The sequence below is a fragment of the Homarus americanus genome, unplaced genomic scaffold, assembly GCF_018991925.1.
Source record: "Homarus americanus isolate GMGI-L3 unplaced genomic scaffold, GMGI_Hamer_2.0 scaffold31037, whole genome shotgun sequence".
Taxonomy (NCBI): Eukaryota; Metazoa; Arthropoda; class Malacostraca; order Decapoda; family Nephropidae; genus Homarus; species Homarus americanus.
The window spans coordinates 21,321,348-21,465,526 of NW_024722227.1; the positions used below are offsets into that span (position 1 = coordinate 21,321,348).

The window sequence follows — 144,179 nt, forward strand, 5'->3', positions numbered from 1 at the left end:
GTAAACGCTATTTGATTTGACCTCGCCAACCAGCCTCTGAACTCCCACACTCTATCTTGTTGCTTTTCGATTTCTTGGCTCTGCATATATCCCTCCTGTCTTGTTTTACAGTTTGACCGGAACCTACCGCCTTTGAATTCCCCTAAGGTTTTTCTTAATTGTAGACCGCTGCATGGTTCATGTAGGATCCCCTAGATTCAGAGAAGCACTGGGTTTGGTCTTGGGTATATTTATTTCCATCAAATGGGTCATTTTTAATACTAGTTATGATATTCAGCGGAGTGTTTATTCTGTACCTTTTAATAAGTCAGGAAGGCCAGCTGGATTCTCACATCTCTTCCCTTCATCCTATTGTAATTTTGCACACGGTGTAAAATCTTGGCCTGGTCTTATCCTGAACTAGGTAACAGTTAAATCTGAATGACAGCACTGGTATGGGTGACTGGTATGCCAGCCAGTACAGTTCCAAGGCTCTGGCCACCTCATGTTCTCCCTGCTTGTTTTTCACACAGGATGAGGTCAAGGGCTTGGGTGTGTTTGCCCTGTAAGGTCGGTCTCTAACATGTTGAACAGAAAATTATCTCGGAGTTTCTACAAAAAGAGGTAGCAGGGTTATCTAAGCCATTCCGATGGACTCAAGCTTTCTCCAGTCGATGTCAGCCATAGTTAAAGTCCTATGATAAGGAGGTGGCTAGGATTGAGCATCACCGCGATTGTTTATTGCTGTTCTAAGTTCTTGATCGGGCCACAGTTTGGGATCTGTAGAAGAATCTGCATTTACAAGCAAGTCCTCCTTAATTTGCACTCTACACCATTTGACTCTTCAAAACATCCTCTCCCTGTACCGCCTGGCTGGCTCTAAGGTCTTGTTTACATAGAGATAACCACACCCTCTTGCAAGTTTCTTGAGAAGTTCGTGAATGAGCGCCATCCAGCAATACTGGAACCCGTGATTCTAGGTACTACAATATCTGGTTGGTGTAATTTAGTAGTGTTTCAAACTCTCTCTTATCAAGGAACGGTCATATTAGTGTACATGGATATCTGCCAATTTGTTCTAACGCCCTGCTCTTAGTAATAAACCCGCCCACATTCTGCAGAATGGTTACACACTGTATTTTGGTGTGGGTGTGGTTAAAAATGTCATTTTACATCATGCTGTCCGGGCTGGGGTAGGCTGAGCTGGTGCCGGCCTCCCCAGGGGGGGCTGAGTGGGTGAGGGCGATCACTGCTGCCCTGGGCCTGGGCATTAATTTGTTTCCACTACCCTCCTGAGACATATAACCTATGTACACCTGTCCCCAAGGCCTCGCACCCTGGTAATAAGAAAGACATGGTTTCCCAGATTAATCCATGGTTTAGAATATAACTAGAACAAAATATAGGGAAGAGAATATAATATATGAAAGAAAATGAAAAGGAAGAACATGGACTTGGAAATTATGCAGAGAGAAGCATAAGAGTGTAGTGGATTCCTCCCCTACAAGCACCGAACCTTCTCGAATTCCCCAGCCTACGCATCCGAGCTGCCTACGGAGCGGGGGTCAACTATCTACCCATGCCTACCCGCATTATAAGACCTGACACCGCTGTGACCAGCCTCTTTCTACCAAGTGCCACCAGCAAGCAACACCACCTCAGCGCAGCTCTTGCCGCCTCCCGCCAATCCACCTTGACGCCCCTCAAGTCGGTGTCCCTCCTCTGGGCACCCTCACCACCCAGCTCTCTCACTCAGCGCTATTACCATGCTACCTACCTAGCAACAAGCTGCATTGTACATCCAATACAATATGTATACAGCATACATTGTGAGTTTCCTTTTCCATCCATCCTGAGTGTGAACCAAACCATAACCCCACAAGAGTTACTTATATAAGAATATATAGAATAAGTATATATATATATATATATATATATATATATATATATATATACATGTGTGTATATATATATATATATATATATATATTTTATATATATATATATATATATATATATATATATATATATATATATATATATAGTGGTAGCTCAGTGTGTGCCGGGGCCTTGAGTTGCTCGCTGCCTGCCCCACAAAAAATACATATTGCACAGTGACTCACTCTTATATATATATATATATATATATATATATATATATATATATATATATATAATATTATATATATATATATATATATATATATATATATATATATATATATATATATATATATATATATATATATATATATATATATATATATATATATATATATATATATATATTAAATAGTTTGTGTACCATTATATTACTGTACTTTCACATACTCAAATATAGTATGCTTTAAATACAATTTCAAACATACTTAAACTTTATAAGTAACAGTTAAACAAAAGCAAAAAACGACATATAGGATAGGAAAAAGTAAAAAGTGTAAAAATTAGGAAATATCTTTATTTCTGAAAATGAAAACTACAACTTTCTACCAAGTAACTTTTCTTGTTTTTTTGTTGGCAAATTCTTCAATGACATTGTCAAAACTATTTCATCTGTCAATTGTCGCTCTATAGACAGTATGGCAAGATTTCTCAACCGCAAAGGTTCTATAGTAGATCTTAAGTAATTCTTGATCAGTTTTAGTTTAGAAAAACTCTCTCACAGGTAGCAACACTAACAGCAATTGTGAGAAAATCCTCAGCATTATTATTATATTTGAAGGTTTTACTTTTTGAATAAACTGCAAAAGTTCAGGGGCCTTTCCACGTCTGTATTCTGTCTTTATTAGTTATAGCAGCAACAGCAACAAAATGCTGAAGTCTTTTTTCTCAACGAGGAACTCTCTTTATCAATGTCGTCGTGATCGTGATCTATTTGACACTCATATTTATCATCCAAAGATTCAATGGTAAGGAAGGCATATTTCAGCAAGTTCATGAAGCTGTTGAAATCTCAAAGTTATTTTGATCACTCTGTCCAGCGAAGAAAACATCTTCCTCAATTCAATGTCGTATGGCAATTCAGCATCTCGTGATCCTTCACCAAACATTTGTTTCTTCTTTTTGGGTCGACGCTGACGCTCCATGACTATCCCCAGATCATTGCAAATTTCTTTGGCATAGTTAACTCCATTACTCTTTTAGCTTGTCCCTGTTTTCAACTAGAAATGTTTCTAATGCCCTGAGTTTTATATCACATTGTATGTTCAAGCCCTTGGTTTGGAGGTAAGTCTGTCGTTAATTTCTAGAAGGACGGGTCCCAACAGGCCAAGAAAGCACAAAAAGGAAAATGATTGCAATGCACCAAGTAGAACACCAGCATCTGCCCTGGTAGCTGTATTTTCTTCTTCACCAGTTAACTTTTCTAGGGTACTTAAGATTTTTGAGAAATGTTTCTTTACAACACTTACAGCTTCTCCCCTCGCACTCCACCGAGTTTCTATTATGCGCTTGACACTTTCACCAGTGACTGAAGTTAGAACATCCCAGCGATGGGTTGATGAAGAAAAAAATACAAACAAACGTTCCACACATCCAAAAAAGGTAACAGAATTCACAGCAACAGAAGCTGCATGAACACCTGTGGGGTATGAGATTGTTTGGTTCACACTCAGGATGGGATGGAGAAAGGAAACTCACGATGTGCTCTCTATATACATGTTGTATTGGATGTACAATGCAGCTTGGTGCTGGGAAGGCAGCATGGTTACAAGCGTGATGTAGAGAGAGCTGGTTGGTGAGGACGCTCAGAGAAGGACAGCTTGTGGCTCGCCATGCTCGCCAGCGGGAGAGAGGACCGCCAGGCAGGCGGAGGAGCGAGACCGCCAGGCAGCGTGCAGAGGAGGTGGTGTTGGCTGCGGCTAGGTAGAAAGAGGCAGGTCACCACGAGGTCAGGTCTTAAATAGCGGGGGTAGGCGTGGCTAGCAGTTGACCGCCTCCGTGGGTGTATGGCGGCGCTGGTTGACCTAGACCACGAGGCATACACTGGGGAATTGGTGGGGTCTGCTAGGCAGCGACAAACAGCGTTTGTAGGGGAGAATTCCACTACACACCCGCCAAATTCAGCGAGTGATTTGTGCTGTTTACAAATTCTGCTTTTTTATTAATTTCCTTGATACGTTTCTGAACACCAGCCATCACCGCAGCATTATCATATGCTTGCCCTCTACAATTTTGAATATCAATTCCGTCTTTCTCTAAATTTTCCAAAATCATCATTGAAATATTCTTGGCGGTTTTAATTTTGTTTCAATGAAATCTACAAATGATTCCACAACCTTCACTTTATCTCCATCGATCATAACATAGCGTAAAACTTGGCTCGTTTGATCCTTATGTGAAATATCAGGAGTGCTGTCGAATATCATGGAAAAAGTATCTTTGCTTTTTTACTTTTTGCTTGATGACTTGCTTCTTACGTTTTCTCCAAAATTTCTATAAACTCGTTCTGAATAGTAGGAGACAGAGGAAGTAGCAAACAGCTTGATCTAAAATCACGGTATAATGACACTAGTATCAATGTAATACAATGGAAATGTAAAAGTAGCAACTTAATCTAAATTACAGACTCAGAGTACAGTGAAAATGGATGTCTGACATAAGCCCCGACGAAAGCCACCCAGACAAAAAGCCCCCAGACGAAAGCCCCCAGACGAAAGCCACCCAGACGAAAGCCACCCAGACAAAGCCCCCAGACGAAAGCCACCCAGACAAAAGCCCCCAGACGAAAGCACCCAGACAAAAAGCCCCCTACTTTGATCGGGGTGGCTTTGTCTGACAACCTAACCTAACCTAACCCAGCCTAACCTAACTTAACCTAACCACAATTAACCACAGAGAAGAACAGTATATTTTTACCCTCAACTATTTAATTATGTCATACTTGCTGTTGTCAGACAAAAGCCACCCCGATCAATGGGGAATTCTGGGGTGGCTTTTGTCGAGGCTTTATCTGAGGATAGTGTCTTAGTATAAAATCGCAATGCTGTAGAAACAAAATCTTAATATTTAATCTCAGTACCGCAGCAAAAGTCACATCAATATTTTTAACCAATACTTTAATATTTCTTACCTTATAGTATTATGTCTTCCAACGAAGTAAATAACTGGATCGAAAACACAAGAGAACTTAAAAGTCGTCTAGCCTTCCCTCGTCTTGTCACGATGGAGACTTGTGCAGAACTGAAGTGAATTGCTTGTAACTGGTGGATTGGTCGGCTGTACATGAACTGATATGACCCGAGACTGCATGGTTTTGCAGCTACTGGAGACGTTAATCCTTCCCTTTGTATCGGCGGCAAGTTAATCCTCGTCGTGTCTGACCTAACACCTGACCCACACCACATGAGCTCACTGGCGTACTTGTTTGAAGTTGTTTCTCAACAAGTTACAGGTTGTGTGTGTGTGGCGGGGGGGGGCGCATAGCAAGGGTGCAGCTCATGACGTGGCCGTGATGATGTGGGTCAGGTGTTAGGTCAGACACGACAAGGATTAACTTGCCGCCGATACAAAGGGATGGATTAACGTCTCCAGTAGCTGCAGATATGGGTGATGAGCAGACCCAAAAGTGCCGCCCGGGGCGGACCGCCCTCACCGCCCCCCCCCCCCTAGCTACGCTAGTGTATATATATATATATAACGAATTGAAGAAGGATAACTATATAATACAAGATACTCATTGAAAAGAATTCTACAAAGAACATATAAGTATATGAATAAATAAGAATACTAACAGAAAATATCTGGATGGTAAATTATAAAGAGAAAGAACTCGGCCCATTACACTACAACCAACAGAATTAGGATGACCGGTACTGTTGAGGTTGATTCCCAGATAGAGTGGGAGGTGCTCCTGTCACTCGGTTTTGAGGATTTGTGAAACATTTTTTTTCCATTGGGAACACTGGAATCAGACTGGATGCAATATGGCAGCAGGGTCTATCATTAGACAATGCATTATGCTTCTAATGTCTTCGCAGGCGGTGGTACTGTGGGGTACGTGATGTTTGGGTTCACACTCAGGATGGGATGGAGAAAGGAAACTCACAATGTGCTCTTTGTGTACATGTTGTAGGCTATTGGATGTACAATGCAGCTTGGTGCTGGGAAGGCAGCATGGTTACAAGCGTTGATTAAGGAGAGCTGGTTGGCGAGGGTGCTCAGAGGAGGACCAGCTTGTGGGTCGCCATGCTTGCCGGCGGGAGCGAGGACCGCCGGGCAGGAGTGGAGGATGAGGTGTTGCTTGCTGCGGCTGTAGGTAGAAAGAGCGTGGTCACCACGAGGTGAGGTCTTATATAGCGGAGGTAGGCGTTGCTTAATAGTTGACCTCCGTCATGTAAGGTGGCGCTGGTTGACCTAGACCACGAGGCATACACTGGGGAATTCACGGGGTCGGCTACTCAGCGACAAAAGCGTTTGTAGGGGAGGGATCCACCACAATACTCCCCCCTTCCCTCCAGGCGGTGTAGGAGACTTGTTGTCTGCAGGGTTGCATGGCACATGTGAGGCAGAACGGGCGGTGCATGCCACATGTGAGACATCATGGCGATGGCGTGGATGAGCCGGCCGCTAGTGGAGGCAACTGTCTAGACACACAAGATCTGTGGGAGAAGATAGGGAGAAATAGGGTTGTGGAGGCGATGAATGTTGTGCTTCACTCGCGACAGGTACAGAGTCGTCAGATGCGCCTGCTGGGGTGTGTGGGCCTGGGTCAGGAGCAGGGGCTGCTTCAGCAGGAGCGGATGAGGGCTCGTGACAGCAGCTGGGTCCACGACAGCAGCAGGGTGCAGGACAGTAGCAGGGGATACCTGAGGGAGAAAAGAGGGGTGTGTGGGTCCGCGTCAGGAGCAGGGGCTGCATCAGGAGGAGTGGCAGGGGGTACTGCTGGGCCGGGGGCGGCGTCTGAGGCAGGACGGGTGTGTTGGGGTCGGTAGGACGAGGTGCTTGGGGCAGGGAGAGGAGCTGGTGTCTGCTTAGAGAAGCAGTGCTGCTCTAGAGTGTCTAACCTGCGGTGTAGAGACAGTAGTTGTAGAGCCGGTGAGAGCTGCCTCTGCGTGGGTAAGCCAGTCTTCCATTTTTCTTGAAGAATGGGAGAGTGATCGGTTTCTCCTCCATCCTGTGTGAGTGCAAATCTCCGGGGTCACCATTTGTGGGGTACGTGATGTTTGTTCACACTCAGGATGGGATGGAGGAAGGAACTCACAATGTGCTCTCTGTATACATATTGTATTGGATGTACAATGCAGCTTGGTGCTGGGAAGGCAGCATGGTTACAAGCGTTGAGTATAGAGAGCTGGTTGGTGAGGGTGCTCAGAGGAGGACAGTTTGTGGGTCGCCACGCTCGCCGGCGGGAGCGAGGGCCGCCAGGCAGCGGCGGAGGAGGTGGTGTTGCTTGCTGCGGCTGTAGCTAGAAGAAGAGAGGTAGGTGTGGCTTAATAGTTGACCTCCGTCATGTAAGGCGGTGCTGGTTGACCTAGACCACGAGGCATACACTGGGGAATTCGCGGGGTCGGCTGCTCAGCGACAAAAGCGTTTGTAGGGGAGGGATCCACTATAATACCTCCCTGATTTATAGCTGCCTACTACATTTGAGAATTCCTCTGACGAGAAACAAAATATTATAAATATGCCACATTTCTGTAATTAGATATCACGCTGTACTTAATAACCAGTGTGAGCTCTTTCAAGACCAGACTTGACCAACACTGGTGCCTGCACTTCGACACCTCAGCTACACTGAGAGATTGGAGCGCCTGAACTTGCCTAGCTTATACTACAGACGCGCAAGGGGTGACCTAGTTGAGGTGTATAACCATCTCAGGGGGCACTACTCAGTCGAGTGTCCTTACTTGGAGCTGGCGGACGCTCGCCCCACAAGGGGTCACAGCTCAAGATTGAAGAAGCCGCAGGTCCAGAAAACTGTGAGGACAAACTTTTTCGGAGTGAGGGTTGTGAACTCTTGGAACAATCTACCAGAGAGTGTTGTGGCTGCACCGAGTGTGAGCTCTTTCAAGACAAGACTTGACCAACACTGGAGTGGGTTTAGGTACATTCATGAGTCGGTGCATGCCCAGTACCTGCCAACAGTGCGTGAAAGAGACGTGACCGATCGCCCGGGCGGCTAGTGAGCCGATCTTTTGGTGAAGAGGATAAAAATAAAAGTAAAAGGTTTGGATACATTGAAGAGACGGTGCATGCCCAGTACTTGCCAACAGTGCGTAACAGAGACGTGGCCGATCAGTTGTGAAGAGGATAAAAGTAAAATGTAAAAGAAAAGAGCCCTAAATGACAATCCGCCTCTGCAATTTCTTCCCCGCCACCCTGACTCACAGCCAGCCCGGTGTGACCCCCCCCCCCCTAACTTGACAGTAGTAAACTCATCACAAACGAACAATGTTAAGAAAGTTCGACGATTATGTATATATAAGAAAACAAAAACAGTTTTGCATAGATGACACTCAAAAATCGTTTAAAGTACTCAAATATTTGTTTTCATGTTGGGTTATTTGCTAACAAATATATTATTAATCGATTTTGTCGAGGTAGAGGTTTAACTTGTATCTTCCAACATTAGCCTACGGGAGTAACGTGGTCGGCACTCGGTACAGAGGACAAAATTGACATATAACCAATAGACCAGCAATATTTGGGTAAGTTGTACGATTTACATTACGTTTTGATTCTTCATAGCCAAGTACTGTATTTTTCACAGAAATAGAGTTTGTGTCGAGTAAAACGGCTGGCAGCGCAAAACAAGAAACCATTTTAGCAGACATTTTTGGCAATATTTTAACGTAAATTGACCGTATTGTTTATTATTGTCCTGTACAGCTTTACATAAACTGTTAATAGTGTTAGGTGTTATGCCATAAACTGACGATATTATTAAGAGGTGAAGATTTACTGTACTAAGTACAGACGGGGGGGGGTTAACTCATTTCGTCACCACTATTTCAACCCATTTCGTCACCACAGCTTTACCCGTTTCGTCACTGCGTTCATTCCCATCAATATATAATTGGGCTCAGAAACCGAAAAGCGACCACAGCGCATTGTGGTTGTTATCAAAATAACCAGAAAGCAAAATTTTGCATTTAGATTTTACCCTAACCTAACCCAATCCAAACTAACCCAACCTAGCCCAATCCAAACTAACCTAACCCAGTCCAAACTAAGCTAACCCAATCCAAACTAACTTAACCTAACCCAATCCAAACTAACCTAACCTAACCTCTAGCAAAATCTTGCTTTTGGATATTTTGATAACCACACTGCGTGGTGGTCGCTTTTCAGTTTCTGAGACCAACCTATCCATGAAAATAACTGTTGCTTGGGATAGAAAATAATAAAATACATCAAGACGTTTTGTTAAAGAAGAAAATAAAAAATATAAACATTGTTAATACGCCCCCAATCATCTCACTACTCGGTGGTTTATAGGCTGGTGCCAAATCACTTTCATTTGTTCTGTATTTTATTTATTTATCAATGTTGAATCGTTTTCTTTATTAAACACTTAATATTAAGGGATAGTAATAACAATAATTCTTCATTTGTTCTGTGTTTTATTTATTTACCAATGTTTTAATCATTTTCTTTATTAAATAATTAATATTCATGTATAATAATAATACTTCACGAGTTGTCTGTATACATGTGTAATTTCTATTCGTGTAAAATAATAACTTACAATTTGTCACTAATACCAGCGACTGTTAGTGGTGACGAGATGGGGTGTATCCGTATGGAGATGCTTCCTTTATAATGTTATTTATCTTATTGGAAGTTCAATACATAACACAGTTAAATATGATAGTAACCAAGTTGCTCCTTATAACAGGAGTCTGTTGGGTAAATATTCGTCCATTGGCTTTTCTCAGGTTTTCGTGTGGGAATATTTATTTATTTATTTATTTTTACAACCTTTTTTGGTGTTTTACTCAAATCTGACCTTCATTTCTTGTGCAAATTAACGTTTAAAAAAAAAACTAATAATAATTTTTAACAGAAACCTGTAATTTAGCACAAAAATGGAGGTCAGATTTGAGTAAAACACACAAAAGAAAACCTAGTCATACCAAAAGAACCAACCAACCTACCTAACCTAACCTACAAGGAGGACGAGGAAAAGAAGAGACAATTGATTCTAAGTGAGGAGTATAACCTGGTAAATGTGCATATTACAGCAAACATGGAATTTGAAAAAAAAATGGTTTTCTGATGCGATTAGTTCACATCTGATCTTCATTTTTGTCAGAAATCACTCATTTGTGATTTAGCCCCCCCTTCCCCTCACAATAGTTCTATCAATTGCATGTTCTAAATTCCCAGTACTGTACTCTGTCCCAGACCCCTGGTGACCCTAGCCGGGGGCTTTGGCCCTGGACCCCCAAGCACTATGTAATAACCCTAGAGTCGTGTTGTTAGCCTCCACGAGAATATAAATAGCCTTTAGAGTATTTCTTACTTTACTCCGAGTCTGAGTCAGGGACCAGAATGCCTCGTGGGTCCTCTGCTCTCTAAAGTTCCTTATTTTTAGAATGAGATAATACGATAAACTTCCCAAAATCGAAATCGCACCCAGCACATTATGACTCCATGTTACAACTGATTAAAAATGTCCCGCATCCTAGCACCCACGGCGAATATTAAACGTTAATTGGTTGAATCAAAAGTTGAGATTTTTTATTGGATTTGATTGGCGGCTGCCCCCTGGCACATGCGCGGAAGGTAAGCGAATGTACGAACACACAATTTGAGCAACAGCGTAAGGGCAACAGGTGCTCTGATTTTATTTTATTTTTTAAACTCAAGAACTTCCTTATTATCAGTTTGTGGCGGAAGTGTAATGTAAGAAAATTATCATAGAAAAAAATTAGTTCTATTGATTGAGTGTACGTAGATTTCCAGAATTATGTGGCTGCTGTAAACTCCATCATTACCTATAACCTCAGGTAAACAGGGTGGGAACCTGTGGACATCCAATGGATGAATACAGTATTAACTGTCTGTTGTAAACAATCACTAATGACAACTTTAGGTTATGTAAGGAAAGGTGGTAATATTTAAGGACAAGGGCCCAGTAGTGGCTTATCAAGGTACAGTATTGTTGAAATACGAGATAATTTATATTTTCCGGGTACAGTATTATCATCATTTCGGTCATCCAGCGATTTTTAGGATTTTAAGTTTTGGAATCAGTAGTTTAGACAATTCTAGAAACTTTTCTTCTATAGGGTTTCTTCCACTCATGATAACCTTCAGAGAAAATCTTAATAAATTTTTGGAAAATTGTCGTATTTTTTCTAAGTTCTTGTTGATGTTCTCACTGTCCCAGAGAGCTGCTGTGTGTTCGTGTGTTGGTTAGTATGCTGCAGTGTGCATGTGCTAGAGTCTGGCATATGCATAGTTGTTCTTTGGTGGGTATGATTTTGGATCAACTAATCACAGCTCGGTCTAGGCCCCTTGAATTTGAATTTATTTCAAAGATGTTTCCCTTGTGCAATGGCAGTGATGTTATATATCCAAGCCATCGCAAGATTTCATGTTGAGTGTTATGGTAAGGATGGTGAGCCGTTGAAATTTCTCCACAAACAATTTGTTTTGCCAACTGAGGTTAATTGCATGAACTGTAACCAGCCATGTGGCTGTAAAGCTGACAAACAGCGGTCAGTATGACCTGTGGATGACGAGAACGACTCCGATGACCCCAACCCCGAGTCTTCTGAGTCTAAGTAAGGTAAGCACTACTGATTCCAAAATTTAAAAGCCAAAAAATTGCTGGATAACCCCAAAAATAATTTTAATTACTCTAGGTAAGAGTTTGTTAGGTTAGGTTTTGTTAGCCGTAGAAATGAAGGTCTGATTCGTTCAAAACACACCAGAAGACATTGTTATAACATAATTTCAACTTCCAACAACAAAATATGACAATTTTCTTTTTTTGCAATTTTCTCTGAAAGTATTCATGAGAAGAAACGTGTCTTATAATTGTCTAAACTAATGATTCCAAAACTTAAAATACCTAAAAATCACTGGATGATAAACATAAGTTTTACCATTTTCTGAGTTCATGATGAGCTCATTGTTCAGTCATTGATGCTATTATTTTTATTTATTTTATCATTAGTATTTTTCTTTTCTCATTGTAAAAAAGAGTTTTTTTGGGGAATAATTTATTATCTCAAAAGGGGGGTAATAGCCTCCCCCTTCGGTACGCCTATGGGACCTGGATTAACCAGCTACCTAACGAAATATTTTCATAGAAGAAATGGGATTTCCTATTTCAAGAATAAGGCAATGTGGGTGGAGGAATTGATTGTGGTAATTACATCATTGGCAACGCAAGGTAAAAAAGTTTAATATAAATAAGAACTTTCATAAATAATGTTTGAACGTTAATAGATAAAACTCAAAGCTTGTGTAGAAGGCCGGCTTCCTCCACGAAGGAGAAGACATCCCCTCCCACTCTACCCCCCCAGCACCAAAGAGAGACAGTAAAACCCGTCTTCCCCCCTCCCCCTCCTCATGACTTACGATGAAGATCTCTAATAATGGGGCACTCTACCAGGAGGTTTAAAACAGTCAGTAGGACCAGGCAGTTAAAAAATCATGAGTTATCCACATGTGGAGGTGGGTCAAAGCAGTCTCCCAGCGGTGCAAGTCCCTGATATCCCCAGGCACCTAAAGCAAGGTGGATGCTGTGGAGCGTGTTTGTTCCGACAGCATCTCATCTGTGTTGCCATTACTTGAGTGGATGGCAGCTCTTATTACTGGCTTCATATCAGAGGAAGGTGGAGGAGAATGATGTGCCACAGGGCGAGAAGCAGCTGCTTTTGCCACAGCATCAGCACTTTTATTCCCCTTCTCCGCCACATGGGCTGAAACCCAGCTAAAACTGACATTTTGACCCCGAAGTTGAATGAGAAACAGCCACTCAAAAATAGGTACAAGTATAACCAAGGGATGGGGCAATGATACACTAGCTTAGGCCTGGAGAGTACTGCGAGAATCACTAGAAATTGTAAAATTGCTATGAGGTATAACACTTCTCTTAGTCAAGTTTTATCCACAATTTTTGGGGGGGTAAACCAAGACTGCTGCTACCTGCCTGCTTTATAACCATGCCAGGTGGGGCCAATGCATGTATGGTCAAATAAATGTTAATCTTAACCTAACCGTAACCCTTAAACTAATCTAACCTTAACTGAACCTAAACTTAGCCAAGCCAAACCAAACCTAACTTAACCTGTCTTAATTTTACTTAACTTAATATAAACTAACCCTATTGTACCTAAACTTAATATATTACTGTACAGTGAGTTCTGATATAACGTGTGTTTTGACAACGCGAATTGGCTCTAACGCGATTTACGAATAGAGGAACGATATTTGTATAACGCGAACTCTTGTTTTCTGTAACGCGATTTTTGCTTACTATTTCTCCAATTTTGTGGTATTAACTGTGAATATGGTAAAGAAGAATATCTCCAAGAAGCGTTTTGGTGATTGCATTCCTGGTGATGATTGTAAAAGAAAGGCTATAACCCTGGAAGAGAAGCTCCATGTTATCAACATCAAAATCACCCTTCTTCCCCATCAAGTTATATTCATATTTTTTCAAGGTAAAGTGTTACATTTACTGTATGATTTCAATATTAGATATGAACGTAACATTTATTTAGACTGTGCTATCCTTTGTGTTAGGCTAACTACTAAATTTTTTTTGATTTCGAGTAGTAATCTGCACCTAACCCTATTTTCTCCATAAGCCCTGTTATTTCTATTACGCGAATTTCTATAACACGATGTTTTACAAGAACACAACTATCGCTTTATAGCAGAACTGACTGTACTTAACTTTGACCTTAATCTAACTTAATCTTAACCTTAGCATAACCTAACCCAACCTAACCTTACCTTACCTTACTTTACCTTACCTTACCTAACCTAGCCTTGCCTTGCCTTGCCTTGCCTTGCTTTCTTTTTCTTTCTTTTTTTTTACTGGCATCAGCCCACCCAGGAACAGGTCACTAACCCACATCGGGGCCTGGGGGGCGAAAGTGTAATAATAGTAATAATAATAATGATAATTCATAGTAAATAAAATTTAAAATATAAAATAAAATAATATGATAATAATAATAATAATAACTGTAATAATAATACAGTGGTCCCTCGGTTAACGAGCACAATCCATTCTAGAAGGTTGCTCGTTAACCGAAAAACTCGTTAACCGAAACCATTGTTTCAATGGGTTTTTGGGTAATTGGTTCCAGCTCACCGAAAATTGCCTAAATTCAACAAAAAAGGTAGAAAAGTGCTCTTACTTTGAGGTGTGTATGTAGAAGGCTCCTGGATGATGATGATGATGATGGGAATTACAATGGGGGTGGAGGAGAAGGGAGAAGAGAAGGCATTGGGGTGGAAGAGAAGTCACCCCATGGCGCCATTTCACCCATAAAATTTTAGTTCTCTTGGTGTAATTCAAGATTATTTTCTTTAAATCAACACTGCACTGCATTATATATTGTCAATATGTAAAATAAATTTCAAAATGACCAATAATTTGCTTCCAAACGCAGAAAAAAGCGTTTAGTTGAAGAGTCTCAAGCAAGATGTTACCTCCACTGAAAAGACACAAAGACTGACGCCTGTATGCTGTGTTGGCAGGCTGGATGGCGTGCCACAAACTAGTGACCCTACCTTCAATTATGTTCAATAATTGTTAAAATGACTAAAAAATTTAATATTAAACCTTTAAAATGATTGAATAGTATAAACTTCTTGATATTTACTAAAAGGGTAAGGAATTTAAGCCCTAGAACCGATTACTGTATTGGCGGACTAATACTACAGCTGGTGGACCGCCAAATGCAAGCTAAAAAATGTGGGGGTCGGCTCGTAAGAAACTCGTTAATCGAGGGATTGCTCGTTAACCGAAGTTAAGAATCTTATGGAAGGTAACTCGTTAACCGAGGGACCACTGTAATCATAAAGATCCATTAATGCAAAAAAAAATCAATAGTGAGAAACAATATATGTATGTTGTGTTGTCAATAGTAAGAGAAACAATTGAGACCCTGCAATTGTGTGTAAATGAGGCAGAAAGTCAGATCAGCAGCCTGGGACTTGGAAACAATTTTTATGATGCCATATGGTAGCAGGGTATACCATTAGACAATACATTGTTGTGATCGCTCATAGGAGTGATTTTGGTTTGTGCAGGACAATAAAACCCTTGTCGTTGACATGACGAGTATAATTCGGTCAAAACTTGTTGAATACAATTCACATATAACAACTGCCGGTACATCAGGACACAGTTTAAATACAGTAACCCCTCAGTTAACGAACTCAATCCGTTCCAGAAGGTCGTTCGTTAACCGAAAAGTTCGTTAACCGAAACCATGGTTTTAATGGGTTTTTGGGTAATTGGTTCCAGCTCACCGAAAATTTCCTAAATTCAACAAAAATGGTAGAAAAGTTCACTTACTTTGAGGTGTGTATGTAGAAGGCTCCTGGATGATGATGATGATGTGCATTTGAAGTGGGAGGTGGAGGAGGAGAAGGGAGAAGAGAAGGAAGAGGAGGTGGAGGAGAAGCATTTTACTGCTTCTTGGAAGGTGAGTCACCTTCCATGAAAATGTCAGGAACCTCTGGACTGACAGATTCTCCACCATGAACATCCTCTCTCCTTCTTGAAGTGGAAGGCTGAGGGATAGCATCTTGTTCCCTCTGCCTTTTACTGAAGAAAGTGTCAATTGTGGTCTGTGCGGCATCTGTCCTCCTCACCATTAACTTATGTTTAAAGAAGACCACTGAGTCCTCAACATGACACAAAGTTAGTTCAGTTTTTTCCACTTCTGGGTCCTTTGAAGCCAGTTCCCTGAACTTCTCCCAGTAGTAAATCACATCTTTCAACTGTTTAGCTGACATATGGTCATCACTTTCAATTTCCTCCTCACCACTGTCAGCCTCTACCTGTAACATCTCATCCAGTTGCTTCAAGTCATCAGGAGTAAGTTCCTCCTCATGAGACATCACAAGCTCTTCCACATCCTCCTCCTCCACTTCAAGGCCCAATGACTGACCAATGGACACAATCTCCTTGTCCAACTCTGTTTCTTCCTCAAATCCCTCAAAATCATGGACTACTGATCTAGTGGAGACTTCTTGCCATGATGACACAATCAATTTTACAGCCTCCAGGATGTTGAATTGTGTCTTCCAGAACTGTTTCAGTGTTAGTTCAGGATCATTGGAAGTTGCCTGATGACACCTCCTAAACATTCTCTTCATGTACAACTTCTTGAAGTTGCTGATCACATTCTGGTCCATTGGCTGTATGATTGATGTAGTGTTGGGAGGCAAAAACAACACTTTCACAAAGTCAAATTGATACTCCAAATTGCTGGCAAGGTCAGGGTCATGACCAGGAGCATTATCCATGAGGAGAAGAACCTTTAAAGGGAGTTTATTGGTGGTTAGGTAGCTCTTGACAGAAGGGCAAAACACATCAACAGCCCATTCATTAAAGAGCTGTCTTGTCACCCATGCCTTACAGTTGGACTTCCAATAAACTCCAAGTTTTGTTCTTACCACTTTCGTTGCTTGAACACCCTGGGGTTTTCAGAGTGGTAGACAAGCATAGGCTTCAGTCGGAAATCCCCTGAAGCATTGGCACCAAGCAATAGAGTGAGACGGTCTTTCATGGGTTTATGCCCAGGTAAAGAGGCTTCATCTTTGGTGATGAATGTTCTTTTGGGCATCTTTTTCCAGAACAGCCCAGTTTCGTCCACATTGAACACTTGCTGTGGAAGATAATTTTCTTCTTCCATCAGTTTTTTAAATTCAACTAAAAACTTTGCTGCCCCTTCTTTATCAGCACTAGCAGCTTCACCATACCTAACAACACTTAAAATGTCACTTCTTTTCATAAATTTTTCGAACCAGCCTTTGCTGGCCCGAAAATCTTCAAATTCTGTGCCTGAAGAACCAGGTTGATCTGCCTTTAAATGTTTATAAATCTCCCTGGCTCTTTCACAAATGAAATCACCAGAAACTGAATCACCTTTCATCTGTTTTTCCCTAATCCAGATGATAAGTAACCTCTCAGTTTTTATGATTAGGGATCTACTTTTAAACACTCTTGTAGATTTGTCTCTCACGTTCACTTCTTTAAATTTGTCTTTCTGTGCAAGAATTGTCGACACAGTTGATGCCGACATGCCATATTCTTTGCTAAGCACATTTGATTTAATGCCTTGTTCATGTTTTTTTATGATTTCCTGCTTGGTTTGGATTGAAATAGATTTTCTTGATCTCTTAGGCCCCATGCTGTATTCGAACAATGTCAACACGTGTTTTTCAAAGTTAAACTATCTGTAATTCAAGATTATTTTCTTTAAATCAACACTGCACTGCAATATATATTGTCAATATGTAAAATATATTTCAAAATGACCAATAATTTGCTTGGAAACACAGAAAAAAAGCATTTAGTTGAAGAGAGTCTCAAGCAAGATGTTACCTCCAGTGAAAACAGAGAGAGACTAACGCCTGTTTGCTGTGTTAAGAGGCTGGATGCCGCGCATTAAACTAGTCACTTTACCTTCAATTATGTTCAATAATTGTTAAAATGACTAAAAAATTGAATATTAAACTTTTAGAATTATTGAATAGTATAAACTTCTTGATATTTACTAAAATAGTAAGGAATTTAAGCCCTAGAACCGATTAATGTATTGGCGGACTGATACTAAAGCTGGTTGCCCGGTCAGTGCAAGCGAAAACATGTTGAGGTCGGTTCGTAAGAAATTCGTTAACCGAATTTTTTTTCGTTAACCGAATTGAAGATCCTTATGGAAGGCAGTTCGTTAACCGAAATTTCGTTAACCGAGGCGTTCGTTAAACGAGGGGTCACTGTAATACGATCAATATACAGTACATAATTACACTTATTAAAGTTATTTAGAGTTCTCAGAGGATTCAACAGTTCACAATCACACTCACATTTTGGGGTCTAGGGTTAGACCAACAAGAACAAATATATTGTCCTGCAGGTGATGATGGTTGACGAGAATCAAGATGTTGCCTCTACGGTAGAAGGCGATTGTCTGTCCCTCAGGCAGTCACACAGCTGCCACCAGCTCCATCTCGCTTAGTAAGCTATTCTGAGTTGTAAACAGTTTCTTCACTTAACATGTGGCCGGTTCGCACAATTGTGTGTGGCTATAACACTCCCCCTGTCGGGCTTCGCACGAAATTACGGCCTACCATTAGATTCACTCTCCGACCCCTTCCAACAGGCAGAGTCTCGTCTCTGGGTGTATTAACACTGAGTCCCTTGTCTTCACTTTAACACTTCGCACCAGGCCATCTGAGCTCAGTAATGCCTCCAGTACTCTCTCTAGCATCCACTGACTCCTGGGGAAGGGTTGTCCAGAGATGATCATGATATCCCCAGCGTGGAGATTACAGCGAGTTTTGGAGAATCTTTGTCACTGATGTAGTGTTGGGAGATATTCCTTTACCCACCTCTTCCAAAATTGGTCCGCGATGAATTGGGCATGCTCCCATCTTCTGGCAGGTCAGCTTGGCGTTGGTGGGTAGGCCTCCAGCTGCTTCTCCAACAAGTCACACACGTCTGTATTGTGCCGTCGAGTAATTTGCGGCACTTAGGTATCTAGTATGTCCCACGTATTATGGCAAGAGTGTGTTTTCGTCCTGAGTGTCCAGCTCTAGTTGAGTGTACCTCTCTCACGATGAGCCCTGTGATCCTGTTGTCCCTCGGCAACAGTATGGGATTTTTCTGGTCTGGGTGGAGAGCGGCATGTTTCAGTCGGCCGCCTACTCTGATCTAACCGTGCGTGTCTAGATGAGGTTCCAGTCGACTCATGTTGCTACCTCCCACGGGTTGTCCCTGTTGTAACATTCCGAGCTCTCGAGGGAATCCTTTCCTTTACATAAATCTTAAGACGACTAACTTCGCATCTTCCAATTTGCTGACCTTGAGTCGATGTTTTCGGTGATGTTTGTTCTTTCGCTTCTCCAGCCGCCATTTTATAAACCTTCTTTCTAATCCACACTACGCAATTCAAAAGTAGATGCCACGATGAGTACCTGGCCCATAGCTTATCGAGGATACCCTCCCCCTGGTCAACGTTCGTCGTCAGCACCGTGGTTTCCTTCTTCACCTCTGAGTCTCAGTCTGTGAGGTCTGGAATCCTCATTGGACTCTTTGGCCAACTGTCTTCTTCCAACAAGAGGAAAGCAGGTCCCCGAATCCACCTGCCCTCCTCGTTGAGCTCTGCTCCATGTAGTCCATAACTAGCGTCATCGTCTGGGTTCAGTGTATCGTTGCCACTCGATTGGCCACGAAGGAATGGAAGCGTCTTTTGGTGTTTCGCATGTATTATAGGACTGCCGTACTGTCTGTCCGGAACACTGATCTGTCTATTTGTAATTCAAGCTCTTGCCGTAGTTGTTTGTCTGCCTTAGCAGCCAGTACTGTCGCGCAGAGCTCGAGTCGAGGTATGGTCTGCTGTTTTAGAGGGGCTAGCTTGGCTTTGCCACACACTAAGGAGATATGGTGGGTTCCATCTTCACACGTGGTCCTCAGATACGATACAGCTCCATACGCTTGTTGGGAGATATCGTAGAAGTGGTGTAGATGCACGGCAGCCAATGGATTTGCATCCTCGGGTGGGTAGCACCGTGGAACGTGTACCTGTGATAGATGAGGAAGTTCATCCAGCCATCTTCGCCAAGCCACCCTGTTCTGTTCAGCCATTCGTTCATCCCACCCAACACCTCGTCTACACTCATCTTGGAATATAATTTTGGCTCTTGTGACGCTTGGAGTGATGAGTCCCAGTGGGTCATATATGGAGATAACCATACTCAGAAGGCCTCGTTTCGTCTCTGGTTTCTTAGGGATCTGGACTCGGACCGCTAGTTCGTCCTTTTCCAGGTCCCACGAGATTCCCAGCGCTCGTTCAGTGGAGAGCCTGTCGTCTTTCAAAATTACTTCCTTTACTCCCACGGCTTTCTCTGTCTGTGGAATTTCCTTGAGGACTTCCTTGTGATTACAGATCCACTTCGTAAGTCTGCATCCATCCTGAGAGAAGCAGAGTATCAACGTAGAAGTTAAGATTCGCTTTCTTGATGTCGTCATGGAGACTTTCCCCGTAATCTTGAAATGTTCGTTGTAGCGCATACCCGGCACATGGAGGATTACACATACCTCCAAAGAGATGTACAGTCATTCGGTAAGTGGTGGTGGCCCCTGGCAGCTGGTCGTCCGTCCACCATAAGAATCGTAAGACGTCTCGATGTTCGGGTACTACTCGCACTTCGTGGAACATTGCCTCGATATCAGCCATGAGTGCCACCTTTCCTTGTCTGAATCTGATGACGACTCCCATCATATTGTCGTTAAGGTCTGGCTCTTGCATCACCTGGCTGTTCAACGACATCGACTCATATTCTGCTGAACAATCAAAACACTATTCTCACCTTTTCTGGCTTGTTGGGATTCAACACAGGGTGGTGTGGGAGATACCAGGTCTTCCCGGGTGTAACACTGAGTTCTTGACGTGGGACTCGCTCAGCATGTCCCTCGTCGACTAGACGTCTCATCTCTTCTTGATACCTCTGAGAGAGCCCTGGGTTCTTTAGGAGGCATTTTCTCAGTCCCGCCAATCGCTGTTCGGCAAGCTTCTTATTGTCTGAGTGTTCCGGTTCTTCTTGGTGAAACGGGATAGGAAGCTTGTAATGTCCGTCCACTTGAGTAATTGACGTTGACCACTGCATCAGGACTCTTTTGTCTTCGGCAGGGACGGGATCAAAGTTACTGTAGTCTGAGTCGCATTCCCAGAAGCGCCTGACTTGTTTTTCCAGATTTGTCTCCGAATTTAATGTTGCCATTCTGACAAAGTGGTTGATCACGGCTAACCACTCCAAGCGGTCCATTTATAGTCCAGCCCAGAAGGGTGCGTGTTGCAAACGGCTCTCCGTCCTTCCCGGTCCTTACTTCTAACGGCACTAATACTTGTGGTACATCCAGACCTATCAGGAGATCCACTCTTTTCGGTGCTTGGCGTAGTGCAGTACCTTGGAGGTGTTCCCACATGGTGACGTCTTGGGTGTCTTCGACCGAAAACTCTCAGAAGACTGTAGATTCTCAACAACAAAGACCTTGGGGATGGTGATAGATCGGCTCTTTCTGACTCCTACACTAACCACCTTTACACTGATCTCTTCGGTGTTTACACTACTTCTTTCTTTCATGATCGTGCCAGTGAAGAGGGGAAAAACTGGCCTTCCCTCTGCCTGCAGCCGGTTAGCTAGACTATGCGTGGTGTATGATCGGTCGCTCCCTGAATCCAAGAGAGCTCCAGTGACCACTGCTCCTTTGCTTCTCGGTTCTTCTCCTCCACCCTGACTTTCACAATTAGAATTGCGACTCTGCTGGACTCTTGTAATCACAACTCGCAATCGTTGGGTTCTTCACGCTTGTAAAGGCCTGGGACTTAGGGATAGAAATCCCTTACCAGGCTAATCAGGATCTTAATATAGGAAAGTCAAGGACCATGGTTTTCCGAGGAATAACAAACAACCGTTAGAGATTGGCATCTCTTTACTATAAAAACATAACACAAAACTCTGACACCACTCAACAATCATCAAATAATTACGGGAGTCAAACAATTAATGGAAGCAACAATTAAAGGAATCAAACAAATAATGGGAGTCAGCAATTAATGGAATCAATCAATTAAATGGAGTCAACAATTGATAGAATCGAACAATAAAGGGGAGTCAGCAATTAATGGAATCAAACAATGAACAAATATTTCCTACGGCAGTGGCCCTGGGGAAGGTTCTGGAACACGGTGATGCACACTCAGGGTAGGGAAGCGTCCATTCACTCCACACTCAGCAACGTCTTGAAAAGGCAGGAGAACACCGGGGCACCGACGGAATGTGATGAACTGATGGTCGTGGTATGCGGTAGTGGTAGATGACCAGAGAGTTGGCAGTTGATAGGTGAAGGTCTGGGAACACAGCCCACGAGTCCAGGACCTATGATGAGATCACAGCCAGAATTTGACGGACAGCAGGGTAGCTAGATACTGACGGTATGGCGGCTGGGTTGAATCTGCTCGTGGCGGAGATAGTCGCTGCCGTTATCACCTCCGTCCAACCACCCCAAGTGTCGTCTGCACCAGCAAACGAGCGAGTTAGCAGCGGTAACTAGCCGGAGGATCGTTTCTGCCCTTACACTGCTCCCCCAACAAAAATCTACTGTAAGGTAGATTAAACTTAAGATTAGTACACAAAGCATAATCATCTTACAACAAATGCTTAAATACACATTGCACAATAAAGAAGGGTCATAGAAAAGAATAGGTGGTAACTTGATGTCCAAAACGTAAGGCCGTATCAAGGAACTGCACGTGGGGTCCACTTCAGTCCAAGTTTAAGTTTGGGCCTATTTCCTGTCGTAGAGGATTCTTCTATCTCGCCAGGTGTTGGCAGCAACTGGCAACCGAGATCAACAGGCTCTGGCGTCCGAACTTCACAGGAACTCTTGCAGGGTAGTGCCTCGACTAACTCCAGCTTGGGGACGTCGTCAAGGACACGAGCAATGTGGGTCCTGCAATTATATTGCTTTAACAAATTAGCTTGATGTAATTTAGGCTTCTTAGAGGAAGGGGGTGAGAATCGTCCAACAAAATCTATGGCTACCCGAGAAGATGGTTCTGCAACGACGGGTAAGGGTTCAAGTGGAACAGGACGGACTCTACCCTTGGCGGACATACGTGGGCACTGATCACAACTCCTACAAAAAGCTCTAATATCCGCTCCCATACCTGGCCAGTAAAACTGATCAGCAACCTTCCTATAAGTTTTCCTACGAGAACAGTGACTTACAAGAGAGCTCTTGTGAGCTACAGAGAGAATGTTACTACGACAAACAGCAGGGACAACAAGTAAAACCCGACCTACTTTAGCTGGTCGCTTGGATGAAACACAAGACCTGTGTAACACCCCATTAATAGAAACAAACTTATAAACCGACCCATCTCTCACCTGATCCTCCTCCCCGGAAGTCACCTTCTCCCTTACCCGCTTCAGAGTGGCACACGAGTCTTGAAGCTTGGCGAACTCCTTGGGCGTCACAGTCAGTGGCAACAAATTCGGCAGAATCAGGGGATGCGGTCGTTTCACCTTCGCCGTCCGTGGCCCTACAGCTTGGACCCTGGCGGCAGGCGTGGCGGCGTGAGAGGGTGGCGAGGCGACCTCGGCAGGTGGCGAGTCGTCGTCCTCAGCAGGTGGCGTGGGGACTGGTGCTGGTGGCGAGGAGACTGGTGCTGGTGGCGAGGAGAGTTTTAACGTTTCCGGGTCGTTAGGGTCACGAACACCGGGAACATTACCAATGAGGGCACTTGCACATTTAATGGGAGCTCTTACCACATTAGACCAACCAGTGAAATAGGGGCAACGCAGGTAGCACCTAACAACAGGGAACTGGTCAACACGACCTAAATAATCGGCGACACTAACCTTCGGGCAGCTGGAGACGTCAGCGTCAGGCAGGGCTTCTTCAGAGACAATAATGCACGAGCAACCAGTGTCCCTGATGAAAGTAGATGCCCTAGACCCATTGATTGTTCCACTGACACAATAACGGGGGCAGCTCCTGACCTCCAAATAGAATCCGACCTTGTTGCTGGGTTGAGTGTCAGCAGTCTTGAAGGCGAGGGGATTCCTGGGACAGCGAGAACGAATGTGCCCTTCTCCTCCGCAGCTGTGACACCGCACGGCTGGTGAACTACTCTTGTGTACTCCTGGGGATGGTTCCTCGGAGGACGGAGGCTTCGCAATCTTCACTACAGGAGGGGAAGACTTGGGGTAGGCGTTGCGAGCAGACGCCCAGTTGTCGGCAAGATGCACAGCTTCTCCAAGCGTCGCTGGCTGGTGTTCTTTGATGAAAATTCTCAAGTCTGGAGGTAGAGAAGACAAAAACTGATCTAATATCATGAAGTTAGAGAGAGACTCAAAGGTTTCTTCAACCCCTGATGTCTCCAGCCATTGTTGAAATAAACGACCCAGGTGAATCGAAAACTGCTGGTACGTTTCTCCCTCTCTAATCTTCGTTCTGCGAAAATCAGCACGATAACCGTCAGAAGTCTTGCAAAATCCTCGCAAGAGAGCTTGCTTCAACAAGAAGTAATCTCGGGTGATGTCGGCAGACAGGGACGTGTAAATTTCTACCGGCTTACCACTCAGTAGGCTACCCAACCTTACAGCATAGCTATCTGGGGCTACACCAAGCAGCTCAGCTACCCGCTCAAACCTAACAAGGTAGGAGGCGATGTCTTCTCCTTCACGGTACACAGGCAAGCTGGGTTTTACCACATTGTCCTGTATATGGCCAGAGGATTCTGGTCTACTTGCAGCATTAATCCTAGCCAGTTCTAGGTCCTTTTCTGCCTGCAACTTAGCTAATTCGAACTCTCTTTCTTTCTCTCTCTGGCGTTCCTCCAACTCTCTCTCTTTCTCTTTCTGACGTTCCTCTCTCTCTTTCTGACGTGCCTCTCTCTCTCTCTGACGTTCCTCTCTCTCGGCATTCTGTTGGGTGACCACATACTGACCAATGTCATTACCTGTCAGACCCAGGGCCACCGCTTGATCTTTCCACACCTCAAAAGCAGACATAATGATCCGAAAGGCCAAGAACAAAGGAAAAAACAAACAACTTACCCCGCAAATAGCCAAAGGTAACTCACCTAGTGGCTCAATCAGACCAGTAAATGATTTGATCCGACTGGAGGGAACCTAGTTCCGCACCCAGCCCAGCTGAATCACCTCAGGGTAACGAAACCGCACCAGGTGAAACAACAAATATGCTATGACAGCATCCACAGTGCACCCCAACCAACACTAATTAACTTCCCAAGTACAAGGGAGAGCAACAAAATTAGCACACAGAAGGAAGGGATAACCACTGAACAACACTTGCTTCCGGGCCACAGACAGCAAGGTGGCGCGCTCACGGCGACTTACAACAACACCGGAACGAATGTTAAACCTCAGAAACCAAAGGTCAGAGACAAATCCTGGCAAGGTCGCCACTTGTAAAGGCCTGGGACTTAGGGATAGAAATCCCTTACCAGGCTAATCAGGATCTTAATATAGGAAAGTCAAGGACCATGGTTTTCCGAGGAATAACAAACAACCGTTAGAGATTGGCATCTCTTTACTATAAAAACATAACACAAAACTCTGACACCACTCAACAATCATCAAATAATTACGGGAGTCAAACAATTAATGGAAGCAACAATTAAAGGAATCAAACAAATAATGGGAGTCAGCAATTAATGGAATCAATCAATTAAATGGAGTCAACAATTGATAGAATCGAACAATAAAGGGGAGTCAGCAATTAATGGAATCAAACAATGAACAAATATTTCCTACGGCAGTGGCCCTGGGGAAGGTTCTGGAACACGGTGATGCACACTCAGGGTAGGGAAGCGTCCATTCACTCCACACTCAGCAACGTCTTGAAAAGGCAGGAGAACACCGGGGCACCGACGGAATGTGATGAACTGATGGTCGTGGTATGCGGTAGTGGTAGATGACCAGAGAGTTGGCAGTTGATAGGTGAAGGTCTGGGAACACAGCCCACGAGTCCAGGACCTATGATGAGATCACAGCCAGAATTTGACGGACAGCAGGGTAGCTAGATACTGACGGTATGGCGGCTGGGTTGAATCTGCCGGCGGCGGAGATAGTCGCTGCCGTTCTCACCTCCGTCCAACCACCCCAAGTGTCGTCTGCACCAGCAAACGAGCGAGTTAGCAGCGGTAACTAGCCGGAGGATCGTTTCCGCCCTTACACTGCTCCCCCAACAAAAATCTACTGTAAGGTAGATTAAACTTAAGATTAGTACACAAAGCATAATCATCTTACAACAAATGCTTAAATACACATTGCACAATAAAGAAGGGTCATAGAAAAGAATAGGTGGTAACTTGATGTCCAAAACGTAAGGCCGTATCAAGGAACTGCACGTGGGGTCCACTTCAGTCCAAGTTTAAGTTTGGGCCTATTTCCTGTCGTAGAGGATTCTTCTATCTCGTCAGGTGTTGGCAGCAACTGGCAACCGAGATCAACAGACTCTGGCGTCCGAACTTCACAGGAACTCTTGCAGGGTAGTGCCTCGACTAACTCCAGCTTGGGGACGTCGTCAAGGACACAACTGGCAACCGAGATCAACAGGCTCTGGCGTCCGAACTTCACAGGAACTCTTGCAGGGTAGTGCCTCGACTAACTCCAGCTTGGGGACGTCGTCAAGGACACGAGCAATGTGGGTCCTGCAATTATATTGCTTTAACAAATTAGCTTGATGTAATTTAGGCTTCTTAGAGGAAGGGGGTGAGAATCGTCCAACAAAATCTATGGCTACCCGAGAAGATGGTTCTGCAACGACGGGTAAGGGTTCAAGTGGAACAGGACGGACTCTACCCTTGGCGGACATACGTGGGCACTGATCACAACTCCTACAAAAAGCTCTAATATCCGCTCCCATACCTGGCCAGTAAAACTGATCAGCAACCTTCCTATAAGTTTTCCTACGAGAACAGTGACTTACAAGAGAGCTCTTGTGAGCTACAGAGAGAATGTTACTACGACAAACAGCAGGGACAACAAGTAAAAACCGACCTACTTTAGCTGGTCGCTTGGATGAAACACAAGACCTGTGTAACACCCCATTAATAGAAACAAACTTATAAACCGACCCATCTCTCACCTGATCCTCCTCCCCGGAAGTCACCTTCTCCCTTACCCGCTTCAGAGTGGCACACGAGTCTTGAAGCTTGGCGAACTCCTTGGGCGTCACAGTCAGTGGCAACAAATTCGGCAGAATCAGGGGATGCGGTCGTTTCACCTTTGCCGTCCGTGGCCCTACAGCTTGGACCCTGGCGGCAGGCGTGGCGGCGTGAGAGGGTGGCGAGGCGACCTCGGCAGGTGGCGAGTCGTCGTCCTCAGCAGGTGGCGTGGGGACTGGTGCTGGTGGCGAGGAGACTGGTGCTGGTGGCGAGGAGAGTTTTAACGTTTCCGGGTCGTTAGGGTCACGAACACCGGGAACATTACCAATGAGGGCACTTGCACATTTAATGGGAGCTCTTACCACATTAGACCAACCAGTGAAATAGGGGCAACGCAGGTAGCACCTAACAACAGGGAACTGGTCAACACGACCTAAATAATCGGCGACACTAACCTTCGGGCAGCTGGAGACGTCAGCGTCAGGCAGGGCTTCTTCAGAGACAATAATGCACGAGCAACCAGTGTCCCTGATGAAAGTAGATGCCCTAGACCCATTGATTGTTCCACTGACACAATAACGGGGGCAGCTCCTGACCTCCAAATAGAATCCGACCTTGTTGCTGGGTTGAGTGTCAGCAGTCTTGAAGGCGAGGGGATTCCTGGGACAGCGAGAACGAAGGTGCCCTTCTCCTCCGCAGCTGTGACACCGCACGGCTGGTGAACTACTCTTGTGTACTCCTGGGGATGGTTCCTCGGAGGACGGAGGCTTCGCTGATCATCAATTCCGTTGTTGGTTATGGTTTCCCTGACCCATTTATGCGGATTTCCTCTATTCGTGGTCACCAGCACGCTTTGTGTACTCCCAGTCCTTTTCCCCCATGGTGTTTGTACTGGCATCAGTCTCCCATGATTTAGCTCCACTAGTTGCTGATTCCGGTGGTGGCATAATGGCCTTAAGTTGACTCATTCTAGGTCGCTTGTGGTCAGGTGATATGTCTATTTGGTAAGTGCCCCTAGTGATTGCTCTCTTTACCCTTTGGAAACTGGTCTGGTGTTCCCCTTTTTCAACTTCGCCCCGTTGCGCCTTGCCACTGCTCGTCAGAACTCCCATAAAGTGCAGAAACCTCGAGTGCACTCCAGAGCAGCCATCAATACCACATACCATCTTCTGGCTGCACTCCGTTATCCGGTGATTACGACCCAGGCAGGCGAAGCAGCGATGTTCTTCCCTTACGAGGGAAGTTCGCTTCCCTTTGGACATGCTGAGGAATGTCCGGCACATCTGAAGGTGATCTCCGCGGCAAAACGAGCAGCGTTCATCGTTCGTTTCAAAGCATCAAGTATCTGCGGCATCCCAATGTGTCGCTGGAAAGGTCCCTTGAACTCCCAGTATTCACCACAAGATTCTCCGCTGAACTTCGGCATTGGCCTTGGGAGAACCTCATGTTTTCCAACAGTTCTCTCACCCAGCCCTCAGACCTCGGCGGGTCATCCTTTCGGTCCTTCATCAACGTGAGTGGTTTCGGTGAGCGTGCTTGATGCTCGGAAGTACTTCAGTGCTCCCCCTGGTGAAATGTTCCCAGCTCCACTGTTAAGGTGAGCACTGGGATTCCTCTTGGAGTATATTGCGTTTCTTCGTCAATTTCTGTTTCAGGAGGGTCGTGTCTCTGGTAGCGATAACACCTTTCCGCATCTTCTGTTGTTGTCGTTGTTGAGATGGTCCGACACGGGCCTTTGCCTGTAGGCGGCCCGTTTGGTGGTTCCGGCTGGAGCTCTTGGAGCAATCAGGTCGGATTTTGGATTGGGGCTGGAGGTTGTCCTACCTGCAGATAAGAAAGGATACTGCAGGTTTGCAAGTGTGAGCGGACCCTCGGTCAGTGAACGCTTACCACCAACCCCCACTCTTGGACGTGGTCAGTTTCAGAGTGGCGCGCACCCCGAACTGGGGTCTGCACTTGCTGGGGAGGATACTTCCTAAGCTATCTGGGTGGTGGGTATCGTGTGATGACCCGGAGAAGGTGGTGAATGTGGTTTGTTTGGGCCTTTGAGATTGCTACCAACTCTGTTTGTAGGGTGGAGCAGTCATTAGAAAGTCTCCATAGGAGGGTCTGACCTTGGGTATAGAAGGCCGCTCCGGATCTATGATGTTTTTTGGGTCCACCGAGCCGTCTGTGAAGTATGATGCTGCATCAGCCTGTGTCTCGGTGGCTATGGCTTCCTTAGTTATTCTTTTGATGTCCTCCTTCTGGAGGTTAGCATTGCTATCACCTAGTTCTGTGCTGCCCTTACTTTGTAGTCGATTCATACCTTCGGTGACGTTCTGCATCATCGCTGTCATGTGAGCGAACATCTGCTGCGTCTGTTGGTATTGCCCACGTAATTGCCCCTCAATCCCTCCTACTGGTGGTTCCTTTCTCTTCTCGGGAGACAGGTTTATCTCACGCTGCCTTGGCGGGGTGGGAGTGGCGCGACAGTGTCTCATTTTTTACTCATTCCCTTCCGTGTCTCTGACTACCAGAACAACGAGCGTGATCTGTCTTGATCGATAAATGTATGCAGTAACACTTAGTATCAGCTACCACTCATGGTGACGTCCCACGATTGCTGATATCACACAATAGGAGATGTCACACTGACACGTGTCATTCGCACGAGTGACGTCACACAAACAATGTCATACGCACGAGTGACGTCACACAAACAGTGCCATACACACAAGTGACGTCACACAAACAGTTCCATATGCACAAATGATGTCACACAAACAGTGCCATATGCATGAGTGACGTTACATAAACAGTGCCATATGCACGAGTGATGTCACACAAGCACGTGCCATACGCACGAGTGATATCACACAAACATGTGCCATACGTGCGAGCGATGTCCCAAGGAAAAGTCAGACAGTGGGCACTTTATCGGTCACCTTTAAAGTGCCAGTGACAAGGACCACCGCGGTGTTTACATATATCGTGGAAACTGTGTCGGCGACCCTAAGCACCAGGGACAAAGACCCACGGTCTTTACGACTGACAAATATTAACAGATGTCTACCAGTGTCAGTGGCCCTCAAAGTGCCGTCAGTGACTTTATGGCCACTGGAGACAAACACTTCCGTCCGCCCACAACAGATATCAACAGATGGCCACCAATCATTTACTCCTGACGCACTCTGTACCATCTGAAGCGTGGGAACGGTTATCCTGATGGCAGTGTTATCGCGCGACTCAAGTCACTGAACATATTCCACGCGCGTAGCCGTAGACAGGGCCGTCATACACATAAGCCCATTAGGACCGTAACCTCCACTAGGAAACCGGAGAAACCCACCCCTGACAGACCGTACCACTACACTGAAGTTCCACGGATATGGTATGATGTCCCGTCTCTACTGCTATCCAACGTCACTTCCCTAGCTAACAAGTTCGACGAGCTGGCAACTACAGTCAGGTCAGCCGCTGCGAGCGTCGTTGCCATATGTGAGGCTTGGCAAATTGTGCCTGAAACGTGTCATATTGAGGGATATCAACTCTTTCATCACCTTCGTTCACATAAACGCGGAGGGGGCGTTGCCCTCTTCTGTCAAGATGACCTACGCCCGTCACGCCTGGATGTTCAAGTCCCAGCAGATGTTGAAGCATTATGGGTACGTGTTGTGCCACGGGCCCACCCACGCAACACTGCTTCCATCATAATCTGTGTGGCATACCACCCGCCTCGCTCACCCACCAGAGACCCTCTTATCAATCATCTCATTACCACCTCAGACCACCTCAGAGTTAGGTACCCATGTGCCAAGTTAGTATTATGTGGGGATTATAATGAAATTGACACCACTGATATCCAGGACCAGCTATCACTATCACAAGTTGTGAACTTCCCCACACACGGTCAAAATACCCTTGACCTTATCTTAACTGACTTAGCGGACCAGTACCAACCACCACAACCAATGCCTCCTATCGGGTGTAGCACACACTTATCAGTGCTCTGGTCCCCAGCTGCCACTCCCACTCAAGTACAGAGACCCTACATCAAGACCTACAGGCCGATTACAGACTCTGCAGTGTGCCTCTTCGGGCAGTGGATAGTTCACCATCCCTGGACTAAAGTACTTAGCGTGGATGACGTGGAAACCAAATGGATAAATTATACCAACACCACCACGGAAGCTCACCGCAACTTCTTCCCCGAGAAGTCCGTCAGATCTCACCCAGCTGACTTGCCCTGGATCACACCTCGGATCAAAAGACTTATGCAACAGAGAGACAGAGCCTTTCATCTCAATGACCACATCCACTACAGGTCCCTTCGCAACCGAGTCATCCACGAAATATGCACTGCAAAGAAGTCCCAGTACCCAACCAAATTACAACACCTGAAGCAGACCAACATCAGTCAATGGTATGGTAAGCTTAAAGAACTCTGTGGACTAAACAATAAGACACACCCCCTCCCCTTCCTTCGCCATCTCACTAATGTTGACGCAGCTGAGCAATCAAATAACCATTTCGCTACTATATGCCAGACGCTCCCCAGGCTTGACACAACCACTCTCCCTGCTTACCTACCAGCCCCCCTTCCCACTGACTTAGTAGAAGAATTTGAAGTAGCAAAACGCCTGGACAAACTAAAATTAAAACGCTCTACCACCCCCATTGACTTACCAATGAAACTCTTCAAGGAGTTCTCCCCGGAGCTTGCTAAACCCCTATGCTCCATCATCAATGCTTCTCTCAGTCAAGCCAGATGCCCAGCTGACTGGAAGACCTCTTATGTATCACCAGTGCCCAAGTCAACCAGCCCACAATCCTTAAATCAGCTACGACCTATTGCAATCACCCCAATACCCAGCCTAATCTGTGAAAGTTTTGTGTTCGACTGGGCTTATGCTGATATTGCAGGAGTCGTAGACCCTCAGCAATTTGGCAATATGAAAACTTCCTCCACCACTCACTGTCTTGTCAGCTTTCTCGATTACATATACCGCCATCTCGAGAAACGAAAAACGTCTGTAGCTGTCGCCTTCATTGATTTCACTAAAGCATTCGACCTAGTCGACCACAATATAATCATCAACAAAGCTATTGACCTCGGGCTTCGGAGAAGTCTTATACCATGGCTTACAGACTTCCTCAGTGACCGACGCCAAGCTGTACGCTTCCGAGGGGCTGTCTCCACCTTTCAGTCACTCACCTGTGGCGTCCCCCAAGGCACCAAGATGGGACCACTCTGCTTCCTTATGCTCATCAATGATGCCCTAAGAGAAACCCCTGCTCGCTGGAAATATGTCAACGACTCCACCATTGGGATCAGCGTCAACAATTCTGCTCCCGACTATACCGCCCTTCAGGATTTATTGAACAGTCTCCAAAACTGGGCCACCAACAACCATGTCACCATCAACCATACCAAGACCATGGTTATGCACATCAGCCTCTCCTCCGACATTGTCCCACCTCCTTCCATGACTTTAGGTCTGAACACACTCCAGGTTGTAGATTCCACGAAGCTCCTCGGCGTCACCATAGACAACAAACTAAATTGGAAACCACACGTCAGTGAAGTTGTCAAATCCTCCAGTTTCCGTCTCCACCTCCTCCGCCGACTCAAAGTCCCTCGGAGTTCCTGCACCCGAGCTCCACAGTGTTTACACAACATTCATACTTCCCAAGCTCACCTATGCCTCCCCTACCTGGTCTTCCTCCCTAAATGCCACACAACGTAAACACCTAGAAAAAGTGCAAAAGAGGGCATGCAAGATTATTCTCTCCCCTTCCTACTCCACATATCAAGAAGCGCTCAACACACTGACCCTTTCGACTCTCACTGACCATCACCACAACCTCATCTGCAAATTTGGTAAGAAGCTTCTACACCATCCTCTACACCGGCTCCTACTACCACCTGAGATCCCTAGCCCGAGAATTGCTGTTCGACACCACAACCGCATCCAGCCCATACGTGCGCGAACTGATCGCTATAAGAACAGCCCAGTCCCAACCATTGTAAAAATTATCAATAACTTGTAATAAACCAGTGTATTCACTCCCAGTATACACTACTCCTTACACTGTCACTATGTTGAAATGCACTGTAGTTTGAGCTTTTCCCCATCTAGCTATTATATATCTTATTTGTATCACTTATGTTACTTGTATATTATTTGTAATTCGAAACCCATTCCCCAAATGTGTAACTGTATATTTTCAGCCTTCTGGCTGCCAAGCTCTTTCAATAAACCGTTAATTATTATTATTATTATTATTATTATTAAATACGTGAACCCCTATTCGTTTTTCTTTTTTTGTAATAGCAGTACAGTATTTTATTACTGTGATGCTGATGTTAACTGCCATACTTTTATTGATGTTAGAGTAGTGAGAGAAGCACAGGGTACAGTAGGTAGGAGAAATAGGAATTGATGTGAAGAAAGTATTTTTGTAGATTTATGTTAATGAATTGTTTTTATTTCTTTTGCAGTATTTTGAACCTCCATGATCACAATGGCTTCTTTAGACAATATAAATAAATCCTTAAAGAAGGTAGCAAGATTCCTGGCTCCCTTGCTTCCTCTTATTGGTTGCCACATGGTGGACTACCTCACGGCTGACCACTGGCAGACTCTTGTACCACCACAGTTGCAGCATGACCTCCTTCACTTGCCCAAGGAAAAATTGCAGTTTTTGCCTTCTGCATCAATCACCTTTGATAACTCAGGTGAGCTTTTACAGGGTATTTATTATGAAACCCTGGCCATAATTGGTAAATTATATCTTATTCATATTTTCACGTGTTAAAAAATCCGACAGGAAACTTGTTAGTGATGTAAATATTATAGTTAGGGAAGAATGTGTCTTGCATCACAGACTGCTCGTGTGTGACGTGTTGCTTAAGGCTGAAAATATAATGAAAATTTGAAAATTACAAAAACATTCAGAAAAATTCATGAGGAAAGCTGTTGCCTATGGCTAAACTACTCATGTATTTTGATTGCATAATTTGTAATATTTATGCAGCTATGCATGATTGTTCTACACCCCCCCTCCCTTCATTTAGAGGGCCCTTCTGTTTATGTAACAAAAGTTGTAGAAAATTGTTTATAATAATATTTTGTTGTAAAGTAATATCATTCACTTGGTAAAAATCAGTATCTGGCACCTCTCTCAGCTAGCTAGCAGCAAAACAAGTCTGAGGCTGATTGTCCTCCTCAGTTACCCACGAGAGAGTGAGATTCAACCTTGTGTTGCTCTCGCTCCACCCTTATCGGCCAGTAATCTCAAAACAAGTTTTTCTAGCCTTCAAATCCCTAAAGCTTGACCATTTATGGGCCATTTCTAATAAAACAAAAACTAATTAGTTGAATAGCATATTGTGCATGGCTGAACATATAGGTTTTCTTCATATGATATCTCCATTAGCTGGAATCCCCCAAACCAGGAACTCTCCAATAGCTGGAATTGAAATTTGCTCGGAATTTTTCCTGAAAATTTCATAAATTCTGAGATTGGGAACAAATTCTGAGGTTGAAAATCAAGGGAATTAAGACAACAAGCATAATGAGTGAAAGTCCTATTGTATGACAAATTTGCGTGTGTGTGTGTGACTGCATGGTAGCGAGTTAAAAACTGTACCGCGTAATTGGCTTGGTTTATTATTTGCTGATTTATCTTTATAAATATTTGGAGGAAAAATAGTAAGTTTGGGAAAAAAATTTATGCACCCAAAACAAAAGCGATAATCAGAAATACCTATATGGCATGTTCAAGAGGAGTAAATTACTTTTTACTCTTTTTTTTAGCCCCCTCGGCTAACTGACTATACCATCACCTCTCCCTTCTCATATCTCAATTGCCCCTCAGCTCACTGAACTCGGCTCCTTGATCAAGCTAAGATTCAGTTCAGAGCAATCATAATCAAGGTCAGGGTATTCGTTCGGCCATGATAGAAATCAGTGTCATCATTCCCTATTGGTGGCCATGATGGAGTTCAGTGCACTCATAGCCTTAGGATCTTTTCAGGGATCACTCAGGTCTCTATTTGTTGCCAACCATGTCGCACAGATTCACCGCTTCAACTAATTACGCTTGAGCGATGGTGAGCATCAAGTCACCCGGCAGGGTTGATAGTGCCGAGCTGCTACCTTAGCGCTCCGTTGGCCAACATTGCTCACCATTACTCTAGCGAGATGTATTGGACTGAGAAATCCCACCATATGAGTGGTTCTCATGCAAACCATGGCAGATGATACAAAGTTCATCCCAACATAACTCGAGATTGGTAGTAGCGTCCGGAAGGATCGTTAAGACTAGCAGCCTCGCTAAGGTCTGCCGGGAAAGGGCTGAACCCGCTACTGAGGACATGAATAAAATAGTTAGGAAGAGAAAACTTAACTCTGGCCTGAATGCTAAGAGTAATCGTAAAACCAAGGGCGGGAGCCCAAAACGTTTCATGAACGAACATGAGGAGAGGGAGGGGGAAGAGGATGGGATGGCCACATTCACCTTGGTAACTCATCACAACACTTGCATGGTAATAATTGGGGCTAAAATTTAAAAAAAAAAATACAGTGAAGATGAGCCCGGAAGGGTTAAAAACAAATGGCATTCACAAGGTGACTTGAAAACAGAATCATTAGTCACTAGATTTCGACTGTCTTCCCAGGGAAAGGACGAGCCGCGGCCGCCATGATTGCCCAGACCGTATAAAAAACTACCCCAAACACAAAATATAAGTGATATTACCAAAACTAAAGCCACTCAAATTGCTCAACGTGATAAGATGTATAATTACCGAAGGCAAATTCCTCGTGGCACTTAATATTCCAGCAATCGCAACACAAAATAGTGGAGCCTTCTATGTGTGTTTGTTTACTGTTGAGTCGCCAAGCAAGAAAGATGACAGCAGTGATGCGTGTGAGCGAGGGGGTTTTGAGAATTGCAATAAAATGCCAGGTAGCGACGTGTCCTCCTAATATTACGTAGTTTAATAATTATTAGATGTTTTAATTGCCCGTCTGTTGGCCTGGCAAGTTAATGCAGGGCATATACATATGCAGGTATAAAGCTAGACATAGCATTCTGGATTGAAAAAAAAAAACATAAATTTCAGCATAATGTAGCAAAAAGTTATGGAGAAGTAGAATTTTGAAAATTAATAAGAATACAGTCATGCGCCGGTTAACGTCCTAGATACGTTCTTGGAAACGTGACGTTAACCGAAATGGATGTTGTCCGATCATCACATAAACGTTTTATTTATACTTGTACTTGCTTGTACAGGTATGTGGAATACTATATACTGTACGTACATATTCACTTTTACTCTTAAATCACTACTGTAATGTGATTCAGGTGATTAATTTTTATCTCTTGTGCAAAATACATGACGTTTATATTAAGATTATTCACTGTTTTACAAGGATTCCAGCAACGCTGGGCAGTTGGGGGAGAGGGAGGGAAGGAGGGAGGGAGCGAGCGAACAAGGGGGCTTGGGGGGAGGGGAGGTAGTACGTTTGACAGTTGGCACAGGCCCAGGTCTAATGCGTGTACCTGTATATTTATCAGTTCTTAAGTGACTAAGCTTCTCTCTTATAAAAAGCCAGTGACATGACCTGGGTGAATATAATTAACATTGTTGGGATTCTTGTAAGATACTGATTAATTTGAATATAAACATGCTGTAATTCGCACTAGACATAACAATTTTAGTACCGTAATCAAATTAGTACATGTACACTCCAGCTTTGCACTATGGTCATTTATTTCTTTTACATTTCTTTTAGTATGGTGTGTGCATGTAAATGGATGAAAATAAATGAAGAAATTGATGTAAATCTACCCAAAAATGCAGTTGAAAACATTTATATTATAAATGTACACTAATGTACTGTACACTAATGTACAACAATTTTTATCTCTTGAGCAAAATATATGACGTTTATATTCAAATTATTGGCTGTCTTGCAAGGATTCCAGCAATGCAAATTATAATCTCCTAACTTTAGTCTGAGATATTATATAAGATAAAAACTGTAAGCCTAAATAAACCCCCGGCTGAGCAGATTAGGGAGAGAGGGAGGGGTGGGGGGGTTGAGGTGATAAGTTTGAGGCGAAGGTCTCTGTGTGTTTATTTAACAGTCCTACTAAGCTTCTCTCATTTTAAAATGCCAGTGACATGACCTGGGAGAATATAATTAACATTGTTGGGATTCTTGTAAGATACTGATTTATTTGAATATAAACATGCTGTAATTCGCACTAGACATAACAATTTTAGTACCGTAATCAAATTAGTACATGTGCACTCCAGCTTTGCATTATGGTCATTTATTTATTTTACGTTTCTTTTAGTATGGTGTGTGCATGTAAATGGATGAAAATAAATGAAGAAATTTATGTAAATCTACCCAAAAATATAGTTGAAAAACTTTTTATAAAATGTACTACAGTATTGTACACTAATGTATTACATTTTTTGTATCTTGAACAAAATATATGATGCTTGTATTCAAATTAATCTCTGTCTTGCAAGGATTTCAGCAATGCAAATTATATTATCCTAACTATAGTCTGAGATATTATATAAAATAAACATATAGAAATCACCAATCTTTTATCTGGGAACACGAGGGAGGTAGCCAGCCGAGTGTGAGAAAAGGGGGTGGGGGGAGGTGAGGTGACAGTGTCTTTATTTATTTGAGATAAGATTTAACAGTTGGCGCTGAAGGCCTGCGTGTTTATTTATCATTACAGTGGCCCTCGGTTACTGAACTCAATCCGTTCAGAAGGTGGATTGCCAAGCGTTAATTAACGAAACCATTGTTTCAATGGGTTTTAGGTAATGGTTCCAGCTCACGATCTGTATAAACAAGCTACATTTGCAATAGACATAAAAATTTTAGTACCGTAATCATTTAGTATATGTACAATACAGGTTTGCACTTAGGTCCATTGTTACTGTACAATATTGACTAAATTCACTAGATAACGTACGGCTGGCCACACAATCTATAAGAATACTCGATGCGTACGTGACTGTGCCCGCTCTAGGGCCATTTAGGTTCGCTACGTCCCATTATTTGAATGTTTTTTTTTTCAATTTAAATTTTAATTGTTTATTCCTTGATAGAGGAAGCGGGATCCTAGTGCTGTCACTTGGTACCCCTGTACCATAACACCAGAAGCAACTGGCCAGTGTCACAAGTATATACAGTACAGTATAGTCATCCCTTGGTTATCGCGCCTAATTGGGACCCCGCTGACAACGAAAGTACAGAACCTATGGGATTTATTCTAATTGGTTCCACGCACCCAAGACCCAACCCCAAGTTTCCCATTTTACGACCATTTAGACCCACTAAATTTATATCATGTTATGGTAAATATCATAAACACACATAGGCATGGCTAGGTTTATTACAAAGTGATGAAAAGGATACGCTTAATACTGTAGTCCACAAAACATGTAACTATGCTTTTTTTATTTGGTCCCCCATCATACGAGTCCGTTTTCTCTCACATCAGGACGCCTGAGTCCTCCGTTTTCTCTCTTAATCTTAGAGTGCACCAGAGACTTCGTTATTCTTAGTAATGCCACAGAATTTGAAAATGCAACCCCAATTGCAACTGGGGTTGCAATTGTTGAGGCAACTAGATATGTCTGATTACAGCAAATGTGTTATTGTCAATTTGTAGGTGAAAGATTTTATCCTCAATAGATATAGGTTAACATTACACCTGGAGGCAAATGCTTAAAAAAAGCCTAAGGAAGGAAGCATATTCCTTTACCACTTAATATCTGACCAGTATGGGGAGGATCATCGTGTCTCCGTGAGGGGGTCGTGGAGTGGTGGTACAGCAGGCGTCACAGATTTTTTTTAGGGGGGGGGGGCACGGACGTTGTTCGGTCGGACGTTAATCGGCGCATGACTGTATATGTAAAACATTTTACTACATCTGGAACTTGGGAGACAGCAAACAGCTGAGATCCCACACTCCCTCAATCCCCCTTCTCCCTCCCGTGCCCTGCCTAGCATGCTAAGTCTCGCTCACGAAGAAATCTTTATTGCATATTATGTTTTTGACCTTATAATAATTACCTCTTTTATTTTTTCTTGCATATTTTGTATGTAAGATTGTGTGTGCATCTGACAGAGAAATAAAAAAAAATGAAAAAAATTACATATGTCTACTCAAAATTTCAAGTTGAAAAATAACCATAATATAGTTCACATCTCAGCCTGGTAGGGAGAGAGTGAGGGGGATGTAGCTACGGTGACTAGTCTCACTTTACAACAGTGCCATCAGTGATGTTTCAGATGCAAATGATAGGAAAGTTATCTGGAAATCATCAATTGTTGTAGTTTTTTTTTAGACTTATTGTGGCATTTACAGTGAATGAGGTTCTGTTCTTCATATAGCAACATAAAGAAAGAATCTAGGAGTATGGGAAGCAAACCCAGGATAAAGGAGCTTACTGGTAAGGTTAGCCTACCACGAGAATGTACCAGGTAGCTATCATTCACTGTAAATAAACCATGGAAATGCTTGAATTTTAGCCCCTAAAAATTATTGTTCGTACAAGTTCAACCCCTTTCATTTTGCATAAAAATCTGGTCATAAACTCGAACTGTACTCAAGTACAGGTACTCCTCGACTTACGACAACCCAGACATACTACCGCCCCCAGTAGTACAAATTTTGTTTTCAAATTACGTATTTTCGAGTCCCGACGTTAGTGATTGTGCTGTGTACTGACAAAATTTTTGTTTGTAATTCCCCTTAAAATGGCTGGCAAGCTTAAAAGTGAGAGTCTTGTGGTACTGAGAAGAAAAAGAGACACCCATTTTAGATTTCTATGTATTATTTTCGCATTTTCGTCTTACAACCTGGATTTGGGTCCCTAACCTCGTCGTAAGCCGGGGACTGCCTGTATCGCGCATTAGAATAAGAATAGGTTTGGCAATAACATACTTTAATACACTTAGAGAACTGTTAAAGTGGGAAATGAACTCAAGATTGAGAAAAATGCAGCTTAAATACAATCTGTGGTTAGTACTTCAGGAGGAGGTAAGAGGCCTGTGATGTATGGTGGTACTGGAGAATACTAAAAAAAATTATGGCGATAAAGAAAAAAATGCAGATTAACTACACCAGAGAAAGACGTACTGGAAATTTTTAGAATAAGGGGGAAAAAATATTTTGACAATATTATTAGATATGTGGGGGAAAGGAATAAATGAAATTAAAAGTTGTGAACCCAGAGCTATACAGGTTCTGTGAGATTTGATATACTGTAGAAACAGTCTGAAAGTATGTTCTCGTGTTTGTGTGTAAATTGACAGAGATAACAAGATAATTAGGGAATTCATTGTGGAAAGGTAACATCTTCCCAAAACACACCTGTTAATGACAGTTAGAGAAAAAGAATGACAGCTGTTGAAGGGAGAGTTTGTTTTTGCTTGCCATTTCAGGGAATTGGAAGGGATTTTTTTTTATGAGCAGAGATTATTAGTATGTACCGTATGTCTTCATGTGATATTTGGGGAGAAACATGTTGCTGATGGGTTGTGTGAAGCAACCGAGATAAACCAGGTAGTTATTTGGAGCATCATTGCAGAAGGGAAATATCAATACAGGACACTTCCATTACAACTGTAAAAATTAATTATTTTCCCTTGATCGTGGCCACTCGGCACTACGGAGAGTAAAGGTGTGAAATAGCAATGAGGTGACTTGTAGATTTAGTTGAATTTCATTATGTATAATCATCTTCATTAATGTATCTTCCTCTTTCTTCTCCTCCTTTAGTAGACATTGGTTTACTGAGTGAGGAGATGATCACACCTCTTACAGTGAATCAGTGGAACAGTATAACTCACTGTTGGAGCATGTCAGTCCCACTTGTGAGGTGGGCTAGCCTTAGGGTACTCATTACAGGTTTTATTGTTAACTAATTGATGTCCTTCAGGTATTAAAGTATGAATTAGTAATCCAGCATGATTTTCATATAAAATTCTAATTTGTGAGATGGAATACAAATTTCATTTTGATTTTCAGAGGACCAGAACAGGCCAAATATAAGGAGATTCGTGGACAAGCAGGCCGTTTAACTGAGAACCGTCCCATTGCTGATCACAAAGCATGTGTTAATGCATGTGTTGAAGTGATCAATCAACAGGTAATGATGTAAATTTAGTTTTACTCTGCTGGAACACATCTGTGAATGAATGAAAGGTTTGTTTAACCTCAGGCCTCTTAGAAATCAATGTGTTGTACTTTGAGACAAGTGTAGCTTTTGCAGAGAGGTGATCCAGTTGAGTGATGGCAAGAGGTATTTAAGATATTGGTATGTGTAATGCTCATAATTTTTTATCATTATATTATTAGAATTGGGATGTCACACAAGTACAGCAAAACAATCGCTACTTACCTGCTCTGATGAGCAAAAATCTGTTGAAAAATGAGGATTTTTTTTTTTATACACGGGGATTAGCCCACCCTGGCACAGGTCATTGACCCACATCGAGGCCTGGGGAGCGAAAATTTAATAATAATAATAATTCATAGTAAATAAAATTTATAATTAAAAGTAAAATATAATATTAATGGTAATAATAATAATAATAACACTGTGATAATAATAAATACAGTACTCCCTCTTTATCGACGGGGGTTACGTTCTGTAGACGGCCGTCGATAAAGAAACCGTCAATACCGTGATGGTTACGTAATTTTTCTAACTATTATTAGCATATGTTGAATAAATGTACCTTTAAGCATTAATGCATTTCCTTTACACATAACCTTAAATAATAGTGTATAAATAATAATATAATAAGTGGACAAAAATACTAGCAAACTTACGATTTCATTTATTGAAGTGAACATCGGTCCTTACAGTAAACAATACAGTGTACAGTATATACAAGTGTGATGATTGAGGCTTATTAAAAGCCTGACAAGTCAGATGAGTATGATGAGTCAAGGTCTGCATCTTCTTGAGGGGTGTGGGCAGGTACTGCGTCTTTAGAGATGTAGGTTCGGCGTGGCATCTTCTTCCACCATAGGCCTGACTCATCAGCATTAAAAACTTGTTCCGGCCTATAACCCTTTTGTTCTATGTGGTTAGCAAACTCTGCAGGGTATGCTTCCCCTGCCACAGTGTCTGCTGATGCTGCTTCGCCAGTCACTTTTATATTATGCAGCCCATAACGATGTCTGAATTTCTCGAACCATCCTTTGCTAGCTGCAAATTTTTTCAAATTGTCACCATCACCCTGATTATCACCATCACCCTGATTATCACCATCACCCTGATTATCACCATCACCCTGATCATCACCATCACCATCACCAACACCATGATCATCACCTTTAGAAAACTTATCATAAAGTTCCTTAGCTTTCTGCCTAATAAATTTCGAGTCAAGTGGTATGTGGCGGCGGTTTAGGTCCTCTATCCAAATGTTCAGTGCTTTTTCCATTTTAATGAGGGCATCATCACGCACATGGCTTGTCACTTTTGATGTCACTGGTGCACTTGAAGCTAAAGCGTGCTTCAGATCCTTTGCACGTCGTTTAATTCCACGCACACTGGATTCGTTGAGCCCAAAGTGGCGGCCAACAGCTGCGTAGCTCATACCGCTGTCGAGTTGTTTCAGCACTTCATTCTTCTCATTCAGCGTCAGCACTCATCTTGCCCTCTTAGGTGTAGATCCAGAGGGAGCAGCAGGTCGTTTGGGAGGCATGGTGATATAAGTTGATGTGATGAACCACCAGCAAAAGTTGAAAATCAAAGACTGTTGCCCACGCGGCTTGGCTGATGTCTGTGTTCAGGGAAGGCGGGCCGCGGGTAGACGCTAGTCACGGCACTAGTGCCGCCTAGCGGCGAAAGTACAAACAAGGCCCGCAGAGTTCAAATAAAGCCAAAATAAAAATCCGTCGATAATCGAAACCGTCGATAAAAAATCCGTCGATAAAGAGGGAGTACTGTACAAAGAAATGCAAGAGTGAAAAAAAATCAACAGTGAGAAACGCTATATATGTATGTTGTTTTGTCATATAATAGAAACAATTGAAACCCTACAATTGTGTGTAAATGAGGCAGAAAGTCAGATCAGCAACCTGGGACTTGGTCACAATTTTCGTGATGCCATATGGCAGCAGGGTCTACCATTAGACAACACCTTATGCTGCTAATATCTTCCCAGGCGGTACAGGTTGTACCTCTCTAGTCCGGCATTCTGTGGTCCGGAAACTCCCGTGGTCCGGAACGATTTTAGTTTGTCCAATAGGTAGATAGGCAGTTTTTTTTTTTTTTTTTTTTTTTTCTTATCTGAATTATTATTATTATTACAGGAGTATTAAATTTTTGCCCCTCAGGCCCCAATGTGGGTCAGTGACCTATGCCCGGGTGGGCTAATCCCCATAAAAAAAAAAAACAAAGCCGCGGGAAATTAAGGTTTGTATACAGTTGTACCCCACTTAACGCGGTCAATTGAACCCAGAGGGTCCCGCGTGAAGTGAAATCCGCGTTAAGTGAACAACAGAACATATGGGATTAATTCCAATCGAAACCGGCCCGACCCCCAAACTCCACTTTTTGAAGGCACATACCTATGTTGTAGTAAAAATAACATCTTAATTTTATGATGGTACATGCACACAATTAATACTTAAGAGAAATAGAGAAATACAGTCGCCAAGTTAATGTCCATTCAAATAATGGACTCAACTCCCTCCCCCTCTACTCACACTACACTCACTGGCTCTTCCCTCTCAGAGAAATTTTTGGGGGAAAACCACTAAATTTTAATAAATAATACCTCAAACTAAACTTAGGATAATGCAATTGACATTGCTGGATTCCTTGTAAGACCAGGAATATTTTGAATATAAATGTCATATATTTTGCACAAAAGATAACATAGTTACCTAGAGAAAAATTTTTATCTAAAAATTGTATGTTTAATGCAAAATATATGATGTTTATATTCAAAATGATCACCAAATTATAAGAATTCCAGCAATGTAAATTATATTCTGACCGGGTAATTTGTATGAATTTTATGAGCTAAAACAAATATCTTCAGTTAATAAAAAAAAATAATAATCTTCACGACACTATCTGTCAATCAAAGTACCCCACCTTGCCTCCCCCCCTCTTCCAACCGCGCGGTCAGTCCCAACCCTCCCCCCCACCCCCCACCAATCCTCCCTTCCAGAGTTTTTAACATTTAGTATTAAATAATACCTCAGATTAAAGTTAGGATAATATAATTGACATTGCTGGATTCCTTGTAAGACCAGGAATATTTTGAATATAAATGTCATATATTTTGCACAAAAGATAACATAGTTACCTAGAGAAAAATTTTTATCTAAAAATTGTATGTTTAATGCAAAATATATGATGTTTATATTCAAAATGATCACCAAATTATAAGAATTCCAGCAATGTAAATTATATTCTGACCGGGTAATTTGTATGAATTTTATGAGCTAAAACAAATATCTTCAGTTAATAAAAAAAAATAATAATTCTTCACAGGGTAACAGATGGTCGGTCGGTCCCTCCCTCCCCCCCACCCCCCACCAACCGTCCCAAGGAGATGTGTGGGATAACCACTAAATTTTAATAAATAATACCTCAAACTAAAGTTAGGATAATATAATTGACATTGCTGGATTCCTTGTAAGACCAGGAATATTTTGAATATAAATGTCATATATTTTGCACAAAAGATAACATAGTTACCTAGAGAAAAATTTTTATCTAAAAATTGTATGTTTAATGCAAAATATATGATGTTTATATTCAAAATGATCACCAAATTATAAGAATTCCAGCAATGTAAATTATATTCTGGCCGGGTAATTTGTATGAATTTTATGAGCTAAAACAGGCAGTCAGGCAGGGTGGCGGGTGGGGCAAATCTAAAAATAGCGTCTCGAGCCGGACACTCACCGCGTATATGTGGAAAAAATCCGTGTTAAGTGAAAGTTCAGCTCTGGCGAGGCACCGCGTATGTGATAAAACGCGTTAAGTGAAACCGCGTTAGGCGGGGTAATACTGTACATCCGGCAGTTCGGCTGCTCTCTCTCTCTCTGCTTGTCTATACAGAGTACAACATTTAACCCTTCAATATATATGAGCAGTAAATAAGTGTTGCTTTCATATTCTTATGTAGAGTAATGACGATATGTTTTCACATGTGCGCACTTACATACGCGCAGTCTCACTTTTTTTTTACCATTAATGGTTAGCTACTTATATTGTTCCATTTATTAACATTAAGTAACATTACAGGTACTTCAAACAACCATATTAATTTTTTTACATTAATTTTACTACAGCTACAATCAGGGTCTTATTTTCTTCAGTTTTATATGTAGAACCAATCAGTCACTGGTTTTGTAAGCTTTAACATAAACAATGCCGGCAGCCGTCTTGTCTTCTCGTGTGTTTTAATATTCCACGTATTATTAATAAATTGTATTGTTAATTTTGCACACACAAACATTAATTCAATAAAAACAAATTCAGAAACATTAATTAAAATATATATGAACAGTAAATAAGTGTTGCTTTCATATTCTTATGTAAAGTAATGACGATATGTTTTCACGTGTGCGCACTTACATACGCGATCTCTCTTTTTTCTTTACCATTATCGTTAGCTACTTCTATTGTTCCATTTATTAACATTAAATAACATTACTTAAAACAACCATATTAATTTTACTACAGCTACAACCTAGGTCTTATTTTCTTCAGTTTTATATGTAGAACCAGTCAGTCACTGGTTTTGTAATCAACGAAAACAATGCTGTGTCATTTCCTCGTGTGTTTTAATATTCTACCTATTATTAATTAATTGTATTGCTCATTTTGCACACATAAATATTAATTCAATAAAAAAGACATTCAGTAATAAACAATAATGAATCTTTTGTACATAAGAGAAATGACTCTGTTTACACGCTTATGCACGTCGTCTGCACGTTGGCGGTCCGTTCAAACCCGTCAAAATTCAAGTTTCCGCCGTCAAAATTTTTATTTAATTTTTTTTGTGTGTGTTCCAATAAAATACATTGAATTAAAAACTCGCGAAATTGGAGAAGCTACTACAGTTTTAAGACATTTAACCCTTCAATATGTCTTCGAAGAGACCATGATGCAGAGAAAGTGGTGCTAGTGCTTCCAAGCATAAGCACAAGTCACTATCTATCCAGGAAAAGGGTGAATTTCCATGGTCCGGCACCGGTCAGGTCCCAAGGTTGCTGGACTAGAGAGGTACGACCTGTAGTACCTCCCTGTTCGGTAGCTGCTTCCTACCTACTACAGTGGGAGTATGCTATAACGAACGGATCCTACGACAAATATTCCTATAACGAACGGTTTTACCTATAAAATTGAGAATGCTATAACGAACGAAACTCCTACAACGAACATTATTAAAAAAAAATAAAATTTTTTTTTTTTTTATACTAATTTATTGTTTCTGTAATACAAGTATTAATGTTATTCTTTATTTCAGGGGTTTAGATGCATATTTATGCACTTTTTTACAATTTTTACAATTTTATATTATATTTTTCAGTGTTAAGTGGTTGTATTTGGGGGCCTGGAACGGATTAATCCTATAATGAACGAATGCTATAACGAACAAGGTTCTAGAACCAATTAGATTCGTTATAGCATACCCCTCTGTACCTGTGTGAAGCATATACTAACAGAAAATAACAGGAAGGAAACTAGATATTACAATACATTACACAGCAGTAGTGATAACCAACTACAAACAGCACCACCGTGTACAGGTTGAGAAGCCTGTATCTGAAATCCTTGGGGCCGAATGTGTCACAGAATCCGAAATTTTTAAATTTTTGCACACAGTATTTGTCCTGGGCCCCTCTGGGCCGAAGTCTAACTACGAAATGTATATTTCCTTATTAAAGCTTTTTAACTGCATATTTTATTTAGACATACAGCTTCCAACTGAATCCCTAACCTAGGAAAATTTTATCATAGCCCCAATTCAGTTTACCCTGTAACAAGGTATCAATGATATAAATCTGTGTAGTCAATTTATAACAGCAGCACCTCAGTTGTTTACAAATACAGAACAGTGAGATTTCAGTCTCCACCTACAGTGCCATCTACTGAATAAAATATTCCCAAATGGTTATTTGTGTTTTACTGGTTTTAAGGTTTTGTTTCAGCTTTATGAACGGAACTTCGGTGGGCGGAAAATTTCTAGAAAATGTCTTCCCATGCACAGGATGCATCAGTAAAATATTAATATTAAGAATATGACAAATTGGTTTTATAGATTGAGATAGTATTGTTCAGGTAGCACAAAAAGCTTAGAAATACTTTAGTATACAGCATAATAAGGTTGTCACAGCTCATAGAATTATGACTGTTGCATCAGGCATTACACCTACAGTAGGCCACCGTGGCCTGAATTTGTGTACCCTGAGTGCGGTGTTGCTGCGTCCAGTCCGCTTACACTGGTTATGGTGCTCATAAATGCACTTGGGACAATGTACTGAATCACTGATTGACCTTATGATTGTCCCATTAACCGACTTGACTCATTGATTTAATTAATTTGCAATTTATTGCTACTGTTCTGGTGTAGCATTGGGTGTGTGGAGAAGGTAGCAGCTGGTGTAGTGGGTCTAGTGGTTGTAATGGTCATTATAGTGATGTAGTAGTGGGCTGAGAGTGCAAAATAATGGGTGTAGTGGGCATAATGATGGGTGTGGTGGGCATAATAATGGGTGTAGTGGGAGTAGAAATGCGTGTGGTAGATGTAGTAGTGGGTGTAATGGACATAGAAGTAAGTGCATTTGGTGTAGAAGCAGGTGTAGTGGGTATAGAAATGGGTGTGCCCATAGAATGTGGCAGTCTTTTAAAAAAATATCGCTGGGTACTTGAGTACAGGGTATTGGGTACTAAAATTCTCAGCAGCACTCTAAGGGTTAAACTGTGCATCAAATGTGTCATGTTTATAATTATGAGAGAAAACTAAATGCACTTTTAGGATGATTCTGCAATGAATGCTGGTCGTGTTACACTAAGACATAGTATTGCAGGTGAAGACTGATATCAGATATGATGCAAAAATCATGTAAGTATTACAGTTTGCCTGCAGGAGAGCTTCATTGTCTTTAAACAACAATTGTTTATATAGGATAATGGTAATTAAACTAAAAAAAAAGATTGAAATAAGAATTTGTGCTGATATAATTTCATCTGTCAATGCTGATCTGTGTAGCATCTCCGAACGGGGAGGTAGAAACTTGGTTAAATTCAATAGTAATAAAACTCGGTATTTACCAATTACACCTTCCAAATTAGACGATTTCCCTCCAATCACATTTCAGGATGCTATCATTCTGCCAAATTCTAAAATAGATATGCTTGGCCTCACCATTTCCTCTAATATGTCATGGAAGCCACACATCCACAACATTGCTAAAGCTGCCTCCTGAAAGTAGCTACCTCACTTCTGAGCAGTTTCTTCAAGTACAGTACTGTATATAGGGGATTCATTCATTCTAACTTGGAGTACTGCTCTCATATCTGGGGTGGCTCTTCTGTCCAACTGTTAGGTAGGGTGGAACCAAAGGCATTTCGTCTTATTAACTCCCCTCCTTTAGTTGACAATCTTTTTTCCCTTTCTCTTTGCCACAATGTTGCTTCACTCTCTCTCTTTTACAGGTACTTTAACAGGCAATGTTCAGTGGATTTGGCATCCTGTGTACCGCCGGCAAGACCATAGGCTCGTAACACACGTCTTGCCCGCGATGCTCACTGTTTCTCTGTGGATGTCGGTCACACTAGTATAACCCGTTATAGTGCATCTTTCTTTCCTCACACAGCCAAACTGTGGAATGCTTTGCCCTCTTTTGTGTTTCCATACTCTTACATTCTGTCTCACTTCAAAAAGCTGGTTTTCCAGCATCTTTGTGGTGTAGATTAATATAATCTTTTTCTTTTCTATTTTTAGTTTCTTTCAATTCTTATTTTTTCGCCCCCTAGGCCCAGTTGTGGGTCATTGACCTGTGCCCTGGTGGGCTAATCCCCGTAAAAAAAAGAATATAAGTTTATCATGAATCACTCTGGTGTGTATCAGACGTGCAATGGATGTAGCTACAGTATTTTTTATGTTTTATTTATTTTATTTATTTATTTATTTTTTTTAATATTAATTGGTCTCCCTATACAGGTGCATGCACCCACTGAGCTGAAAGACAGAGAAGTCATTGCGTTCAGTTACTTCTTTGACAGGGCCACTGAGAGAGGTCTCATAGGTATGTTTCTTCTCCATGTTTTTTGTTGTTGGCTAGTTTGTAATAATAAATAATCATAATTAATTGTTTATTGGAAGAGCATGGTAGCCGGAAGGCTGATAATATACAGTTACATAATTGGGGAATGGGTCACTTGATTGACAAATACAGTTAACCCTCATTTTACGCGGTCCCGCATTCCGCGTTTCCACGTTTACGCGGTGCCTTGCCAGAACCTAACGTGCTCACATTACGCGGTACACGAACCCCATTACGCGGTGCCTTGCCAGAACCTAACGTGCTCACATTACGAGGTACGTGAACCCCATTCCGCGGAGAGTGTCCGGCGCGACGCTATTTTTAGATTCGCCCCACCCGCCACCCGCCCGCCTGCCTGCCTGTGCTCCTCACCTCTCCCTCCTCCTCCCTCTGCTTGGGCAAGCGGCGCGGTAAGGTTGCGCAGTGTGTGTCTTTGTTGCGTTATCACTGACGTCATATGACGTATCGGACTGTGATTGGCCATGCATCCCTACCCCCCTCTGCTGCTAGCTGTAATTGGCTTAAAGTATTATGACGTGACCACCCCGGGGAGGGAGGGAGGGAGGGAGGGAGGAGAGACGATGCTTGACCTAGCTGCGGCAGTTTCATCCCTCAAGGCCACACCGTGTAAACGCGCATCCATTGTTCCGTAAAATGGCTTCCGCCGGACCACCACCCCCAGAGAGAAACCTTTCCTTACCTGGACCCAGCGGCACTAAGCCAAAGAAGACACAACGTTCCTTAAGCTACGAGGTGAAGTATACCATCATCCAAGAGTTGAGAAAGGAACAAGGCAGGTTGATTTGGCGGGCCAGCATGGTGTGAATGAATCTACGATTCGAACAATAAAGAAGGATGCAGCCAAGATAAAGGAGCACATGAAGATCACAAAGTCTACAGGTACTTCTATGATCAAGTATTTTCACAACCAGGTGCTTCTCAAGACAGAAAAATTACTTGTGAGGTACTTGGTGCGTCAGGCGCGACGGAACATGGCGGTCGACACGCGCTCTGTTAAGGACTACGCACGTGAACTGTACATTGCAGTGGCACGAAAGATGGGAACTACAGAGCCCAAACCCTTTAATGCTTCCTCTGGGTGGTTACAGAGGTTTAAGATCCGGAACAAAATCACCAATATAAACATTGGTGGTGAAGAAGCGAGTGCTGACCGTGCTGCGGCTAGGGAATTTCCTCCGTTTTTACGTGAGATTATGGAGGAAGGACAGTACAGTGACGACCAGGTGTTTAACATGGACGAATCTGGTCTTTTCTGGAAAAAGCTACCTTCCAAGTCCTTCGTTGTAAAGAATGCCAGCAAGATTCGGGGCCGGAAGATGCAGAAGGAACTCATCACCGTCCTGTTTACCACCAATGCCTCCGGTACCTGTAAGCTCAAGTTATCGGTGATCCACACAGCACGCAAGCTGCACGCCTACAAAACTATGGACATGACCAAGCTGAATGTCCACTGGCTGACCGCACGTAAGGCGTGGATGTTCTCTACACTGTCCCTCTCCTGGTTTGATGACTGTTTTGTTCCCGATGTAAAGAAATTCTGTGAGCGACAGAATGTGCCATTCAATATTTTGTTGCTGCTGGACAACGCACCAGGACACTCGCCCCTTCTGTTAGATCGTCACCCCAACGTAAAAGTGGTCTTCCTTCCTCCCAACACTACGTCTATATTACAGCCCATGGACCAAGAGTTAATCTGTAATGTAAAAGCTGCATTCTCAACAAAAAAATTCCAGCTGCTGAACGACTATACCAACACCAGGGAAGAGTTGCATAACCTGAGTGACACCACCACCGATAGCAAGTAGCGAAGAAGATGAGGATCAACAGTTGGCACAGCAAAAAATACTGTTCAAACAATTCTGGAGAGTATTTAACATCAAGAAAGCTGTGGACTTCTTGGTGGAGTCAAGGGACTCAGCTGTCTATTGCTACAATTCGGCCACGCATGGAGACATGTAAGGTATGGAATACCAGGTGAGAGAGGAGGAGTCAATCTGTGACTGGTGAGGTTCAGAATGTTGTAGCAGTGGACCTTAAGCAGAGAAGCCATGCGAGACTGTTACAGTTCCAGGCTTCCCGAGACCACCAACCACTTGATATCCTGGAGGTGATCAGAAATCCTGAAGTGACTGTGTCGATTTGAGATGTTGGAAGAAGATCACGCCAGTGAAGAGGAGGGAAGAAGGTGCTGGCCATTCAAGAACACAGTTTAACTCTTATTGTGATATTAAGGGCATGGAGTGTGCAGAGAAAATGAAGTCCTTCCTTTTCCCGCGACAATGACGATGGACCGCTATGAAGTCTTCCATACTCCGCCGGTGCAGGCTATGGAGCCAGCACATCACGTGTGTATCACTTAATAAATACAAACACCAGTCACAAAAAGCATAACCGGAAGTTTCGCTCAAACTCACCACAGCTGGGCCCAAGCCAGTGATAGTGACAGAGGTAGAGACAGTGAAGACACTTTGGAGGATTGTCAGGAGGCCATAATAAGTGTGGGTGACAGTGATGGTGTGATTCACCTGAGGCCTAATCTGCCCTCTGCCTCGAACCAGCCTCCATCCTCAGATGCCGACCATCTCTTTCTACTACCGTAAGTGTTCCACCTAACTTTTAGTTTTTCTAACCTAATCCCTTTATTTTTTCCTATGTTAACCCTTTTTATTTTTCCTAACCTAACCTCTTCTATATTAATGGTTTTTTTCATACCATCATAAAAGTTAAGATAAAATTTATATTACAACATAGTTGTGTGTCGTCAAAAAGTGGAGTCGGGGTCGGCCCGGACTCCATTTCAATTAATCCCATATGTTATGTTATTCACTTTACGCGTTTCTCACTTTACGCGGGACCCTCCGGGTTACATTAACCGCGTAAAGTGAGGGTTAACTGTAATATAAAAGTAACATAAGTGATACAAATATGATATATAATAACTAGGTGGGGAGATGGTTATACTACAGGGCATTTCAACATAGTGACAGTGCAAAAAGGTAAGATTGACTTGGAATGAACACACTGGTAGATTCTGAGTTGTTGATAATTTTTTTCAATGGTTGGAACTGGGCTGTTCTTATAGTGATCAGTATGTGCTAGTATGGGCTGGATGTTGTTGTGTTGAACGGCAATTCACTGACAGGAACTTGGGTGGAAGTTGGTGCCGGTTAGAGGATGGTGCAGAAACTTCTCACCAAATTTGCAGATGAGGTCGTGGTGATGGTCAGAGAACCGAGAGGGTCAGTGTGTTGAGTGCTTCTTGATATGTGGAGTAGGAAAGGGAGAGAATAATTTTCCATGCCCTCTTTTGCACTTATTCTAGGTGTTTATGTTGTATGGCATTTAGGAAGGAAGACCAGGTAGGGGAGGCATAGGTGAGCTTGGGAAGTATAAATGTTGAGTAAACACTGAGGATCTTGGGGGCACGAACTCTGAGGGACTTGAGCCGGCCGGAGGAGGTGGAGACGGAAACTGGAGGATTTGACAACTTTACAGACGTGTGTTTTCCAATTTACTGTAGTTTGTTATCTATAGTGATGCTGAGGAGCTTAGTTAGTGTCCACAACCGGGAGTGTATTGGGTCCCAAAGTAATGGAGGGAGGTGGGACAACGTCGGAGGAGAGGTTGATGTGCATAACCATGGTCTTGGGATGGTTGTTGGTGACCCAATTATGGAGACTTTTCAATATATTCTGGAGGGTGGTGTAATCGGGAGCTGAGTTGTTGACACTGATCCCAGTGGGAGAGTCGTTGACATTTTTCCAGCAAGCAGGGGCTTCTCTTCGGGCATCATTTATAAGCATAAGGAAGCCACAGGTGAGTGACTGAAAAGTGGAGGCAGCCCCTCGGAAATGTTCAGCTTGGCATTTTTGTGTATGGGTGTGTGGTGCTGCAATGGTGATTAAGAGCAATAAATAGCAGCTATCCAATTGGAAGTACAAGAAATAACTTTTCAGAGATGGTTGAATATTGGTATTGATGAATCTTTGCTGTCCATCATAGATGGCATCTTCTATTCAAATTAAAGTTGGTGCATGGTTATTGTCCCTTGTGGCTGTTGATTTCGTCTCAGGTTTAAGTACACTTATCAGAACATTGGAAGCTGTTGAGAAATGCTGCCTGTTGAATTGGTTCGAGCTACAGGTGAAGAATTGAAATAACAAAAATACATATAAGGTTCATAAGAGAGGCAGAAGTGGGTTTGTACGACTATTGATGACTGAAAGATGTGTGAAGTGGCTGTAATGATTGGGGGGAAACTCTGCTCCAGAAATTGTATTAAATATGGGAAATATTGTTATTTAAATTATTATTTGTTTAACAATGTAAAATCTTTACTTAAATATAAAGACATGTTTTGTATCTTTGTTATTCAATTTTTTTAGTTTTCATTAAATATTTTATACAGGTAGTTTTTTTTTCTTCTCAGATCCATTTAAAGGAGGAGAGTTGACAGTGCAGGAGTTCCTAAACGCTGCTGTTCAGAGTAAGTTATTATTATTTGACACTAGTTGAGTACCTTTTTAATTTGAATTATTTTTTTAACTAACTTGATTGTTATTAGCATTAACTCATAAACTTGCCTGTCATGAATAGAAACTATCTGTAGTGATGAATTAATTGAGGTATATAGCAAGAGAATGTGATGATTTAAGATATAATAGCAAGAGAAACTGATGAGTTAGGATATATATCAAGAGAAAGTGATGAGTTAAGGTATATAGCAAGAGAAAGTGATGAGTTACGATATATATCAAGAAATGATGAGTTAAGGTATATAGCAAAAGAAAGTGATGAATTAATTGAGGTATATAGCAAGAGAAAGTGATGAGTTAGGATATATATCAAGAGAAACTGATGAGTTAGGATATATATCAAGAGAAAGTGATGAGTTAAGGTATATAGCAAGAGAAAGTGATGAGTTAGGATATATATCAAGAGAAAGTGATGAGTTAAGGTAGCAAGAGAAAGTGATGAGTTAGATATATATCAAGAAAGTGATGAGTTAAGCAGGAATTGATATTTTGATGGAGGCCACTTCATGAATGGTGGCACACTTAGCGGGCCAAAGGTTAACAGCGACGAGCCAGTATTGCTGCTATGTCCACCCAACTTCAAAATTGTCCTTTCTGTAATTAATAAAATTTTTTTCTGATTGCCAAATGCGTGGCGGGCCACAGAAATAATTGGCGGGCCAAATCAGCCAGCACTTGGCTGCCCACCCTGAGGTTAAGGTATATAGCAGAGAAAGTGATGAATTAATTGAGGTATATAACAAGAGAAAGTGATGAATTAATTGAGGTATATAACAAGAGTATGTCATGATTTAAGATATATAGCAAGAGAAACTGATGAGTTAGGATATATATCAAGAGAAAGTGATGAGTTAAGGTATATAGCAAGAGAAAGTGATGAGTTAGGATATATATCAAGAGAAAGTGATGAGTTAAGGTATATAGCAAGAGAAAGTGATGAGTTACGATATATATCAAGAGAAAGTGATGAGTTAAGGCAGGGGTGGGCAATTATTTTTGATGGAGGGCCACTTCATGAATGGTGGCACACTTTGCGGGCCAAAGGTTAACAGCGACAGGCCAGTATTGCTGCTATGTCCACCCAACTTCCAAAATTGTCCTTTCTGTAATTAATAAATTTTTTTCTGATTGCCAAATGCAGTGGCGGGCCACAGAAATAATTTGGCGGGCCAAATGTGGCCCGCGGGCCGCACTTTGCCCACCCATGAGTTAAGGTATATAGCAAGAGAAAGTGATGAATTAATTGAGGTATATAACAAGAGAAAGTGATGAATTAATTGAGGTATATAACAAGAGTATGTCATGATTTAAGATATATAGCAAAATGAGTTAGGATATATATCAAGAGAAAGTGATGAGTTAAGGTATATAGCAAGAGAAAGTGATGAGTTACGATATATATCAAGAGAAAGTGATGAGTTAAGGTATATAGCAAGAGAAAGTGATGAGTTACGATATATATCAAGAGAAAGTGATGAGTTAAGGTATATAGCAAAAGAAAGTGATGAATTAATTGAGGTATATAGCAAGAGAAAGTGATGAATTAATTGAGGTATATAGCAAGAGAATGTGATGATTTAAGATATAATAGCAAGAGAAACTGATGAGTTAGGATATATATCAAGAGAAAGTGATGAGTTAAGGTATATAGCAAGAGAAAGTGATGAGTTACGATATATATCAAGAGAAGGTGATGAGTTAAGGTATATAGCAAAAGAAAGTGATGAATTAATTGAGGTATATAGCAAGAGAAAGTGATGAATTAATTGAGGTATATAGCAAGGAAGTGATGAATTAGGGGTATATAAGAGAGAAAGTGATGAATTAATTAGGTATATAGCAAGAGGTGATGAATTAATTGAGGTATACAGCAAGAGTAATTGAATTGGGTATATAGCAAGAGAAAGTGATGAATTTGGTATATAGCAAGAGAAAGTGGTGAATTTGGGTATATAAGAGAGAAAGTCATGAATTAATTGGGGTATATAGCAAGAAAGTCATGAATTTGGTATATAGCAAAGAAAGTGGTGAATTTAGGTATATGAGAAAGTGATGAATTTAGGTATATAGCAAGAGAAGTGGTGAATTTAGGTATATAGAGAGAAAGTCATGAATTAATTGAGTATATAGCAAGAGAAAGTGATGAATTGGGTATATAGCAAGAAAGTGGTGAATTAGGTATAGCAAGAAAGTGATGAATTTAGGTATATAGCAAGAGAAAGTGGTGAATTAGGTATATAGCAAGAGAAAGTGATGAATTTATTGAGGTATATATAGCAAGAGAGTGATGAATTAATTGAGGTATATAGCAAGAGAAAGTGATGAATTAATTGAGTTATACAGCAAGAGAAAGTCATGAATTAATTGAGGTATATAGCAAGAGAAAGTGATGAATTAATTGAGGTATATAGCAAGAGAGTGATGAATTAATTGAGGTATATAGCAAGAAAGTGATGAATTAATTGAGGTATATAGCAAGAGAAAGTGATGAATTAATTGAGGTATATAGCAAGAGAAAGTGATAAATTAAGGTATATAGCAAGAGAAAGTGGTGAATTTAGGTATATAGCAAGAGAAAGTGATGAATTTAGGTATATAGCAAGAGAAAGTGATGAATTTAGGTATATAGCAAGAGAAAGTCATGAATTAATTGAGGTATATAGCAAGAGTGTGATGAATTAATTGAGGTATACAGCAAGACAAAGTCATGAATTAATTGAGGTATATAGCAAGAGAAAGTCATGAATTAATTGAGGTATATAGCAAGAGAAAGTGATAAATTAAGGTATATAGCAAGAGAAAGTGGTGAATTTAGGTATATAGCAAGAGAAAGTGATGAATTTAGGTGTATAGCAAGAGAAAGTGGTGAATTTAGGTATATAGCAAGAGAAAGTGATGAATTTAGTTATATAGCAAGAGAAAGTGATGAATTTAGGTATATAGTGAGAGAAAGATTGAATTAATTGAGGTATATAGCAAGAGAGTGATGATTGAGGTATATAGCAAGAGAAAGTGATGAATTAATTGAGGTTATATAGGAGAAATGATAAATTAAGGTATATAGCAAAGAAAGTGGTTAGGTATATAGCAAGTGATGAATTAGGTATATATAGAGAAAGTGATGAATTTAGGTATAGAGCAAGAGAAAGTCATGAATTAATTGAGGTATATGGCAAGAGAGTGATGAATTAATTGAGGTATACAGCAAGACAAAGTCATGAATTAATTGAGGTATATAGCAAGAAAGTCATGAATTAATTGAGATATATAGCAAGAAAGTGATAAATTAAGGTATATAGCAAGAAGTGGTTAATTTAGGTATATAGCAAGAGAAATGATGAATTTAGGTGTATAGCAAGAGAAAGTGGTGAATTTAGGTATAGCAAGAGAAAGTGATGATTAGGTATATAGCAAGAAGTGATGAATTTAGGTATATAGTGAGAGAAAGATTGAATTAATTGAGGTATATAGCAAGGTAAGTGAATTTAGGTATATAGCAAGAAGTGGTGAATTTAGGTATATAGCAAGAGAAAGTGATGAATTTAGGTATATAGCAAGAGAAAGTGGTGAATTTAGGTATATAGCAAGAGAAAGTGATGAATTTAGGTATATAGCAAGGAAAGTGGTGAATTTAGGTATATAGCAAGAGAAAGTGATGAATTTAGGTATATATGCAAGAGAGAAAGTCATGAATTAATTGAGGTATATAGCAAGAGATGAATTAATTGAGGTATACAGCAAGACAAAGTCATGAATTAATTGAGGTATATAGCAAGAGAAAGTCATGAATTAATTGAGGTATATAGCAAGAGAAAGTGATAAATTGAGGTATATAGCAAGAGAAAGTGGTGAATTTAGGTATATAGCAAGAGAAAGTGGTGAATTTAGGTATATAGCAAGAGAAAGTGATGAATTTAGGTATATAGCAAGAGAAAGTGGTGAATTTAGGTATATAGCAAGAGAAAGTGATGAATTTAGGTATATAGCAAGAGAAAGTGGTGAATTTAGGTATATAGCAAGAGAAAGTGATGAATTTAGGTATATAGCAAGAGAAAGTGGTGAATTTAGGTATATAGCAAGAGAAAGTGATGAATTTAGGTATATAGCAAGAGAAAGTGGTGAATTTAGGTATATAGCAAGAGAAAGTGATGAATTTAGGTATATAGCAAGAGAAAGTGATGAATTTAGGTATATAGTGAGAGAAAGATTGAATTAAGGTATATAGCAAGAGAAAGTGATGAATTTAGGTATATAGTGAGAGAAAGATTGAATTAAGGTACCCCTATATAACAAGAGAAAGTGATTATAAGGATATACAGTACAGTATAGCAAAAGAAAGTGATGATATAAGGATATATAAAAAGGAATAATATGTTATCAACATTTGGTGCCTTCTAAGACTTGAGGGATAACAAATTTAAGGTTCCACCAAACATTTCAGCCTTTGTAAAACTCTTTGTCTTGAAATACTAAATTAGGTGGACTACATTAGTAAAATATTTGGTCTTATGCCTGCACTCAGAGAAACAAAAATGAAGTGAAAAATAATGTTAGTAATAATATTAAATCAATAGAAGTTATAGTAATTTGACAAAATTTGTCATTGAGTGTAAGAAAATTTTATTTTTTTTATCACCAGCCTGCAACATCCCCAATGTGGAACAGCCATTAGCCTGCTTAGATCTTACCTACATCAGCTCATTCCTTGCTGTTGGTTATGGTCTCAAGGGTGGCAACATCATAAAGGTAAGAGGTGTTCATCTGTCTCCACACACTTGTAAAAACAAACTTATTTTTGTGGTATATTTGTGTACCTGACACTGAACAAGAGTTACGAAATGTTAGTAATTGTTTTGATTTGGAAAGTTTTCACGCTGAGACTAGTCAAAGAGAGCAGAAATGCTCAGAATGTTTAGTAGGAATGTCGTAATATATTTTAGTATCTATTTATTGATGAGAGAATGGAGGAAGGGAGGGAGTTCTGTTACCTGGGATATGGCGATGAATGGTGCGATGAGTGACATTGAATCACAGAATAAAGGAGAGAAGGAAAGTAGAAGAATGCAGGGAAGGAGGGAACCGTGTACAGTAATCTCTCCTTTAGCCAGAATCTTCGATCTCCAGACTCTCCAATAGCTGGAAGCTTTGAGGAGTCATTCTGAGTAATTCTGGAAAAAATCTCTCCATTCCTGGCATAGGAATGAATTTCTGAGAGATTGCCTGGCCTGGCCTGTAGAATAAAAATTCCTTGCTAGCCTTATCAGGATCTTATCAAAGGAAAGTCAAGAACCATGGGTTTCCAAGGGGTAATACACAACAGTTAGAGGACATCTCTTTACTATGAAAATAATCACAAAAATTTAACTCTTGACACCACTCACACAAATACAGTCATGCCAGCGGTTAACGTCTGACCGAACAACGTCTGATCACATAACGCCCTGCCTCTCCAAAAAGTGACTCCTCCTGACCACCACTCCACGACCACCTACCGGAGACACGATGATCCTCCCTATACTGGTCAGATATTTTGTGTTAAAGGAATATGCTTCCTTACTTAGGCTTTTTTTAAGCATTTGCCTACAGGTGAAATGTAAACCTACATCTATTGAGGATAAAATCTTTCATCTACAAATTGTCAATAACACATTTGCTGTAATCAGACATATCTAGTTGCCTCAACAATTGCAAGTTGCAATTGGGGTTGCAATTTCAAATTCTGTGGCATTACTAAAAATAGTAAAGTTTATGGTGTACTCTAAGATTAAGAGAGAAAACGGAGGACTCAGGCGTCCTGATGTGAGAGAAAATGGACTCTTATGACGGGGGACCAAATAAAAAAAAGCATAGTTACATGTTTTGTGGACTACAGTATTAAGCTGCATCTTTTCATCACTTTGTAATAAACCCAGCTGCCTATGTGTGTTTATGATATTTACCATAACATTATACGGTATATATATTTCGGGGTATAAATGGTCCTAAAATGGGAAACTTGGGGTTGGGTCTTGGGTGCCTGAACCAATTAGAATAAATCACATAGATTCTGTACTTTCAGCATCGGGCGGGTCCCAATTAGCATGATAACCGGGATGACTGTAATAGTAGTTTGCTATAACGCGATAATTGTGTTTTGTAAAATATCGTGGTTATAGAAAATCATAGATAGAAATAACAGGTCTTATGGAGAAAATAGGAGGTGCAGATTACTCAAATCGAAAAAATTTAGTAGTTAGCCTAACACAAAGGATAGCACAGTCTAAATAAATGTTACATTCATATCTAATAATGAAATCATACAGTAAATGTAACACTTTACCTTGAAAAAATATGAATGTAACTTGATGGGGGAAAAGGGTGATTTTGAGGTTGATAACATCGAGCTTCAAGTGTTATATCCTTTTACGATCATCACCGGAATTCTATCACCAGAACGCTTTGGAGATATTCTTCTTTACCATATTCACAGTTAATACCACAAAATTGGAGAAATAGTAAGCAAAAATCAAGTATAGCAACAAGCGTCGCTGTATACAAATATCGCTCCTAATTCATAAATCGCTAGAGCAAATTACAAGTATCAAACACGCTATAGCAGAACTCACTGTACTGTACTGTATATACTTGTGACACTGGCCAGTTGCTTTCTGGTGTTACGGTACAGGTACCAAGTGACAGCTTTTAGGATCCCGCTCTCTATCAAGGAATAAACAATTAAAATTTAAATTGAAAAAAAAAAACATTCAAATAATGGGAACTAGCGAACCGAAATGGACCTACAGCGGGCACAGTCACGTATGCATTGCGGATTCTTATAGATTGTGTGGCCAGGCGTACGTTATCTTGTGAATTTAGTCAATATTGTACAGTAACAATGGACCTAAGTGCAAACCTGTATTGTACATGTACTAAATGATTACGGTACTAAAATTGTTATGTCTATTGCAAATATAGCTTGTTTATACAGGTATTCAAATAAATTACTATCTTTCAAGAATCCTTCCAATGTAAGTTATATTCACCCAGGTCGTTTGGGTGGCAAATTATGAGAAGAGCTTAGTCACTCTTAAGTAATGATAAATAAACACACGGGCAGGCCTTCAGCACCAACTGTCAAATCTTATCTCAAATAAATAAACAAACAAACGCCAGACATTCCGTCACCTCACCTCCCGCCCCCTCTTCCCACCATGGTGATTTCTTTATGTTTATTTTATATAATATCTCAGACTAAAGTTAGGATAATATAATTTGCATTGCTGAAACCCTTGTAAGACAGAGATTAATTTGAATATAAGCATCATATATTTTGCTCAGGATATAAAAAATGTAGTACATTAGTGTACAATACTGTAGTACATTTTATAAAAAAATTTTCAACTGTATTTTTGGGTAGATTTACATAAATTTCTTCATTTATTTTCATCCATTTACATGCACACTCTATACTAAAAGAAACGTAAAATAAATAAATGACCTTAGTGCAAAGCTGGAGTGCACATGTATTAATTTGATGACGGTACTAAAATTGTTATGTCTAGTGCGAATTACAACATGTTTATATTCAAATAAATCAGTATCATACAAGAATCCCAGCAATGTTAATTATATTCTCCTAGGTCATCTCACTGGCATTTTAAAATGAGAGAAGCTTAGTAGGACTGTTAAATAAACTGGCTGCCTCCTCCCCCCCCCCCTACAGCCAGGCTTTTAGGCTGACAGTTTTTATCTTATATAATATCTCAGACTAAAGTTAGGAGATTATAATTTGCATTACTGAAATCCTTGCAAGACAGCCAATAATTTGAATATATACGTCAAATATTTTGCTCAAGAGATAAAAAATTGTTGCACATTAGTGTACAGTATTGTAGTACATTTTATAAAAAAGTTTTCAACTGTATTTTTGGGTAGATTTACATAAATTTCTTCATTTATTTTCATCCATTTACATGCACACACCATAATAAAAGACTTGTAATAGAAATAAATGACCTTAGTGCACATGTACTAATTTGATTACGGTACTAAAATTGTTTTGTCTAGTGCAAATTATAGCATGTTTATATTCAAATTAATCAGTATGCTACAAGAATCCCAGCTATGTTAATTATATTCACCCAGGTCATTTCAATGGCTTTTATAAGAGAGAAGCTTAGTCACGTAAGTGTATGTACAGTCGGCCCTTAACATTCGCGGGGGTTAGGTAACAGAGATACCCGTGAATGTTAAAAATCCGTGTACTATTGCTGCCCCCCTCCCCTTAAAATTCCCGGGGACCCATGTCCGTATTTACCGTATATACCTGTGTGTAGTTCGAGTTTTTAAGACCAAATTATTTGGCAAAAATTGGGGGTTGTCCTCTAAACGGGTAATAGTTTCGTTAGGTTGAAATATATTTACCAGCAAGTACCAGTAAACAATGGAAACGATGCACCAACACACCACCAGCTGTGAGTGTCGGTACAGTTGCTAGGGCAGATCTCTTGCAAGCCCAAAGTAGCCAAATCCATGGTATGGTAGCACAGGACGATGTAAAACAAAGTTTTCATTTATTAAAGTTAATTTATAGATACTGGACATAAATTTTTGTTCATTACATTTGAAACATCAATCTTTGTTAATTAAATTTGAAACAAGAGAAAACTACGATACTGGATTTTCATTAAAATATTACATCACAAGTATATTTTACCTTAACTGTGACTGAATGAATATATTCTCGGAAATAAATATGGAAATGTAATATTTTTGCTGGAATGACGTACATATTATAGTGGGAAGTGGGATAAAATCATGACGAAAGACTTTCGCTTTCTTTCGTTGTTCAAAATATTTTACCGTAATCGCTTTTCGAATGGTTTTCAGTTAAAAAACTGTTGTACTCGTACTGTATTACAATAATATTCTATCCTATCATTAGCCTTATAATCCCACAACTGAAAACCATTCGAAAAGCGATTACGGTAACATCTTTTGAACGAAAGAAAGCGAAAGTCATTGCTTTCGTCACTTTCCACTGTAATACCTACATCATTTCAGCAAAAATATTTCATTTCCATGTTCTCAGAAATAAATGGTAGTTTCGTTGAAACGTAATGTACAGTATTTAACATTAAAATGCAAAAATAGCTATAAAAACAATTAATACACCCATAATGTACTGGCTGGCATCTCCACTCGTCCCTGCTCCCGCCAGTCACCTCCTCCCCGCTCTATCCCTCCGCCTCCTCCCCCCTCTATCCCTCCGCCTCCTCCCCGCTCTATCTCTCCGCCTCCTCCACATCGTCACTACTGTTGTATTACAATAATATTCTATCCTAATTGACTTGAATAAATACTACAATACCATATTTCTGAATATTTTCATTAAAATCCATCCAAATCATTTTCCTTGCCATCGTCTGCAGCACCAAACAGCTTCTCCCAGTCCTCTCCTTGAACAGGGCTAGAGGGTACGTGTTTTTCGAATCGTTTTCAATTAAAAAATGTTACATCACGCGTATATTTTACCTAAACTGTGCCTGAATAAATATATTCTTGGAAATAAATAGTAATTTTGCTGAAACGTGATGTATTTCAATGTAAAATTGGATAAAATACATGACGAAAAGAAAAGACTTCACCTAACCTTCCAATGTTCAAGAGATGTTACTCGTTTTTTAATAGTTTTCGGTTAAAATACTGTTATATTAGAATGATATTATATTCATACTGTGCTTGATATACTACATTCACAGAAATGAAATATTTTTGCTGAAATGACGTAAGTATTACAGTGGAATGTGGGACAAAATCGTGTCGAAAACAATGACTTTCGCTTTCTTTCGTTAAAAAGATGTTACCGTAATCGCTTTTCGAATGGTTTTCAGTTAAAAAACTGTTGCATCACAAGTGAATTAGGATAGAATATTATTGTAATACAACAGTTTTTTAACTGAAAACCATTCGAAAAGCGATTACGGTAACATCTTTTGAGCGAAAGAAAGCGAGTCATTGCTTTCGTCACTTTCCACTGTAATACATACGTCATTTCAGCAAAATATTACATTTCCATATTCTCAGAAATAAATAGTACGTTTGCTGAAACGTGATGTATTTCAATGTAAATTAGGATAACATACATGACGAAAAGAAGAGACTTTACCTAACCTTCCGATGTTCAAGAGATGTTACTCGTTTTTTCAGTAGTTTTCTGGTAAAATACTCTTATATTAGTGATATTCTTTTCATACTGTGCTTGATATAATACATTCACGGAAATGTATTATTTTTGCAACTACAATGCTGATGTCAACACAAGCGTGGTTACAGCGAGACTGACTGAGTGAGGGAGAGCTATGTGTGTGTGTGTGTGTGTGTGTGTGTGTGTTACGTAATATTTTTTCACTCAAATCCTAATGAAACACTACTGGAGAACATTCCTTTGTCGCAAAACAGTTTATAAATTAAAGAAAATAATTACAGTGTGTTTAATATATTACAGTATATTATAAATAAATAAATAAACAAATAATTCGGTAAATCTATTTCAAGTAAATGGAAAATAAGCAAACAAATGTTATTTACCAAGACGCTTCCCTCTGGCTCAGGGTGAGATGTAGGGGTAGATAACAAGGCTATTTATAGCCCGTCTTTGTGTCTGAAGTGGCCAGTACCCTAATGCACCATAAATAATTCATTGAACATTCATTTTTTGTACATAGTATATTCAGTACATATATATATATATATATATATATATATATATATATATATATATATATACACACCTAGACCCCGACTTACGACTACGTGGACTTACGACCGTCGGGACTTACGACCGCCTCAGATATAGATAAAAAAAAGAAAAGAAAAAAATTATTATTTTTTTTTTTAAATGACACACGCATTTTCTATACCGAAACGTTTCCAGTTAATGTAGTCTCCATGTATAATTAGAAAATTATGGGGGCCCCATGTGCATTCAGCTGACTACATTAAAGGTTAAGTCCTCAGTCACACTGTATCCATTCCTTATTATTTATTACTTTCACTGTACTGTATCCATTCATCATTATTCATTACTTTTACTGTACTGTATTTCATTGTAGATTTTTTATTAAAAAAAAAAATTTTTTTTTTTTTTTTCTATCATCGGACCATGTCGGAATATGACCTGGATTTGGGTCCCTAACCCCGTCGTAAGTCGGGGTCTAGGAATATATATATATATATATATATATATATATATATATATATATATATATATATATATATATATATATATATATATATATATATATACATACAGTATTACCCCGCTTAACGCGCTTTCACTTAACGCGTTTTCGCATATACGCGGTGCCTTGCCAAAGCTGAACTTTCACTTAACGCGGATTTTTCCACAGCAACGCGGTGAGTGTCCGGCTCGAGAGCTATTTTTAGATTCGCACCACCCCCCACCCGCCACCCTGCCTGACTGCCTGTTTTAGCTCATAAAATTCATACAAATTACCCGGCCAGAATATAATTTACATTGCTGGAATTCTTATAATTTGGTGATCATTTTGAATATAAACAACATATATTTTGCATTAAACATACAATTTTTAGATAAAATTTTCTCTAGGTAATATGTTATCTTTTGTCCAAAATATATGACATTTATATTCAAAATATTCCTGGTCTTACAAGGAATCCAGCAATGTCAATTATATTATCCTAACTTTAGTTTGAGGTATTATTTATTAAAATTTAGTGGTTATCCCACACATCTCCTTGGGACGGTTGGTGGGGGGTGGGGGGGAGGGAGGGACCGACCGACCATCTGTTACCCTGTGAAGAATTATTTTTTTTTTTATTAACTGAAGATATTTGTTTTAGCTCATAAAATTCATACAAATTACCCGGTCAGAATATAATTTACATTGCTGGAATTCTTATAATTTGGTGATCATTTTGAATATAAACATCATATATTTTGCATTAAACATACAATTTTTAGATAAAATTTTTCTCTAGGTAACTATGTTATCTTTTGTGCAAAATATATGACATTTATATTCAAAATATTCCTGGTCTTACAAGGAATCCAGCAATGTCAATTATATTATCCTAACTTTAATCTGAGGTATTATTTAATACTAAATGTTAAAAACTCTGGAAGGGAGGATTGGTGGGGGGTGGGGGGGAGGGTTGGGACTGACCGCGCGGTTGGAAGAGGGGGGGAGGCAAGGTGGGGTACTTTGACAGATAGTGTTGTGAAGATTATTTTTTTTTTTATTAACTGAAGATATTTGTTTTAGCTCATAAAATTCATACAAATTACCCGGTCAGAATATAATTTACATTGCTGGAATTCTTATAATTTGGTGATCATTTTGAATATAAACATCATATATTTTGCATTAAACATACAATTTTTAGTTAAACATTTTTCTCTAGGTAACTATGTGATCTTTTGTGCAAAATATATGACATTTATATTCAAAATATTCCTGGTCTTACAAGGAATCCAGCAATGTCAATTGTATTATCCTAACTTTAGTTTGAGGTATTATTTATTAAAATTTAGTGGTTTTCCCCCAAAAATTTCTCTGAGAGGGAAGAGCCAGTGAGTGTAGTGTGAGAAGAGGGGGAGGGAGTCGAGTCCATTATTTGAATGGACATTAACTTGGCGACTGTATTTCTCTATTTCTCTTAAGTATTAATTGTGTGCATGTACCATCATAAAATTAAGATGTTATTTTTACTACAACATAGGTATGTGCCTTCAAAAAGTGGAGTTTGGGGGTCGGGCCGGTTTCTATTGGAATTAATCCCATATGTTCTGTTGTTCACTTAACGCGGATTTCACTTAACGCGGGACCCTCTGGGTTCAATTGACCGCGTTAAGTGGGGTACAACTGTATATATATATATATATATATATATATATATATATATATATATATATATATATATATATATATATATATATATATATATATATATATATATATATATATATATATATATTTATTTATTTATTTATTTATTTATTTATTTATTTATTTATTTATTTATTTATTTATTTATTTATTTATTTATTTATTTATTTATTTATTTATTTATTTATTTATTTATTTATTTATTTATTTATTTATTTATTTATTTATTTATTTATTTATTTATTTATTTATTTATTTATTTATTTATATATATATATATATATATATATATATATATATATATATATATATATATATATATATATATATATATATATATATATATATATATATATATATATATATATATATTTCATGTAAATCCACAATGAAAACGTGGATAAGATAAATCTTGATAAAATCACACGGGAAAATGGAAACAACGGAGTACCTTAGCTTTCGTCTTTATTCAAGACATCTTCAGAGGCAACTGGATTACATGGACAGAGAGAGGCTTAAATATACAGGGTGACCTAAAAACATGAGGTCAGGTCATAATGATGACATCCACTAATCCCCACACCAACACAACCGTAGAGGAGCTTAAGAGAAGGGTGGTGACGTGACATAAGTATAATATCAGAACTGCATCTGAAAGCAGTGCCTTGTTCGTCCATGTTAGGAATAATAATCACCCCATTGCTTGGGAAAAAAGCTTAGAAGTATTCAAATCATCTTGTGTCACAGAAAGACTTCTGGTTGAAGCTAGTTTGATTAAGGAATTAAAATCAATAAACCTTAGTGATGGTCAGTTCAAAACTGATAATATGTTACATAAATTTATTTGTCAGTGGCCCAAGGTTAAAAATGCTTTGAAAACCTTTGATCTTGATGTATGACAGTTATTTTGTGGGTCCCTTTTTTCTGACCTGACCTGTCTAGTCGCGTCACCACCCTTCTCTTAAGCTCCTCTACGGTTGTGTTGGTGTGGGGATTAGTGGATGTCATCATTATGACCTGACCTCATGTTTTTAGGTCACCCTGTATATTTAAGCCTCTCTCTGTCCATGTAATCCAGTTGCCTCTGAAGATGTCTTGAATAAAGACGAAAGCTAAGGTACTCCGTTGTTTCCATTTTCCCGTGTGATTTTATCAAAATATATATATATATATATGTTTGTGTAATAAATATATGTAGTAAGTACATACCGGTAACCTTTTTCACTCAAATCCTAATGAAACACCACAATTAGAATACGGTGGTTGCTGTTGAACCACCTGTTGTATAAATAGTCGGAACAGTCACACCACCGAGACGAGGGAACACTCCCACCACCGATCGTCTCGTGCGAAGCAAGCGTATAAATGAAAGAAAATACTTGCAGTGTGTTTAATATGTTACAGTATATTATAAATAAATAAATAAACAAATAAATCGGTAAATCCATTTCAAGTAAATGGAAAAATTATACTCGACACCGACATTAGTTCCAGTTACTGGTAAATAGCAGACGCTTCAGTGACGTCACTAGTGTTTACACTACACCAGCGGGTAATATTTGATGACATTACTTGAAGTGAATTGGCCTTATTTTAAAAAACCAAGGATGGTTGGTAAAGGACTACTGAGTCAGTGGGTAAGTGTCACATTTGCGGTACTGGTCTTATACAGCAAATAGAGCTCAAAAGCTACTTTTTAAATGGAAATTTGGGGGGGCCGTTTTATGCACCCCGACGCCTTATAGGCCGCGATATATGGTAGATAAATGTGCCTGGCGACATCTGGAAGCTGCTAGTATACCACTTACCACATGTCGCCTGAGAGGTCAGAGTGAGGTCAGTTGACCCCTATAGGAGTGTAAGGACTACCCCTGCTTGTAAGCGCACCTTGTATATTTACGTTAATAAGAACCCACAGAACTCAACAGGTGTTTATGTTCGCTGCTGTATTTAGAACCAAGTACCCCGAACATCTCCATGGCGCAGTGAGTATCAAGTGATCGATTAAGTGGAAATAAGTGCGTTCGTGTAAAATCAAGGCCGGTAGACCTCCTCTGTCAACTCCATCATCCGTCGCCATTGTCCCCCCCAAAAATTCGTTTGAATGACTAACGAGTTTTGAGTAGTGTGCAGTGACCTCAATTTCCTGTGAAGTGTCTTTAAGTGCCCCTCGTGTGTGTGTAGTGTTAAAGTGTGTGTCCTTGTTTTAAAGGATTCCCTAAGGTGGAAGGCTGATATAGGGCATTTGTGAGGAGTGGCGCGACAGTCCCAGGCTGCCTCGAGGGTAACTCACCCCCCACTGCTCACCCCCCACCGCCTCACCTCCCTCCGCGCTCCACCGCGCCTACACACACCAACCCACACACAAACACACTGACCGCGGTCATTTCTTCATATATATTTTATATATATATAAGCTACTTAATTGTGTATTCAATTAATTTTGTTGTCTCAGATCTGGTTGATACGACGGGCTGACTGGTCAACACTGATTTGAGATACAGTATACAGATAAAGTAATTATGCCCCGGGCCTCACGCAGGGGTGTCCCTAACGCCCAGATGAGTCATACGGATGACAGCTTTACAGAGATGGATGACCAGTCAGAGCGCAACACCCCACCCTCTCCCAACACATCTCCCACCCACACCCCACGACCCTCAGCCTCGTCCTCAGAGATAAAATTGCTCTGATGAAGCTTATGAGGGAGGAAAGGCGCGAGGACGAAGCGAAAAGATGTGCTGATGATCACCAAAGGAGATTGGAAGATAACGAACGGTTTGCAGCTTTGATATCTTGCCTCACTGCTAATGAAGCCCTTGGCCCTTCCACTACTCCGGTACCGACTGGCTCAGATACCTCATCAATGCCTGATGAGACTTTCCAGACTTTTCGTGAGTGGCGGCAATGGTGGACTGATTATGCTACAATGGTGGATCTCCAGAGCTTGCCACAGCCCCAACAACTCATTCAGCTATGTATGTGCCTTTCTTTGGGAGCGCAGCATGTGTTGGGACACACGTTGCAAGTGCCCCCGACGTCTTTGTTGTCTGTAGAGGAGGTACTGGATGTTCTAGAACGGCACATCAAAGGTCAGCGGAATGAAGCTCTCCGCAGGAGGGAAGTGTTTAGCTGTAGACAGATGGAGGGCTAGACTTTTGACGATTTCCATGTACGACTCAAGAGAGCCTCAGAAGAGATAGACATATGTCCCGGTAATCGCCAGCAGTGCGAGGAGACCCAGTTGAAGCAGGTGATCCTAATGGGTGTTAAGGACGAGGAGCTTGTCCAACGCCTCACCTCCCTCGACTCTTCCTCCTCTCTTAAGGATGCATTGACAGTACGTCGCTCCTATGAGGCTGCCAGGTGTGCTACCTCTGCCATCCGAGCTCCCCCTACAGCCGTACGGGCTATGTCCCAATACAAGAAAGACAAGAAGTCTACCCCCACGCCCACCACGCCCACGCCCGGCACCCTTTGCAACAGCTGTAGTAGGCAGCACGGAACACAGGTATGTCCAGCTGTTGAGTCTACCTGCGACAGTTGTGACCGTAAGGGCCACTGGTCACTTACAGTACGGTGCCCAGCCAAACGCGTCCAGTGCAATGTGTGTGGTCGTCTGGGCCACTATGACAAGTGTTGCCCGACCAACAAATCCAAGGGACAGCGTCGGCGGAAGCAGCAGAGCCCTTCCACCAGTGAGGGCCGCTCACAGTCGCCAAATCAGAGGCACGCCGACCCTGGACAAAGCCCGACCCATATTAGGAGGGTGTACTCCTCTTCGCGTCCCAGGTCCAAAGTTCCCCAGCAGGTCAGCGTCATCGTGACCTACGGCAGTGTGTCATCCTGTCTCGAGATGCTGCCCGACACCTGCGCTGAGGTCCCGAGCATTTGCAATGCTTGGGACTCTCTCCAAGTGATCTAGGACCGCCTCCCAAGGACCTCCGCATCACGGCAGATGGTTCACAGATGGCCCCAGCCCTAGGTTCACTCTGTGCACATGTCACCTTTGGCAACAGGTCGTCTCAAGCCTGGATTGACGTGCATAATGGTGTCCCGACTCCTTTGCTGTCCTACAGACATTGCCAAGAGTTGGCCATCATCTCCCAGGACTTCCCAACACCGATTCTCGAGGTAAAATACGCCAACAGGGTGCACGAAGGGAGCAGCAACTACCCTGCTGCCGCCCTACCCCTACCTCTGGCCAGTGACACCTCTCCTTCGGTAGTTGTCCCTGCTGCTTCAAGTCTCCACGCCTTGGCTCGCCTCCATGACAATCACCGTGGAACCGAGGCCACCAAACAGACTGTGTTCCGGCCTGGCATCGACCCCGACATCTCCAATGCTGTCCAGGAGTGTAAGCCCCGCCAAGTACTACAACCCAGCCAGCAGCAGGAACCCTTCATGAGTGATGACAACCCCACCCACCCCTTTGAGTCTGTGTCGGCCGACTTTTTTTGTGTGTCAGGAGAGTCATTCCTGATTATCATCGACCGTCTCTCGGGTTGTCCGGTTGTCATCAAGTGCGGTAATGATACGACATCTGCCGCCACCATCAGCAAGTTCCACCACTACTTCCGTTACGTGGGCGTTCCTGTACGCCTGCGAACCAACGGAGGGCCCCAGTTCACAAGCCGGGACTTTGCTGCGTTCCTCGACCGATGGGGAGTCCGGCATGTGTTGTCACCGCCTCATTACCCGCAGTTCAACGGCCACGCTGAGGCTGCTGTCAAATCCCTGAAGCACCTCATCCTCAAATTGGCCCCTTCTGGGAATATTGACTGCGAGGCCTTCGACCAGGGTCTCCTTGAGCTCCGCAACACACCCAATTACACCGGACGCTCCCCTGCCCAGGTCTTGTATGGACGCCCTCTCTGTTCTTGTGTCCCTGCTCACCCTCAATCCTTCTCCAAGGAGTGGCAGGCCAAGACAGAGGATTTTGATCGCCGAGCTGCCGAATGTATTCAAGACATCGTCGCCCGCCACAACGACCACGCCCGTCCTGTCCCCAGGTTGAATGTCGGCACCCAAGTCCGTGTCCAGGACCCGACCTCCCTACGTTGGGACAGAGTGGGCGTAGTCATGGGTCTCGGCAGGTCACGGGACTACCAGGTGCGGTTACCCAGTGGTCGGGTGTGGTGGAGGAACCGCCGTTTCCTCCGCCCTGTAACGCATCCCGCTGACCCCGTCACCAGTGCTTAGTCCTATATCCCGCCCCAGTGATTAAGCCCCTCGACGCTCAGAACGGATCCACAGGAAAAGGTCCGCTCAAGACTTTGCTATGAGTGCATTGAGGGGGGAGGTGTATGTATAGTATGTATGTTGTATGTATACCATGTATGTACTCTATATATACACATTATTTCTCTAGTCAGTATCGTGTGGCAATGCCCGTTTCATGTCACCACACACTTAGATAAATGTGCCTGGCGACATCTGGAAGCTGCTAGTATACCACTTACCACATGTCGCCTGAGAGGTCAGAGTGAGGTCAGTTGACCCATGTTGGAGTGTAAGGACTCCCCGCGCTTGTAAGCGCACCTTGTATATTTCCGTTAATAAGAACCTACAGAACTCTACAGGTGTTTATGTTCGCTCCTGTAGTTAGAACCAAGTACCCCGAACATCTCCACTAAGAACTGATAAATATACACGCGTTAGACCTGGGCCTGTGCCAACTGTCAAACGTACTACCTCCCCTCCCACCCATGCCCCCTCGCTCGCTCCCACCCTCTCTCTCCTCCATCTGCTCGGCGTTGCTGTAATCCTTGTAAAACAGTGAATAATTTTAATATAAACGTCATGTATTTTGCACAAGAGATAAAAATTAATCACCTGTATCACATTACAGTAGTGATTTAAGAGTAAAAGTGTATATGTAAGTATATAGTATTCCACATACACGTAAGTATAAATAAAAAGTTTGTGATGATCGGACAACGTCCATTTCGGTTAACGTCATGTTTCCAAGAACGCATCTAGGACGTTAACCGGCGCATGACTGTATTAAATAAACAGCACTGGAGTCAAACAAATGCTTAAAACAAAACAATCAATAAAACAAAGAACAGGTATTTCGTATGGCTGCAGATGAATCTTCCTTCAAACCAGCATTGTACTGTAGAATGTTCTGGTAATGCAGTGATGTGCTCTCATGGGGAAGATCCAGGGCAGCTTCCTCACTTGTCGCCGGTATTTGTGGGCGATGTCTTGCCACACAAGAGAGATGCCAGGGCACAGATGGTGGATAGAGCGTGGAGGAAGTGGTGATCATATGGCAGCAGTGGCAGTAGCTGGAGTAGGTGACCGGAGTTGACAGTCGAATAGTGAAGGATTGGGGAATCAGTCCACGAGCCCCAGGAACCTCACATGAGTACACAACCAGAGTTGGAATAGAACAGCGGGGTGAAGTACCGTAAGTTGCGGCATATAAGTCAACATTTTAAGCTTGAAAAAATCTCTCCAAAACCAGGGGTCGACTTATGCGGCGAGTATAAAATGTGAAGCTTTATCACATAGTGGTAAACAAGTGGAACAGCCTGCCTAACACTTACTTAAATTCATGTTTTGGTAGACTTATTTAATATAGAGATTATAATAGAATAGTAAATTCCAGTTTATAATTAAACAAACACAACACCACATGCCATTTTCAACAGCTGATGGACAGTAAACAATCGATCAGAATGCCACTAAACCCAGGTGGGCAGCCAGACAACAACCTGGTACTACAAAATGGGTGCCATCTGCGCAATTTTATGATAGCACTATAGATTGTGAGTTCACATACACTACAGGGGTAATGACAGTTTAATGATACATAATGGAAGTTTGTTGAATATACACACGACACCGTGTGTCCCCATACACTGAACAAGCCTACATGGCAATTTACTAAACCATCGTGGCTTTATGCTCTTGCTGGCATCCACTCATTACCCACACACCAACATGACAACATGACACACATCCTTGACCACCGAAGGGTCAAGACGTACCTGGCGCTCCTCTCGGAGCAGCCAGGTCAACTGTTAAGTTGGCCCATACCAATCCCCTCCCCTGAACCCTCCTCCCCACCGGAATATCAACAAGTTCTCGCCAGAAGTTACAATTTCATTTAGGAAAGGAATGGAACCAGTGTTAAAAAGAGGTGAACAGTGGTGAACAGTGCTTAAGTCAGTGAGAACAACTCAACAGTAACAGTCGTACCCAAGTTAACCTTCACACAGTGAGGTCCCAGGTACCCAGTGATAACGGCCCGTGATAACCAGCGATGTGTTAATCCGTCTACGATAGGAAGGTCTAAGACCAAACCTCACTCATATAACACCATCTGTGAGGGAATTACTACACCACGTCAAGTCCCTCATCACACCATCTGTGAGGGAATTACTACACCACGTGAGGCCCCCTCATAACACCATCTGTGAAGGAATTACTACACCACGTGAGGCCCCCTCATAACACCATCTGTGAGTGAATTACTACACCACGTCAGGTCCCTCATAACACCATCTGTGAGGGAATTACCACACCACATCAGGTCCCTAATAACACCATCTGTGAGGGAATTACTACACCACGTGAGGACCCTCATAACACCATCTGTGAGGTAATTACACCACGTGAGGTCCCCCATAACACTATCTGTGAGGGAATTACTACACCACGTGGTCCCTCATAACACCATCTGCGAGGGAATTACTACACCACGTCAGGTCCCTCATAACACCATCTGAGGGAACCATTACATCACGTGAGGTCCCTCCTAACACCATCTGGGAGGGAGTTACTACACTACGTGTTTGCTGTTCAACACGTACAATCCTACATTAATCTATATGTTCACTGTATGTTCCTTTACCTTTCTCTAATGAAGGCTTTTGTTAAACCACCAATGTATGTAATAAGTCATTTATGTCCAATGTATATTTTCAGCCTTCGGGCTGCAGAACTTTTTCAATAAACCGTTAATTATTATTATTATTATTATTACAGTTGAAAATAACTTATCCCCATGGCTCCCCCAGCAAAAAGGATGAAATATGATGCAAGTTTCAAGCTGAAAGTTGTTGTGTTTGCAAACTCTTCAAACAACAGTGCTGCAACAGATGACAGTCTAAGTCTAAGCTGTGTGCTGACAGTGTAATGGACCCATAGTTTCGCAGCTGGCCGCGTGGTGGAGCCATTGGCAGTTTGTTTACGCCAGATTATGCAATTGGCTGATTGTAGGTTAGGTGTTTCATAATGTTCGACTACCATACCATATATAGCGGTACTGTCAAGGTGCTATACTGGTATGCTGTGTAAACAATTAATATTTTATTGGAGGTGCTGATTTTGGCTTGGTGTTTGCCAGAATTCTTACAAAGATAACTTACTGAAGATTTTTAGCGGTTGCTTGCTGTCTTACGTAGATCCTGTTGCCCACTTCCCTTTTTGTATGAACATTTCAGTTCTAGCTTAGCCTGTGTTTTGGCCTTGGAAGTTGACTTATATGGCGAGTATAGGTCTAAACCTGAATTTTGTACTAAAAATCTTGAGGTTGACTTATACGCTGCAATTTATGGTAACAGCTGTGGTGAATGCTGGATCATGTCCCCCCAGCGACGAGGCAGCAGCAGCCGTCTCCCCCCTTAGTTAGACCAAGAGTGCTTGTGAGCTACAATTGGCTACTACTGTCATGTGATTGGCTGATGTGTCTCACAGCCTTTCTCCTCAAACTCTTGCATCGTGACACTCTTAATTCATTGTCTGCTGCCATTGTACAAGTTCACTCACTCGCTACTGATTGTGAGGCAAAGATCTTGTCTAATGTGGTCTGTCGTTGAAGGTGCTATTTTTATTGTACAGCTCCTTATAGCCCTTCATGGCATTCTCAAATTCTCTTGAAAGCTTGAGGCTGCATTCACAATCTGGATCGTGAAGCTCAAAGGTTTGCATCACATCTTGCATTTGACTAATCGCTTTAGCCAAAACCTTTGTTGTCAATTCACGGGCTGGAAATGGAACTTCTCTACACCAGCAGCTCGCTCCTGTTCCTTTAGCATCAGATATTCATTGGACAAATCCTCACTGTGTGACTCTTGACAGCTCAACCATGCCATCATGATCCATGTCCTCAAACCCTGCACCATTTGCCTGAGTTACAATTTCCTGCTGCACCTCATCCAAGGTCTGAACCTGGGGAAATCCCTGGAAATCGTGGATACATTATGGCCAGATGTTCTTCCACGCACCATTCATTGTTGTAGTTTTCACCTCATCTTAGGATTCCGCAATCTTTTCCAGAAATCTCGGACTGATTGCTGATCCTCACCATCAATTGCAGCTATAAGTTGTCTAAAAGCAGAGTTGTAAAGTAATTGAATAAATTTACTTGAGAACTGTACTCAAGTAACAATTTTTTTTTTTAAATACAGTACTAAATTTTTTTTTGTACTTTTGCTTTTACTCCAATAGAATTGAAAAAAGTCATTACTCGTTACATGCAAACTGCTAATATATTTTTTGAATTTTTTTTTTAACCGTAGTAAAAGAGTTGTGTGGGTGGAGGGTGCGATGTGGGTGTGGGGAAACACCGCATGGTCACAGACCTCGAGGTCACATGAGGTGAGGTGAAGTCAGGTCAGGTCAGGTCAGGTCAGGTCAGGTGACAGTGGCCATGACAGCGGACTTTCCATTTGATCTTCTTATGCCCATTAGCACCTTGACCACCCACCTCATCTAGCCTACCCTTTTATCCCCCCTCCCTTATTGAATCCCTTTTCTTCTCCGCCTGAAATAAATTTTAAAGAGGCTGTGATTCTAAAATGATGTACATAATTCCATCTTATATTTAAAGCCTGTATCTGTACATGTGTGTGTGACTGAGTGTATTTAAAATTCTGCTTAAATAACTAAGTACCACTCTTCCCCCAGCACCCGGCAAATTTTACGTGGTGCAAAAAATTCAGCCACTTATCAATTAGAATCGAAAAGTAATGTTACCACAGCAACACCCCAATTAGAGGGACAGTTCACAGTGAGTCTTGGTCAGACTCAGTCATTATGGAGGCAACAATCATCCACACTCCTCAACTAAATGAGCTTGATAGCTACTTGGCATGCCCAGGGGATGGAATGGAGCTACTGAGGTCTTTCCTGACATTATGTGACTTATCTCTCAAGCTTAACACCCCACTATCTGCATCTGCTGCTTGTGAGTATCTGTTTAGTCATGCTGGGCTTATTATTTATTTTTTAATTAATTTATTACACCCCAGGGGCCGACAAGCCTAGTCACAAGACCACATGCGGTCAGACGCAATACATTTGTACTCATGTCTCGCAAAAAGCTCTATGACTTGTGATATGGAGACAATATTGATATGATTTAAGGACACTGGGAGTTAGCACCCACCAAAGCAAGGGTAGCGTACAAGAATTAAATCTAAATTATTACGTATAAGAAAGGTGGTGACATATAGTGGTTAGTGACTCTTCCTGTGGTAGGAAGTACCTGACAGTAGGACAGGCAAGGGTGTTAGTGTTGGGGTAGTTACAGAGTTTACAGGAAGAGAAGTGTGGGTCATCCACCGCCTCAGATACTTGCCAGATAGGTCTGTATCCTAACCTAAGACAAACAGAGACAACATAATGTTTGCAGACCATAAGTCCACGTTGACGATACTTATGTGGATAAGGAAGAAAGTGATCATAGTGTTGGATGGATATATTTTCAGCCTGTTCACTATCCCGTTGATAGATTGTTGGGAAAAAGAGTAGCTGAATGTATTCTCTTTCTGTAGGTCATGCTGGGCTTATATTTAGGCCTAAAAGATCCTGGGTGGACAGCCATAATTTTGAGAATCAGTTATTGATTAGTCTCAAAAGAAAGATTTGCAAATAAACTTGTGTAATGCTGTGTGTTTTTTTTTATTTTCTTTGTTTAACTATTTTTTTATATAATTAGTGAAAGTTACTAGTGTACCCTGAAGAATGCAGTGATGGCTAGGGAAACACTGAGTAACACTGAGTCCGTTTATTATGGATGAGAGAAATACAAGTGGTGACTCGCGTGTGCCATGCACGGCTCACACAGTCAGACTGGGGCTGCCTTGCCATATGGCAGCCTCAGGGCAATGTTGCCACATAACACGTGCAGTGTTGCCACGTGATTATATATATAAATGCTACTCGGCACAGTAGCTTATGTACAGGGTTGCTACTCGGCACAGTAGCTTATGCACAGGGTTGCTACTCGGCACAGTAGCTTATGTACAGGGTTGCTACTCGGCACAGTAGCTTATGTACAGGGTTGCTACTCGGCACAGTAGCTTATGTACAGGGTTGCTACTCGGCACAGTAGCTTATGTACAGGGTTGCTACTCGGCACAGTAGCTTAGATACATAACCTACATCTCCCTCCCCCCTCACGCTCATAGTCTTTGTCTTGAGCGGACTTCTTAGTTCTAAGTCGCTCCGAGCGTCGAGGTGCACTGTGGGGCGGATCCTCGTGAGGTGTAGGTGACTCGTCCTCGGTCAGGGGGCCAGCAGCAGGGGGTGGGACTGGCCGGAGGAAGCGGCGGTTCCTCCACCAGACACGGCCGCTCGGCATCCTGACCTTGTAGTCCCGCGACCGGCCGACGCCCATCACTATGCCCACCTTGTCCCAACGTGTCGTCGTCGGGTCCTGGACGCGGGCAAGGGCACCAATCTCCAGTGGCTGAAGAGGGCGGGCACGGTCGTCATACCGAGCCTTGGCGTCCTGGGCACGTGAAGCGGCGCGGCGGTCGCAGCTCTCGGCTCTGGTCTGCCACTCCTTCGCAAAGGCCTTGGCGTGTGCAGGAACGCAAGAGCGGAGAGGGTGACCATACAGGATCTGGGCAGGGGAGCGCCCTGTGTGGGTGGGAGTATTACGTAACTCCAGGAGTCCTTTGTCAAACGCCTCACAGTCTATGTTGCCTGAAGGGGCCACCTTGAGGATAAGGTGCTTGACTGTCTTGACTGCAGCCTCAGCATGGCCGTTTGACTGTGGGTAGTGGGGTGTTGACACGATGTGGCGGACTCCCCAACGCTCCAGGAATCCTGTGAAGTCCCGGCTGGTGAACTGTGGCCCACCGTCCGTCCGCAGACGTACGGGGACGCCCAGGTCACGAAAGAGGTGCCGGAAGTGGCGAATGGTGGCCGCGGACGTCGTGTCCGAGCCACAGATTACCACCACAGGCCAGCCAGAGAGTCGGTCGGCGACAACTAGGAAATGTTTCCCAGCTGTGCTGAAGAAATCAGCCGACACGGACTCGAAGGGCCTGGTGGGTTCGTCGTCGCACAAGAGGGGCTCCTGCTGTTGACTGGGCTGCATGATCTGGCACGGCTCACAGGCACGGACCGTATTGACGATATCCGCGTCAATGCCGGGCCAGTACACAGCCTGCCTTGCGCGGCGCTTGGTGGCCTCTGCTCCACGATGGCTGTCGTGTAAGCGGGTCAGAACGCGACGACGGAGAGCTGCAGGGACGACCACACGGGCACCGTACAGGACGAGGTCCCCATCTGCGTAGAGGTCCTCACGTATCTTCCAATACGGGCGTAGGGCGTTGTGGAGGTCAAAACGGTCGTGAGGGAACCCAGTCCTCACACTCTCCAAGAGCTGAGTGTAGGAGGGGTCGTCGCGTGCCGCGGTCCGTAGTTCCTCAAGGGCCAGATCGCTGTCGGGTGGCGACACTGAGGCCTGGGTGCTGGCGAGGGACTGTACGGCCTGCAAGGTGACGATGTTGCTGACGGAGAAACCGGCCTCGGTGCTGAGCATCTCGTCTTCAGGTGTAGGGCGGCTGACTGGGGAGCGGGAGAGGGCATCCGGGATGCACAACTCCTTACCTGCGCGCCAAGCCGCGGTGAAGACGAAGGCCAAAATCTTCTCCTTCAGGCGCTGGAGGCAGGGATTCTCGATGGCGTCCAGCGAATAGTGGTTAAGAATGGGGACCAAGGGCCTGTGGTCTGTGATGAGGTCGAAGTGCTGTAGGCCAATCAAGTAGAACTTGCACTTCGATAAGGCCCATACCACTGCCAGCAGCTCCAGTTCGATGGTAGCGTAGCGAGACTCAGCATCGGTGAGGAAGCGAGAGCACACTGTACGAGCCGGTACTTTCCTCCACCGTGATCCTGGAGAAGGGCGTAACCAACCCCGTACAGGCGCGAGGCGTCTGTCTGGAGGACGGTGGGGAGCGTTGGGCGAAAGTAGCGAGGATAGGTGGACTTGACAGGGCCTCCTTCACCTTATGAAAGGCGAGGTCGTGGTCAGGGGTCCACGTGAACGTCCTCTTGGGGCTCATCAGGGGGCGGAGAGGCCCGGCAGCGGCGGAGACGTCAGGGGAAAATTCTGCCAGCTGGTTCACCAGGCCCATGAAAGACCTGAGATCCGTAAGGTTGGCAGGTTTCGCAAAGTCCGCTATGGCGCGAACTTTCTCCGGGTCCGCAGCAATGCCATCCCTTGAGAGTCGGTAGCCGCAGAAAGACACTGCAGGTGCGGCCAAGACGAACTTCTCGGCATTCAGAGTGATGCCGTGCGTCCTACACCTGGTCAGTACCTCGTCGATGCGGCGAAGATGCGTCAGGTCGTCCTCATCGTAAAGGAGGACGTCGTCCACTACCTTCACGCAGTTGGTCACGCCTTGAAGTGCCATGTCACCACAGAGACAGAAGGCGTCCCCCGTAGCAGCGAATCCCATAGGGCCACGGCAGTAGCGGAAGCGTCCGTAAGGCGTGATGAAAGTGGTCAGTGGCTGATCCTCCTTCTTCAGTGGGATCTGCCAGCAACCACAGAGGGCGTCCATCGTCGAGAAATGCCGTACCTTCGGATCCACACTCCGTATAGCTGCAAAAGGTGTGGGTGAAGGGTGGGCGGGACGGGACACCTGGCTGTTAAGCTTAGACAAGTCGGTAGTAATCCGCACTCCACCGTTAGTCTTAGCCACGGCGACTAGAGGGTGGCACCAAGGGGACGGGTCGTCACCAACGGGTACGATGACACCCTGGGCCACCATGGAATCCAGTTCCTTCTTGACTGAATCACTGAAGGCGAGAGGAATCAACCGGGGAGTGTGTATGGCAAACGGCTGTGCATCTTCCTGCAGGTGTATCCTCATAGGCGGACCCGCCATAGCCTTCAGTGGCGCGGTCCGTAGGGCCTCCTTCGTCACCAGCACATCCGAGTACTCCTTCAGGAAGTAGGCCCTTGCGGCTGAAGGAGACGTCTCGCTGTGAAGAGGAAGCAGCCGTGACTTGGATGGAGGCGGGGAGGGAGTGGACGCGGGTTCTGGGCAGCTCTGTGTGGCAGTGCCAGGCGCATCGCTCGTCGACTCACGCACCCTGCTGGCGGTGTAACGAGCAGCTGGGATCTGTTCGGGAAAGTCTCTGGGCACCACGCCTAACTCCTTGCAGTGCTCCCACGACAACAAGGGTGTAGCGAGAGTAGGCTGCACGTCGATCCATCCGTGACACGACCTGTCGCCGTAGGTGATCTCTGCTTGAAAGGAGCCCACAGCGTCCGGCATCTGGGAACCGTCCGCATTGTAGTACTGCAGCTGCGGCGGTGGTCCCAGGCCGCGTTTGGTGAGGCCCAGTTTCTGGAGGTGCTTCAACCCAATCACCGTAGTATCGGCGCCGGTGTCCGGTATCACCTCGATGTGACCCGACACATCACCGTGTGTGACGGCGACGCGGATAGTAGGGGAAGGGGTAGCCCTGGGGCGTGTGGTCGATTCCACCCTCCTGATGTGACTCCGCTGCTGCTTGGGGCTGCGTGGGCCATCTGGAGGGGGCTGCGTGCGAACCACCCCGAGGGAAGTGCGCTGCTTTCCTCCTCGTCTCGGGCTTTTGGGCTTGGGTTGGCGGCAGCACTTGTCGTAGTGTCCATAGCGACCACAGGCCTGACACTTGCGGCCTCGTGCAGGGCACCTGTCTGTGTTAGACCAGTGGCCCTTACGGTCACATCCACGACACAGTGCGTCGGCGGCCGGGCAAGTCTTGGGGCTGTGCTGCTTTCCACAGCTGCCACAGGAAGCACTAGGCGGAGGCGTGGAAGAACGTGTGGCAGCCTTCGCGTTGTTGGCCGCCTTCTTATCCTTCTTGTATTGTGAGATAGCTCTCACAGCAGGTGGGGCCCGTAAGGCAGAGGTGGCGGACTTGGTGGCCTCGTATGACCGACATTCAGTCACTACCACCTGGAGTGTGGAGGAAGCGTCCAGGGGGATGAGTCGCTGCACCAACTCTTCCTGCCTGACACCTGCCAAGATCCCGTGCTTGATCCAGGCTTCCTCACATTCCCGGCTGTGCGCCTTGCAGACGTCGATCTCCTCTGACAAACTCTTCAAGCGTACAAAAAAGTCGTCAAAGGATTCGTTCTCCGCCTGCTTGCAGCTGGTAAAGGCACGGCGACGCAAAGCCTCGTTGTTCCGACCCTTAACATGCTCCTGTAAAAGGTCGAGCACATCCGTCACTGAAGAGGTAGAATCGGGAGGCACTTGCAACGTGTGCTCCAAAACTCTCTGGGTCTCCAGCGACAAACACATCCGCAGTTGGATGAGCTGTTTGTTTGGAGGCATGCTGTCAAGGTCCACCATCGTGGAGTAATCTGTCCAACGCCGCCTCCACTCACGAAAAAGCTGAAACGTGACGTCTGGTGAGAGGGCGGGTGGGGGTTGAACAGATGCCTTGGGAGCTGTTGGGGTAGCAAGAGTACCTGGAGGACGCTGGTGTGGTGGAGGAGGGAGTGTACTGGCGCCTTGGAGCGCGCTACCTGGGAGTGAGGGAGGGTGGGTTAGCGCCAGGGTCGCCAATAGTGCCTCAAAACGCAACTTTTCCTCCTCTCTTCGTGTCTCCTCCCTCTGAAGTTCCATTTCTCTACGTCGCTCGTCCCGGTCGTCCATCCACCTCAGAATTGTGGCAATGTCCGTCACTGGAGGTGGAGGATGAGAGTCTGCGCCCGGTGGAGGAGAAGGTGGTGGGGAGTCGTGTCTTCCATCTTGACGTTGTCCCTTCTTACCTCCCATCTTTGTGTGTGCATGGACTGCACTGTTTAATATATAAAGTGGCGCCTCAACAGCTCGAACCACATATATATGACATAAACAGCGCAGAAATCACGCATATGGTCCAGGTCCACTGTTCTGTCCATGAGTGAGTGCGTGAGTGCGTGCGTGTGTGTGTCTGAGAGAGTGGAGCGTGGTCCGGCAAGACCATCAGTGTCCCCCGGATGTCGCACGAGAAGGGTGTGCGCCTGCGTGCTCCGTGGGTACCACAAAAAACAGGCCAATGCTCAACTCTCAGCTCTAGACACACACTAATACACTGACACTAACACTGACACCGTCACTAAAACGCACTGTGACGGCCCAACACTGCACATCGCGGCGAAACACAGCGCAACACTATGAGTCGACGCGCATCACCGGCAGACGTAACTGTCGGCATTGTTCACACACTTTGTAAGTCCACAGATCCTAGACACTGCGCCATGAAGGTTACTAGTGTGCCCTGAAGAATGCAGTGATGGCTAGGGAAACACTGAGTAACACTGAGTCCGTTTATTATGGATGAGAGAAATACAAGTGGTGACTCGCGTGTGCCATGCACGGCTCACACAGTCAGACTGGGGCTGCCTTGCCATATGGCAGCCTCGGGGCAATGTTGCCACATAACACGTGCAGTGTTGCCACGTGATTATATATATAAATGCTACTCGGCACAGTAGCTTATGTACAGGGTTGCTACTCGGCACAGTAGCTTATGTACAGGGTTGCTACTCGGCACAGTAGCTTAGATACATAACCTACAATTAGTTGAGTACTTTATGAAAGAAATACTTTTTACTTCAACTTGAGTACATTGAACAATACTTTTTACTTAAGTAACAAAATCTGGTACTTTTTACAACTCTGTTTAACAGTCTTACATAAGCCGTAGGCCTTAAAGCTGGCAATCACAACTTGATCCATTGACTGTAGTAAGGCAATTGTGTTCTTGGTTAGGTATTCACCCCTTATATTACTGGAAAGGTCATTAAGGTTAATAAGGTGGCTGGGAGCATTATCTAATAGCAACAAGGCCTTGTTGGATATATTTCTTTGGTTACTGTACCTTTCTGCTGCTGGACAAAACGTTTGTGAACCAATCTCAGAAGAGGCTAGCAGTCATCTGTGCTTTCCGTTTGGAGCGCCATATCATAGGTAACCTGGATTTGTTGTAGCCCTTGAAAGTCCTAAGATTTTCTGAGTGGTACACAATTCTCCGGCAGCATTACCCCTTAACAGAAGCATTACACGGTACTTGGAAGCCTTGAAACTGGGAGCTGTCTTCCCATCAGTTGAAATACATGTTGTGGCAGGCATGCGCTTCCAGAACAGGCCGGTTTCATCAATGTTGTACACTTGTCGTGGTATGTGTGTCCATCCGCTTCAGTAATTGCCTTTAGCTCTGCTGGATAATTACTAGCAGCACTGGCTGCTTCATCTGCCATCTTGATGTTGTGTAGGCTTAGGCATTTCTTAAAATGCTCAAACTACCCTTTGCTGGCATTAAAGGGTTTTTTGTCAGAACTAGCACCTTTTCCTGAATCACCATGGTGTTAATGGGCACAATTTGCTTGGTCTGGTCCTCAATCCACATACTCAGTAAGCATTCCATACTTCCCATAATATCACTACAAGGAAGGTACAGTGAATGGGCTGTTAATGGGGTAGCAACTTTTCCCCTACCCCTAATTTTGTCTTTGCTATTACGGATTGTTCCCACAGTTGTGGAGTCAGGCCCAAAGTTTTGGCAATGTAAGTCAGCTTCTCCCCATAATCAAACCTCCTTAACGCATATATTTTTTGTTCCAGGTATAGTCTTTCACGTTCTCCTATCACCACTGCTATCACTTGCACTTGATAGCCTCTTTCTGCTCATCTTGAATAAGAAAGCACAGTACGTACAATACCTGTAATACAGTCCTGGAAATGGAAGCAAATCTGAACATTGGATGGAGACAAAATTCAAACAGACTGAAACCATTGTTCTTGTTGCCGGGGCCACAGCTGCCTGTGGCAACCACAGAGACTCTACATTTTTTTTTTTTTATATAACCACAATGGTGAGTTTTTTGTCCATATCCTGAAGTTTTGGTCATAATTTCAAAGTTCTGTAAGGGCAAATTTCCATAATGCTGGGGATGCCTGTACTGTACATTCAGTAAGCGTGATTGTACCGTACTGTATGTGCAGTACCCTGTACTGTAGAGGCATCCCACAATTAGCGTTAATTCACATAATGTTAATTTGGTATAGCATTAAAGCAGGTGGCCTGTGAGATGGTGTGCAGGAGGGGCAGTGGCAGTGTCTCTCCGGCGTTGGTGCTTGTTTGCTTCGGTTTGCAGTCGGGCTAACTCGAAAGTATTGACACCTCCTTATGTGATGATCCTCCTAGAGTTACGGTGTGAAGTAATTGTCTCCCAGGTGAGGGGGTCGATTGGCACTTTTTCAGGTTTGTCTTAAGACTATCCTTATACCTTTTCAGTTGCCTGCCAGCGTTACGTTTACTATTAGTTAGGCGACTGTAAAGTAGCTGCTTTCTACTGTCGTCCATGTGGGTAACATGGCCAATCCAGCGTAGTTGTTCATACATAATGGTAGCCTCGATGCTCCTACAGTTGGTGTCAGCAAAAATTCTGGCAATTGTTCTCTTGTCTTCCCAGCGAACTCAAAGGATGGAAAGTAGACTATGTTGGTGAAAGTTTTCAAGTGCTTTGAGGTGCCTCCTGTCTGTAACCCATGTCGCACTGCCATATAGCAGGGTGGGGATGACCACTGCTCGATATACTTGTAACTTTGTAGAGATTTTCAGCTCCCTATAGCTGAAGACATGGTTTCAGAGTCTGCCAAATGCTTGAGATGCACATCTGATCCGATGCTGAATCTCTTCGTCGATGTTACCGTGTGTTGCCACGAGGAGGCACAGCAGGTGTCCTGATGGTGAGGAGGTTGTGTACTGGCAGGGGAAGACTTGTAAGTTGCTTCCCTGTTCGCCACGAGGGCTAGCCAGAAGCGGTAGCTGAAAGCGAGAGGAAGCAAGCAGTGCTTGCATCTTAACACTAACATAATGCTGCCACACTAGATGCATTTCCCCACCCTATGTGTGAACACACACACACACACACACACTGGAGTTTAATGTCTTTTGTGTGAGACACTGTGGGGCAGGGAAGGAGGCAAGCTGGCACTGCCCTTTTCACCAATGATTTTATTTACCTGTATTCATTATCATATTCTCATAGGATCAGATCAGCCTCTTATGGTGTATATTTAATCATTGGTAATATAATTATTATTATTATCATTATATACAGTCATGCGCCGGTTAACGTCCGACCGAACAACGTCCGTGGCCCATTCCCCCAATTCTAAAAAAAAATTGACGCCTGCTGGACCACCACTCTACGACCCCCTGACGGAGACACGATGATCCTCCCCATATTGGTCAGATATTATGTGTTAAAGGAATATGCTTCCTTACTTAGGCTTTTTTTAAGCATTTGCCTACAGGTGAAATGTTAACCTACATCTACTGAGGATAAAATCTTTCACCTACAAATTGACAATAACACATTTGCTGTAATCAGACATATCTAGTTGACTCAACAATTGCAACCCCAGTTGCAATTTGGGTTGCAATTTCAAATTCTGTGGCATTACTAAAAATAGTAAAGTTTCTGGTGCACTCTTAAGATTAAGAGAGAAAACGGAGGATTCAGGTGTCCTGATGTGAGAGAAAACGGACTCGTATGACGGGGGACCAAATATAAAAAGCATAGCTACATGTTTTGTAGACTACAGTATTAAGCGTACCCTTTTCATCACTTTGTAATAAACCTAGCCATGCCTATGTGTGCTTATGATATTTACCATAACATTACATATATATTTACTGGGTCTAAATGGTCATAAAATGGGAAACTTGGAGTTGGGTCTTGGGTGTCTGAACCAATTTGAATAAATCCCATAGGTTCTGTACTTTCGTTATCGGCGGGGTCCCAATTAGGTGCAATAACCAAGGGATGTCTGTACTGTACTGTATATACTTGTGACACTGGCCAGTTGCTTCTGGTGTTATGGTACAGGGGTACCAAGTGACAGCACTAGGATCCCGCTTCCTCTATCAAGGAATAAACAATTAAATTTAAATTGAAAAAAAAAAAAAAACATTTAAATAATGGGACCTAGCGAACCTAGATGGACCTAGAGCGGGCACAGTCATGTATGCATCGCGTATTCTTATAGATTGTGTGGCCAGCCATACGTTATCTAGTGAATTTACAGTAGTCAATATTGTACAGTACCAATGGACCTAAGTGCAAACCTGTATTGTACATGTACTAAATGATTACGGTACTAAAATTGTTATGTATGTTGCAAATATAGCTTGTTTATACAGGTATTCAAATAAATTACTATCTTACAAGAATCCTTCCAATGTAAGTTATATTCACCCAGGTCGTTTGGGTGGAAAATTATGAGAAGAGCTTAGTCACTCTTAAGTAATGATAAATAAACACGCAGGCAGGCCTTCAGCGCCAACTGTCAAATCTTATCTCAAATAAATAAACAAACAAACGCCAGACATTCTGTCACCTCACCTCCCGCCCCCTCTTCCCACCCTGGTGATTTCTTTATGTTTATTTTATATAATATCTCAGACTAAAGTTAGGATAATATAATTTGCATTGCTGAAATCCTTGCAAGACAGAGATTAATTTGAATATAAGCATCATATATTTTGCTCAAGATATAAAAAATGTACAGTAGTACATTAGTGTACAATACTGTAGTACATTTTATAAAAAGTTTTACAACTGTATTTTTGGGTAGATTTACATAAATTTCTTTATTTATTTTCATCCATTTACATGCACACACCATACTAAAAGAAACGTAAAAGAAATAAATGACCTTAGTGCAAAGCTGGAGTGCACATGTACTAATTTGATTACTGTACTAAAATTGTTATGTCTAGTGCGAATTACAACATGTTTATATTCAAATAAATAAATATCTTACAAGAATCCCAGCTATGTTAATTATATTTTCCTAGGTCATATCACTGGCATTTTAAAATGAGAGAAGCTTAGTAGGACTGTTAAATAAACACACAGAGACCTTCGCCTGAAACTTATCACCTCAACCCCCCCACCTCCCCAACCCCTCGCTGGGTGGCGTGGCTCCCTCCCTCCCTCCCTCCCAGCCAGGCTTTTAGGCTTACATTTTTTATCTTATATAATATCTCAGACTAAAGTTGGGAGATTATAATTTCCATTGCTGGAATCCTTGCAAGACAGTCAATAATTTTAATATAAACATCATGTATTTTGCTCAAGAGATAAAAATTGTTGTACATTAAGTACAGTACTGTAGTACATTTTATAAAAAAGTTTTTCAATTGTATTTTTGGGTAGATTTACATAGATTTCTTCATTTATTTTCATCCATTTACATGCACACACCATACTAAAAGAAACGTAATAGAAATAAATGACCTTAGTGCAAAGCTGGAGTGCACATGTACTAATTTGATTACGGTACTAAAATTGTTTTGTCTAGTGCAAATTATAGCATGTTTATATTCAAATTAATCAGTATGTTACAAGAATCCCAGCTATGTTAATCACATTCACCCAGGTCATTTCACTGGCTTTTTATAAGAGAGAAGCTTAGTCACCTAAGAACTGATAAATATACATGCATTAGACCTGGGCCTGTGCCAACTGTCAAACGTACTACCTCCCCTCCCCCCACGCCCTCTCGCACCCTCTCTCTCTCCCGCATCTGCTCGGCGTTGCTGGAATCCTTGTAAAACAGTGAATAATTTTAATATAAACGTCATGTATTTTGCACAAGAGATAAAAATTAATCACCTATATCACATTAAAGTAGTGATTTAAGAGTAAAAGTGTATATGTACGTATATAGTATTCCACCAGCATGATATATATATATATATATATATATATATATATATATATATATATATATATATATATATATATATATATATATATATATATATATATATATATATATATATATATATATATATATATATATATATATATATATATATATATATATATATATATATATATATATATATATATATATATATATATATATATATATATATATATATATATATATATATATATATATATATAACCCTCTTTACGGTTAATGTAACCCGGAGGGTACGAGGCGAAATAACGTAAGTGAATAACATAACATATGGGATTAATTGAAATGGAGTCAGGCCGTCCCCAAACTCCACTTTTGTGACACATAACTATGTTGTAGTAAAAATAACATCTTAATTTTATGATGGTACATGCACACAATTAATACTTAAGAATGAGAAATACAGTCGCCAAGTTAATGTCCATTCAAATAATGGACACGACTCCCTCCCTCTCACACTACACTGCGGCTCTTCCCTCTCTGAGAAATTTTGGGGAAAACCTGGTATAGTAATAAATAATACCTCAAACTAAAGTTAGGATAATATAATTGACATTGCTGGATTCCTTGTAAGACCAGGAATATTTTTGAATATAAGCGTCATATATTTTGCACAAAAGATAACATACTTACTCAGATTAAACATTTTATCTAAAATTTTTATGTCTAATGCAAAATACATGATGTTTATATTCAAAATGATCACTCAAATTGTAAGTCCAGCAATACAAATTATTCTGGCGGTAATTTGTATGAATTTTATGAGCTAAAATAAAAATCTTCAGTTAATAAAAAAATATTCTTCACCATGTAACAGATGGTCGGTTGCGGTCCCTCCCTCCCTCCCCACCCCCACCAACCGTCCCTACTAGATAAATGTGTGGGAATACCAGACTGTTTACCTTTTTAGTAATAAATAATAAATCAGACTAAAGTTAGGATAATATAATTGACATTGCTGGATTCCTTGTAAGACCAGAATATTTTGAATATAAATATCATATATTTTGCACAAAGATAACATATTTACTCAGAGTAAACATTATATCTAAAATTTGTATGTCTAATGCAAAAGCTATGATGTTTATATTCAAAATGATCATCAAGTAAGAATTCCAGCAATGTAAATTATATTCTTGAATAATTTGTATGAATTTTATGAGCTAAATTAAAAAATTATACTTCACCTGTAAAGGGGTACATCCACCAGGAATGTGAGGCATCCTGGTGTTCTGGCAGGGCACGTGCATAAGAGCGTGAGGAATGTGGGACAGCGTAAAGTGAGGTTGACTGTTTCCATTTCCGTGTGATTTTATCAAGATTTATCTTATCCACGTTTTCATTGTGGATTTACATAAATATATATATATATATATATATATATATATATATATATATATATATATATATATATATATATATATATATATATATATATATATATATATATATATATATATATATATATATATATATATATATATATATATATATATATATATATATATATATATATATATATTTGATAAAATCTGCGGAAAATGGAAACAAGGATGTTTGGGTCTTTATTCAAGACATCTTCAGAGGCAAGTTGCTCTGAAGGTGTCTTGAATAAAAGAGCAGGTAAACCTCATTTCCATTTTCAATGATTATCAGTTATCTTATCCACGTTTTCATTGTGGATTTACTTGGAAAATATATATATATATATATATATATATATATATATATATATATATATATATATATATATATATATATATATATATATATATATATATATATATATATATATAATTTTTTTTTTTTTTTTTTTTTTACGGTGTTATGAGTTGGGGATTTAGAATATAGTTAAAAGTCTACCCAGATCCCAACAGGCAACAATAATAAAGAAACAAAGACAATCGGACTATAAAAGGGTAGACAAAGGATGCGAGTTTTTGTTGTGTATAATAAAGTACCATACATTCCTTAACAAAATATTCAGCTTTCTATAATTTACCCTAACCATACTTAACCTAAACATTAACAGTATATACATATTTATACAACATAAAACAATCGTGAAGCAAGGTGGAGGTGGGAGGCAATATAAGATTACAAATACTTAAGTGCGGAGCTGAGATGGCTGACGAGTAAGGTTGAGTATTGTAGAAGACGTAGGTAGTCACTGTGCAGTAGGTTTCCAGGATAGGTGATCCTGTGGTCACTTCCCAGAGTGAACTGAACTCTCCTCGAATTGGAGCTGACGAAGAAGACTTTGAGGAGGTGACGCAACAACCAGGATATGGAGAAGGGAAACCCCGGAGTGGTAACTAAGAGTAGTCATAATCGGGTTTCGTCCCTAGATGGCGTTGCTTATGGTGCTGGGTAGGTAGATCAGGACAATAGATGGCGTGGTTCGTAGTGCTGGGTAGGTAGATCATGACAATTGGTGGCGTGGTTCGTAACAACGGGCATTAGCCCACCCGGGCACAGGTCATTTTTAATGGCCCGCATCAAGGCCGGTGGGGGGTATAATAAAATAATAATAATAATTATGATGATGATGATGATAGTCATGACATTAATAAAAATTAATATAAAAATAAATAACATTTATAATAAAAGAAAATAATAATAATAATTTTTTTTAGAAATCATAAATAATAATAATAATAATAATAATAATAGAGCCATAAATAAATACAAAAATTAAAAAAAAAATATCAAGAGTAAGAAATAATATACAGTGATACCTCGCTTTACGTGGTCAATTGAACCCACGGAGGCTCGCGTAAAGCGGGAAACGCGTAAAGTGAACAACAGAACATATGGGATTAATTGAAATGGAGACTGGACCGACCCCTGAACTCCACTTTTTCCCAACACAATACGTACGTTTTAGTTAAAATAACATCTTAACTTTATGATGGTATGCACACACACATAATATAGAAGAGAAATATCAATAAGAGAATAATATACTGCAGGTTAGGTTAGAAAAAATCAAGGTTAGGTTTAACACTTATGTTAGTTGAAGAGATGGGTCGGCGTACGGGAATGGAGGCTGGTTCTGAGGCAGAGGGCAGGCTACTGGCCCTCAGGTGAGTCACCATCACTGTCATCCACACTTATCAGGGCCTCCCTTACAAATCCCTCAAAGTTACCATCACTGTCTCTGTCACTATCACTGGCTTGGGCTGGCTGTGGTGGGTTATGGGCGAAGAACTCGGTAATGCTTTGCTGACAGCTAGTAATGATGTTGTCGTGATACTCCTTGATGTAGGGGTCCATAATCTGCAACAGCTGGGTAGTGAAGACTTCATACCGGTTATCTTCAGGGTCGTCGGAAAGGAGGAGCTTCAGTTTCTCTACACACTCGATGACACTCCTTACATTACCATGCAATAACTTGCATTCTTCTTGGGATGACGCACCACCTGCCTCTTCACTGATGTCATCATCTTCTAACATCTCGTCGGCAGTCACATGAGGATTCCTTATCACCTCCATAATGTCGTCGTTGGTGGTCTCGGTGAAGCCTTTAGCTGTAACACTCTGTGCAGCTTCTCTGGCAAGGTCCACTGCTACTGCAACAGTCTGAACCTCACCAGTCACAGATTGACTCTGCTTCCCACCTGGGATACCTTGCAACACATGTCTCCATGCCTGACGAACCATTGCTACAGACAGCTGATCCCATGCTTCCCTCAAGAAGTCCACAGCTTTCTTGACGTTGAATTTCCTCCAAAAATGTTTCACAAGTACTTTTTGCTCTGCCAACTGTTGTTCCTCGTCGCTTTTGCTCTCTATCGGTGTCACCCAGTTTACGTAACTCATCCTTGGTGTTGGTACAGTCGTTCAGGAGCTTAAACTTCTTTGCAGAGTATGCAGCTTTCACATTGCAGATTAATTCTTGGTCCATGGGCGGGATTAATGACGTAGTGTTGGGAGGAAGGAAGACCACTTTTACGTTGAGGTGACGAGCCAACAGTAGGGGCGAGTGTCCTGGTGCGTTGTCAAGCAGCAACAAAATCTTGAATGGAGCATTCTGTTGCTCACAGAATTTCTTCATGTCGGGAACGAAACAGTCGTCAAACCAGGAGAGTGTCAGAGTAGAGAACATCCACGCCTTACATGCGGTCAGCCAGTGGACATTTAGCTTGGTCATGTCCATGTTCTTGTAGGCGTGCGGCTTGCGTGCTGTGTGGGTCACCAATAACTTGAGCTTGCAGGTACCGGAGGCATTGGTGGTAAAGAGGACGGTGATGTGCTCCTTCTGCAACTTCCGGCCCCGACACTTGCTGGCAGTCTTGACAACGAAGGTCTTGGAAGGTAGCTTTTTCCAAAAGAGACCAGATTCGTCCATGTTGAACACCTGGTCGTCGGTGTACTGTCCTTCCTCCATAATCTCACGTAAAAACGGAGGAAAATTCCTAGCCGCCACACGGTCAGCGCTAGCTTCTTCACCACCAATGTTAATGCTGGTGATCTTGTTCCTCTTCTTAAACCCATGCATCCACCCAGAGGAAGCATTGAAGGGTTTGGGCTCTGCAATTTCCATCTTACGTGACACTGCTGCGTACAGTTCACGTGCGTACTCCTGAACTGAGCGCGTCTCGACCGCTATGTTCTGTCTTGCCTGACGAATCAAGTAACTCACAAGTAATTTCTCCGTCTTGAGAAGCACCTTGTTGTGGCAATACTTGATCATTGAAGCACCTGTAGACTTTATGATGTTCGTGCTCCTTTATCTTGGCTGCATCCTTCTTGATTGTCCGGATCGTAGATTCGTTCACACCATGCTGGCGCGCCAAATCATCCTGTCTTGTTCCTTTCTCCAACTCTTGGATGATCTTGTATTTAATTTCGTAGCTTAGGTGCACGTCGTATCTTCTTTGGCTTAGGGCGGCTGGGTCCAGGTAATGCAAGGTTTCTTTGTGGTGGTGGTGGTGGTGGTGGTCCGGTGGCAGCCATTCTTATGGAACAATAGATACCAATATACACGATGTAGCCGGGATGGGTGTAACTGACGTGGGTAGGTCAACAGGCTTCATCGCTCCCACGGGGGGGCCATTTCATATTACATTAAACCAATCACAGCTAGCGGGGGAGGGAGGTAAGGATGCTTGGCCCAATCACAGTCAGTTACCTAGAGAAAAATTTTTATCTAAAAATTGTAAGTTTAAAGCAAAATATATGATGTTTATATTCAAAATGATCACCAAATTATAAGAATTCCAGCAATGTAAATTATATTCTGACCGGGTAATTTGTATGAATTTTATGAGCTAAAACAAATATCTTCAGTTAATAAAAAAAAAGAAAAATATTCTTCACAGGGTAACAGATGGTCGGTCGGTCCCTCCCTCCCCCCACCCCCCACCAACCGTCCCAAGGAGATGTGTGGGAAAACCAGAATATTTAACTTTTTAGTAATAAATAATACCTCAAACTAAAGTTAGGATAATATAATTGACATTGCTGGATTCCTTGTAAGACCAGGAATATTTTGAGTACAAATGTCATATATTTTGCACAAAAAATAACATATTTACTCAGAATAAACATTATATCTAAAATTTGTATGTCTAATGCAAAATCTATGATGTTTATATTCAAAATGATCATCATATTGTAAGAATTCCAGCAATGTAAATTATATTCTGGCCGGGTAATTTGTATGAATTTTATGAGCTAAAACAGGCAGTCAGGCAGGGTGGCGGGTGGCGGGTGGGGCAAATCTAAAAATAGCGTCTCGAGCCGGACACTCACCGCGTATATGTGGAAAAAATCCGTGTTAAGTGAAAGTTCGCTTCTGGCGAGGCACCGCGTATATGAAAAAACGCGTTAAGTGAAACCGCGTTAGGCGGGGTAATACTGTATATGAACAGTAAATAAGTGTTGCTTTCATATTCTTATGTAAAGTAATGACGATATGTTTTCACGTGTGCGCACTTGCATACGTGATCTCTCTTTTTTCTTTACCATTATCGTTAGCTACTTCTATTGTTCTATTTATTAACTTTAAATAACATTACTTAAAACAACCATATTAATTTTACTACAGCTACAACCTAGGTCTTATTTTCTTCAGTTTTATATGTAGAACCAGTCAGTCACTGGTTTTGTAATCAACGAAAACAATGCTGTGTCATTTCCTTGTGTGTTTTAATATTCTACGTATTATTAATGAATTGTATTGCTCATTTTGCACACATAAACATTAATTCAATAAAAAGACATTCAGTAATAAACAATAATGAATCTTTTCTACATAAGAGAAATGACGCTGTTTACACGATTATGCACGTCATCTGCACGTTGGCGGGCCGTTCAAACCCGTCGAAATTCAAGTTTCCGCCGTCAAAATTTTTATTTTTTTTTGTGTGTTCCAATAAAATACGTTGAATTAAAAACTCACGAAATTTGAGAAGCTACTATACGACATTTAACCCTCCAATATGTCTTCAAAGAGACCATGATGCAGAAAAAGTGGTGCTAGTGCTTCCAAGCATAAGCACAAGTCACTATCTATCCAGGAAAAGGGTGAATTTCCATGGTCCGGCACCGGTCAGGTCCCGAGGTTGCTGGACTAGAGAGGTACAACCTGTATTATTATTATTATTATTTTATTATTACAGTATTATTGTTATTATTATTAATTTTATTTATATATTTTATTATTATTATTATTATTAATTTTATTTTTATATTTTATTATTATTATTATTATTATTATTAATATTATTATTGTTATCATTATTATTTTATTTTGGTGTATTTTTATTAAAATTTTTATTTACAATGAATAGTTATTATTAATTACTTTTACATTTTCGCCCCCCCCAGGCACTGATGTGGGTCAGTGATCTATGCCCGGGTGGCCTAATCCCCGTTATATATATATATATATATATATATATATATATATATATATATATATATATATATATATATATATATATATATACAGTATTACCCGCCCTAGCATGGTTTCGCTTTTTTTTCATATCTGATTGCCTGCGCCAAGCCTTTCACTTACAGTTTTTCCTTATCACCTTGTTAGTGTCATTTCAAAACTTTATTTTAGATTTGCCCACGCCACCTGCCTGACTGCCTGTTTTAGCTCATAAAATTCATACAACTTACCCGGCCAGAATATAATTTACATTGCTGGAATTCTTACAATATGATGATCATTTTGAATATAAACATCATAGATTTTGCATTAGACATACAAATTTTAGATATAATGTTTATTCTGAGTAAATATGTTATTTTTTGTGCAAAATATATGACATTTGTATTCAAAATATTCCTGGTCTTACAAGGAATCCAGCAATGTCAATTATATTATCCTAACTTTAGTTTGAGGTATTATTTATTACTAAAAAGGTAAATATTTTGGGTTTCCCACACATCTGGTAGGGAGGGTTGGTGGGAGGGACCGACTGACCGACCGACCATCTGTTACTGTGTTAAGAATATTTTTTTTTTTTATTAACTGAAGATATTTGTTTTAGCTCATAAAATTCATACAAATTACCCGGTCAGAATATAATTTACATTGCTGGAATTCTTACAATTTGATAATCATTTTGAATATAAACATCATAAATTTTGCATTAGACATACAAATTTTAGATATAATGTTTACTCTGAGTAAATATGTTATCTTTTGTGCAAAATATATGACATTTATATTCAAAATATTCCTGGTCTTACAAGGAATCCAGCAATGTCAATTATATTATCCTAACTTTAATCTGAGGTATTATTTAATACTAAATGTTAAAATTTAGTTTTTTCACCCAACATCCCTTGAAGGGAGGATTGGTGGGGGGTGGGGGGGAGGGTTGGGACGGACCGACCACCTGGCATGGTTGGAAGAGGGGGGGAGGCAAGGTGGGGAACTTTGATTGACAGATGTGTCTTGAAGAATATTTTTTTTTTATTAACTGAAGATATTTGTTTTAGCTCATAAAATTCATACAAATTACCCGGCCAGAATATAATTTACATTGCTGGAATTCTTACAATTTGATGATCATTTTGAATATAAACATCATATTTTGCATTAGACAAATTTTAGATATAATGTTTACTCTGAGTAAATATTATCTTTTGTGCAAAATATATGACATTTATATTCAAAATATTCCTGGTCTTACAAGGAATCCAGCAATGTCAATTATATTATCCTAACTTTAGTTTGAGGTATTATTTATTAAAATTTAATGGTTTTCCCCCCAAAATTTCTCAGAGAGGGAAGAGCCAGCGAGTGTAGTGTGAGAAGAGGGGGAGGGAGTTGAGTCCATTATTTGAATGGACATTAACTTGGCGACTGTATTTCTCTATTTCTCTTAAGTATTTATTGTGTGCATGTACCATCATAAAATTAAGATGTTATTTTTACTAGAACATAGGTATTGTGTTGGAAAAAGTGGAGTATGGGGGTCAGCTGGTCTCTATTGGAATTAATCCCATATGTTCTGTTGTTCACTTGCGGTTTTCACTTAACACGGTACCCTGTGGGTTCGATTGACCGCGTTAAGCGGGGTACTACTGTGTATATATATATATATATATATATATATATATATATATATATATATATATATATATATATATATATATATATATATATATATATATATATATATATATATATATATATATATATATATATATATATATATATATATATATATATATATATATATATACACACAGTGGGTATGCTATAACGAACGGATCCTACTACGATTATTCCTATAATGAACGGTTTTACCTATAAAATTGAGAATGCTATAACGAAGGAAACTCCTACAACGAACATTATTTAAAAATTTTTTTTTTTTTTATTACTAATTTATTGTTTTTGTATTACAAGTATTAATGATATTCCTTATTTCAGGGGTTTAGATGCATATTTATGCACTTTTTTACAATTTTTATAATTTTATATTATATTTTTCAGTGTTAAGTTGTATTTGGGGGCCTGGAATGGATTAATCCTATAACGAACGAATGCTATAACGAACAAGGTTCTAGAACCCCACTGTATATATATATTTATATATATATATATATATATATATATATATATATATATATATATATATATATATATATATATATATATATATATATATATATATATATATATATATATATACACACACACATATACACATACAGGCATCCCCCGCGTCACGAAAGGATTCCGTTCCCGGAAAACTGACCGTTTCGCTAAATTCCGTAACGCGAAACCTATTTTCCCATTGACTTCCATTATAAAACTGGAGATGCGTTTCTAAGGAATTTTTTCGGCCCCAAAAAAGTAATTCAAGAACTTTTATTAATGAAAATAAACATTTATATAAACATACAATACAGTACATCAAATAATTTATGATATACCTTCTTAAAACACCATTTTAGGGATTAATATTGCATAATATTGCATTATACAGCTATGTGTATGTTTATTTGAGTGCCCCGTCATAGGAGTCCGTTTTCTCTCACTTCAAGGCCGCCTGAGTCGTCCATTTTCTCTTAATCTTACGAGTGCACCAGGGACTACTGTTTTATTTTTTATTGGTGACACAGAATTTAATATTGCAACTGGCGTTGCAATTGTTGAGGCAAATTAGGTATGTCTGATTACAGATGGAATATTCAAGATCCATTGTGAGTTATGTTTAAAGCTTCAACTGTCTTTATGGTTGGTAAAACTTGGCAAGTCTGTCAGTCTGAATGGCATGTGTGAGGCCTTGTGTTTCTTAAAATTTACCCCAAATACCGTAAAGGCGGATTTACGGGCCGTAACGCGAAATTATTGGTCATAATTTACAAATTCCGTAAGAGCGAAATTCCGTAACATGGGCTTCCGTAACGCGGGGGATGCCTGTCGTAAGTCTGACATAGATAAAAAAAAAAAAAAATTTTTTTTTTTAAATAAATAATCTACAATGAAATACAGTACAGTAAAAGTAATGAATAATGAGGAATGGATACAGTACAGTGAAAGTAATAAATAATAAGGAATGGTTACAGTGTGACTGAGCACTTACCTTTAATGTAGTCAGCTGAATGCACATGGGGCCCCCATAATTTTCTAATTATACATGGAGACTACATTAACTGGAAACGTTTCGGTATAGAAAATGCATGCGTCATTTGAAGAAAAAAAAATGGTCACAACTGCAGCGGTCGTAAGTCCCGACGGTCGTAAGTCGAAGCAGTCGTAAGTCAGGGTCTAGCTGTATTTATATTCCTCATCAATGAATTCCGGGCTGCAAATTATCAAAGCACGTAAAAACATTGTTGAAAATACTGACTGTTTGACTCTATTATGGTGGGCAGAATAATAATGAATGTATGAACACACATTAGTAGGTTTTCTATAAATACTGAACTTAAAGGTGTTACCTATTCTGTGTATCAGACAGTCTAGGAATGGCAATTTACAGTCATGCTCTAATTCCACAGTGAATTTGATCGAGGGGGCTAAGTTATTAAGTTGTGGCAGGAAAGCTTTTAGGTCCTCATTACTTGGCCAGAGACATAATACATCATCTACATATCTAAACCAGACTGCTGAAGGTGGTAAAATATTACTTAATAGTTTCTTTTCAAAGAATTCCATATATAGGTTGCTTAATACAGGTGAGAGTGGATTACCCATTGCCAGACCAAATTTTTGAGCATAATATTCTCCATTGAATTCAAATTTACAATCCTTAATACATAGTTTGATGAGTTCGATGAAGTCGTCTTTCGAGACGGGCAATGAAATATTATCCAGGGAATCTATGAGGAACTCTAGTAAATCATCAACTGGGACCTTTGTAAAGAGTGATGTTACATCAAAACTGACCAGTTTAAAATCATAATTAATATGTAAGTTATTGAGTTTATCAACCAAATCCATATTATTCTTGATATTAGAGTTAGAAATGTTGCCAACTAGGGGATTTAGTCCCTCCTCCCCCACCCTCAGCCTTTTAGGCCTGCAGTCTTTATCTTATATAATATCTCAGACTAAATTTGGAGATTATAATTTGCATTGCTGGAATCCTTGGAAGACAGCCAATAATTTGAATATAAACATCATATATTTTGCTCAAAAGATAAAAAAATTTGTACATTAGTGTACACTACTGTAGTACATTTTATAAAAAAGTTTTTCAACTGTATTTTTGGGTAGATTCACATAGATTTCTTAATTTATTTTCATCCATTTACATGCACACACCATACTAAAAGAAACGTACAGTCGGCCCTTCACATACTCGGGTTTAGCGTTCACGGATTCGCAAATAAATCTGGCGGATTGCCCCGCCAGAGGAATATTCTGTACTTTGAAGTAATTGAAGTACATTCAAATCGTAGCGCCATTCAGCTTCAGCTTGACACAAATTTCGGGGACACCGCCAGCTCCGCATCACCACACACACCGCATGAGATGCCAGAGGAATATTCTGTACATTGAAGTAATTGAAGTACATTCAAATCGCGCGCCATTCAACTCGCGCGCAGCACCGAACACGGGACACCGCCTGCTCCCGCAACCTCACACACACACGCATAGCTCTCCCCCACTCAGTCAGTCTCGCTGTAACCACACTTGTGTTGACATCAGCATTGTAGTTGCAAAAATATTACATTTCCGTGAATGTATTATATCAAGCACAGTATGAATAGAATATCACTAATATAAGAGTATTTTAACCGAAAACTACTAAAAAAACGAGTAACATCTCTTGAACATCGGAAGGTTAGGTAAAGTCTCTTGTTTTCGTCATGTATTTTATCCTAATTTACATTGAAATACATCACGTTTCAGCAAAAGTACTATTTATTTCTGAGAATATGGAAATGTAATATTTTGCTGAAATGACATACGTATCACAGTGGAAAGTGACGAAAGCAATTACTAGCTTTCTTTCGCTCAAAAGATGTTACCGTAATCGCTTTTCGAATGGTTTTCAGTTAAAAAACTGTTGTATTACAATAATATTCTATCCTAATTCACTTGTGATGCAACAGTTTTTTAACTGAAAACCATTCAAAAAGCGATTACGGTAACATCTTTTGAACGAAAGAAAGCGAAAGTCATTGTTTTCATCACGATTTTTCCCACATTCCACTGTAATACTTACGTCATTTCAGCAAAAATATTTCATTTCTGTGAATGTAGTATATCAAGCACAGTATGAATATAATATCATTGTAATATAACAGTATTTTAACCGAAAACTATTAAAAAAACGAGTAACATCTCTTGAACATTGGAAGGTTAGGTGAAGTCTTTTGTTTTCGTCATGTATTTTATCCTATTTTACATTGAAATACATCACGTTTCAGCAAAATTACTATTTATTTCCAAGAATATATTCATTCAGGCGCAGTTTAGGTAAAATATACGTGTGATGTAACATTTTTTTAATTGAAAATGATTCGAAAAACACGTACCCTCTAGCCCTGTTCAAGGAGAGGACTGGGAGAAGCTGTTTGGTGCTGCAGACGATGGCAAGGAAAATGATTTGGATGGATTTTAATGAAAATATTCAGAAATATGGTATCATAGTATTTATTCAAGTCAATTAGGATAGAATATTATTGTAATACAACAGTAGTGACGATGTGGAGGAGGCAGAGGAATAGAGCGGGGAGGAGGCGGAGGGATAGAGCGGGGAGGAGGTGACTGGCGGGAGCAGGGACGTGTGGAGATGCGAGCCAGTACATTACGGGTGTATTAATTGTTTTTATAGCTATTTTTGCATTTTAATGTTAAATACTGTACATTACGTTTCAACAAAACTACCATTTTTTATTGAGAACATGGAAATGTAATATTTTTGCTGAAATGATGTAGGTATTACAGTGGAAAGTGACGAAAGCAATGACTTTCGCTTTCTTTCGTTCAAAAGATGTTACCGTAATCGCTTTTCGAATGGTTTTCAGTTGTGGGATTATAAGGCTAATGATAGGATAGAATATTATTGTAATACAGTACGAGTACAACAGTTTTTTAACTGAAAACCATTCGAAAAGCGATTACGGTAAAATATTTTGAACAACGAAAGAAAGCGAAAGTCTTTCGTCATGATTTTATCCCACTTCCCACTATAATATGTACGTCATTCCAGCAAAAATATTACATTTCCATATTTATTTCCGAGAATATATTCTTTCAGTCACAGTTAAGGTAAAATATACTTGTGATGTAATATTTTAATAAAAATCCAGTTTCGTAGTTTTCTCTTGTTTCAAATTTAATTAACAAAGATTGATGTTTCAAATGTAATGAACAAAAATTTATGTCCAGTATCTATAAATTAACTTTAATAAATGAATACTTTGTTTTACATCGTCCTGTGCTACCATACCATGGATTTGGCTACTTTGGGCTCGCAAGAGATCTGCCCTGGCAACTGTACCGACACTCACAGCTGGTGGTGTGTTGGTGCATCGTTTCCATTGTTTTCTGGTAGTTACTGGTAAATATTTTTCAACCTAACGAAACTATTACCCGTTAAGAGGTCGACCCCCAATTTTTGCCAAATAATTTTGTCTTAAAAACTCGAACTACACACAGGTATATACGGTAAATAAGGACATGGGGGGGCCAGGGATTGTTTTTTGGGGGGGGGTAGCAATAGTACACGGATTTTTAACATTCACGGGTATCTCTGTTACCTAACCCCCGCGAATGTTACGGGCCGACTGTATTTCTCTTTCAATTTTGAATGTGATACATGGGACAATATCATTAAGCTTGTCTAAAAATCCAATGGGTCACTGTTTCTAGGCCAAAGATAAAGATGAAAGCAAAGGTGCTCCGTTATTTCCCTTTTCCCGTGTGATTTTATCACGATTTATCTTATTCACCTTTTCATTGTGGATCTACATGAAATATATATATCCAGTATTACCCCGCTTTACACGGTTTCACTTTCCGCGATTTCTCATTTACGCGGTTCCTTTCCAAACCGGACTTTCACTTTCCGCGGTGCATCTACTCATATACGCGTGAAGTATATATATTTTTTTTTTAGCTCATAAAATTCATACAAATTACCCGGCCAGAATATAATTTACATTGCTGGAATTCTTACAGTATGATGATCATTTTGAATATAAACATCATGGATTTTGCATTAAACATACAAATTTTAGATCTAATGTAATAATTTGGTTTACACAAAGCAAATATTTTATCTTTTGTGCAAAATATATGACGTTTACATTCAAAATATTCCCTGACCTGCAAGGAATCCAGAAATGTCAATTATATTATCCTAACTTTAGTCTGAGGTATTATTTATTACTAAAAGTTAAAATCTAGTTTCTTCACCCAACATTTCTCTGGTAGGGAGGGAAGGTGGGGGGTGGGGGGGGAGGGTTGGGACCGACCGACCATCCGGCGCGGTTGGAAGAGGGGGGAGGCAAGGTGGGGTATTTGATTGACAGATAGTGTCGTGAAGAATATTTTTTTTTTTATTAACTGAAGATATTTGTTTTAGCTTATAAAATTCATAGAAATTACTGGACCAGAATATAATTTACATTGCTGGAATTCTTACAATATGTTGATCATTTTGAATATAAACATCATGGATTTTGCATTAGGCATACAAATTTTAGATCTAATGTAATAATTTGGTTTACACAAAGCAAGTATTTTATCTTTTGTGCAAAATATATGAAGCTTACATTAAAAATATTCCCTGATCTGCAAGGAATCCAGAAATGTCAATTATATTATCCTAACTTTAGTCTGAGGTATTATTTATTACTAAACGTTAAAATCTAGTGTTTCACCCAATAATTTCTCAGAGAGGTAGGAGCCAGTGAGCTGGGAAGAGGGGGGGGGGATATGAGTCCATTATTTGAATGGACATTAACCTGGCGACTGTATTTCTCTTAAATATTAATTGTGTGAGCATACCATCATAAAATTTAGATGTTATTTTTACTACAACTTAGGTATTGTGTCGGAAAAAGTGGAGTTTGGGGGTCGGGCCAGTCTCTATTGGAATTAATCCCATATGTTCTATTGTTGACTTTACGCGGTTTTCACTTTCTGCTGTACCCCGTGGGTTCAATTGACAACGTAAATCGGGGTACTACTGTATATATATATATATATATATATATATATATATATATATATATATATATATATATATATATATATATATATATATAATATATATATATATATATATATATATATATAATATATATATATATATATATATATAATATATATATATATAATATATATATATATAATATATATATATATATATATATATATATATATATATATATAATATATATATATAATATATATATATATATATATATATATATATATATATATATATATATATATATATATATATATATATATATATATATATATATATATATATATATATATACATATACATATACATATACATTATTACCCCGCTTAACGCGGTTTCGCTTAGCGCGTTTTACCGTATACGCGGTGCCTCGCCAGAGCCTAACTTTCACTTAACGCGGGTTTTTTCCACGTATACGCGGTGAGTGTCCGGCTCGAGAACTATTTTTAGATTCGCCCCACCCGCCACCCTGCCTGACTGCCTGTTTTAGCTCATAAAATTCATACAAATTACCCGGCCAGAATATAATTTACATTGCTGGAATTCTTACAATATGATGATCATTTTGAATATAAACATCATAGATTTTGCATAAGACATACAAATTTTAGATATAATGTTTACTCTGAGTAAATATTTTATTTTTTGTGCAAAATATATGACATTTGTATTCAAAATATTCCTGGTCTTACAACGAATCCAGCAATGCCAATTATATTATCCTAACTTTAGTTTGAGGTATTATTTATTACTAAAAAGGTAAATATTCTGGTTTTCCCACACATCTGGTAGGGACAAGGTTGGTGGGGGGTGGGGGAGGGACCGACCGACCATCTGTTACTGTTTGAAGAATATTTTTTTTTTTATTAACTGAAGATATTTGTTTTAGCTCATAAAATTCATACAAATTACCCGGTCAGAATATAATTTACATTGCTGGAATTCTTACAATTTGGTGATCATTTTGAATATATACATCATAGATTTCGCATTAGACATACAAATTTTAGATATAATGTTTAGCCTACTCTGAGTAAATATGTTATTTTTTGTGCAAAATATATGACATTTGTATTCAAAATATTCCTGGTCTTACAAGGAATCCAGCAATGTCAATTATATTATCCTAACTTTAATCTGAGGTATTATTTAATACAAAATGTTAAAATTTAGTTTTTTCACCCAACATTTCTTGAAGGGAGGATTGGTGGGGGGTGGCGGGGAGGGTTGGGACTGACCGCGCGGTTGGAAGAAGGCAAGGTGGGGTACTTTGATTGACAGATAGTGTCTTGAAGAATATATTTTTTTTATTTACTGAAGATATTTGTTTTAGCTCATAAAATTCATACAAATTACCCGGCCAGAATATAATTTATATTGCTGGAATTCTTACAATTTGGTGATCATTTCGAATATAAACATCATAGATTTTGCATTAGACATACAAATTTTAGATTTAAAGTTTACTCTCAGTAAATATGTTATCTTTGTGCAAAATATATGACATTTATATTCAAAATATTCCTGGTCTTACATGAATCCAGAAATGTCAATTATATTATCCTAACTTTAGTCTGAGGTATTATTTATTACCAAACGTTAAAATCTAGTGTTTTCACCCAAACATTTCTCAGAGAGGTAGGAGCTAGTGAGCTGGGAAGAGGGAGGGGGAGGGTAGATTTGAGTCCATTATTTGAATGGACATTAACCTGACGACTGTATTTCTCTTAAATATTAATTGTGTGTGCATACCATCATAAAATTAAGATGTTATTTTTAATACAACATAGGTATTGTGTCGGAAAAAGTGGAGTTTGGGGATCGTCAGTTTCTATTGAATTAATCCTATAAGGTTCTGCTGTTCACGAAGAAGCTTTCCAACATGGCAATTTCTGTGGTTTTATTTTATTGACCGTTAAGCGGGTACTACTGTGTGTGTGTATATATATATATATATATATATATATATATATATATATATATATATATATATATATATATATATATATATATATATATATATATACATTCTGAAACCTGACTTACGACGTAAGTAGGGACCAAATCCAGGTCGTAAGTCCGATATGGTCGTAAGTCCGATATAGAAAAAAAAAAAAAATTTTTTTTTTTTTTTAATAAAAATCTACAATGAAATACAGTACAGTAAAAGTAATGATGAATGATGAATGGATACAGTACAGTGAAAGTAATAAATAATAAGGAATGGATACAGTGTGACTGAGCACTTAACCTTTAATGTAGTCAGCTGAATGCACATGGGGCCCCCATAATTTTCTAATTATACATGGAGACTACATTAACTGGAAACGTTTCGGTATAGAAAATGCGTAAGTCCACATAGTCGTAAGTTGGGGTCTAGGTGTATATATATATATATATATATATATATATATATATATATATATATATATATATATATATATATATATATATATATATATATATATATATATATATATATATATATATATATATATATCACAAAAACTTTCGATTTTGAGAGCTTTTCAGTTTTCAGAATTTCGGATAAAGGGTTGTCAACCTGTAATTTCACTTTACATTAGGGTTTTGTTTTTTAGGAACGCAACACCATCCTTAAATGAACGACACCTGTACTGTACATAGCACAGTGGACAGTGAATGCGAGTGTGTAGAGGTGTATATACAGTATATAGTGCATGTACAATCCTTCCTTCATGGAAGGAGAGGAGAGTGACAGTTTGAAAAACCAGTTACAGGAGATAGTACAGGACAAAGGCAGGCCATCCTGTATCATCATATCACCATTTGGTCTGCCTGTATCACAGTAGGGTTGGGATATATCGTGAGAGAGGGTCCAAGGATGTTCGCTATATACTAAATCGCAATATATAATTACATGTAATCAATGGGGAAAATTGGGTTAAGTTCTGGAGGCCAATAAAGTGATTAAACTTGACATAAAATGGCACAGTATAAAGTAAGCAGAATATAAATTACATTGCTGAAATCCTTGCAAGACAGCGAATAATTTGAACATAGTAGACATCATATATTTTGCACAAGAGATATAAAAAAATCAACTCTTATTTTGGGGGAAATTTAGGGGATTTTTAGGAGTGTTTCTGAATTTATATGGTTTTTGGCTTCTTGTGAGGTCCCAGGAACATAACCCCACGTAAGTTGTGAGTCTACTGTAAATAAATTTACCACTACAGTCAGTTCTGTTACAACGCGATAGTTGTGTTCTTGTAAAACCTCGTGTTGTAGAAATTCGCGCAATAGAAATAACAGGGCTTATGGAGAAAATAGGGTTAGGTGCAGATTACTCGAAATCGAAAAAAATTTAGAAGTTTGCCTAACACAAAGGATAGCACAGTCTAAATAAATGTTACATTCATATCTAATAATGAAATCATACAGTAAATGGAACACTTTACCTTGAAAAAATATGAATATAACTTGATGGGGGAGATGGGTGATTTTGAGGTTGATAACATCAAGCTTCTCTTCAAGTGTTATTGCCTTTCTTTTACGATCACCACCGGGAATGCGATCACCAGAATGCTTCTTGGAGATACAGTTGTACCCCACTTAACGCGGTCAATTGAACCCAGAGGGTCCCGCGTTAAGTGAAATCCGCGTTAAGTGAACAACAGAACATATGGGATTAATTCCAATAGAAACCAGCCCGACCCCCAAACTCCACTTTTTGACGACACATAACTATGTTGTAGTAAAAATTCTATCTTAACTTTATGATGGTATGAAAAAACAAGTAATATAGAAGAGGTTAGGTTAGGAAAGATAAAGGTTAACATAGGAAAAATAAAGAATAGGTTAAAAAACGAAAAATTTTGTGGAACACTTACGGTAGTAGAAGAGATGGGTCGGCATACGGGGATGGAGGCTGGTTCCGAGGCAGAGGGCAGATTACTGGCCCTCAGGTGAATCACCATTACTAGGTGAATCAGCATCACTGTCACTTACAGTTGTCAGGGCTTCCCTGACAAATCCCTCAAAGTCAACTTCAATTTCACTATCACTGGCTTGGGCTGGCTGTGGTGGGTTGCGGGCGAAGAACTCGGTTATGCTTTGCTGACGGCTGGCTTTGATGTTGTCATGATACACCGTGATGTACGGCTCCATAGCCTGCACCAGTCGGGTATGGAAGACTTCATAGCGTTCATCGTCATTGTCGCGGGAAAGGACGGACTTAATTTTTTCTGCAAACTCTATGGCACACTTAATATCACTATGACTTAAACTAGGTTCTTCGGAGAATGACTCACCTTCTTCCTCCTCTTCACTGGCGTGTTCTTCTTCCAACATCTCGTCGGCAGTCACTTCAGGATGTTTGATCACCTCCAGGATGTCTTCGTTGGTGGTCTCGGAGAAGCCTTCAGCTGTAATATTGAGCGCAGCTTCTCTGGCAAGGTCCACTGCTACTGCAACAGTCTGAACCTGACCAGTCACAGGTTCACTCCTCCTCTCACCTGGTATGCCATGCAACACATGTCTCCATGCGTGACGAATCGTAGCAATAGTCAGCAGATCCCATGCCTCCACCAAGAAGTCTACAGCTTGTTTAACGTTAAACTTCTTCCAAAATTGTTTGACGAGAAGTTCTTGAGTCACCGCCTCTTGTTCCTTGTCCTCGTCGCTTTTGCTCTCGCTGTCGGTGTCACCCAGCTTACGCAACTCATCCTTGGTGTTGGTAGAGTCGTTCAGGAGCTTGAACTTCTTTGCAGAGTACGCAGCTTTCACATTGCAGATCAACTCCTGGTCCATGGGCTGGATTAATGACGTAGTGTTGGGAGGAAGGAAGACCACTTTTACGTTGGGGTGACGATCCATAAGTAGGGGCGAGTGTCCAGGTGCGTTGTCAAGGAGCAACAAAATATTGAATGGAACATTCTGTTGCTCGCAGAATTTCTTCACGTCGGGAACAAAACAGTTGTCAAACCAGAAGAGGGACAGAGAAGAGGACACCCACGCCTTACGTGCGGTTAGCCAGTGGACATTAAGCTTGTTCATGTCCATATTCTTGTAGGCATGCGGCTTGCGGGCTGTGTGAATCACCGATAACTTTGGTTTACAGGTACCGGAGGCATTGGTGGTAAACAGGACGGTGATACGTTCCTTCTGCAACTTCCGACCCCTTACCTTGCTGGCAGACTGGACAACGAAGGTCTTGGAAGGTAACTTTTTCCAGAAAAGACCAGATTCGTCCATGTTAAACACCTGGTCGTCAGTGTACTGTCCTTCCTCCATAATCTCACGTAAAAACGGAGGAAAATCTCTAGCCGCCACACGGTCAGCACTCGATTCCTCACCACCAATGTTGATGTTGGTGATCTTGTTCCTCTTCTTAAACCTATGCAGCCAACCAGAGGAAGCATTGAAGGGTTTGGGCTCTGCAATTCCCAGTTTACGTGACACTGCTGCGTATAGCTCACGTGCGTACTCCTGCACTGAGCGCGTGTCCACCGCCATGTTGCGTCGCGCCTGATGCACCAAATAACTCACCAGCAAATTTTCCACTTTTGCCAGCACCCTGTTCTGGCAATACCTGATAGATGAAGCACCTGCAGACTTTGTGATTTTCATGTGCTCTTTGATCTTGGCTGCATCCTTCTTGATCGTGCGAATCGTAGATTCGTTGACGCCATGCTGGCGCGCGAGATCAACTTGCCGTGTTCCTTTCTCCAAATCTTGAACAATTTGGTACTTCACCTCGTAGCTTAAGGAACGTCGTGTCTTCTTTGGCTTAGTGCTGCTGGGTCCAGGTAAGGAAAGGTCTCTCTCTGGGGGCGGTGGTGGTCCGGCGGAAGCCATTTTACGGAACAATGGATGCGCGTTTACACGGTGTGGCCTTGAGGGATCAAACTGCCGCAGCTAGGTCAAGCATCGTCTCTCCTCCCTCCCTCCCTCCCTCCCTCCCCGGGGTGGTCATGTCATAATACTTTAAGCCAATTACAGCTAGCAGCAGAGGGGGGTAGGGATGCATGGCCAATCACAGTCCGATACGTTATATGACGTCAGTGATAACGCAACAAAGACACACACTGCGCAACCTTACCGCGCGGCTTGCCCAAGCGGAGGGAGGAGGAGGGAGAGGCAGGCAGGCGGGCAGGCGGGTGGTGCGTGGCGCGTGGGCAAAATCTAAAAATAGCATCTCGAGCCGGACACTCACCGCGTATATGTGGAAAAAATCCGTGTTAAGTGAAAGTTCAGCTCTGGCAAGGCACCGCGTATATGCGAAAACGCGCTAAGTGAAACCGCGTTAGGCGGGGTAATACTGTATTCTTCTTTTCTATATTCACAGTTAATACCACAAAATTGGAGAAATAGTAAGCAAAAATCACTGAGGACGCTTCAAAACAACCCACGTGTTTCAACTGATTGTGTGATGTAAACAGAAAGCGCTGTTAGTCCGCACTGCGAAACATTATTTTTATTTATTTTTTTCATACAGTATTTATGGGAACAGCTAAATTTGCAAAAAAAGGATACAATTTATACAGTCCCTATCAAATAACACTTCACAAACAAAACACATGAACCAATTGAACATGTGATGTCGAACGTGAACTGTAAACACTGCATAACCCTGCGCCAAGCGACAGTACACTTAAAAATTTCGAGTGGAATTGCATTACAGCCAACACGCATTCACGTTTTCAAATATTGTTCTTCTATTCATCAATCGCGTTATAGCCAATTCGCGTTATCAAAACACTCGTTGTAGCAGAAATGACTGTATATATTGGAAAAATTTGATAATTTTGGTAGTAGTGATAAGTTTGAAATATATCCTGCACAATTTCCCTCGCGAAATAAAAAAAAATAATCACCATGCATATACAGTATACTGTATAGGAAAATGTTGATAATTTTAGTAGCCGCGAGATAAAATGATCGTTATATAAAGTCTCAATATATCCCGACCCTACTCTACTGTAATTTATTCGGTAATATATTTTTTTATTTACAATATATTGTACGTTTACCGTGGTGTTTGGATGAAGAAATGCAATTCTTTGTGAGATGCGTATTTTAGACTCAGAAACCTTCCCCATTACTCGGAAAAATTCCGGGATATGTGATTTTTTCATGGGATGAGAAAATTTGTCTCCATACCCAAAAATCTCTTCAATTTTGAAACCACCATGCACCAATTATTGGCTAACGGGTATATCACTGTACAGAATAGTACAAAGAGATGGAGATGAGGATGTATCGGGGAATCATCGAGCCGGTAGTATTATACAGTATGGGTATAAAACAAGGACTGGATGTTAGAGGAAGAAGCACATTAAAAGCACTAGATGTAACAAACTTGATAATAGTGTGAAGGGTTAGTAGGATGCAGAGAATGGGATATATAGAAATTTTACAAACCAGGGCATGACAGGAAGACATACATTAGCTTTTTGGATTACTCTACATGTATATCTATTCACATAGCTGGTCTTGGGAACCCTGAGCATCAGTCCATAGAATTACTGCTTGTACATAAATAGTCTGACCCAGGCATAAGTTAATGTCATGAGAGTTTAAGGACCACATGAAGAATAGCCACCCCAGCTTATTTCACCTTAGCCACTTGTGTGTGGGGTCACCTCTGTGCTGAATAAAATCATCTGCCCTTAGCCAAATAAAATATTAAAAGTGGCATCCCTGTAGTGAAGGGTTTAATGCTAACCTAACCTAACCTACTCTAATATAATTAAATTTAATCTACCTAACTTAACCTAACCATACCTAATCCCCTCCACGTAGTATTAAGGTATTTAATCATCAGGTTCAAGAAGCTGGCTGGGCCAAATCTTCATGTGATCCCATTTTAGGTTTGATTCATCATTTTTCTTCCAGATTTGAAAGAGTTATGGCATTTCTTGTGTGTTGACCATGGGCTCTGGATCCTTGTAGCCAACATGTTTTGTAATTTTTGTTTTCTTTTTCTGCAGCTGTACAAGAAGATAGACAACTACGAGGTCAGCTGGGGACTTGGCTTAGCTTTCCATGTGATAAATAATGGTATATGAGGTGAACTGTTTTTAGACCAAGTGTTCTCACTTGACTTATAAACTCTAAAAAAAAAAAAATTTACAATCTGTAGCAATGTCTGTCTGTTTGTAATCTATCTACACGTATCTGTTTTTTAACTTGTCCATCTACCTATCTCTCTGTATATGTATCTACTTACCAATTTCTTGTGAATTTTTATCCATTTATCCTTGACTCGTATTGAGTGGAACAATATTTCCAAGACTTCAACACTGCTGGAATACCTAATGAGTACAGTAGGTACAATAAAAGACAAAAGTCGTGTCATGAAATTTGGTGAAAACATGTGCTGAAGGGCTAAGCTTTTGGTGCACTCTGCCTTGTGGTAAGGGGCTCTCATAATGTTTCACGAGTTATATTTAATCTTCGGACAAAACCGAGCATGACTTTTGTCTTTGATTGTACAATCCATATGTGACATTACATGTTAAGTGTAATGCATCTGTTGAGCTACATTCATTTTATGTTCTTTTAATTGTACTATTAAGCCATTGTTTATGTATACTGATCAATTGTTGTTTTAAGTGATCAGAGTTTGCAATAAATGCCTTTGTGAGTATGTTTATGCAGAGAAAACACAATCAACTGTATAAATATACTGAATGTATAAATAGATAATCATACTGAAAATGTAATGAGCCTGTTTTTGAAATGCTGGACTCATTAAAGTGTTGTTTATATCATGTGGTTAAGATATTTGGGGGGCATAGTTGGGTCATATTTTACTGCATAATATAGTTGTGTATTACAGGTGAGAGCTTTGTAATATTGTACAGCTTAAGACAGTGCAGTAAAGGTGTAGCTGTACTTTAAAAAAAAAAAAAAAAAAAAAAAAAAAAAAGCCAGAGGGTGACTTACAGGTAATAGACCACCAATGCAATGTAGGTAATGTCTTATAAACTTAGAGCTGGAGTACCCATAGTATGTTCAGGTGGGTTTAGAACAACACATATACATATACTGTATAAGTATATCTATAGTATTAAAACATTAGAGAAAAGAATGATGACCAGTAAATGACGGATGTTTAAAATTTAAAGGTAGAGTAAATTAAACAGTAATTGATGTAAATTTTTACAATCAGCATGCCCCGACAAATTCGCAGATTTTTAATTCGCGGGCCTCTATTATTCGCGGATGACACCCTGGATGTTCCCAAGAATGTCTAAGGGTAGTTTTAAAGTTGCACTTTTGCAGCAGGGACAGGGAGCCATTTGTTCTAGAGACAGTAATTTCTTTTACCTGTACAGCTACTCCTCTACTTGTGTGTTAGTGATTGAACTGTGTACTGACAAAATTTTCGTTTGTAATTCCCTTTAAAATGGCTGTCAAGCTTAAAAGTGAGAGTTTTGTGGTGCTGAGAAGAAAAAGAGACACCCATTTTAGATTTTCTATGTATTATCTTCGCATTTTCGACTTACGACCAATTCAACTTACGACCTGGATTTGGGTCCCTAACCCCGTCGTAAGTCAAGGAGTGGCTGTATTGTAAATATGTGTCTGTTGACACAAATACACAAAACACATACAAATAAATAATAATGGGAAAATTCTCTCACAAATAATCAGAAACAAGACAACAAAATGTATAAAAAATGTTAGAGTCTACCCTCAAGTCAATCTCTGTGCTTTGTTATTAAAGCACGAAGTTGACTTGCAGGTAGAACCACATTTTTTATACATTTTGTTGTCTTGTTTTTTTATTATTTGTGGGAGAATTTTCCCATTACAGTACAGTATTATTTATATGTACGTATGTTGTGTGTGTGTGTCTACACACAGACACACACATATGTACAATACAGGTAAAAGAAATAATTGTACAAAGGGTAAACACATAAAGGGAAAGTACATTTCTTTGCACACGAGTAAAAATGTAGCCCCCTACCCCCTTAGCCAGCAAATGTTATTTGCAGATATGGCTATTTGCGGCCATTTTGAGAACCCAACCCTCGTGAATTTTAAGGGCATGTTGTAATGGGAAATTTTTGTGATAAATGAAGGAATGATAATGAAGCATTTGTTACAAGTACATAATTTCTCCAAGAAGAAGTTACTGTGGGCTTAATGTAATGTGATTGTTCTCCTCTCCTGATTTACAGTCAGTTCTGCTATCACGCGATAGTTGTGTTCTTGTAAAACATCGTGTTATAGAAATTCGCATAAGAAAAAATAACAGGGCTTATGGAGATAATAGGGTTAGGTGCAGATTACTCGAAATCGAAAAAAATTTCGTAGTTAGCCTCACACAAAGGATAGCACAGTCTAAATAAATGTTACATTCATATCTAATAATGAAATCAAACAGTAAATGTTACACTTTACCTTGAAAAAATATGAATATAACTTGATGGGGGGAGAAGGTTGATGTTGAGGAGTCATGCAGACAGGATTTGACATTTGTTATAGTCATCATCAGTATCATCATCATCAGGTGCAGTTTTTCTTTAGGTCCTCATATATTGATAAGGCTTTCTCTTTAATGGTGAGGAAGCTGGTCCCAGATTGCTTTTTCGTTTGATCTTCTATCCAAACACTTAGAAGCCATTTCATCTCCTCAAGTTCCTTTGGCTGTGATCTCACACTTTTGCTAGCACTCAAGGTTTTTCCAGCAATACAGCTTGCTTTAATCTTTGCTGCATTGTCTCTAATGGTGCGTAAAATAGATTCTTTTATTCCCGTTGGACGCACAACATCACATGTTCTTTCCTTATTTTCAAAACGATTGACAACATCAAGCTTTTCTTCAATTGTTATAGCCTTTCTTTTAAGATCACCACCGGAAATGCGATCACCAGAACACTTCCCGGAGATATTCTTCTTTTCCAAAGTCACAAAATTGGAGAAACAGTAATCAGAAATCACTGAGGACACTTAAAAACTTCACACGTGTTTCAGATTGATCGTGTGGTGTAAACAGAGCGCGCAGGTCTAAAACGCGACGTATTTTGTTTTTCTTTCTTATTTAAAATTTTACAATTTACATATACTGTACAGGTATTTCTTCACAAACAAAACACATAAATCAATTGAACAAGTGATGTCGAACGTGAACTGTAAACACTGCATAACCCCGCGCCAAGCGACAACACTGTACAGTACACTTTAAACACTACGTATTTTGTTTTTCTCTCTTATTTAAAATTTTACAATTTACATATACTGTACAGGTATACTGTATACATAAATATTACATAAATTATTTCTGAAATTCTTCACAAAAAAAAAACATAAATCAATTGAACATGTGATGTCGAACGTGAACTGTAAACATTGCACAACCCTGTGCCAAGCCACAACACTGTACAGTACACTTTAAATGCTACGTATTTAGTTTTTCTCTTTTATTTAAATTTTTACAATTTATATATATATATATATATAATTATATATATATATATATATATATATATATATATATATATATATATATATATATATATATATATATATATATATATATATATATATATATATATATATATATACACACACACACACACATATATACACAGTCGGCCCTTCACATACGCGGGTTTAGCATTCACGGATTCGCAAATACGCGGATTGCCCCGCCAGAGGAATATTCTGTACATTAAAGTAATTGAAGTACATTCAAATCGCGCGCCATTCAACTCGCGCGCGGCACCGAACACGGGACACCGCCCGCTCCCGCAACCTCACACACACACACACACACACGCATAGCTCTCCCTCACTCAGTCAGTCTCGCTGTAACCACACTTGTGTTGACATCAGCATTGTAGTTGCAAAAATATTACATTTCCGTGAATGTATTATATCAAGCACAGTATGAATAGAATATCACTAATATAAGAGTATTTTAACCGAAAACTACTAAAAAAACGAGTAACATATCTTGAACATCGGAAGGTTAGTAAAGTCTCTTGTTTTCGTCATGTATTTTATCCTAATTTACATTGAAATACATCATGTTTCAGCAAAAGTACTATTTATTTCTGAGAATATGGAAATGTAATATTTTGCTGAAATGACGTACGTATTACAGTGGAAAGTGACGAAAGCAATGACTCGCTTTCTTTCGCTCAAAAGATGTTACCGTAATCGCCTTTCGAATGGTTTTCAGTTAAAAAACTGTTGTATTACAATAATATTCTATCCTAATTCACTTGTGATGCAACAGTTTTTTAACTGAAAACCATTCGAAAAGCGATTACGGTAACATTTTTGAATGAAAGAAAGCGAAAGTCATTGTTTTCGTCACGATTTTGTCCCACATTCCACTGTAATACTTACGTCATTTCAGCAAAAATATTTCATTTCTGTGAATGTAGTATATCAAGCACAGTATGAATATAATATCATTGTAATGTAACAGTATTTTAACCGAAAACTATTAAAAAAACTAGTAACATCTCCTGAACATTGGAAGGTTAGGTGAAGTCTTTTGTTTTCGTCATGTATTTTATCCTATTTTACATTGAAATACATCATGTTTCAGCAAAATTACTATTTATTTCCAAGAATATATTCATTCAGGCGCAGTTTAGGTAAAATATACGTGTGATGTAACATTTTTTTAATTGAAAACGATTCGAAAAACACGTACCCTCTAGCCCTGTTCAAGGAGAGGACTGGGAGAAGCTGTTTGGTGCTTAAGACGATGACAAGGAAAATGATTTGGATGGATTTTAATGAAAATATTCAGAAATATGGTATCGTAGTATTTATTCAAGTCAATTAAGATAGAATATTATTGTAATACAACAGTAGTGACGATGTGGAGGAGGCGGAGGGATAGAGCGGGGAGGAGGTGACTGGCGGGAGCAGGGACGAGTGGAGATGCCAGCCAGTACATTACGGGTGTATTAATTGTTTTTATAGCTATTTTTGCATTTTAATGTTAAATACTGTACATTACATTTCAACAAAACTACCATTTATTTCTGAGAACATGGAAATGTAATATTTTTGCTGAAATGATGTACGTAATACAGTGGAAAGTGACGAAAGCAATGACTTTCGCTTTCTTTCGTTCAAAAGATGTTACCGTAATCGCTTTTCGAATGGTTTTCAGTTGTGGGATTATAAGGCTAATGATAGGATAGAATATTATTGTAATACAGTACGAGTACAACAGTTTTTTAACTGAAAACCATTCGAAAAGCGATTACGGTAAAATATTTTGAACAACGAAAGAAAGCGAAAGTCTTTCGTCATGATTTTATCCCACTTCCACTATAATATGTATGTCATTCCAGCAAAAATATTACATTTCCATATTTATTTCCGAGAATATATTCATTCAGTCACAGTTAAGGTAAAATATACTTGTGATGTAATATTTTAATGAAAATCCAGTATCGTAGTTTTCTCTTGTTTCAAATTTAATTAACAAAGATTGATGTTTCAAATGTAATGAACAAAAATTTATGTCCAGTATCTATAAATTAACTTTAATAAATGAATACTTTGTTTTACATCGTCCTGTGCTACCATACCATGGATTTGGCTACTTTGGGCTCGCAAGAGATCTGCCCTGGCAACTGTACCGACACTCACAGCTGGTGGTGTGTTGGTGCATCGTTTCCATTGTTTACTGGTAGTTACTGGTAAATATTTTTCAACCTAACGAAACTATTACCCGTTTAGAGGTCGACCCCCAATTTTTGCCAAATAATTTGGTCTTAAAAACTCGAACTACACACAGGTATATACGGTAAATAAGGACATGGGGGGGCCAGGGATTTTTTAGGGGGGCAGCAATAGTACACGGATTTTTAACATTCACGGGTATCTCTGTTACCTAACCCCCGCGAATGTTAAGGGCCGACTTGTGTGTGTGTGTGTATATATATATATATATATATATATATATATATATATATATATATATATATATATATATATATATATATATATATATATATATATATATATATATATATATATATATATATATATATATATCCGTTCTCTATCCACTTCAGGATGTCTTAGCCCTCCGTTTTCTTTTTGCGTACTCGCTCAGGGACTCGAGTATTTCTGTATATAACACAGGATGATAAGGGAATTTGAAATCATGAGTGAATGAATTTATTAAACAGTGATCAATTAAAATAGTTTTGATGTGTTTAAGTGGTATTCAGGCGCCTTCAGCCTAGTAATGTTACGACATTCGTATCACTCACTCTAAACCACGAATTCCATTCATACAGAGAGAGAGAAAGAGAGAGAGGCCAAGCGCTCTGTTTACATCACACACACATAAATATTACATAAATTATTTCTGCAATTCTTCACAAACAAAACGCATAAATCAATTGAACATGTGATGTCGAACGTGAACTGTAAACACTGTGTGTGATGTAAAGAGAGCGCGGGTGTAAAACACTACGTAATTCGATTTTCTCTTTTATTTAAAATTTTACAATTTACATATACTGTACAGGTATACTGTATACATAAATATTACATACATTATTTCTGCAATTGTTCACAAACAAAACACATAACTCAATTGAACATGTGATGTCGAACGTGAACTGTAAACACTGCATAACCCTGCGCCAAGCCACAACAACCGTTCGAGTGGAATCGCGTTAGAGGAGACGCGTTCGCGTTTTACAAATATTGTTCCTCTATTCATGAATCGCGTTAGAGCCAATTCGCGTTGTCAAAACACGCGTAATAGCAGAACTCACTGTATCTATTTTTATATACAGTATAGTATTTTATACTTAGTTCTTTGTATCAGCAATGAGGTAAAATCCAGTCACTTCAAGGGCTTATTCTTATAATGATAATTTGTAGTGATACGGTACTAATATATGAATGATGAACATGATGTGTTTGTAACATTTCTGACTGCTTGGATCAATGTGTGGTTTTCATCATGATCCTTGTTGCTCTTGAGATAATTACAGTGTTCATCCTACTCTAGTTTTAGTATGTTTGGGTTTCCTAAGATTCTCTGGTAATTTTTATAATTATTATGCAAGTTCTGTCCAGGTTGTTTGTTTTTTATATTTTGGTGACTCGCAGGAGGTACAGTCCCTGACAAAAGTACTCACAACGATCAAGGTGGATGGTGCAAAGTCTGCCCACCCTTACTGGACGACAGCTCCACTGTTCAGCCGTTGCCTCCCTGGCTCAGCCATGTTAATATTTTTTTTTTTTTTTTACTCTTCTGGCTAAATAAACTGTTTCAATATCAATACTATTCCTCACATTCATGCTTAGGTTTCTGGCTACCATTCTGAAAGACAATACAACTTGGTGGATTCTGATATTGTTTCAAACCCCAGCCACCAAAACACACACTGCACTATGTTATGATCATATTATAATGATGTAACCTATTATGTAAAACTTGATTGAGTATATTGGTTTGTGAATTTATTAACAAAACAATGACATCCTTCCCTAGTCCTTATTGAAAAATAGAAGTATCAGAACTCGATTGATGAACTGCGAGGGTGCTTGTTTGTGTGTTGTGTAAGGAAGGAGGGAGGGAGGCGATGGCTGAACAGTGGACCTGTCGTCCAGTAAGGGTGGGCAGATTTTGCCCCTTCCACCATTGCTGTAGCGAAAACTTTCTTCCAGGACTGTACATAAACTTTCCATGCCAGCCCATCCATCGGACCAAGAAATGTCTTCTCGATTGATTCCAGCCAGAGAGTAATAGTATTGTACAGTCGGGGACAAAAGTTCACTCCTGCTGTGAAACTGAGTCACGGGAATGAGTCTCCGAACTGACTTACCCTAACTGTTGTATCTCATTTGGTGTTGATGTTGCTTCATTTGGGGAGGGAGTAAACTTTTGACCCTGACTGTACATGGCATGTAAAAAGAAGTACTTGTGGATGCTTCCACAGTTGATGCCCTCCTTTGTTGGAACTTGAGACACAGAGTTTCCTGTAGTGTTATAAATATTCCCTGTGAAATTTCCTAAGATGTATAAGAAATCCCATTTCATTTACAACTTTAATCAAAACTGTAAAGAAAAGTTTATCTCGTTATAAATTTATTTTGTTAATTGTTGAAACACAGTTTAATGTGGGTGAATTTTTTTATAAATCCTGTTAATATAAATATCAGTGTTATTTAATGGGTGTCTTTTTACACCTCAATATTAAGTTTAAAAGTTTTAACTTGGGTGTCCTTGTTGTGATGTTAAGTGAGTTGAGTTGTGCGCACCTAGAAATTAATTTCCCTTTGTTGATACACTGACGATCATCAGATTTGCATACAGTAATATCTCTGTTACCCGGAATTGTTTGACAGCCAGAATTGAATTTTTCTCAGAAAATCATTCCCAAAGCCGGAAAATTCTGGGAACGATTTTCCAAGGGGCACATTTTCTGGAAAATTCAGAGAAAATTTTCACGGTACCCAGTAAATTCTGGAAATTTCCAGGGATGGGGGATTTTTATTCTGAGTTTGAGATATGAAAATCAGGGTCATTTTCCAGAAATTCCAGGAAAAGTTTTCTGGTACCTGTTAAATTCTGGGGATGGGGAATTTTTTCTGGCTTTGAGAAATAAAATGCATCATTCTGGAAAATTCCTAAAAAATTCTGGTACCTGAAAAAATTTCGGGGACGAGTTTTTTTCAGCTTTGAGAGAATCTTCTTGTTACCCGGATATCTCTCATTCCCTGAAGTGCTCTGCACCAATTGTTCCGGCTAACGGAGATACTATATCACTTATATATGGAAAAAATGTTAACACTGTGATAAAGTGAAAGTTAAGATGTCTTAATTTACAAGTGCTTGTGGCCAGTTTACCCTGCCAAGTATTGTCCATCATAATGTAGTTTGTAAATATTCTTTGAATAAGCCCTCTAATATTGGAAGATTCCATGTTCCACATCAATGAGAAAAGATCTAGTTCTTGAATATTATTTTTTATATCCTGCATTAAGTAAAAACAGAAGATTGGTACCCTCAGTTGTTTTAAAACACCTCTGTCATGATACAGGTGCTCCTCTACTTCCGAACAAGTTACATTCCTGGGGCTTGTTTGTAAGTCCAACTTTACTCTTGTTAATACCAAACATATTGTAAAAGATGAAAAGATTATGGATATTTAGTACAGCTATACCCTTTAATACAGCCTTAAAACTTGGCTCACTCTTCTCCTCTTAGTTATTGTTTGTTCTATCTGGAATTTTCTTCAAAATAATCCAGTCTCATCCACATTAAACACCTGTTCTGACAGGTAACCCCCCTCAGTGATGATTTTTGTATCTCTTAAAGCTTAAGTTGAATGTTCCTATGTAGAGGAGCACCTGTACTATGTAATTTATCAGAAACTTAAGACTCTTTACATCGTGGCACTTTCTAACACCCAGCAGCAAACAACTTTGTGGTAGATATTTGCCTGATAGAATGTCTTGTAAGTCCTGCAGTTGTCATACTTCCACTCTGTTACGAAGTGAAGCTTTTAAAGCATGTGATTAATGAGGGAACTTCTAGCAGGTGAGTTAAAATTAAGTGCAGTAGATAGTAATGGGAAACACTAGCATAGAAGCAAAAAAAGAGAGGGTAAAGAGGTTTATGTACAGTAGCTAAAAAAAAGTATTTGACAGGGTGGGTCCGATGAATTTGAAATTATACGTACAGCTTGTGATGTCTCAGGAGGGTTGGTGTGCGTGTCTTCACCCACCGCCATTCAGTATCCAACACTGGGGATGAGTTGACATATAGGAATAAAATAAATGGTTAAGTGATTACTATCACATAGTATAAGGAGACAACACGCATATCCCAATACCTATCGTCTTTGGTCTCATATTGTTTCACAGAGTATGCACACATACTTTTTTAGGTACTGTACATGTGTGCATACTCAAAGTATACACATGTGCATACAAATGCATAGTTGCTGCCATTGAACATGTTAAGATAGTGACAGTGAATGTGTGTGTATGTGTATCATCCATGTAATGAGTGCAAGTGAAAGGGGAGATTAAAGGATGGTGAGTTGTGTGGACATGGCTGAAGAAAATAAACCATTCATTTGAAAATTATCAGCCATAGACAACCAACACCTCTCTTTCGGTCACTACATCCATGGGTTAAGTTCCTTTATGAAGGTCATTCATTTACTCTAAAATATACTTCAGGTAATATTTTCCTAGATATGAAAGTATAGTTTTATGAATTGAACATTGTTCAGACATATGGTAGTTATCCCAATACTTCACTATTAGTAAGTCATATTATTACCAATACAGTCAACCCTCACTTTACGTGGTTAATGTAACCCACAGGGTACTGCGGAAAGTGAGAAACGCGTGAAGTGAATAACATAACATATGGGATTAAATGAAATAGAGACCAGCTGACCCCCAAACTCCACTTTTTGAAGACACATAACTATGTTCTAGTAAAAATAACATCTTAATTTTATGATGGTACATGCACACAATTAATACTTAAGAGAAATAGAGAAATACAGTCGCCAAGTTAATGTCCATTCAAATAATGGACTCGACTCCCTCCCCCTCTTCTCACACTACACTGGCTGGCTCTTCCCTCTCTGAGAAATTTTGGGGGGAAAACCAGGTATAGTAATAAATAATACCTCAAACTAAAGTTAGGATAATATAATTGACATTGCTGGATTCCTTGTAAGACCAGGAATATTTTGAATATAAATGTCATATATTTTGCACAAAAGATAACATATTTACTCAGAGTAAACATTATATCTAAAATTTGTATGTCTAATGCAAAATCTATGATGTTTATATTCAAAATGATCATCAAATTGTAAGAATTCCAGCAATGTAAATTATATTCTGGCTGGGTAATTTGTATGAATTTTATGAGCTAAAACAAATATCTTCAGTTAATAAAAAAAAATATTCTTCACAACACTATCTGTCAATCAAAGTACCCCACCTTGCCTCCCCCCCTCTTCCAACCGCCAGATGGTCGGTCCGTCCCAACCCTCCCCCCCCACCCCCCACCAATCCTCCCTTCAAGATATGTTGGGTGAAAAAACTAAATTTTAACATTTAGTATTAAATAATACCTCAGATTAAAGTTAGGATAATATAATTGACATTGCTGGATTCCTTGTAAGACCAGGAATATTTTGAATATAAATGTCAAATATTTTGCACAAAAGATAACATATTTACTCTGAGTAAACATTATATCTAAAATTTGTATGTCTAATGCAAAATTTATGATGTATATATTCAAAATGATTATCAAATTGTAAGAATTCCAGCAATGTAAATTATATTCTGACTGGGTAATTTGTATGAATTTTATGAGCTAAAACAAATATCTTCAGTTAATAAAAAAAAAAATATTCTTCACACCGTGACCAAGTGCCAGGTGGTCGGACGCCGGTCCCTCCCTCCCTCCCACCCCCCACCAACCGTCCCTACCAGATGAATGTGTGGGAATACCAGACTGTTTACCTTTTTAGTAATAAATAATAAATCAGACTAAAGTTAGGATAATATAATTGACATTGCTGGATTCCTTGTAAGACCAGGATTATTTTGAATATAAATGTCATATATTTTGCACAAAAGATAACATATTTACTCAGAGTAAACATTATATCTAAAATTTTTATGTCTAATGCAAAATCTATGATGTTTATATTCAAAATCATCATCAAATTGTAAGAATTCCAGCAATGTAAATTATATTCTGGCCGGATAATTTGTATGAATTTTATGAGCTAAATAAAAAAATTATACTTCACCCGTGTAAAGGGGTACACCCACCGCGGAATGTGAGCATCCTGGGTTCTGGCAGGGCAACGTGGAAACGCGGAATGTGGGACTGCGTAAAGTGAGGGTTGACTGTACAGTGACCCCTCCGTTAACGAACTCAATCCGTTCCAGAAGGTCGTTCGTTAACCGAAAAGTTCGTTAACCGAAACCATTGTTTCAATGGGTTTTTGGGTAATTGGTTCCAGCTCACTGAAAATTTCCTAAATTCAACAAAAATGGTAGAAAAGTTCACTTACTTTGAGGTGTGTATGTAGAAGGCTCCTGGATGATGATGATGATGATGGGATTTAGAATGGGGGTGGAGGAGAAGGAAGAAGAGAAGTCACCCCATGGTGCCATTTCACCCATAAAATTTTAGCGTTTAGTTGAAGAGAGTCTCAAGCAAGATGTTACCTCCAGTGAAAACAGAGAGAGACTAACTCCTGTTTGCTGTGTTAAGAGGCTGGATGCCAAGCATTAAACTAGTCACTTTACCTTCAATTATGTTCAATAATTGTTAAAATGACTAAAAAATTGAATATTAAATTTTTAAAATTATTGAATAGTATAAACTTCTTGATATTTACTAAAATAGTAAGGAATTTAAGCCCTAAAACCGATTAATGTATTGGCGGACTGATACTAAAGCTGGTTGCCCGGTCAGTGCAAGCGAAAACATGTTGAGGTCAGTTCGTAAGAACTTCGTTAACCGAATTTTTTTTCATTAACCGAATTGAAGATCCTTATGGAAGGCAGTTCGTTAATCGAAATTACGTTAACCGAGGTGTTCGTTAAACGAGGGGTCACTGTACATTAAATTGGACAACAACTTTATTAAAGTGTGAGGACTGAGTAATTACCAAATGTATTTTGGATTAAAAATCTTGTGTTAAGTTGTGGGGATCTAAACTTATATCGTCTATTGATTATGCCTTCAATATATAATTTTTTTTTTGTTTATTGCATGGGCAAATCTAAATTTTGGTAAGTGACTACTGTATGTCTTACTTAGTATAGTATACCGGTATGTTAAATCTTAATAGTTTTACTGTCCCAGAAAACCCATATGTCCTGTGCTTCCAAGGATTAGGGACTAGCGAATGTGGAAGATCAGTAACTGAATATCACCAGAATGCCGAGACTTTTTTCCCCCAAAATTATTCATATTAAAAAGACATTTTTTTTTCTGCTATATAGATGATAAGAGTATGTGGTGTTTACATCATTCTTAGGAAGTGTTATGTTCATGTATATCAGCCTGAGCTATGATCTTGTGGGCTCCTATTTCAACCCCACAAGGAGCACAGTTGTCTATGATCACACAGCCAATCACTTGTAAATTCAACATCTTGGATTAAGTTCACAACTCTCACCTAGGGATTTCTACTTTAAAAATTGCACAAGGTAGTCAAAAAATTTCAATTTAAACTCTTGTGTTATCAAATGAGTGCAGTTACGGGGTGTGTCACTTTGTTTGAACCATTCAATTCATGGTGATGGTGTCTTGTCCCACACTCCTGCTGTATGAATTTCATTTCTTTGCTACAGTAATGATAGGAAACTTCTGTCTGATAATTTATTATACATTTCCATTACTTGTATGAATTTTTTGGCAATCAGATGTAATTGTAAAGTTTTGAATTGTAAGACATTTTAGGATTCTCACAAATTTTGTGGCTTAAAAGGCTGAGTCATAAAGCTATGTCTGTATCAGAAATGCTTTGTATAGCTTTATTGTCTAATAAATATTAAAATTGACTGCAATACTATTATTACTACTTTTATCATAGCCTAAAGCTTAAACATAAGCTTACGGGCATTTTTTAACTGCTGATCACGTGCTTTTCTCTGCATTGCACACTTTTTCAGCTGATCAAAGTCCTGAAAGTGTTGCTGCCTCATTTTCACAATGTCGTAGGTGGCAGTCTTTATGATGGCACAAAACACATTGAAGCTATATATGTCACCATAATGACAAATACATTTTTCTATTACGTCAATGTCATGGTCACATACCATGAACGAATGTCCTGGCATTAGGTATACATGTTCAATGTTTTGCACCCATTTTATGTACATCACATGGAGGTAGTTCAGGATGATGTTAATGTTCTTATTTTGGCCTGAACGGTTATCGCTAAACACTATGTGGTTTCCAAAGTCACCAACATAGTTTTCATTGTTTATCCATTATTTAAAATGACTGGCTATCTCAACTAAACCAAAGGTACATTGTGGAACTGTTAATTTTCACATTATCAATACACAGATTATTCATCCGTAACTTACCTTTATAGTAAGCTACACTCGTTGACAGGTTACGGATGGGCAGTGTCTGCTGTAGGTCACCACAGATCACGCTTACGTTATTGTCAGTGTTTTGTGCTTATATCTTCATAAGCTGCTGACCTTCAGCAGACAGCTCCTTGTGGTGATGCAACACCTCTGTCAACTGCTGTACAAGGTTTTCATCTCTTGCTTCTGACACAGTTCTAACTGATGCAGTCAATCTATCAGAAGTCCTGCAGGTGTCTGTGCATGGTGGCTGGAATGCAATGTTAAATTATTTGGTGAAAACAAAATTGTAGTTGTAACAACTTATGTTTAGTATGGTGCACAAGGCACCACTCATTTGTACCCAAAATTCAATGTTGTGTTTACGCTTATAGTCAGGCTGGCGCCAAACCACCTGTGGGGATTGCTGTTCCTCTACAATAAAGGAGATACAGGGTACTGTTTTTGGTAGCTGATATCCCCACACATATTGAGATTCAAGATACAGCATGAACTGGCAATGAGGCTAAACAGGTGTACAAGAGGACCGCGGGCTGTGGACTGGAGGCAAAGTGAATAGTCAGCTACTGGCGTTGTCGGTGGTGTATTTGGGAGGAGGATTTTTGTCACCTTCAGCCTGTGTTCCCTGACTGACAAAGATGTCTCTTATTGGGAATGTCGGCGAATTTGACTATGACATAGAGTCTTGGACGTTTAGAGCATTTGTTTTCTAGCGAATGACATAAAGGAGGAGGCGAGAAAGAAGTCTGCTAATTGCAATGATTGGTCCCAAGTCATATAAAATGTTGAGGAATTTGTGTAAGCCACAGGAGCCAGGTGCATTGTCATACAAAGACCTCTGTGAAGTATTGACCAAGCATCATGATCCCAAGTTATCTGATACTGTTGCTCGGTTGAGATTTCATAAACAGATTTGCAAGACTGGTGAAAGTGTGGCAGAGTATGCGGCAGCCTTAAAAGCTTTGACTGAACATTGTAATTTTAGTTCAGTGATAAAGAACCCTCAGGATCAAATGTTACATGATCAGTTAATTGTGGATATTAATGATGAACACACACACAGGCCAAACTGCTGGCAATTGAACCAAAACCAGGAGATATTCTAACTTTCCAGAAAGTGTATGATATGGCATTGGCATTAGAATGTGCTCAAAAAGATGTTTCGGATATTAGAGTGTCCTCAACTGTTAATTCTGTGCGAATTTGTGTTGTAATAGCTGAAATACTAAGTTCCACGAGGATTTTATATACGGTATTTATACTTCTTAGCACAGTGTGGAAATAGAGTGACTTTTGTTTTGTTTATGTCTCTCAATTATTGTGTTTGGGACAATTTCTTATGCGATCTCTAGTCAGCATCATGGCGACCACAGCGCATCTTCTTTATGAAGTCGCTAGATCGTTTGTGACTTTATCCCCTGTGGGTCATCATTCATTGTTTTTGGAAGGTGATACAGACTGCACTTTCTTGGCCTGATATTTGCCTAAAAATGATCTCTGAAATAGACGAAGTCTGGGCTAATGTACTGAAAGACTTAACATCAATTCCCGCAGACAGGAATGCTCACAAGTTTAGTTTTTGAAGTTCCAATTTAATGACAAAAAGAGTTCCTTGTATGAACTTTCCCAGTATTTGTCGGTTCCAAAATATGCTGATATAAGTTATGAAAGAAATTTGAAACCAGTTGCTCCTGCACTGCTGCTTGAAGAATTTAAAATTAGGAAATTGGCAGCAGATATTTGGTCTGCAATTATGATGTGTCAGTTATTAACTAAGTTTGTGCTGGACTACGAGGAAAATTCAGAAGTGGACAAATGTTTCGCTGCTACTTTACAAGGGATCCCATATTCCCTGTACAACTCATTTTTAGATATGTTGTTGAAAGCCCAGCTAAGGAAGCAAGCCACAAATAATGCTTCAAGTGGTAGTGCTTATTTATTGCTACGCTCTTCCCCTCTTTCTCCTGCTTTGTTTGATGAACAATCATTGGTTAAATATAGATCAGCTGTTGAGCAAACTATTAATATTAATGTTCCCAGGAGTCCTCAGACCTTTCGGAAATCTAAAAGAGGAAGGTTTTACAGGGGAACAGGACCAGCTGCTCGGTTCAGTTATCAACCTTGAGGAAACTTTAGAGGAGGAAACAATCAAAGACGTAGTAAGGGTGGCAGTTTGTTCAGAAGTGGAAGGAGACCTTATTCCACCACATCAGCGACCACTCCCTTCCAATGAAGCCAGACAGTTGGGGCGTCTACGTTTGTTGGGAAAACAGATTGACTTCTTCCATATGGGCTAACAAGTCAATCAAAGGGGGCCTCACATGGACTTGGTTGAGGCACCCTCCCCTAGCGTTACCAAAAAAGGGTAAAAAACCAACCCCCTTATGTACTTACAAAATGTGTAATTCAACTGTCAAACAGAGGCGTAATAGAAATGATACAGTCAAAGAAATGTTTCATGTCTCGCCTATTCCCAGTCCCCAAGAAAGGCAGCGACAAATTGAGATGGATTTTGGATCTTTCAGTCCTGAACAAATTTATTACCAAAAGAAGTTTCAAGATGCTCACGTACGATCATCTGAGGCATCTACTTCCGCCCAATGCTTGGATCTCAAAAGTGGATCTCGAAGATGCCCATTATCACGTTCCTGTTGCTCCCAGGTACAAAAAGTTTCTAGTGTTCAAAGTGGGGGATATAAGTTATCAATTCACAATGATGCCATTCGGCCTGACGATTGCGCCAAAAGTATTTACAAAACTGGCGAACATCCCCAGAGAGATCCTTGTGAAGGAGGGCATAAGAACTTTTGCTTATCTAGACGATTGGCTGATAGTGGGAAACACTTCCGAAGATTGTCAAAGGGCGACCCAACGTACACTAGCCCTATTTCAAAACCTAGGATTAAAGGTAAACCAGGTCAAATCAAATTTATTAAATTTGATTAAATTTGATACCATGTCAGAAATTGGATTGGTTAGGTCTCCAGTGGGATACAAATCAGCAGTCAGTCAGTCTACCAGAAGCAAAAGTAACAGATGTGATAAACCAAGTAGAAACCTTTTGTGTGAAGCAAGAGGTTTCTTGGCATGATTGGGAAAAACTTCTGGGTCTGTTGAATTTTGCCACAATAGTGGTTCCATTGGGGAAGTTAAGGAAAAAGCAACTATCTCATCTGGGCTCGAAGTTGCTTCACAGAAACAGAAATATTGCTTCTTCTCTCCCTATTCAGATCAAAGTTGGACAAACTAATCGGTTCCTCTCCCTGGGTTCCGCCTCAAACAGGTTTGGTCGTTTGTACGGATGCGTCCGAAATAGGATGAGGATACCATTCCTCAAAAGGGGAATTCAGTCAAGGGAAGTGGAGCATCTTCCTTTGGGACAAACACATAAATGTAAAAGAATTATCAGTGGTCCTATTCTTTTTGTCGGCAAACCCAAATTTACAGAATATGACAATCCGGTTTGCCATGGACAACAAAACGGCAGTGTTTTGTCTCAATCATCAAGGCTCAACCAGGTCTTGGCCCCTTCTACAACTGTCAGAAAAAAATTTCAAAGTTTGTGTAACACAAACACTTTACCTCAAAGCAACTTATATACCGGGAGTACAAAACAATTGGGCAGATGCGCTGTCCCGTCTCCGGCCAGTATCGACGGAAACAGAATGGTCCCTAAAGGTATCAGAGTTCAAGAGACTAGTGACGAAGTTTGGAACTCCAAAGATAGATCTCTTTGCCTCCCTAAAAAATCACAAGATGCCACTTTATGCATCTCTGGAGAGGTCGAATCTTTTAGGAAATATTCTTCTCTTAGATTGGAACCTTTGGAATTCAATCTATCTGTTCCCACCTGTGAAAATATTGCCCAAAGTGGTTCACAAACTCAGATCCTTCCAAGGCAAAGTCCTCTTAATTGCACCATATTGGATCTACAACCTTGGTGCCTGGATCTGTTGGACTGGTGCCTGCATCCGCTACAATTGCACAAGGATGTCTAGACCAGGTACTACATTCTCAGTTCGAGATATCCTTGGCACTTCACGCTTGGAGTTTCTCAAAAGAAGTTTAAATAGGTTGTTGGGTAATTCCAATATTGCTAACCAAGTATTAGCAGGTCATAGACCCCTTACTTCTATGCAATATGAGAAAGCTTGGAAACTTTTTCAACAATTTATCAAGTTAACCACTCCAGAATCATTGTCGGAAACAGTTGTGTTAGAATTTTTTAAATTTCTGTTCAGAGTTAAAGGCCTTCCAGGATCGACAATTGTGTCTTATAAATCAGCATTGGTTTTAATATTACTTTGAACCCAAGGATTTATCAAATGCTCAGATCGTCCCTTTTCATTCAGAGGCCCCCTCGGCCTAAGAGAATCCCACCTTGTTCTCTGGTAACAGTTACTAAATTTCTTATGGGCCTAATTACAATATAAATCTGAACAGGAATAAATTACTCCAGAAGGCAGCCTTCCTTCTAGCAATAGGAACAGTTATGAGAATCAGTGAACTGATCTCAATTTCCAATGATCCATCATTATTGGTATTTTCTGAGGAGGATGTTACCCTTTTTCCTACGGAGATCCTAAGATAAAATGAAAGGGAAGATTTTCAAGCTCAACCTATTAGGGTAAAACACATAATGGATGAGACAAGGGTTCCTCATATATTGTGCCCAGTTAAAAATCTTCAGACTTGGTTAACCAGATTCCTTAATCGAGGCCCCTATGTTTTCTCATCCAGGGATGGTAAGAAATTGTCTTCTAGTCAAATGACAAAATCTTTATCTCAATTAGTGAATCAAGCAGACCCTGGCAAGAAATTTTTGGCACATGACACCAGGAAATACGCAGGGTCTGTGGCCTTTCTGCAGCATATGAGCCTCAGTCAGATCAAGGAAATGGGCTTTTGGAGATTTTCAAAAACTTTCAAAGACAGCTATCTTCATCTATCTCTGAAAGATGCTTCACAGGTGGAGGTGCTGGGGTCCCCTCCCCACCTAGTCAATCTCCACAACTGGGACCTTCTTCATCAGAATAAAGTGAGTATCCTCATTGAGATACTGTATGTAAATTAAAATTTTACCTTCCGGTAAATGTTCCTAATTTTGGAAATCTTCCAAACGGTTTATAATCATAATCTGGACCTAAGCTAGTGGAGCGTTGTATGCAACGTCACCTCTCTCTCCACCTCCTGCTCGGGTATTCAAGCTAGGCGTCGCATTCTGGGTTGAACAAAAAGACTTTTTTTTCTGAAAACCAGTTTTTGTGATATAGCCCAGAATGCGACACCCATAACCCACACATCTCCACCCTTCGAGAGTTGACTTTTGTTTGCTGCTCACTCTAAGGCAAGAGATGACGGTGGCAGTGAGTATGATGATGGGTGAAGGAGGGGGTTTTGAGAATTGCAATTAAATGCCAGATAGCGACGTGTCCTAATATTACTTAATACGTAATTATTAGATGTTTTAATTGCCTGTATGTTGGCCTGGCGAGTTATTGCTAGGCATTAACATACCTAGGTAAAAGCTAGGTGTCACATTCTGGGCTATATCACAAAAACTGGTTTTTAGAAAAAAACGGCTTTTTCAAGTAAGGTCATTGTCCGTACTTTGTACAACTCTCTTTTGTGCAGTAACCGGAGATTGTGTTTTTGAAGAGCCAGAGGCCCCCCATGTTGTGTGACAGTGTATCAGGTGTTGGTAAACAAGATCATGATAGATTTCTTTCATTGCTGTGAGATTGAGTGACTGTCGAGTGTGATACGTGATACTGCACTGTTTATTGACTTTACTGTGAATAGCTTGTATGTGGTTTCTCCAGTTAAGTTTCTCATCAACAATAACTCCAAGGAATTTAGTATTTTGTTTGCATTTGAGGACTGTATTACCAAGGTACAGAAGGTCTCAGTCTGGGGGTATGTTTTTCCTTCTGTGAAAGATCGTGTAGTGGTTTTTCTCAAGTTTTAAGGTCAGTTTATTATGTATTACCCAGGTCCTGACTTTAGTCAATTCAGTGTTAATAGTTCTCATCAAGGAATGGAGGTCTGAGTTGCTGGCATAGAGATTACTGGGTACTATCGTCTGTAAATAAGTTGTATTTTATGAGTGTGCTGGCATGGACTATGTAGTTTATGTACAACAAAAGCAGTACTGGACCGAGAATGGAACCTTGGGGTACGCCATACAAGATTGGCTAGGACTCAGATTGGTGATTGTTATAGCAGACATACTGCATTCTGTTGGACAGATATGAGGTAAACGAATTGTGGGACAAGCCCCTAACGCCGTAATGTTCAAGCTTTGAAAGGAGGATGGTATGGTCGACCGACCGTATCGAAGGCTTTAGAGAGGTCCAAGAATGTACCGACTGTGAACTGACTGTCCTCAAAGGAATTTAAGATGTCATTAGTAAAGGATAGCAGACCACTCTCAGTCGACCGTCTAGCTTTATATCCAAACTGGGAGTCTGTAAAGATGTTATTGGCATTGCAGAAGGAATTTAGTCTACTACATGCTAGCTTCTCCAGTATCTTACTCAAGGCTGGGAGGACTGATATGGGGTGGTAATTCTTGAAGAGACCTTTGTCCCCAGATTTTTTATATGCTGGGTGAACTTTAGCAATTTTCAGTTTATCTGGAAAGACACCACTAGTGAAGGAGGAGTTACAAATGTGTAGGAGAACAGGTACCCTGTAGTAATAAGTGGGCTACTTTCTTAATGATGCTCATTGGTAGATTGTCTTTGCCTGCTGTTGCATCTTTGGACATTTTTATGATGGCCAGTAATTCATCTGCTGTGACAGGGGATAAGAACAGCTCATTTTGCTGTCTGTTTTGCAGGTAGGCTCTAAGTTCCTGATGGTGATCAGGGATGCTCTCTGCAAGATTTTTGCCAACATTAATAAAATAATCATTGAAGTGTTTGGCAATGAGGGAGGGTCACAGCTCAAGATTGAAGAAGCCACAAGTCCAGAAAACCGTGAGGGCAAACTTTTTCGGAGTGAGGGTTGTAAACTCTTGGAACAATCTACCAGAGAGTGTTGTGACGGCACCGAGTGTGACCTCTTTCAAGACAAGACTTGACCAACACTGGAGTGGGTTTAGGTACATTCAGGAGCCGGTGCATGCCCAGTATTTGCCAACAGTGCGTGACAGAGACGTGACCGATCGCCCGGGCGGCTAGCGAGCTGATCTTTTGGTGAAGAAGATAAATGGAAAGGAAAAGTAATCAGAGACGTGACCGATCGCCCAAGCGGCTAACAAGCCGATCAGTGGCGAAGAGAATAAAAATAAATAAATAAATAAATAATAGCTGAGTGGGGGGCTGAAGGCTGAGTGTTCCTGTTCTGAATAGAATTTATGACATTCCAGGTTTTCTTACTGTCGCCTGATGCTGACTGGAGCTTATTTGTATAATAGCTACATCTGGCATTTTTAACTGCTTGAGTTACTCTATTTCTGATACTTCGGTAAGCATCACCGAAAGTTATGGGTCTTTTTGCAAATTTCCTTTGGAGTTTGTGTTTTTCTTTTATCATTATCTTAATTTCACATGTGATATAGGGTTTGGAAATGGATACAGTTTTCACTGACTTAGTCTTGAGGGGGAAGCATTTTTCAAAGCAAGCATTGAAGATGCAAGAGAAGTTGCAGCTGTTCACGTTAGGGTTGTCGGAGGCATAGACAAGATCCCAGTTAGCATTCATTACGTTGTTTTAAAAAAGGAGCTTGTTGTCGGTGCAGTAGTCTCTGTATTGAATTGAAACTCCACTAGACCTTTCAGGTCTTGTGGCTGTTTTATACATTGCAAAAACTGGGAAGTGATCTGAGATATTGTTATAAATATTTCCACTTGCAAGATTGTTAGGAGTGTTGTTAGTCTAGATATGATCTGTCACAGTGGCAGAGGTGGCAGTTACACTAGTGGGTTTGGTTATAGTGTTGAAGAAGAGTTTAGAATGACAGGTAGCAAGAAGGTCTAATACTGAGGTATCGGTTTCTGATTTTAATAGATCAAGGTTGAAATCTCTTGTAATGTAGCTACGTTTTCTCTCTGAACTTATGATAGTGATAAGCTCCTGAAAATTTATCAAGAAAATTCCTTACATTAGTGTGGGGTCTTCTGTAGATTACTCCTACTGTAACGACCACGGTCGTACACGTCAGTTAACGCCAAAATCAAATGATTCATATTACGCTCAATAGCCCACAAAACATGTACCTCTGCTTTTATTTTGAGTCCTCCATCTGAGGAGTCCGTTTTCTCGTCACTTCAAGACGCCTCAGTCCTCCGTTATCCCATTTTCTCTGACTTACTGAAACCAACCTCTCTATAAAATGAATTTGAATGTGAGAGAGAACACCCTGGTTTAGAGTCAGCTTAGATATGTCGGTTTACAGTTGAAACATTCAAGATCCATTGTGAGTGGTGTTGAACGCTTCAACTGTCCTTATTGTTGGTAAGACGTGTCAAGTAAGTGAGTGTTGAGTCTGCCAGGACAAACGATACCCATCGGTTTCGTTTCCTAAGAATATCCATGAGTTTCTGATCGCGCCTGAAGTTAGATCATTTTGTCGCCCCGACATCAGAGAATCTGATGTTTATAGTTTAATTAGTGTCAGTTATCTATTTAAGAAAGTCATTAATTTCCTGAATTATTCTGTCAACTGGTATAATCTCCAAGATCTAACGTCTCCCTGTGAATAGTTCCTTGTTCGCTGTAGGCCTGAGCTTGCAGAAGTGTTGTTATCAACGTGTATATTCCACCTTTTCCTGGCAAGCTCAACCTCTGGTTAGATTATATGAATAGACATAGGAAAGTACCCTGATCCGGAACACCGGAGTTCATAATTAAATATACGGTGATCCAACATGGTAGAGAAGGTATTGTAGTGGCTACTCTCCCCTACAACTTCCAACTGAGCTCCGGCCGCACTCCGACCAGCCAATCAGCGTGCAGCCTAGAACTAGAAAATGCTAGTGACAGGGGGGAAGGAGGTTCAGAGGAAGAATAAAGATAGGATGGAAGTGAATTTTAGAAGGAGAGAACAGGTGCAGTGGCTAAACACCGCTTGCGTGAGGGGGTAGGCAAAATGCCCTTGAGGGTGCAACAACAACAATCAGGACGAGGCAGAGGGAGGGCGGGAGCAGGTCCGGGCAAGCAAAGGGCCAACGCGGGTGTTCTGATTGTCGTCTTAGCAGGCAGTGTTGGTAAAACGTAGGAAGAACCGCCCCGCCACGGCGGCGGCGCAAGCCGAGAAACGCAGGTGGACGGACGCACAGGCAGCACACGATCAAATCAAACAGAGAAGGTGAAAATATAGAAATTTTGCTAGTCGTAGGGTTGTTTGGAGAGAGATGAAGGTAAAGTCTTTGAGCTATGTCAAAGAGGAACGGAGCGAGTTGGAGGAAGGGTTTTTGAATCTTTGAGCTTGAAATGTCAAAGTATTCATAGTAAGGAAGGATGAGCGTATCGTAGGAGAGTTTTTAGTAATAGCGGCAGACAGATTTGAGCTTTTTTGTCAAATTATGAACGGAGACGAGAATGAGATATAGGTTGAGTGGTTTCAGTCTAGAGTTAGGTCAATTTTATTAAGAATTGGATGTCACAGACGTTGGGTATGTTTGATTAGGTTCTGAGAGTTGTGGGTCTTTTAGCTATGTCAGAGAGAAATGGAGAGAGTTGGAGGAAGAGTTTAGAATCTTTGAGTTTGAAATGTCAAAGTATTCGTAGTGAGGAAGGATGAGTGTATCGTAGGAGAGTTGTTTAGTAATGGCAGGAGGCAGATTTGAGCTATGTCAAATTGTGAACGGAGATGAGAGTGAGATATAGGTTGTTAGGTTTCAGTCTTGAGTTAGGTCGATTTTGGTAAGGTGGCTTTGTCTGGCGGGGGGGGGATGTTGTGTTTGGAGATTGGTTGAGGGAGGGGGGGAGTTTGTGTTTGGGGATTGATGGGGGTGGCGGTTGTATGTTAATTTAAGGTGAATTAAAATTGCTTAAGGGGGGTTGTTGTGTGAGTGTGTATGTGTTTGCATGTAAATGTAAGGGGAGAGAGGGAGGGTTAGGATAATGTTATAAGGTCAGGTATGGTTCGGTTGTCCGGAGGAGGGGGGAGGAGAGGAGAGGAAAAGGGAGGCGAAAGGGGGAAAGGGGGGCTTTGGAGGTTCTTGGGTTAATTTATGGTATGGTAGGATTTCTTAGGAATGATATGTTTTGTGTTGCTAATGAATAGTTGTATTGCGTCATATGTTTTTATTTATTTTTTTATTTATTTTATTTATTTATTTTCTTTTTTTTTTATTAGGAGGGTCAAAGGGGCTTGTTAGAAAGGTCGGGTATATTAAGTTTTTATCTTGGGAGGATTGTAGGTATTGATTTCTAAGAGGGGTTGTGAGTAAGGTTGGGTGGGTTAAGTTTTTCTTTTGGGAGGATTGAAGGTGTTGATTATGATTGGATAGTGAGTTAGCTTTTTTTTTATTTATTTTTTTTATAGGAGGGATTATGAGTAAGGTTGGGTGGGTTAAGTTTTTCTTTTGGGAGGATTGTAGGTTTTGTTAGTGGTTGGCAGAGTTGGGTTAATTATTGCATTCTCTCTTTCTTGCAGGTATTGTGAGTTCTGGCCCCATTCTTGAGGGAGAGGGTTTGTGTACAGGTACATTGCACCCCTCCCCGACCTTGTTGGCTAAGAGAGGCGTTCAATGTCGTCTGCAATTTGGTACCGTTTTTATTAGGTACACCTCTCCGACCTTATTGGCTAAGGGAGGTGCCCATAAAACAGTGTTGGTAACATTCTTGAGGGAGAGGGCTTGCGTAGGCACTGTGGAACTCTCACCAACCTCATTGGCTAAGGGAAACGTACATGTCATTTGAGTTAGTATGGGATGGGTAAGTTAGGTATTTGTTTTGGGAGGAGTGATAGGGTGTGGTTAGTTAATGGTAGAATGGTTATTTTTTATTTTGTGTGGGATTGCTAGTAACGGCTGGGTATGTTAGGTTTTTGTTTTGGGAGGAGTGATAGGGTGTGGTTAGTTAATGGTAGAATGGTTATTTTTTTATTTTGTGTGGAATTGCTAGTAATGGCTGGGTACGTTAGGTTTTTATTTTGGGGGGATTGTTAGGGGGAGTGTTAGTGCAGGTTGAGTGGTTTAGTTATTTATTTATTTATTTTTTATTTTTTTGTCAGAGTGGTCTTGAGTTTGAGTTGGTGGCGTGGGGTTTGGAGTGAGGGGGGGGAGGAGGGAATTGGTCAAGTCAGGTAAGGTTAGGTTGGGTGGGAATTATTGGGTGTGGGGTTGAGGAGAGGTTAGGTTGATTTGGTTAGGTTGGGTGGGAATCGTTGGGTGAGGGTTAAGGAGAGGCTAGGTTTTAATTTGGGGGGAAATTGTTGGGTGTGGTTATAGGGAAGATATTAATACAAGGGAGGTGGGAGGGGAGTGTTTGGTCTGTTTAGTACTTAAAGATAGAAATTCTGAGGTGCAGGGATGAGGTCTAAATTGTCGAGTGACTGTGAGCGTGGTGGTGGTATGAGTGTTGTGTATGCAAGTGAGGGAAGGGCAGTTACGTGACTGTGTGTGGGGGAGTCGGGAGGTTGAGGGGAGTGTGCTAGGTTCGTGTCGGGGTTGATTTCTGTTTCCTTTGGGGTAGTGCCGTATAGGTTTACTTTGATTATTGATTTGGTTGGATGAGTGTATTGAATAATTTTTTTGCTGTCAGGTGTATAGGGAGACAGGGGGGAGGTGTTCTTCCTCTTTGGTCTAGGGGTCTTGACCACTATTTCTGTGGGGGGAAGGGCTGCCATTTTATTCTTGGGAGTCTGGGGTGTTAGGGGAGGATCAGGTTTGGTTTGGGTGTTCGTGGTCCGGGAGTTCAACGTAGTCAAGTGGGAGAAGTCGGGTGTAGGCAAGGTCGAGGTGGAGGGGCCGGTATGTTTTGGACTGATTACTTTGGGGGGTGAGGTAATGGTAGAATGGTGAGATAAGTCAGGTGTAGGCATGGCAGAAGTGGAGGGGAGGAGGGAGACAGTGGATTCTCTGGGGGGTGGGGGGGGCATGTTGGTACGGTCGGAGATGGGGGCAGTGGGGAAGATGAGGTCGGGACCGGTTCTGAAGGAGTCAGGAATGTTTATGGTAGGGAGGCCGTTAGCCTTCAAACCCTCAATTACCAGATTTAGAAAAAGTGATCTATTACCGTTGCTTAGGGAATGTGCCAGAAGTATGATGGTGGTGATTTTTGCGTCAGTGTCGGGGGAAGGGAGGGGGGCGGTCAGGTTGTTGGTCCAGCAAGTGCGGGTGGAGAGAGTCGTGGGAGTAGGGAGTGAGTGGTGGGGAGGAGGAGGAGGTGCAGTGGGAGGTGAGGGTAGGCGTAGGGGTACGATCGCCGACCTAGTCTCGACCATCAACCTCCAGTTCAGGATCAGAGCGTTTCACACCTTACGCTGGAGCCGCTGTGATTGGTCACCTCGCTACGCGCACCCCAGATCCTGATCCTGGTAAATTGTATAAATACGGCAACGCCTGCCCATCACAACACTCGCCAGCCAGCCTTCGCCGTGAACGGACCTCTTTCTAGAACCTTCTCTGCTAAAGCCTGCCAGCCTGTTTTTCAACCGTTGACGACCTGAACGAAATCGACCACCTCACCACCATCATTACACACAACCGGTAAGCTCGTTGCAGACAACGCCCTTTCTGTGCTTCCCTACTGATCAGGGGTGACTCCTGATCAGAGGCGGCCCTGATCGGGTGATCTGTAACGGCTTTCTGTAGCGGATTTGGGCCGCGATCCCATTGGTGTTACTTGCACCTCTGGCTGTTTTACCTTGTTCTTCCTTCTTTTTTCGCTCTGGCCTGGGGACCTGCACCCTAGAGGTGTATTCGTCCTTGGGTCCCCCCTGTAACTGTTCACCTCCACTGTAGGGGTTTGTGAACACGAAAGGGGGTAGGAGCAGAACCCACCTCTCCGCCGAGCCTTCCTGGGAAACCGTGATCGTGCGTGTTCCACCTAGGAAGGGGGTCGCAAATCCTTAATCCTCCACCCCTCCCCCGAATAGGTACACATCAAGTTCACGCCTATAAGTGAACATTCAGTAACACTAGGGAAATAGGATCCCCTGACGGGGCTTTCGGGACAGTGTTGCGGGAACCACTCTACGACCACTCGACCAACAAGTGGCGGTGGGGAGTGTTGTAATTCTTGTAACAAACTCTGTCCTGGAATAGGTAGGTCTCAAGTTTGAAATCACGCAAGGGTGGCATGTCCACCACACACCCTCTAGTATGAGGGCACACCGGATACGGATACGCTCCCATGAAGGGGGCGTGACTGACGGAAGAAAAAATGAATTAGCAAGACTCCTTACTACAACACTACTGATCAAAATTTCCAACCTTATCACGACCAAGGACTCCTTCATCGCCCTGTGCCTGACTGAGAATGATGTTGACCAACTCCTATCGAACGACAGCACAAAGAAACTGAAGTCCGCGAAATTCGAAGTTGCAATCCCTCCTCAACTCCGAGCGAGGAAGTCAATCGTGATCAAAAGATTAGATAAAGCAATCACTGAAGAATCTAGCGAACAGGAATTGGCATCTGATATAGAAGACAAAAATGAATGGGCCAAGGTGGAGGAAGTTGTCAAGCTGCCCAGACTGCCATCCATGCTGAAAATACGGTTCACTGAAATAGCCATGGCCCAAAAAGCAATCCAGGAGGGACTGTGTCTCTCCTACTACCACGTCAGCAGCAGCCAGGTGGAGCAGGAGGAATTCTTCCCCATAACTCCATGCTGGAATTGCTACCAATATTCACACATGGCAACAGACTGCCCTAACAAGGACATCAAGCACTGCTCAGAATGCGGGAATAAGGGGCACACCTTCAGAGAGTGCAAAAATAAAGACAACCCCAAATGCCTAAACTGCGAAGGGGATCACAGAACACTGGCTACTCGCTGCCCCATACGAAAAGCGATAGTCAATCAAAAGAAGGAGAAGGAGAGGGAGAAGACACAGGAACAGCAAAACAAGACATACTCAGCTGTAACCAAACTAACCAGAGAAACGACAAAGATCCTCGAAAAAGTCGCCACACCACCCCCCGCAAACCAACCTATTGTGCTTCAGCTTGGAAATAATCTTTCTGTAAAAATAATGACATCCATAATCCACGCCCACATAATGAATATAGCCAGACCTGGAACTTTCGCCAAGGCAGCAAGAGACATGTTCGCCGCCAACAACCTGCCAGATATGGAATTCCCAAATGATGTGCCTTCCTCTGAAATCTTCAACTTCATTTACAAATCAGAGAGCACTGAAATCCAAATACCAACAACTCACGAACCATCAACTCACGAACCATCAACACAAGAACAGACTACCTCAGACTTACAACCCGAGCCAGCAAGCGATGAAGAATCAATGGAAGACTCAAGCGAAGATGAAACCACCACAATAACAGAACAAGCCGCCAGAGTCAAAACCCCAAAAAAGATCCATACGGGAACTAAGGCACCACCTGCTACGGAGAACAAAGACCTAGGGCATGAAACTGGTATCCGATTTTACTCCACTACAGCTCCTCCCATAGTCTCAAAAGAAAGACTAATGGCAGAAATAAGGCAAGGCAAGATCAAATACACATACTCAGACAAAAACCTAGATGACACGCATATTGAAACACTAATGAAGAAGGGAAGAATCCTCACAAAACACAACAGAATAGAAAGAGTTGATCAGTCAACATTTAAAAAGATTCGCTTGGGCCTGGACAGGAGGCTGTCAGGGGAGCACCGGTCAGCAAAAATGGCGCAAACCAGCTCTAGACACCAGCCTTCATAATAAATAAGCTAAAAATAATCCAACATAATGTTTTAGCATGGATCCCACAAAGAGCAAGCGAATTATACAACACATACCGTAACATAGACCCAGATATTATTCTCATCAATTCGCATGGAAAGAAAAACTCAGAAAAAATAAAACTATTTAACTACACAGTATACCAAAAAAACAACCAAGACACACCACATGATGGAATAGCCATAGCCATCAAACGAAACATACAACACAAGATACACGACTCATTTCAGGAAAACTTTCTGGCGATCGAAATTAACTGCCCAACAGGACCTATTATAATCGGCACCTGTTACCTCCCTCCGAGAAGACCCATATTCCCATTAGCAGACATGCTCAAACTCCTGAGAAGAAACATACCAGGATATTTCTTGGGTGATTTAAATGCTCGACATCGCGTCTTGGGACACCAGGACAACAACGCCGTGGGCAAGATTTTAAACACATTACTGAGTCACGGCAACGCAATTCACCTCGGCCCGGAATTCCCCACATACATCAGTGCAGGTAAAATCGGACATCCAGACATAGTACTAACAAATCAGCATCACCATCTTAACCTGCAAATGGAACCCGGCCCAATAACCACCAGTGACCATCTCCCTATCGTAGCCACACTCTCCACGTCGCCAATTCAGATCCCTGCCAGGACGAGATACAGCTACAGCCGATCCAACTGGGAGGAATTCCAAAATGAGCTAAGCAACCACCAAATAACCCGGCTAAACAACAAACACACCTCCCAAATAGACAGTACACTGGAGACATGGTACGGAAACGTGATCCAAGCAATGGAACACCACATACCCACGACCACTCACCGCACATTACCACACCCCCAATACATACATCAATCAAGAATTTTACAGACACAGTTTAGTAACTTATTCAAATTAATCCTAGAACATGGATAGACGCCAGAATACAGAATACAATATTACACCATACACGATCAACTAAGAGACATGTCTAAAGAAGCATACGTGAATAACTGGGAGAAATTAATAACAGACACAGAAGCAACTTACCACGACCCGAAAAAATTCTGGCGAAAAATTAAAAACCTAATGGGAATCTCAAGCAACGAGTCAAACTACATTTTAAATAGCAACCAAATCAAATTAACTGAACCCAAAGAACAAGAACCTGAATTCAGAAAATACTGGAGCAAAATTTTTCAAATAAGCCAAGAAGATAACCTGAACTTCTGTATGAATACCGAGCAACAAGTAACCAATCACATGACACACACAACCCACATCTGGCACCCAAGTCCCAGCATAGACACAAACGCTTTGGACGATCTTTCCACACTGATTCAACCAATCACCGCAGAGGATATTCAGAAAACAATAATCAGTTTCAAGAATAAGGCCCCGGGCATTAGTAAAATTAACAAACCCATACTCCAGCATCTACCAATCAACATGATACACCAACTCAGTCACATTTTTAATGCAGCACTTGCCTCTGGCTACTTCCCAAGAAAATTTAAAACAGCAATCATCAGACTTATATCAAAACCAGGCAAATCCCCAACCCAAGTAGCAAACTACAGACCAATCTCTCTCCTAGAAATACCGGGAAAAATCCTAGAAAAAATAATTAACCGCCGACTGAGAACACACCTCGAATTTGAGGAGAAATACAACCCCAGACAGCATGGATTTAGAAAACATAGAGGAACTCATACAGCCTTAGCCCTAATTTACGAAAACATAGCAAACGCGATGCACAACAACGAGCAATGTAACGTAGTACTAAGGGACGTAGCTAAAGCATTCGACAAGGTCTGGCACCTAGGACTAAAATACAAAATTACCAACCAAGAACTTCCCAACAACTTTACTTCCTTTCTTTGCAACTTCCTCGACAATAGAGAGGCCAAAATTATCATAGGTAACCATACAGGCCCAAGCTTCAAATTATACAGCGGAGTACCACAGGGAAGCAACCTCTCGCCAACACTCTACACAATATATACGGCGGACATGCCACCTCCTGTACACGGAGAATATGTAGCCTATGCTGATGACGTCACACAAATCATCCGATATCCAGGCAAGGGCAAACAGATGATGGCAAGGATAACAACCCACGCCATCGAGCAAATCAACGAATATGAAAAAAAATGGAAAATTCAAACCAATACACAGAAACTAATGATAATACATATTGCCAGAAAAAACCCTACACCAATCACAGTTAACAACGTACCTATACAATACTCCAACCAAGGTAAAATTCTGGGACTCACAATAACAAGAACAGGCATAGCAAAACACGTAAAACAACGCAAACAGACTGCCCAATCACAACTCACGAAACTAATACGATTCAGCAAAATGGACACCAAAATTCAACTACACCTATACAAAGCACTTATCCGCCCACACCTTGAATATCCACCAATACCACTCAACACGATCAGCAAATCCAGTCAACTTAAACTTCAAGCAGTACAAAACAAAGCTATCCGCAGAGCATCAAAGCAACTTCCGCCATACACCACCAAAATACAAGAACTTCACGAAGTATTCAATATCGAACCACTGAACATACGTACACACAGCCAAGCACAGAGAGTATGGACCAAACTTGAAGAGATGGAGGACCCATTATTCTCCAAGTTAAAAGAAGAAGGAACAACTAAAACACACAGCTGGTGGCCTAAGAGCTTTCATGCTGACATTGCAGAACAAGAACCACTCTACACAAAGAGGTAAACAAATAACACTACCACCGGACAAATAAAAAATTAACACCCATTACAATAATGAATAACTAGCTAGCTTAACTCCTCTCCCCTCCCTCCTCAACCTCCTTCCCTGAGCGGACGGGCTTGTGCTGCACGCTGCCGCTACCCAATCATTTCAACTCGTCTCCGCTAGGTGGACAGCCCACCTGCTATCTACCCCTCCCACTCTTCTTCCCGTTTCCACGCTTTACTTCTCTCTCTCTCCTCTCCTTTCCCAGTGCAAAGTCATTTGCCACTTTACTTCATTATCATCATCATCAGGGAGGACATCCTACACTCAACTACTGGACCAGCAACATCTCTCTCAGCTCCTCACCTAGTCACTCCTAAGCACTGCGCTGTACAACAATATATATACAGGAAGCGCATCGTGAGTTTCTATCCAACCTCATTCCTGAGTGAAGGTATCTACATGTACGTACGTTTGTGTGCCCATACAAAGAGATAATAGACAACTAAAGAGAATTGACAACTGGCCACTTACAGTACACTACAGTATGTTGTTGGTAAGATTGACCTTTCGGGCATGAATATGGAGGCCCAAGCTGCCCAGCGGGGGCACGTATATACCTCTGCACGAGGGAGAATCACGCATTCGTGACTCTTCTTCCACGTCTACAGGTATGTTCACGTGTGTTCCACGCCGCCATATTAACTCAGT

General features: G+C 40.7%; 1 protein-coding gene across 1 annotated transcript; it reads left to right on the forward strand.

Annotated features, from left to right (window-relative positions):
- The first annotated feature begins 40,717 nt into the window (after positions 1–40,717).
- On the forward strand, positions 40,718–113,274 carry LOC121862632 (ectonucleoside triphosphate diphosphohydrolase 5-like). The gene is made up of 6 exons (XM_042360950.1): positions 40,718–40,737; positions 40,887–41,007; positions 49,070–49,154; positions 53,623–53,679; positions 58,368–58,474; positions 111,781–113,274. The coding sequence occupies exons 1-6, from the start codon at positions 40,718–40,720 to the stop codon at positions 111,856–111,858; spliced, it is 468 nt and encodes a 155-aa protein (XP_042216884.1). The 3' UTR covers positions 111,859–113,274.
- The last annotated feature ends 30,905 nt before the right edge of the window (positions 113,275–144,179 follow it).

Coding starts and splice junctions, on each gene's coding strand:
- LOC121862632 (XM_042360950.1), top strand. CDS start 40,718: ATGTCAGTCCCACTTGTGAG. Junction 40,738..40,886: donor ATGTCAGTCCCACTTGTGAG/GTGGGCTAGCCT, acceptor TTTGATTTTCAG/AGGACCAGAACAGGCCAAAT. Junction 49,155..53,622: donor CACTGAGAGAGGTCTCATAG/GTATGTTTCTTC, acceptor TTTTCTTCTCAG/ATCCATTTAAAGGAGGAGAG.